Source organism: Rhopalosiphum maidis, chromosome 3 (assembly GCF_003676215.2).
Source record: "Rhopalosiphum maidis isolate BTI-1 chromosome 3, ASM367621v3, whole genome shotgun sequence".
Lineage (NCBI taxonomy): Eukaryota > Metazoa > Arthropoda > Insecta > Hemiptera > Aphididae > Rhopalosiphum > Rhopalosiphum maidis.
Genome location: NC_040879.1, coordinates 45,930,660 through 46,051,305, shown reverse-complemented (window position 1 = coordinate 46,051,305; position 120,646 = coordinate 45,930,660). Strand labels below are relative to the sequence as shown.

The window sequence follows — 120,646 nt, the reverse complement described above, 5'->3', positions numbered from 1 at the left end:
TTATTATCGATACTCATAGTTCTTTAAGTTTTTTTATACATTTCTTAACTTTTTATAGAAAAAAAATTCACAAAATGTTTATATCATCATTCTCTATAGATAATTTTCAAAATATTTTGAAATCTTTTGGCATGAGCGAATTTCAATTTTTTTTAGTTTGTTTCAATTGATATTGATAAGAAATTATTTATTACAATATATTAATGCTTTTAAATTTAAAATTTTGATGAAGTTCGCCCAAATCACAAGAAATAGCAAACTATTTTATATTTGGAAATTCACAATAACTTTTTGTTTTGTATCAATTTAAAATTTTCCTCATAAATAATTCATACTAAAACCATAAAATCTAAAAAAAAAAAACAATTATTTTTTATAGATAATTTATGATTAAACTTGGACGAAATTACTTATTTAAACGATAAAATAACGGTATTAATTATTATGTTATATTTTCAAAACATTGTTTGTGGAAAATTACAACTTTTATGATTATGAATATTAAAAATAACATATTTCTGTAAAAACTGTAAAACAACAAAAATAAATCCATAGTATCTACCTAGTTGATATTCTAGTTGATACCTAGTTGTATCTACTAAGTTGATAATATTTTAAAATAAATCAAAAATGTTATTGTTATTGTGGTTTTTACACTGAGCACATTATACGCACTAAAATTGCCTATATTGAACTCCTTAAAACGTCGGTATTGTATTAGCCATTAGGTATGTAATTTTAATTATATAATATTATTCTTAGTAATATTTTTATTTAATTTCAAATATTTTTTTAATTATTAGCTTAATGCATGTAAAATTGTTTGCAGATAATGGTTTTTAAAAATATCAAAATTAGTAAGTAGACGACATATTTTATTATTTTTTAAATCCTTAAAACTATGATAATTTCTTATTTTGTTGTCATTTAATAAATATTAATCATAGAGACACAAACAAAATACTATTTCACAAAACATCAATTTTTATACAGAATACAATTTTCAAAGTATTTAAATATTTTAAATTAATTTTTTACTATTTGTATAAATGGATTTTTGATATTTTCGGATATTTTTAATATAAATTAAGTACAATTTTAAATTCAGTTAAAAGTTTTAAAGATATAATCACCTAAGTCCTTTTTATAGATTTTTTAAAAATAATGGAATTATATTGGCACAATTTTTTTTAACAAGCAACGTTGGTAAATTACATTTTGATAAAATTCGTCAAAATCGGAAATATAACAAACATTAAAATTATTTTGTAATATTAAACCACGAAAAATGAATGTAAAATTTTTCTTACATAGACCTAGAATGTTCAATATGCTCCAATTTTTATTAATAAAGATTTTGAGTATAACTTTTGACTGATTTATTGTATTTATGGAAAATAATGGTTCTAATTTATAGTAAATGGTTGATTAGGCATTACTGCATTAGGGTTAATTATACGGAGTAGGTGCACATTCCCAAAAAAATATCAGTTTGTAAATTACAGCTTATGTATTTTTGAAACATACGTAATTTCGTCCTAGCTACCTAGTTAAACTGTTATTATACCAGTTAATAAAACGATTTATAATTTTCATATCTTTTATACAGAGTAATACCTATTTCAGCTTGAAAAATCAGAGAAACAACTACTGGCTTAAACTTTTACAGGAATTATTATATAAATATTTACCAGTTATTTAATTATTATTTTTTAATAATACATTTTTAACTATGAAATGTGATACCAATATTTTGAACCATATACTGCCTACACTAATATTAATACAATATTGCCAGTTCATATTTTTATATTATATTTTATATTACCATTGATTATAGTCTATTCATATACCTAATCAATGTTTTAATTATTACTTATTAGTTATTTCTAATGGCAATATATTAGTCTAAGCCTCTAAGGATATAATTGTTTTTAATATGCATTGATAAATAACTTGACAATGATATACTACCACTAATATACATCACAGTGACTTTGCCGATTAATTTCTATCGGTAATCATAATGTTTAGGTACAATTTATTACAAGATACATATAACTTAATTATTATTTATAACTTTCATAAATAAAATATTATTATATGAAAATGCAAAAATTCCAAAGCCCCGATTATAAATATACAACTATATTAATTATACAAGTATGATCGAGGCTTTGTATCTGTATACCTATTAATTATTTTTTATTTATAATTTATGGTTTTTTTTTTATAATTTTATAGTCGTATATCAATAATTTTTTTCTATTTGTTTTCTTATTAAACACAAAATCATACCAATTTATAATTGTTTATACAATTTAAAGGTAGGGAGTTATCAGGTAAGCTACTTTTATAAATATATAATTCTCAATATTAATTTTTATGAATGAAAACGATAGTAGTCAATTTTATCGATTTTGATTGTATGGTTTGATACGATAGCAGATTATAGGAGTAATATTGACTGTAGAAATCGATTGAGTGAAAAAAATCTTCCAGTTCCCTATTATTAAATGAAAAGATTAGATGTACTGAAAAAAATTATTTTAGCCTATGACCTATGTGGTTTTGGGGATAACAGTTTGAAGTCCTATTCCAAAATATTTATGGACTACTATCATTTTTCCTCTGTTCCCTTCAAAATTTAAATATATATCTGATATATGTAGTAAACTAACGCAAATTAAAAATAATATTACTGCAACAAAAGTATTTTTGAGTAACGCAGTGACAATTTTTTTTTTTATTTGAACCACGGTAGATTAATAATCTACCGTGATTTGAACTAACATATAAATTGTAATGAAATTATTTTTTTTAAATAATTTTCCTGAAGTAACACTTCTATTATCCACGTAGGTAATTACAATTGGGGGCTTATGAAAAAATTAAGGATATTTGTGTAAAACTTTTTTTCGAATCCGTAAAATTTTAGATAATAATCAACAATATAATTAAACATTTAGGGAATTAATGTTAACCATATTTTACAGAAATTAAAAAAAAATGTCTGATTAAATATTAAATTAAATTGTGATTATTTTAATAAAGACGACTTCACAAGTACATTTTGTATAAACTATATAGCCATATAGGTATTCGAGGAAAAAGCTCCTATAGCAACATTCATCATAAAAAAAGCCCCATCATAGGAAAAAATCCCGTACCTGTCATATCAACTAAATACATTATTCGTTATTTTATTATGATTTACATAATTAAATATAATCATTACATTTATCCATATACTCTTCTTTAACATATCTAAAATTCTAAAATTATAGCTGCAATCTGCATTTAACATTGTCATCTGTCGATAATTGTCATTTATCCTTTGTACCTACATCATTTAAAAAATGTTTAAAGGTAAAATTTTTAATTAAAAAAATATAAAAAAATTAAAATAATAATAATTGTCATTTGAATATAATTTAAAAATTTTAAATAATTTATTTGACATTTTTTTAATTATATAATACAAATGATAAATGACAATTATTTAAAATTTTAAAATTATATATACCAATGACATTTTTTATCGACAATGTTAAATGCAGATTACAACTATACTTTTAGAATGTTAGAGAAGTGTTACATAGATAAATGTAATGATTATATTTAATTATGTTAATCATAATAAAATAACGAATAATGTATTTAATTGATACGGGGCTTTATTCCCTAGATTCGTACAATTAGATAGATACAATTACTTGTAATTACTCTTATTACTATTATATTATATAGCTATTATATATTTTGTAATTTAATAATAAATTGGGTACTACCATCTCCTGTGGTTATGCTGACAGATGAATTTTACCATGTATTTAATAAATTAATTTTAATTTTTTTACACTAAAAATATTAAGTTCAATATTTATTAATTATCTACTAATTAGTGATTACGTATATGTAAACATTAACTAAATACTTGTGAAAATTAAAAATAAATTATTAAAGTGTACATAATAATTTTAGTGTGTGCTAATAATGCTTTTATTGATATTATTATCATTTTAAGTGAGCTAGGTATATAGCTATGTAAAATATTGCAACCTTAGATGTTCATAACTCACATTAAAATTATAATATAAATAAAAGCATATGCAATGTCCTAGATAATATTCTTGCCTTTAAGTTTAATAATAGGATGTGTCAATTACTCATTTGACTCCAATCTTAAAGCTAACAACATAACAATTTATTATCTTCTGCTGATCGCAAATTTGCTATGATGTACGTTAGTAAGACAGAGACAACACATGCGGGTAATGGCCAATGGGTATGACATCCTATTAGGTTTTAATGGTGAGTGATAGTGAATCTGAATAATATAAACAAATAATTGTTGAAAAATTAGTAAATTATCATGGGTCTAGTGGAGCAGCCTATAAATTTTTAATCTAAAATCAACATGGGATAAAAATAATTTTTTCGTGGAGTGCGAACCATATGTGTTAAATCTTAAACATATTTTACCGCAATACAATATTCAAAGTAAGTAGTAATGTACCTAGTTCAAATAAAAATTAAGAAACAGAACAAGTAGGTTGTAGGTATATCGACTATATCGAATCGCGGACGAAAAGTCTGGGGACAAAAAGTCCTTTTAAAAAAAGTTGGACAAAAAGTCCGGATTCAGTTTTTATAGTCGGACAAAAGGTCCGAGCACATTTTTGGGGTCAGACAAAAAGTCCAAAAATTAATATTTATTTTAAATATTTAAAAATGTTTGTACACATATTATATTATTATATTTTTGTTTAACCAACAAAAATATAACGGAAATCCACTATAGTTAGGTATCTATAGTAATGACGAATTTATATTTAAGTTTTATAATTAAAATTAAAATTGATAATAAATTATATATGAAAATAAGAAAATAGAAAAAAAAATAAAAATATAATGTCTAAAAACATTTTAAAATTTTTAAATAAATATTATATTATATAAAATATTTTGTATTTTCGGACTTTTTGTCCGACTATAAAAACTGAATCCGGACTTTTAGTCCAACTTTTCTTAAACTGACTTTTCGCCCCCGGACTTTTTGACGAATTACCGACTATATCGTATACCTATCTAAGTATCTAAGTAGAATTCATAATTGATTGCATTGTATTATTTATTTTGCTAAGTAGCAGGTACTTCATGTCTTCATAAACCTTGCAGGAAATATAATTCGTCTAAAATAATATGCTTAACATCAATATTAATGCACATTGGTATCTACTGTATAATGTATACCTATTTGTGAACACTGAACATTGATAATTCATATTTGATGTTTTGAGTGTATTATTTAATATCTACATATCTATATGACTATATTACTGGCATATATTTTCCTACTTAAATTTTATTATTTTTTTTTTGTAGTATTTTCGAAATGCCGAGTATTGTTTATAAAATTTTTAAGGACATTTTTTGTCATATTTGCATTTTTTTTTGGGTCATTTTTTAATGTTTTTAGGTACGTATACTTATACTTATACATACCTATATTGTATGTGGGCATGCCTCGCGAGTAACGATGTATATGATAATACAATAAAAATGGGTTCCTATACTAATCGTGTAATCATTCGTTGACCCACAATAATTAAATATACGTCTGCAAAGTATGTGTAATGACTCACCGCGATGAGCTACAACACAAGTTAGTGACACGCAGCCATCTCACAATACTATTATTACAGGATGTGAAAAAAATCGCCTTTTCCCCGACAAACCTGTTTGAAACGTAATATAATAAAACAATAGTTGAATAGTGTAACAACAACAATAATAATAATATACGGTCGGAGTAGTCACTCAGACAGTGTCAGTGGCGCATTCGCTCAATCGTCTGACTCAGTACTCCGGCGGTTCGGAATAGTTGTTTTTTTTCGCGCCGTCTGCTTTTCCGACCGGCGGCGTGAGACGACACAACCGCTAACGGCCACTACTGCCACCCGCGCGGATATCGCTGCAGGTAACAGCTATTGCGGGCCGCTTATTCGAGGCTGTTACAACTTCACTATACCTATTATTACGGTCGACGTGCAACGACGACGATGACGACGGCGATGACGTAACGACCTGATAACAGAACAACAATGCGGTGGCGTGCGCGTGCGCGTGTACTCTTTTAGTTGGCACCGCACAACGATATTTCATATTTCGGTCGTCCGTCGCCGGGGCGGGGTGGTGGGAGGCAAAAAACCTGCCGACGAGATCGTTTGCTACCGTCCACGACACTGCGAGAGACATATCGCGTTCCGCAAAGCGTTTACAACGATCGTCCCGCGTTATCGGTTCGCGTCGGTCACCGTGGTATAATAATAATACATCCGTATAATATTCGCCGTAGGATCCATTTCATCCTTTCCCCCCGTCCCGCCACACCGTCGGGTATAGAGCCGCCGACGCCGGGTGATTAATCGCTGCTATTCGCTATCGTCCGGACCGACCGACGACGTCCGCAGCTCTCGCTATCAGTTGCGAGTGATAGAGGACGGTTTTTTTTTTATTTTTTACATGTAACACTACACACCACTCTACCGAGTGCTACGTTAATTTTATAATTGTTACAGTACATATTATTATTATTATTATTATTATTAATATCACGCACACGTTTATCGCGGTTGTACGTGTACGGTCGTAGCATTATCATCTATAACATTATTATTATTATTATTATTATTATTATTATTATAACATTTTATTCGTGCCCGCGTCGATCGTTTCCGCCGGAGAGGTGATAACCGATAATTGATCAACAAACTCGGGACGGTAGCATAGTAACCGTGTGAAATTAGGTTATTTCGCGTAGTTGTTTTGCGTCCGCCTCTGTAACTCGTACGACAACGCTCGCGGTTCCAGTCACCGTTTTTTTTATCATCGGCAGGTGTCCTGCGTTATTTTTAACTACCGTATCCACACGTTGCTCCATTCGAACCGCGATCGCCATGGCCATGGAAGGAGAGGAACTCATCTCGGATCAAGAAAAGGTAACATTTTGCTAGCCTCTACACTTGGGCGTGTGATAATCTCGCATTCGGGACTCCGTCGATGTCGACGAGACCGTACAATTTATTGTAAATTCTTAGCAGCACGGTTTGGCGTGGTGTAATAACTACCGTCGAGCAACTCAAATGTTGTTGTGACTCACTTCATCGTGATTCAACATGCTCATAGGTAGTACCTGTTGTTTGTGGACGACAAAATGAAACCGATTGTGTATATAGGTACTTGATTGATTTACGGTTGTTGTTATTGTTTGCATTGTGCCACCTGTGTGAACGGTTCACTCGATCCATTAGATTATATGACTGGGTATTGGTAGCTATAATAAGTATGTAGCTGTCGAAAATTCCTATACTATATTGTTGGTTTGAGAACTTGGAATAAAATGCAAACATAATAATTGAAGACTGTTTGCCGTATTTTGAATTGGGCAAATTTCCATGTATATATTTCTTTGTAAACTATTTAAGTAACACACCAAATTACTAATGATATTATACATAATATTATTCAACATAACTGTGTCAACTTGCCAACCAAGAAAATGGTGAACCAAGATTCATTTGATGACACGAGTTCCTCATCTAATATAGTATAGACATTTATGGTACATGTATGTTTGTATTATATAAAAATGTACTAATTATCAGGAAACAAACTAAATGTACTTACATTTAGTTACTTACTAACATAGTAGAAGTAATGCAAACGAAAACTCTCATAATGGTGTTGTACGTAAATGTTTGACATCATTTCACATTTTTCTGACACATAAAAAATGTGTACAAAAGTTACTTATATTAAATACCAGTTAATAGTAATTATCAGGCATTAATCATTTGTGTATTTTGGTTATTTAAATTTTTAAATGAAAAGTTATAGTTATGTTTTTAATTGTTGTAATAGCTATATTGTTTACTCATTAATTAAAAATAATAATAATTAGCTGAAAATAAATACTTACTTTTTTTTAAATTTATTTTCACTATTTTTTATTGCTTTATACTAAAAAATCGAAAAAAATAGATGTTCAACTAAAATAAAAAAAAAAGTTAAATTTTAATATAAAATAAAACAGATTTTTTTAAATTTAAAACTAACAACATGTTATTATGTTTTAAACTGACAAAATAAAAATAATAGTTAATAATATTATATAGGTACATATTTGAACTATTAATGAGTTAGTTTTATGGTTTTTAAATATGTTTTTAAGTTACAATAAGAATAAGAACATTATCTTAGGTTTATTGATGTTTTAAGATCTGTTCTTCACACAACTCAGAAGTTAGGTACCTATAGATTTTTTCCCCCAAATTAACTTATAAGTATTACCTGCTAGCTACTATAATCATGCACTGGTCATAATATAAGTGAGGGAGGTATATAAGAGCCTGAAAGGATTTGTGTCTTTTAATCTTCCAAAACACTTAACATTCAATATTAATACAAAGTCAAAATAATTGATCAAAATACTATAGGTATAATTCCTTAAAACATACTATCATATACTTGAGCAAATACTTTCAAAATATAATATTAATTATAGTTTAATATTTTTTTCATCAATTTGTTTTTAAGAAGACCTTATACATGCATGTGTTGTCTCTGTCATACTAACGTTCATCATACAAAGTTAGTAGAACACATTTTGTGTTGTTAAATTTAATATTAGTTTAAATTTACTAATCATTAAATTTAAAGATAAGAATATGTCTAGAAAACTTCATATGCTTTTATTGGTATTATCATTTTAAAGTGAGTTATAGCCATGTAAAATATTACAACTTTAAAATATTCATAACTCAATTTAAAATGATAACATCAAGAAAAAGCATATGTAATTTTCTAGATAATGTTCTTACCTTTAAATTTTATTAATAAGTACATTAACTCTAATACTAAAGCTAACATCATAAAATTAATTCAATTTTGAGATTTTCAATATTGTACACATATATGTAAGACAAAGACTACACATGTGGGTATAATGTCCGCTTAATATATATATATTCATTACAAATATTTGTTAAATAAACAACTACCTAAATAATATAAAAATAAGGTTATTCTAGTCAGTTGTACTCTTAGTAATTACAAGTAGTCAAAATACAACTTGGGATGTGTAGAAACAAAAAAAATATATACAAACTGATTACAATTCCAATGGTATTTCAATGTTGTGTAAACTATAGAACATTTTTGACGGATACACTAATAGTATAAGGAGTTACTATAAAGATTTTAAAAATAGTTGCTTAAAAATTAACAGTGTTCATTGAATTGATGAATTGTTAGTTCTTTAAAGTTAATTTATTAAAGAAAATATTATTGAATTATATATAAATTTTAACTAATCAATTGACAACTTTGCAAATTTGCATTCAGGTGTTCAAATTGTATGTTAGCTTAAACTTTTAGGTACATTACTTATGTTTTTTTTTTATATATAGTTTTTTATAATATTTTAATTTTTAAGTGAGTTGAAAGTATATAAAATATTAATATTTGAAAATGTTTTTAACTCATTTAAAAATTTAAATATTTTAAAATATTGTAATAAACTAATAATAAAACACAGTTAATATGCTTATCTTAAAGTTTGATAACCTGTCAAGGACTACCTAGGTGAATTTACTATAAATTTAATCTAACATTACACAATTGGAATGGTTGAACATAATTTTGGAAACAACACTTAATCATCCTTTTAATACTATTAAAATATAATAAAGTATAGACTGTTTATCATAAAAGCTGTCATAGTTTTAAAAAAATATTTTATTTAATATAAAAAATTAAATACAGTAAAAATATAGGATTGCAGCAAATCTTAACTGTCTTTTTTGTGTGCAAGCTTATGCTATCTATTCATTAAGATTTTCAGTTAGAAAATAAATGATATTGATATTATGTGATATACGTTTGCTTATAAATAAAATAAAATCATCATTATTCCTTATGTTGTTCAGTAAATAAGACAGGTCATCTAGTTTTATATACAATGAAGCATCAGATATTAATTATCAAAGAGCACTGCTTTTATTAAGAGGATACAACACCCGTATGTATTGTTTCCGTCTTACAAATGCGTAACATAACAAATTTACGCTTAACAAATCACGTTTAGCTCCTTTAGTTTAAAAATTAGAGTGAATTGACCTATTATAAAACTTGATGGTAAGAGCATTATCTATGTTTGTTTGTTGGTGTTATATGATAGTTTAATTTTTTAACAAGTTATGTGTATGTAATATAGCATAAATTAAAAATGCTCATAACTCATTTAAAAACTGAATAATTATAAAAAAACCAACATTAAAACATTGATAATGCTTTTACCATCAAGTTTTATAATCGGTCAATTCACTCTAATTTTTAAACTTATGAAGCTAAACATGATTTTCTGAGCGTAAATTTGCTATGTTATACACTTGTAAGACGGAAACAACACATGCGGATGTTGTGTCCTCTTAAACAAAATATCATCATGGATTATTTTATTATCCGCTATTATGTATATTTTTTAATAACATGATATAGTTTAAATGTTTTATTACCTATATACTACATATTACATATCTTTATATTGTTGATTATTAAGAGGACGCCATACTCGCATGTATTGTCTCTGTCTTACTAACGTACATCATAATAAATTTTCGTTCAGCAGAATACATTCTGTGACGTTAGCTTTAATATTAGAGTAAATTTACCTATTATCAAATTTAAAGGTAAGAATATTAACTAGACAATGACATATGCTTTTAATGATATTATTATTTTAAAGTGAGTTACAGCTATGTAAAATATAACAACTTTAAAATGTTCATATCTATAAAATCATATCTCATTGTCTAGATAATATTCTTACCTTTAAATTTGATAATAGGTAAATTTACTCTAATATTAAAACTAATATCACAAAATGTATTCTACTAAATGAAAATTTGTTATGATGTACGTTCGTAAGATAGAGACAACACATGCGGGTATGGCATCCTTTTAAGATGAATATTTTATATAATATCATGTAGGTAGTAAACTAATAAGTAATGATTAATGATATAAATTACAGGCCAAAAGCACAAAAAATAATTGTCATGTCACAAAGAATAAAAGATGTATATACAATTTATTTGTCAGCACATTGCAAACTATTCTAGATTATTAGTTTCCTATCGGGTGCATCGAGGAAAAATCTTATTTTTTAAATTGTTTAAAGGGTTAGATTTCTAATCTAATTGACCTTAATATTTAAATTTTTATTTATTTAATATAAATATGTGTCCATATGTTAGTAGAAAATAGAATTATGAATTATTTGTTTAATATTATCATAGTAGGTATCATTTTACCTAACATAATAATAATGTTAATTTTTGCTTGAGTTAGTTATTTATTGTCTTGGTATTTTGTATTTTCAATAAATGTTGTTTGGAATTGCAGTATTAATATACTTTGAAAAATACTAATTATCTATATGTTATTGATGGTTTATGTGTTAATATCAAAACAATTTAGTTAACCATAATCGCATAATATAAATATGGATAAATACAGCTAATATAATTTTAACAACCTTTTAAAAGAAACCTGTTCATATTAAGTAACTAATATATTGTTATTTGTAGGTCAGAATTGTTTCCGATTTCATTCTACATTCACCTCCAGGCGAATTTAATGAAGTATTCAATGGTAAAATATTATTGCTTAAATTAAAATTAACATTATCTTTTTGTAGTTTACTTATTTTTTGTTTGCATATTTTTTTAATTTAAGATGTTCGAGGCTTAGTTAACAATGATGCTCTTCTTAAAGAAGGAACATGTTGGTAAGTATTGATTTTTTTTCAAAATTGTAATAAAATGATGATTGATCTTATGAATTATATTATATAAATTATATAATTTGATTTTAGGGCATTTGCTTTGTACAATAAAGAACAAACATTACCTGTTAAGATAGAAAACAGTGAATATCCGGTGCTTATTACTCAATTTAACGATCTAGGATCTAGTAGATTTTATGACCCTAGATCTAAACAATCATTTAAGTTTGATCATTTAAGAAAAGAACCATCAAACTTTGAGGTAAGTGTGTTGAACTGTATTTTTTATATTCACAACTTGTACTCACTACCTTTTCAAATTAAGTAAAAAAAGTATCAAATTGTTATTTTACAAAGTGTACTATAATTAAATTTGTTTATTATCCTTCTCTATAGAAATAAGTAATTATTATTTACTTATTAAATGAATCATTTTTATAAATGAATTGTAATTTATAACGTAAGAATAAGAGTGATATTTTTTCCTAATTCAATATTTAAAAAAAATAAAAAAAAAAATAGGGTCCTATCTAAAATAAACATCAATAAATGCAGTATAGTTAAACATAATTTTTATGTTGATAAGTCAGTGCTTTGGTATTATTATAAAAAATAAAATATAATTTAACATTCATTTTTCTAATTAATGTTGATATTTAATACAGTTTTAGACAATTTTTAAGAAAATATATTTAAAACAATTAAATTACAGAATTGGGAGCCAGATTCAGAGACAGAAACTTGGCGTTCAGTATTTGAAACAGAATTTACTGCTTATACATCATTACATTATAAACATGGTACATGTAGTGTATTTGCTAAACAAGAAGGTTCTTCTACTGTTATAACAGCTTGCATCGAGGATCATGAATTCCAAGCAAAAAATTTTTGGTTTGTAAATTTAATTTGAATTATTATCAATTAATGAAATAATATTAAATAATATTTATATCTAATTTTTTTTTCTGTTTGAAAGGAATGGTCGTTGGCGGTCTCAGTGGACTCTTACTATTGGACCAACGAATATAGATATTTTTGGATTCCTGCGAATTCATGTTCATTATTATGAAAATGGTAATGTTCAACTGGTAGCATCTAAAGAAATTAAGGAATCAATTGCGTTAACAGTAAGATTTAATTATTTATACTCGTTATATTAAATATATGATTTTAATATTATATTGTATAATTAAGACTGAAGAGTTAGCTGTAAAAGAAGTTTTGAAAATAGCAGAAGATGCTGAGAATGAGTATCAGATAGCAATAACAGAAAATTATCAAACTATGTCAGAAACAACATTTAAGGCACTCCGTCGTCAGTTGCCAGTCACCAGAACTAAAATTGATTGGAATAAAATTGTTTCTTACAGTATTGCTAAAGAGTTTAAAACTCAATGACCAATCAAACAATTAATAGTCATTGTTTTATTTTCATGATGCAAAAGACTTAATTGGTAAGTCCTTACGCTTGCTGAAATATTTAAATATTATGAGAAAAGAAATCATAATTTGTTTTATTAATTATATCTTTCCACCAAGAAGTTAGAAAAAAATTGAATCTTTTAACCGCGGTGTTAGGACAAAATTGTACAAAACAAAATGTGAAATTGCTCGCTTAGCATTCAATATAGTTTTCCTTTTATTTGTAAATTTATTGAGGTTCAATTTTTATTTTTGTATTTTTAATTTGTATTTATTAATTTTGTTGAAAGTAAACAAAACTTTATTATGAAATTAAGGTTTAGGTTGAAAAGTAAACAAATTTGTTCATTTTTAGATTAATACATTTTATGTTAAAGTTAAAAGTTCCAAGTGTATTTTATTACTTTTTTGGATTTTGGAATATAAAATAAAGTATATACCTTCAGTTTTTAAATTTAAATAATAAAAATTCATATTTTATAACATTTCAAATGTCTAAAGAATATAAAATTAGGTCAATTTCATTAACTTTATGTTTTATAACTATTTGTTATGTAATTTAATTTATCAATTTTAATCAAAATGTATTTTTATTTTTTTTTTATTTACAATTTATATTTTATTCAGTAAGAAATAATAACCGAGAAAACCAATAATGTATTTAATATGTTTGAAGCACAAATTAGAGTGTAAAAACTTAAGACTAGAATATAGTCAATAGATTTTTTGAGTTATGAAAATTTTAATTATGATCTATATTTTTTCTTGATACCTATACACATATTTTGAGTTAAATATTTTAAGTATTGATTCTAAAACTAACTTTTTAAATTCTTAAAGTTATTTTAGTATAAGTTTAAAATGTAATTACTTACATACATTTAAAATTTTTTTTCAAAAGTTATATACCTATTCAAATCCTTAAAGTTCTTATTCCTGAATCATCTTTAATTACTGTTCTGCTTATAAAGAAATATATATAAATATATATTGATGCATTTGTTAATGTTACCTTATAAGTATTAAAAGTTTCTTTCATACATTTAGCATGTTATTAACTATTATTTTTTGAAAAAAAAAACCAAAATTAAACTTGTTAACATTATTATGATATTGTAAATTTATTATCAACAATTTATGTTTTTACATAAATTTCAAATGTTGTTGACTGTTTTCTAGTAAAACAATATTGATGTTATGGATATTAATGAGATAAAAACTAGATAATTCTTACCACTATTTTACTTTTTTTGTATGTACAGATATGTATTTGTATAGTCAAATATTTTAAGTACACAAAAGCAATTTTTGTTAACTAATTACATAATACTATATATATTAACATTTAGATATATGCGTATGATATGCTTATCTAAACATAAATAAAACTGTACAATACTGCTGTATTATTAGGAAAAACAATTTTGGTGAAGGTTATGTGATTTAAATGTTGTATAATTGTAATGAATGCCGTTAACAAAACTTTGTTTTTGATTCATGGTAGATTTTTTTCTAATAAATTTGTTTTTGTAATTAATAAAAATGCATTAAAACGTGCAATATTTAGCTAAAAATATTTAATAATATTATGTACATTATGTATTTCATAAAAAAAATTATCTAATCGCGGTTTGTATTGAAATTTAGTGAATTATCATAGGTTATTATAAATTGTATACCAATATATTTACATTTATTTTGGTTTTATATATTTCGTGCTCACAAAAACAAATTTTTCGTCATTATCCGTTATGTCAATTATTAATTATTATTAAATGATTATATTATTATTACTTTTATCATTAATATTTTATTATTTATTATATTATTATTATTTTTATTATTATTATTTTAATTTAATTTAATTACTAAACAGGATGTTCTTATAAAATAACTTTCTTGTTTAATTTTTAAAATAATGTTATTTAAAGAGGAAAATTATATATTATATTCAAAGCTACAACAATTTATGTTTTGCTAAATTTTTCTTTCCTGATGTTCGATGCTTCAGCTTTTAGCTTCTAGTGTTTAAAAATTGTATAAACCACTTGGAATTTATAATTGGTTAAATATTTAAATTCAATATTATTATATTGAATAATATTTTTTACAACATATTACTCCTTTGTATTTATTTTGACTTATCAATTATTAAAAATATGGGTGATTTGAGGTGGCTTATTATAATACAATGGTCTTAAAAACAAAAATGTATCATAATTAATGATAACTTAATTTAAGCCCATGAACCAATATAATTATATAAAAAAATTTCTTTGATAAAATAATTTATTGACAAGCAATTTTTTGAACAAAAATAATTGATTATTGCTGTATAAACTGAATACCAAAATTGACCATCTTCTATTATATTTTATTCAAAACTATTATAATTTTGACTATTATTGATATTTCTAAAAAAAAAAAGTAACATAGCTCATTAATTGAATATTATGAAATTATTTTTTCCTTTATAAACGCACCAATTATTAAAATATCTATTATAAATAATAATAATAATTAACCTATAAATATTTTGCATATTATGCAAAATAATATTACGTATTCATTGAAAAATCTGGACAAGTGACCGACCAAGTACCACTACTTACCATACCATGGGATATTTCAGCAACAAGGTATAGAAGTATGACGTATTGTATAAATAATACTATGTAACGATAACGCATTGATTTCAATAAACCATTATGAGCCGAGTTTGTATTGTATAATACTATAATAAGTAGTAAAAAAATTATAGCAAGGACAAAATAAGGTGAACATTTTAAGTTTTGTCCAGCTATCTGTTCCATACGTATATCAATGCTTAAGCTGGGCCTGCTAATATCAATTTATCTTTATATCATTGTATATTATAAATTATAATTATATTATGTTAACATATACCTACTATTTTATAATATAAATATTAAATTTATATTTTACATTATAGTATTCACATACTGTTTAAATTATTACACTTACACAGAGTTTAATGTTAAAAATTGGATTAATTGCTTAATTAAGTATGAAATTTATTATCATTAAATAATTATTTCATTTGTGTGTACACAATTTAATCAATAAGTGTTACAATATACTTTCACTACATTATTTTACATACGTTTTTCATTAAATTAGTAGGTAGTTTCTTAATAAGAACAATGTATGTATAATTATTAATTATTATTATATTATTCTAGTAACATTAGTTTAGTATAATATAAGAGTAAAGATGAGTTAGAATTGTAATTGTTAATTGTATTAACCATAGTGTTTTGTGAGCACACATTTACCATAGATACATATTACACATTTTAAAGTACAAAAAAAAGTTTTAAAAAAAGAAACCGTTTATTACGACATTGAGGTTAGCACGACAAAAATGTATGATTAGCAGAAATCCATTTTTAAAATTATTTATTAACAATAAACATAGGTTTACTATACATGATTAGTAATAGAGGTGTAAGAATTCCATATATTTTTTAAATACTCTCAATCTATAACGGACAAAGTTAAAAATCCATTCAATATAATAACAAGTTTAAAAACGAAAATTTTAAATGCATATTTTGTCAGTTTTAGATAAACAGTGCATATTTTTTAGTTTTTATATTTTCAAAAAAAAATAACGTTTTTCTTTTACTACTTATGTGTTTATTTCCTACTCAATTATTTCAAGGTTTGTGTAAAATAACAATAATAAATTTTTTTCCCCTAAACCAAAACTTTTTGATAATACCTTGTTTAATTTTTTATGACCTGACAATGTATTATTATTATCTTTATCTAGATAGTTTTTCACCACATTTCTTTCATATAATATAAGTAATAGTAGTTTTTTTATAAAAATAATAATAATGTAGATACTAACTAATAAGTAATATGTTTTAATTTTAATTTGCATATCCAAGATATTCGTTATCATATTTGTTGATTCTACCTTGTATGACTTCCAAACTCAGCCTATTATTAGTTATTTATAATACGATTGTTAGTAAAATTAGATAAAATATAATTTTTTTTGTCAGGATTTTTAATGTCGTTATAAACGGTCATAATAACAGTTGTTAGTGTATACATAGGTAGGTATGTAGTACTTACTGCACATCGATTTGTACATCAATATTAATGCAAAATAATATAAAGTATTTAACTTAAAAACACACGCTTAAGTACCTATATGGCTATAACTATACCTAAAAATCAATCACACACATACATAATTCATTAAACAAACGCATATAGATTGGTAAATGATAATTAATATTAATCAGTTACACAAAATATTATTACAGTGACTTAATACAATATGATATGTTTTACTAAAATAAAATAAAAATTCATTAGTAGAGCATAGTAGGTAGATAGGTAAAAGGTACATCATAGGGTACATCTATATGGCTACCTAGGAGATTCGTACGAGAAGTAACAATAATAGTAAAATTTACATATTTTTCATCGTCGTAGCGTATGTGACGACGACATTGAAGTGATATGCAGACGTCGTATAATGCGAATGTACGTCGTGTGTTATACATATAACACATGCAAGGCCAAAAGCCGTTAGTCTTGTCATTTATGTAAGCATAGGTTTATATTCGCTTACAAAAATGATGTCCAATAGGCGACGTTGAGGATGAAAAACGAAAACGGGAAAAAGAACCGTGAGAACTTGTCGATGTACAGTGCGATTGCGCGGCCGTTACAGAAAGTCGGGTACTGCGGTGCTGCGGCTACGGTGGCTACACTTCTAATCGGACTTCGGCTTTTCGGGTCCAGTTCCTAAGATCAAAATTGAATTACTATTATTATTATGCGCAGTGGCGTAATTGTGGGGGAGGCAAGGGGGCACTTTCCCCCTGACAATTATTTGAGGAGTAAAGGTATATATTTTAACCGAGAAGAAGGGGTGTCAGGGTTTTGATAATAATAAATATATTATATTGCCCCCTTGATTTTTTCCCAGTTACGTCACTGATACAGTATACCTTAAAGTCGTCGCCTCCTCGGATATCTTCTTCTGAGTATCCTTTCATCACTTTGGTGGCCACCGGCCCCATGTAGTTATTGACGACGGCAAACTCCATTAAAGACAGAAAAACGAAAATCGAACACGAAGACATCCATATGTCGATGGCTTTTACATAGGATACAGGTGGAAGGGACTGTTGTGACTGAGTGTTTTGTGTGGCTGCGTGAAAATAATTGTTTTTAATATGATAAATGATTATGTATATTATGATATTGATTTATTTAATCGGTTTATCTGTGTTACCGAGTGTCAATAGCGAAGTTACGCCCTAAAGTTACTCTAGCTGGTATAGCCTCGGGTTTTATCCAAAATGAAATCCACGACATGACAACAATGAGTGCTGATGGGATGTATGTGTGGAATAAATGGTAACCTAAGCGTCTTCGTAAATTGAACATCACGGCCAAACATGTGAAATTCCCTATAAATTAAACTCTATATAGGTAATCGACTCAATACAAGTTATTTTTCATATTCATATTTAATTTTAATAGGTTTATAGACGATAGTAGTCTCTCATCTATACCGGAATTGATGAGAAAAAATACTTCATGTAATCCGTTATTATTTTATTTTTATTGTATTAATTTTTAACAGAAAATCCTGTATTTCGTATTTTGAGAGTATTTACTTATGTAGTTCATATAAAGAATAAAGAGTATAATAATTTTTACAATAAATAGGTAATAATATGTTGTGATATTACTTATTAGTAATTGTATTAGTTATTGTTGTATATACATAAGTATTATAATTTAGAACGACTGTAGAGATTTTTTTGGGAGTTATTCGGTTTATTGGGGCTTTATAGTCTTTATAGCATACCTACACGCGTGTTTAACGTGTATTATTCAAATATTAATTAATAGTAATATATTATTCACACCTGTTGAGTATTCTATTGTGCAATCGGTAGTTATGTTGTTTGATATATCAAGTTGAGGTAATTCGATATCTGGGTTTACCACTAATGGATCCGTCATATTCCATATAAAAACCAAATCGTGAGTTGTGTGAGACACTGAAAAGTTAAATAATAACGCATTATAATAATATTTGCCTTTATTTTAATAAATAGTTGGTAAATACTATAGATAATCAGATATTCAGATTGATTAAATAAGTATAGTATAATATATTTTTTAATACCTATACTGGCTATTAAAATAACATAAGAATATTGGGCTATAGGAACAACATATTTTCTTAAAATTGTAGGCTACAATTTGTAGCTATAAGTTAATCGATGTCATAATATTTAATTAATCAATCATATTTTATTAAAATGTTTATCAATAAATTCTTTGGACTCAATGGATTATACCTATATAGGTTGTAGCTTGATTTGTTATGGAGTAATTCATGCATTAATTTAGTTTTAGTTCACGAAAATTGAATATTTTTTGTTTTTTTAAATGATTACCATTAGTTACAGATTATATATTTCTATAATAATAATAGGTAATTATATAATATTTTTTACAAATTATCAAAAATTTGGTTAATTGACAACTCAAGCAAAATGGAAAATATCTAGTATCGCTAACAATTAATAAATATCTTGACGGCGCCTATATCTATGTATTATATTGGTATATATATTTTTATTTATACTATACATATTTTGTTACACTCACGGCTTTCGATCATCATTGAACATATTTGTGTGTCATGCGGATACGATTCAAATTTCATTGCACACGATAATACCAGCGTCAATCTAGTGGAGAAAAAAATTCGCGTTTAGATTATAGTATAGTAACATACGAGTAAATCTACATGGGTCACAGACAAATGTGTAGGCGTTTGACAAAGTTAGAGCAATCGTGACGATTATCGACTAAAATTATTGTTAAATTAACAACTGAGTGTATAGCACAATGCGTTCGAGGTATGTTAGTAAGTTAAGTGCGAGAAAAAAACAAAGCAATATGTATATGTATATAATTATATATTACGTATAGTTTATGTACGTAATATATAATGAAAAATATTTCGAGGAGTAACGTTACGCGTTTTACTCTTCATTCATCCCCGTTTGTCTCAATTTCACGATTCATCGTACTTTGACATATACAGCAGCGTTTTGTCGTGGTACAGCCACAAATAATGGTTGGGTATGCTCATCTCGTGAAACGTGACTTTTTTCGCGTTTTTGAAGAAACAATCGGGTCGCCATATATCGTGCAACCATTCGACGTCCAGTATACGGTAGTCTTCGCTCATGTTTTCTGGAAGCCGAAGTCTTTGGTCCCGCCAGCTTTGCGCCAAAAATATGTCCGCAACGTACGTCTGGAACCAAGAAACGCGTTACCACCCTGTAGTTGTTCCGTCTGTTATAGGCAGAGCCGTATCAATGTTAATTTGCGCTTCTGACCATTTAACATATTTCCGCCCTCGTAAAAGTTGTTCCCCCCCGCCTACGTACTTACACATACAAAGACATTCATTTTATAGATTCGTTATTTTATTTTATTTTTATTATCTATTATAATAATTATTATATTTAATAAGAAAAAAAAAACACTGCCAAACTTATTATAATCTTATATAATAATTTAAAAAATAATTATGCTTTTATACATTTAAAAATTTCACTTTTCGTGCTTTTTTAGTACCAAATTTATCTATAACATTTACAAAATTAATTGTTAAAGCTAATTCACGTTTAATCGATATAATACCCATATTTATCAATTTTTCCTGTGACATTGTAGACCTTAGATAGTTCTTAATAATTTTCAGTTTACTAAAACTTCTTTTACGAGTGTTTTCTTTCATGGGCTGATACAAAAAGACTAAATACTAAAATAGGAGTAGTTATCTACCACCCATAAATATGAATAAATTGTTGAAGGTCTTTAAAATATAAAAATAAAACATTTAGAATCCTAATTTTAAATTAAACATGTAACTATGAGTTAATAATATTAATCGATTTTGAAAATCATTATGTTTATTGTAAACGTAAATTGTAATATTTTTGTACACAATACGCCGTAATAAAGTACTATAGCGTAGCTATTCTAATATAATTATTTTGCCCATATTCTAAATAAAATGTATGTTATTAATAATTGGTATAATATAAGGTATATTTTATTCTGGATTTTGCGCCTTTTTTTTCGTTGCGCTCCTGGCCTGGGCCAGTTTCGCCAAGCCCTAGCTACGACTCTGGTTATAGGTAAACATAATCGTCATCAATTAATCCCTTCAAATCTATTTACAGTCGTGGAAATAGAAGTATTTAGGCCTTTTAGGCCTTTCAAGCATTCCTTTCTCATCTCTATTTTGTCAATACTAATAATAGTAAAAAATTGTGATAACGTCTTTATATAGTAATTATTAGAAGTGATATCATACTCAAAGAAATAACTAATTGGTCAGTTGGAGTTGTATTTCGATCAAGAAGGCTTGTTGTCCACTGGTGTAATTGTAGGGTGCTTGAGTCATACAGTCATACAGTCATACAGGGGTCTAATGCCTACAGGATATATTATATTATACTATTTAAGGGCTCTAGTTGGTTCAAAATTGTACATGGGTTTTGGGTATTTAATTGTCTTATATTTATTAAGTTAGTCTGTAATATGTCACTCGGATAATCTTTAAAGAAATTAAGATCGATTAAAATTATTAATGACAAGCTTTTTTAAGAAACATTTTAAAGCCTCCCGGTATTCTACATAAGTATATACATTAGCCTGCAAGATGAAAACAAATAACTTAAATATTTTTGTGAAATGGATATTACCGATAGTACTTAATAATGTTTATCACGCATAATAGTGCCAATGCATTATAACAAAACTTATGTATTATTTTAATTTTGGCAAGTGTATTGACAAAGTGAGTAGAAAAAACTAATTTTACGATTACCATACAATTTTAATACCTACTGCATTTATATTATTATTAATAATACATTTTGATCATTTTATATATTATAATACAATTATTATAAATTTATATTAAAAGGACCCTTATTGCTAGTTGATTGTCTGCAATTGTTATTATGATGTGACTATATAATCCTTGGCTGAGAACAGTGGAGCGTCGTACATATATAATGGTATAAATAAACGATATGATATATAATTCACATTAAATATAACATTGATTTGTAGGTTTACCATGGATTCTTCGTTGATGGAATCCAAAGACAGCACGGTGACGTGAAAGTAAACAATAGTCGGTTGCCCTTGTACTTTTGGCGCGCGGTTTTTGTCGTAGTTCTTTGGATTGATCGGTAGTATATCGGTGAGTGACAAGCTGGTTTCGAAGACGACATTGTCGCTCTCAGCGATGTCGCTCTGATCACTGAAACATTGTAATGGTACATGGTGGCTATAGAAAAACGGCAATAAAATTGAAGGGGATTTGGAAGGGTAATACAATTTTTTTTCGATTTTTCAAAATTGTACAAAATAACTACAAAATATATAGTACCATTATGGTCTAATTTTGATACAAAATGTCCTTAATGTGGGTGCTATAGGGTGATAATTTACTTTAAAAAAATTTGTAAGTTCAACCAGAAACTAAAATTAAAATTAGGTGAAGCATCTAATAAATGTACAGCTTCGCCACTTTGCGCTATTACTTTTTTGGCAGATTTCATATTTCATGGATGTATAAATATGTATATGTAGTATGTGTAGATGTATAGAAAGACGAGTTTATTATAGATACTATTACGATCTGACTGTGGCCTATCTTTATAAATACTGTACATAGACACGACTAAATCAAGATATCGGTGCCCATAGGAATGCTAGAATTTAAGTTAGCTTACAAATATAATAACAATTCATATTTTAAATATAATCTCAACACACACATCAAAAATTAACAATGATTTTAGAATTTGCTTATATTTTAAAATATTTTATTGTGCATCAAAGATGTCATTGCAAAAATTAATTTCCCCTCGGCATCTTGCTATTCTCGCTAAACTTATATGTGATTTATTTTATTATTTTTAAATATAAACATTGACTAAGACATAGTACCATAGGCGCAACTAGGGGGGGATTGCTGATATCAATTTAGCCTACCCAGAAATAGAGCTCTAGTTGCTCCTATGCATAGTACAATAAACTATAATATAATACTATAAATTATATTATTATATTATAGGTATATGATGCATGAATATGCGTTAATATTTATATTGTAAGTATAAGAATTTGTGAATTATTATACGTATTAAGTATAATAATATATTTTAAGTATTAAAAATATATTTGATAATGAAATTAAAAATTAAAAAAAAAATTAGTTATTGTAAAGTTTTTTACTCAAAAATAATAACAGTAAATTTAAAATGATTAAATTGTTGAATCTATTAAGTTACATTTAAATAACAAAAATTCAATAAAATATATTAAGTACACATAAATAGGTTTATCAGGTAATTAAATCCATATTACTCGTGTAATATGAAATTTAATTAGGCATGTCACTGTTGCCAGTAGTCCATGTAAATGTGCATATTTGTATGCATTTCGAGCCTTCTGGAGATACCAGAATAATAATAAATATCAATGTAACTGAAATAACGTGACTGATGGCAGAATAATATTTAAACACAAATATATTTAAAAAAATCGAAAACTTTATTTAAGATTGGGAGTTACTAAAGTCATGTTAGCACTCTATTGTCTATGTATTTAACAATAATTAAGCCTCTATAGTATTTTATGTTTTTCCTTAGTAAGTTTTAACTCGTAAGTATCAGTAGTACTGGTCCAGTACGTTCCTTTAGTTCCTTCATAATGTTGTTTATTATTACAATATTGAATATTCAGATTTACGAGTAAATTACGTTTAGGCGGTTATCGATTGACATAAATCCCGATTTCCTATGGCTACATACCTCTATAATCTATATATTAAAACTTTTAATTAAGTGTATTTGGATACCGACGTTCGTCCTACGTATAGATTATAAGTGAATGGAAGTAAAGGTACGTAATTTTTCAAGACGTCAATTATATCACCAGTATCTATCTATTTAAACGAAAATAGTATAAGTTCACTGTTTAGCAAAATGCAACAGTTCGCGACGATCGAACTTTTGATCATCTAATTACTTTAATATTAAAACGAACAAATCAAAATTGGTTCTGCTGAATGGTAATTTGTCATATTGAGCGTGGTCCAGAGAGTGAAAACAAGTGCGCTGATATAATCTTAATAATTCTTATAAGTTGATAAATAGTTAATAGATAATAACTAGTTATGGTTGCAGTTGATTAGGTTTTTGCGAAGTAGAAAAAAAATCTAATCAAAAATGCATATTATAAATTTATTGCGCATTAAATGTTATAAAAATCTTGGGAGGGCAATTAAATTTCCTCTAGCTTTCCCCTCTCCAAATTTGCGCTCGTGATAAGCATCGTACACTGATACCTAAAATATATAAGTACTCATGTTATGAACAGTTATAATGCCTATAATATAATATAGCCTAGGTTATTATATTACTATAGAGACATTATATCATGACATAATTCACGGTATATTAGCTGGTATAAATATATAATATCTTGTATTTACTGTTTATTATTACGAAATATTAATATAATATGATACACAGTTGGCTAGTGGCTTCTTTAAACTGTACTTATACTTTACAACAATACATTGTTATTATTATTGTGTACCAAATACCAATTGTACCATAGAATGATCAGTTCATTAAATTGAAAAGTCCTGATATTTATACTAAACATAATAGGTATTCTATAAATTATGTAGCAAAAATAAACTTGACAATATTATACATATAATCGAAAAATTTTAAATTTAACAAAATATTTATGTAGTAAAACAATTGAACGAAATTTGATGTATGTTTCAATTATATTTTTATTGGTTTAAGTTACATCATCTTGGGTTATTAGCCTATAATGGATTATTTATAGTGTTCAATCTTTATAGTTATATCTTATAGGTATGAAGCATTCTAAAAACGTACAATAGACATTATGTCATTTGCATAGGTACGTTGATTTTATTACATAATACATTTCAATTACAAAATTTTAATAATTTCGTATACTGGATTAAAGGTTTTTACATTTTTAAATGTGGATTTTTTTAGAAATTTTATGAACTATGAATACAAATATAACGAGAATTATATATATATAGTACCTATCATGTGTTTTGAAGTATCATGCAAAATTGACGACCCGTTGTAATCAGGTCTATGTGTTCACTTAAACGTTGTTATAGTTAAAATGTCCAAAGATTTTCGTTTATTTCTTTTAAGGACGGTGGTTAATTTAATAATTACATATTTTATGACACTTAAGGGGTGATGGTTACTGGTTGTCTGGTTAGTAAAAGAATAATTTATGTTATATTTATTAATTATATATAATATTATATATTGTGCCCGCGAGTATAAGGTTATTAATTATTTTATGTTAACTCCTGATTTTAAATTTGGGAGCCTGTGCTATAGTAAAAAGGGAGGACTATTTTTTACGGGCTTAGTAACAATCAAGGTCTTTGGGTCGACTGTTGGTCATACATGGTTAAGCCAAGTCTCCGCGTTAGTCCAAAGTTGCACCAACGATGTGTGTGTGTGTGTGTGTGTGTGTGTGTGTGTGTGTGTGAGAGTGTATCAGTGTATCAGTGGCGCAGCGTGGGTTTCGAGAAAATATAAGCAGAAAAACAGGTTTTTATTTACATTTCGTTTCAAAATCTGAAAGTTTTAAAGTAGATCCGCCTTTACTAACAATATTTTTGTTTTTCAGCTAAAGTTTTCAACCTGACTCGAAAGAATTGACATATAATGATATTCAATAATACGAGTATTTAAAATACTTAGGTATGAATATAAATAATATTCATACCATCACAAGAACTCGATGTCAGATCCATCGGGAAATTAATAAAATAAATTAATACAATAACATTATTATAAACCATAATTAAATAACTCGTAATAGAATCCAAACATTTTTTCAAAAATTTGTAGTAATCGAAAATCAAGGAAAACAAATTAAAAAACATATAAAAGCCGTGTAGTGTACAATGTAACTAAATGTCTTTAATTAGGTATAATACCAAAAGCGCTTACAAACAGTGTACTCTGTATTAATGAGCTCAGCTACGACGTCGAACGTTGAACCTATACATATCGTAGTCGTGGTGGTCTGGCGTAAGCAGTTTCGAAACATATGTTACACGTAATGTATAAAATATTATTATATTAATACAATGAAAATGATTAAATTATTCGTTCCTCCCCCCCCCTCCTCAGTTCGAATGTAGGACGGTGACTTCGACCGTTGAATCGATCAATAATTCATTTCAAATATTATTATCAAAACAGTATATACCTATAAACTTCTTATGTTTCGCTTTTTTTAAATGTTGGCAGTCGACTGCGGTGCTTATTACATATGCACGCCACGTCCCCGGCGTGTGTGTGTGCGTGCGTGTGTGTGTGTGTGTGTGTGTGTGTGTGTGTGTGTGTGTGGGTGGACAAGCGGGTTTTTGGGTTGCGGGGGTGGCGGTTGTGGCCGAAGCGGCGCGTATACCTCAAGGGGGACCGCAGTGAGTCCTGGTCGAGTTTGTAGTAGAAATTTTGACGCCTGTCTCGGACGCACAGCCGCCACGTCAGGTATTCGATTTGCTTCTCGGTGTCGCCGGTGAAGTTGCGGGGCAGGGGCGGTACAGCGGGCACCGGAATCCAGTCCGGATCGTACATGGCGACACCGCCGCCGTCGCCGAATTCCCGTGGCCGCTCCAGCTGCTCGATAACGGGCACCAGGTTGGTGAGCAGCGTGCACCGGTCGCCGATGTTCCGGCAGTGTTTGGTCATCGTTTTGCTGTAATACTTCTTGTCCGCGTACACGGACACGTTACCCAGCCTGTCGACCAGCACGTCCAGCAGCCGGACGTTGAGCCTCCAGCCCGTGCCCACTTGGACCAGCACGAAGTCGCCCGGCACGGGTTCACGCCGGAGCATCGAGCCGAGTTCGTGCAGGTCGCGCGCTTGTTCCGTGACCGAACACTCGCCAATGAACTCGTGGTACACCTGTCCGGTGACCAGTAACAGGTGTTTGTGCAGCCTGCCACGGCCCGGCGTCCAGCCGTCGGTGGACGACGTTGGTGGTGATGACGGTGGTGGTGACGATTGCGGCGGGCGGCGGCGGTGGTGGTGACTGAGTCGGTGGCGACGGTGCCGGTAACCGCCACCGCACCGGTGGCTGTTCGGTCGACGGACGTTGCGTTTCTTCGCAGCCGTCGTCTTTGGAGGCGGCCACGGTGGACGACGGCGACGCGCACGCCGACACGTGCGGCCGGTACCTGAACGTCGGGCTGGCGGATCGTTTCTGATGCCGCGCGTAACAGTGCCGACATTTCCTGTAAACGCGCAAACCTGCAGTAGGCAAATACGATATACATATAAGCGGCGGTAAACGCGGGCTGGAAAATCGAAATCATTCGCGAGTGTTGCGAACACGCGGGGCCGAAGTGAAACTTCTTTCTCTCCGTGAGGTCAGACCAAAACGTCGAGGGCGTTGGTCCAGTCACTATACGCGATGAGCGAGTGCGCAAAGAACGTGAGGGCGTAAGTCAAAACTGATTTTTTTTTTTTTGTTAAGTGTCGTAACTCCCAATCAATGACGTGTGACGATAATCCATTTTTTTAGCCTCCGTTAAGAAGTTTCACTTCAGAACTGTATGACGGCTTATTATTGGCGCGGCGGAGGGCGGAAACCATTGCTAAGACATCATAAGCAGTTTCTTTATTATATATTGGTGTTCTTTCGGGAAGATTAATTCTCTGTGTCTATTATAGTTAATAATTACTCGTTACCTATTTAAAAAGTATATTAAAGTTTTCGAAATAGCTATAGTCATTTAATTATAAATTAAAATATAATTTTATTAAATCATAATGTAGTCTTGTACTATAAATACTAAAATTAGTCATTTTATTTGTATTATATGTGTATGTATCTGTGTCGTTTTGACATAAATTATTTGATTTGTATGTGTTACTCTTAATGTATTAATAAGATGAGGTTAATTTAAAAAAATGACGATAATATGTATAATATATTTCAATTTGAAGTACTTATAGTAATAAATTATTAAACAAATTAATATTTTTTTACATTGTATCGCAAAGATTTTTAATTTTAATTTATTTTAATTACCTATCTATTCTCGAGCAATTCACGATGGGTTAAAAATTTGAAATAATTTTAACACTTCGTGTACTTATTTTGGCTATCTGTAGGTTCAATATGAAAAATATTTAAACAGTCCTAATTGTTGATTATTTAAGTAGTTTCGTATTCATACATCCGGCCAATTCAAAGTTGCATTATATTATATGTACTTTCACATAGCTACATATTATGGCAGTCGCTGTTTTTGTGTGGGCACCGGGTATAGTGGTTTTGGGTCCACTAATAGGATTGTGTGCGTGTTTCGCGATGATCAGAGATTAAGAATGTGTATTGGACACTTAAAATATTTCTGGAAATCGTAAACTGGCGGCATTTATGCGTGAAGTGCCTGCGATCCAAAATAAAGTACTAAGTTTTCATCAGGCGATTTTTGGCCGGCCATAAATATTTTATCGCTGTCTGGGATGATTCGTTTTATATTTTATTGTTATGTCGATTGGTATACCGTATACATTTATTATTTATTTATTTTTGTGTGTATACTATATAATATAGTGTTATATACAATTGGATTTCATATTGGTCTATTATTTTTGATATTTTTATCGGAAAAAGAGCTGATTACCTGGTACTTAAACTCAGACGTATAAGAACATTATTTATTAATTTTTTTAAATAGAAATAGAGAGATACATTTTATCGAATTAGACTCGCTATAGTTAATTGTAGAGGAACTTTAGAACTTTAATTCTTTAATGAATTGTTATGTAGTAGAACTTCTTACCTTTCATCATTAATACATTTTTAAGTTATAGCAAAACACACCAGATCCTACACACCATTCTTTACTCTAATTTGCACCAGCAAATATATATCAAATGAACCACTGAGGCGTCTTATGTTCAATGCCAATGTGAATCCCCCATTTTTTATTTTAATTAAGTATTGTAGTAGTTTTAGAGTATTTCATTGTCTGTATTATTTTATGTTGAAAACGTATAGTAACATAAATGTAAAAATGATTAATACATATGATACTACATTGATAAATATAAATACCATAATATATGAAGCACATTGTTATTATTTATAAGTAACTTGTTTGTGTATATCTACATAAAATTGATCTTATCGAAGCAAATTATGTGTTCCAATGAGTTCTAGTTTTATTATTTTTTTTAATATTTATGAGTAAGTTAAACGGTTAGACAAGGATATTGGATTGATTATATAATCATAAATTTATAACTATCATAGGTCATAACATTCATAAATTTATAATTATAATTCTGTACATGCATTTGATACCATTACATCACGTGAATTTTCATTTATGAATTTTTCTCAGAACGTGACTTATGAGCGAGTATTGAATTATATTTATGTAAGTAAACTGTCTTTAGTATTAAGTACCTATATTTTATGACAATACTAGAATCGGCGTTTCACAATTTGCTTGTACATTTTTTTTTTCATAGCTAGAACTACATGGCTGGGTCAGTGGAGTTGGATGTGCAGGCATTTATAATGGTCGGTCTAAAAACACTCCGCGGGCAATTAATAGACAGCGAGATCAGTTTGCCTACAAATAATAATAAGAATAATAATGCAGTGTAAGAGTGGTGGTTGCGGGAGTGCCAAATGAAGTGCGGCCAAATGAGGTTTGAAGTTAGTATAGGAGCTATTACAAACAGGTTAGTTGGTGATTAAATTCAGTATTCTATACGTTTCCATAAAACTGTCTTATAAAATCAAATCATTTATACTCATATATTTTTAGTTAAGCAAATCACAATTTCGTTTGGACAATTGCATTCTGTTGTTTTTTTTTACATATTATTATATACTATAGTTGTAACTTGATTATATCCTTATTAATTTGTCATTTAATAAATAATGGGTATTTTTTTTCGTTAGCCGTAGCCGTGAGAACAGATTTCGCATTATTTCGCATTAAATAATAGGTACTTATAAAATTTCGAGAATACCTATTCGCGATAATGTTGTAGGTATCTGAAATGCCTATTCATAAATCCGTTTGATCATAAATTCAGAGTTCGGGGCTTATAGCACTAAAAAAACACTAAATTATGCGCTCATATATGATCCAATAAATTTAAAAAAATATATGCACTAAAAACAAAATAATTAACAAAAAAAAAGATTCATTAGATATGGAAAACATTTTGTTATTATTATTGAATATTTTAATATTACTATTATAAATCAAATTTCATAAAAAACGGTTTTTGAATGTTTCAAAAAAAAATGTATACATAATAATATAGGTTAATATTAACTAAAAATTCGTTGTTAATAACATTTTTACCTTTGTGATCACATTGAACTATTAAATGTTTTCAAACAGGAAAGCTCTGCTATTAGGATGATCCAACTCGGATAACTACATTGTTTTTAATCGTTTCAAATTGCTTTTGTTGAGTATTTATCGATCATGTTAATGTGCAATATTTTTGTGATAAATAGCTACACAAATAGTATTTTTAACTATATTTTATATCATATTAGTTATTTATTATGTTAATATTATTAGTATTTTAGTAGTTAATAATAAGAAATTATAAGGTTAACCTAATATAATATGTATAATAATACTATTATTTTTTATTCTAAATAATAAAAACAAACAAATTTTTATAATTAATCGTTCAACATTTTAATTAATAAAATTTGAACAATTATATTATTTATACATTTTTAAAAATCATTGAATTTACAGTAAAACTCCGATTATCCGGATTAATTAATGTCAAGGGTGGTCCGGATAAGTAAATATCCGAATGATTGGTATATGACATATTAAAATGAGTTGGTTGTTATTGAATTAAAATTAACATAAATGAATAACTGTCTCTGATTAAAGATCATCATTGAAGTTTTATAGTTTAGTTTTTTCTTGAAATTTTCAAAATATATTTAAATTGTTGTAAAACTTAAATATGGATGGCATAATATCAGTGGTATATATTTTAAGAGTTTTAAACATCTACAATTGTATATAATCACATCAAGTATTTCTTGTATTCTTAAATTTTCATAAAATGTTAAAAGTTAAAAATAATATTTTTATAAAACAAACTTTTGTACATAAAAAATATGTGACTACAAAGAGTATGTTTATTCTGAAAACGAAAAGTTATCAATATTTCACTCCTAAAATAAAATTATATTTCATATTTAGCTAATATATTTACTATATTTAGCATGTATTAAGATGTATTTGTAAAAACTAATTAGAACATTGTCCAATCAAAATCTCTTTATTCGTTCATTACAGAGAAGTGGGAACCAATAATAAACGACCAACTAATACATTTTTAAACATAAATTTATTACTTTTAGATAATATTCCATATTTTTATATTTCAAACAATTTTGTAGTAATTTAATTCGTTGAATTTTGTATCTATAACTACAAATATCAATATCGATCTATCGTTGCCATAAAAACTTATCAGGGAAAAATATTACCTATATCTATATGTTTTACTTTTATGTAACTTGTTTAACTTATTAGGTTTCCATTTCTATTTTTATTCGAGAACATATTTAAAATGTTAATTGCCGTGTATATAAGTACGAGAACGTTTTCATAATTATGTTTATTTTATGATGATTTAAAAGTTAGTATCATAACATACAGTATGATGGTACTTAAACTGTAATAAGATCGACTTGGTATTATTAGTTAAACGACGTTTACAGACTATATACGACTATGTGTCCCGAGTAGTAGAACATCATATAATTGTCATTAAGTACATGCATGGTTTTTTAAATAGTTATAGACGAACAAATAATTAGCCAAACCAACTCAATATTAGTATACTATTGTACAACGCGTATTAGATTATGGAGTTGGGATACGGTTGTCCACTTGTCTGAGAGAAACGCGTGTAGTTAAATAGCTAAGTTATTTACTTACTGTGAACTCAGTGCGGTCTGACCGATAATAAGAAGAACATAAATCCCGTACAGAAAAAACAAATTTGTCATTAGACTCGCTGCAAAAAAAAAGTTAAATTTTAGTTAATATTTATTATTTGTGTAATGTACAAGATATTCTTATAATAATATAAAACCGTATCATGCACATCGAACGTTCCTAAACACACTATCAGGTAAATATGTTAGATTAAATTTACATTTTGTACAACGAGAACTTGCAGTATATCATGTGTAATATATAGAATACCTGTCCAATGCCATGGTAACAAGTACAATATTATTCGAAAACTAATTAATTAATTGTTTTTCGTTGTAAATGAGTATAGTTGGAATACACGCACGGATCGTTTATTTTAATAGTAAGTTATATAATATTATAGCTATATCATTGTTAATGGTCTTTATTTAGAAAAAAAAGATAAAGGGACGTGGTTACATACATATTCTTAAAAAAATTTTAGTTTTGAGGAAGTGCTCAAGTAATTTATTTATCAGAGTTCTAAAATTTAGTCTATTTACAATTAAAAATAGTGTCTGGTTGTCCTGACAGAAAACGCATTTATCACGCTTTGTAGGCTGCAGATACTATATTGAGTAAAAAGTAATTACACGGATCACCGCCCAAAGTAATATTAGTTAGTTTAAATTGCCCTTACTCGTATAGTCTTGCAGTATTCACATTCTGATAATGTAATAAAATCAATAGAATAAAGTATGATCTAGGAACGTTATATTTTAAAAAATAACCCAATGTTTTAAAAATTGACATTTAAACCTATACAATTGTACAGTCACAGGTTTAAGTAGAATAATTAAAAATCGTTACGACGACTGCTGATATAGAATATTATGTATAGCTATGTATAGGTAATAATAAAGTACTTACCTACGTGTATACAGAGGTGGTTAGTTGTTATAATAAAATTGTCAATAATATAAAATGAGATAAAATAGAGGAAGAACTTATTGATATTATAGATAAGACGCAAGCTTTATTTTAAAATTGTATAGAAAACTAAATTATATACGGGACAATGTCGATATTGAGTGATAAGTACTTACGCAAAAGAGTGATAATTTTTTTGCTTTTAAATGTATAGGTAATTTGAATGTTCCTCGTGTCGCTTCTCAGTAATTATTATTACCAGTTCTTAAGTATAATTTTATTATATTGTTATTTCGCGTATTCGAAATGGGGTTGTTTAGAATGTTTAGATCCAATGAATTATAGTTACCGACTTTAAAATGTCGAGATATATGCATGTACCAGATAATATAGCCTATATTGTATAGCAACAATGTATACATATTATACACACATATTATAATATATACGCGTAAAAATTAAAAGTATATTAAACGGTAGTAATACATATATGTAATATTATTATTTTCAATAATGAAAACGTGAATGAAAATCAAATGAAGTGCATATATTATACTGTGGGCATGTCACGGGTGTTTTTTATACATGATACGAAGCGCGTTTTTGATTAAAAAAATCTGTTTTACTCACCCATATCATTTTGAATGGCGGAATATGTTTTGACTCGTTCGACACCAAACAACAATCATAACACACACACACACATATATATATATATATATATATATAGCTTACATTGAGTTACATAACATACAGCAGACACTGAGGGTTAAAGTATACTGTTCTTTTTTCACTATTATTTACACGACGCTGACCCTTTGCAGGTGTAATAGAATAACACCCAAGCGTTGGTTATAATAGGATTCACTAAGCTGATACCATTGCGTACGCTCTAGTAAACCTAAATATACAATTTAGATTACTGATTACAATATAATGTTGACTTTTGTTTTTTTTTTTGCTTTGTCTATACCTGCGCGTTTAGACAAACAATCCTATACGAACGAATCTCCGTCGACAAACGTGCATTGGTCGATTGATAGAATTTAACAATACACGTAATATTAATTATAATGTAATGGTACAACTAAAACTTCCAAGTCTACATATCAATTTGTTTAAAATAATGCAATTAATACACGTCGTTTTCGATGTACCTAACCTATTTGTTTCTATCCTAGGGCAATTCATAAAAAAAAAAATCAATACGCCGTTTAATCAATCTCAGCGTATAACGTTACCTATATTTTAATTTGTTGTTAATAATACACCATCGGGTCGCAGAATAATAATATTTAAAACGTCAACTGCAGAATAAATATTGATAATATAGTATCGTAAATTAGTGCTGTGTATATTATTCATGTACAGCTACACGTTTATTTTTGTTCTTAGATGATTGATATAAATTCGTATATATGAAAAAAAAATTATGAAAAATAAAAAGTCAAATGAAATTAGTAGGCAATTTTAGCAAACATTTAAACGCCTTTTAAAGGTATTATTTGGAGTAAGATTTTATATATAATTATATTATGATATTGTAAGTGAGATTTTTAGGTATTAGTGGTAAAACAAATTTAAAAAAAAAATTATCAAGTATTTACTAATTTTTCTTTGATTATAATGATCATAAAGTGTACTATAAATGTTTTGGTATAATTATAAAGAAAAAATTAGATTTCTGTATAAATTGGACTCGTGCCTTACATTTGTATAAAAGGTATGCAGGCTTTTTGTAAAAATGCTATAACCAGGCGCTTCGTATAGGCTATTTCAGTATTTTATGCGAAAACGTAAATAACAAATTACTAAAAAGTAAAAAGTAAAAATAGATAATAGCTGGTTTGAATTTACTTAATTACAAAACATGTAATATAAAGATAATTTATATTGTACTAATAATTTAATTTAAAAGTTAAAACCAAACAAAATAATATTTGATTATTATATTAATAATACATTAATACATATAAATTCCTACAAAATAAATTTAATATCCAAATGTTAAAATATTTTTTTTTCACACAATAAATTGATTAAAAAAAATAGTAACATATCATTCAATACAGCCATTTTAGGTAAATATTTTGTTTTCAAAAGATACAAGAGCTGATTAGGATAGAATACCTATCCCATTCTACCATTTCCACCCCGTTCGTGGTTGTTTTCAAATTTAAACAAACAATGAATTTTTGATAAATAATTTATCAATTTAACCAATTATAAGTACAGTTAGGTCTAAACAAAAGTAGTCAGTTATTTCTTGATAATTTATTACCATGATTTATTTTTATTTGTTTTAAAAACAATTAGTAAATTAAAATAATGTACGTTTTTGATTTTATCTGAATTAATTCTTGTTTTAGATAAGTTTTACAAGAAATATTTTAATTGTATACAGTCCTTTGGGACAACATTTTGGTGTTTACAAAAATATAGTGCATATACACTGTTAATTCCATTAAAGTAATGGAAAGTCAGAATTATTTCCTGCATTATTTTAAAATAAAAATCAACTTTGACATTAATAAATTTGTAAATAAATTAAATCTAATAAATATTAATTATATTATTATTATTATTGTAAAACGTACTAGTTAAATATTATATTTTATGCAGATTGTATACAAATTACAAACTATTAATAAACGAGCACGTTGACGTATTGTTAATTGTTATATCTCATACGTCAATGCCATTATGTCACTCCACATATTTATCACTTCGGTATAAACTCTATATTAATAGGTAGGTACCAAACTAGTAATTAAAATTAGTGATGTTATAATATTAAATGACAAGATGAATATATTTAATGATATTTACTCGTTTATTTTGAGTTCAACAATTTAGAAATCTTAAAATCTAAATGGATACATTATTAATAATTTATTATACATTATTTCTTTTATATGAAATCTAAATTTCCATGCAATATTATTGCTTTTAACTTTTCGAGTAAAGATTTGAAATATATGTTTGCTAGTAAATAATAATCGGTCTTTGGATGCTCAATATCGTAGAATTTCAATTGTTCAAATTTACAAAGCTTCTTTGAAATGCAAAATAAGAACATTGAATAATTTTATTTTTATATAGAAAACCAATAAATATATATTTTGTTAACTAACTATATTACGAAATTAAAGTAAAATATTTCATTTAATATTCATAGCAAATTACGGATAATGATATAACTTTTATATATTTTTATATATATTTTACTATATTAGATTCTGAGCGGAGCGTCTTTTTTGATGAATGTATTGATTTTATATTGAAATGTATTTTTTTACGTCATATTTAGAAGCAATAAAAACTGCAATCTTCAATATTAAGGCGGTTTCTATAACAAAATTCAGATAATCAATGAATTAAAGCACAAGAATATAATATAATATAAGATTCCACATATTAAATTGTTCTCAAAAACAAAAAAAGTTTAACGTATAGCAATGGTAATTTTTCTTGTGATTTTTTCAAGTTCAAATTCTAATGAAATTGGATATAAATTTTTTTTATCTTTTGTAATTAAAAATATATTAATCAAAAATATTTGAAACATTTCGTAAGCATTTCGAATTATTTTAATTTTATTTCTATAAATGTTGACACTTATTTTCTTGATTAAAATAAGTTTAAAAAGGTAAAAGTTATGTGGTTCTTTATAAGCTGTTATTATAAAAATAAGATATATTGAAAATATCTATGCATTCTTTTTTTTTATAATCATCTAGACTCAAATTTTTATAAAATTTCGTCAAAATCATAGAAATTCGCAAATTATTTTGTAGGTAGGTATACTATCTTTTAAGTTAAAAGTTGTACCTAATTATAGTTAAAATTCATAATATTTAAAAAAAATTTTAACAGGGCTTCGAAATTGAATACAATGTTCCTCATATGTTATTCTTGTAGACATTCAAAAATATCAATACCTTATATATAATTACAATGATTTTTTTTATAGATTTTTGATGTTCATAATTTGCCTCTAACGATGTATACGAAGCTATATATTATATATATTATCATTCGCGCTATTCTACATTATTTCGATATCATAGTTATAATAGTTAATATTAAATATTAATAATATATTCTGATGTATATATATAATATAATAATAATTATAATATGTGATTTTTTTTTATAAGAACTAGTTTTACATGAATTTATCTGCGTGTTATTTAACACTAAGTAATATAAATAAGTACCTATATGTAATAAAATATCCTTAGAAATAGAGGCTAACACCTGACGCCGCTCAGAATCGTTTTTTATACCTATATATTATATATACCTATAGGTATATTGATTTTTCATTGAGTTTAAATTTTCAGATTATATTATTTACAGATTTACTTGACTGAGAGTTAAATTTAAAACCTATTAGGTATATTATACTGTAAAGTAATTTTTTCAGTTTTTTAATTTAAATTTTTCACATCGATAATTTGTTCTTATACCATTTGCCATTTGGGTTAGTGGTTACTCAATAAATTATGTCATATATTAATAATATCTTAAATAATAAAGTTATTATGTTATACTATTATAATAGGAAGCATTCTATTAAATCAGTGTATAGTTTATCAGATTGTAGAAATGTGGGTAATTAAAATTATTAAAAATTATTAATATAGACTATAGGAACAATTGTTAGAATTACAAATAATTGAAAAGTATTAAAGTCAATCATTGCTTATTCATTTTAGTTGTTTATAAAAGCAAATTAATTTGGGATCATATAAAATGTAACACGAGTTTATAATACAAATATTACATGTTCTAAGCTCAAAATTTAATATATTATATTTTTAATTTAAAGTTGTATCACTATTGTATCTATTATTATTTAATGGTAAATTTGATTAATTTTATTTTTATTTAATTGTATGTATGTCTGTGTAAACATAAAAATATGATAATTAATAATAGTTATAGCAGTTTCGCACTGATTTTTGATAAATAAAAAATTGAATTGAATTTTTTTTTTTTATTTCATTCATAAATAACTTGTGTTTATATAATCACTGTGTAGGAGAAGACTACTAAAGAAAATAAATACAATTTTAAAATCTGTTTTATTCAAGATTTAAATGGTTATATATATATAGTGAAAACTCTCTTAAACGAATTTGAAGGGACCAAGAGATTTCATTCGTTATAGAGAGATTTCGTAAGAGATAGCGTATAAGAATTATATAATAGGTTATATTAATCAAACCAACCATTATAATGTAATATTTACGTTGTATAGAGTTTTTCGTTGTAACGAGTTTCATTATAAAGAGTTTTTACTGTATATATATATTATATATATTATAAATAGACATTGTTTAATTTACTAAAAATAAACACTGAGAAATCTATAGAAAACCTATCAAGGTATTTAATCGTTTAATAAAAAAAAAAATAAAACATTTTTATCGTAATTGCACTGCATAATTAGTCATACCTAAGTTTAATCACTTCAATAATATATGATAATGATTAAAAACAATTGTGGAGCTGCTAAACAGGTCATAATATGAGGTGCATGAAATAGTCTTACTCTATATATTCCCAGTAACGGCAGTAACGGTGATAGATTTAATTTTCAGATCTATGGGTAGTACCTGCCGTAATTATTATCCTATAGAAGATATCTACATCATAAGTTAATAGAATAGTCAATAGATACCTAATTTATTTATTTATTTTATAATATAGGTAGGTAATATGTTTTTATTACAATTATATTTACAATTACAACATTATATTAGTTGTAAACATCCCGTCGATGAGCCCAACCTCTTCCGCGATCGAATCGTTTTGATTTGACATTTTTCCCGCTGGACAATTTACTATTATTCCGACTTACGAGCTTATTGTAGTGTAGAAGTTCACACAGCGCTGGCTGGCTGTGTGTGTATAGACGTGCGCGCCATACTACCTTGGACCGATCAATACCATTTCGTAAATAACACTATATATATTATATATAAATATATATGATTATACGCATACACAATGTATGCGTTTTATACTGGGTGACATTTTTTTTAACTACTTCGTCTATCAAATATTGTGTCTGAAAACATTTTATTTTAAAGAATACATTATTCTATTTTATTATCATTAAGATTTTACGAAAACAAAACAAAAATGTTTATATCTATATATTATTTTAATATTTTACCATACTGAATTAATAAGCATTTTTTAATTAAACATTTTTAATTTCATACTCAAAAGCAAAAAAGTTTTCTGAAAATACATAAGTACCTTTATATATTGTTAATCTCGAATATATTTAACAAATATAGTAAACCTACTACCTTACACAGTGGCGAAATTAGAAATTTTTTTTTTTTGGGGAGGTAAAGGTATATTATTACAATATATATATACATAAGATAAGTACATATAGGTTATTATACTAGACATCGGAGAAATTTTGGGAGGGGTTACATCCTTTAACCCCCCCTGGTTGCACCATTGACCCTATACAGTTTATTTGTTAGCATTAATATTGATAAATATATATCAATATATTGTAAATATGTATCTAAAATTTTAAATCCTAAAATCGCACAATTTAGCGTAATATACCTACTCTGGGCAGCCACTGTTATTTTTAATAGTAACTTAAAATATTAAATTTAAATAATTCGATGATATTTAAAAGTATACACATACGTACATTTTGAAATATTTCGTAAATGAAACCAAACACGGGAATGAATATATTAAGGGCCTCAAGGGGAAAATCAAACCTTATACAAATACGTAATAATTATGTATATAAATATATAAAATAAAAAATACTTATACGTTTTTTGGGGCAAAAAAAAAAAAAAATAAATATGTTTTTCAAAGACACGGTGAATTTAAGATAATATGTAGGGGACTGGATCCGTTGGCGACAATGCAAGCAAAAATGATACGTGTAGAATGTATAGTTAGTAGGTGTGTGTATATTATTATTTTTCGTACGAAAACCACGCTAGACGATTTTCACAATAATAAAAAAATATTATATATAGGTAGTGTAATAATATAGTCATAGCCGTCGCCCCGTCGGTGACCGCGTAAAAATAGAGATGACCTTAATTTCCGACCTGCGATACGAGTATAATAGTGGCGACGACTGCGTGTAACCGTGAAAATATTTTTTCGTAGCGCCCATTGCCAAAAAAAAAAGTTTTCCTTTCCTCGTTCCTCCTCTCCTCCTCCTCTTACGCATCGCTATGATATTATTATTATCACTGCAGCCGCCGCGCCGCCTAACCTAATGCTGCCGCTACCGTCGCCGCCACCGCCCAACGAAATAATAGCCGAAAACCTTCTCCCACGGGCCGCACTTTCGTAGTCGTGTCGACGTTTTACGGTCCTCCTCTGCAGCAGCAGCATAGGTCTCTCATTCGTTTGATATCCATCCAGTCGTGTCCACAAATACTGTGAGTATAAAAATAATAGCATGATAATGTAGAATACTATTATAATATATAATAATAATATATCGAATATGCACAGTCTATGCGGGTGTAGTTTAGTACCGATGAGTTTTCGATATATTATATTTCAACACTCTTATAAGTATGTATACTTACGTGCGTTATTTTGTAAATTTTTATCGGTATTTTATATTAATATGATAAATATACACCAAATATGCATGACGCATGTGTTCATAGCGTAATATGTAATCACGTCATAAACGGCTCGTTTTAATTTTAAAACTATAACAATAAATAATAATGGTGATTCTTCAAATACAGTAGAGTCTGACTATGTAATAAAAGATAATTTTTGTGTGTATGTATGCGATCCACAACCAAGTTTATCACATTCATGGTTCTGATATTTGGTATATGGCTAATTCTATACCCAAAAATGTGCACCTTGAAACTAAATTTTTATTTTTACATTTAAAAGAGGGGATCAAACATTTATTATTAAATTGCGAAAAACTAATATATATATTTTTTATTATTATTATTTAACGGAACTTAAGACAGGTTAAATCTGTTGTCATTTTTAATTTATCACGGGACATGCAATATCAGCAATAGTTATTAAACATAATTATTATATAAAATCAAAGGCCTAACATGGATAATTTATGCAAATCCATTGTTTTCAACCGATTTCCATAACATGTTCGTCAATAATTAGATTCAGCAAGAACCGTATAATATATATAGAATCCTTCTGTCGGCAACTTTTTAGTTTTAAACACATAAATGTTGAATATTATAAGTTAACCTGTGAAAAACTATCATATATTTTTAATTATATATTGAAGTCATTGGTTACAGAAAATGAAATAGTTATTATTATTGGATATAATTTTAAACCTGTATATCTTATATTTGATTAAAACAATCCAAATAAAACATTTTGTGTTGAAAATGTGTGTAGAGAAGGTTTAACGAGCATTTAATTTGTTACGGTTAACGTCATGCATAATCAGCTAGTATAATATATATAATACAGTCGAGTCGCAATAACTCGAACCTCGATAAATCGAAAAACTTGATAACTCGAATTTTTTTTTATTCCCCTAGAAATATATATAAATTAATAAAAATTCGAGTTAGATACTTCGAATAATGCATATTAAATCGAAACGAATTTTTATCTTCCTTCAATTTCGAGTTATCGCGACTCGACTGTACATACATATAATATATTACTAGGGTAGTAATACTAGTTATCTTCGTGCACTTCGATGTCCATTAAAATTACGCCTCTAATGTAATTCTTCAAACTTTGTCCATATCGTTATTTAATACTCGTCGTAAGTGAAATATTTTTCAAATTCGACTGGTAGTTTCAGAGATTAGCGAGTCCAAACAAAAAAATAAATTGTTCAGCTGTATTCAATTATGTATATAATATATAACATAGATATATGTACTCGTACACATAATGATATATTGATATTTACAATATTTTATTGCTGTCTGTGTCTGCAGTCTATTGATTATGCGAAATCTATATGCGTCCCATGTCGTCATACGTCTGCTATTACTATTGTATTCGGTCTGCAAATTGCAAAATAATTTACTCTAAGCGTATTATGTAAGGATTGGATTGATTATTATTGAGTCTTGCAATACGTACACAGGTACTAGCTTCTTATAAGCATATACTCGTATAGTCGTATGAGTCGTATGTACTATGTATATAAATAGGCATTTTGGAAATGTTCTCTACAGTCACTTTGTTGTACGTGATATATTTATAATCCTTAAATAATAGCAAGACATAATACGTTTGCAGATGTATCCAATATCCAATGTTGTCACTTTTTTTCTATCTTCATTCTTGTATGAAAAATGTGAATATAATATTATTTGGATATTTATTTGCGATCGTGTTAAAACCGCGGTAGAAACCAGATAATGTTGATGTGCACCATACAAATATACTTATAATAAGTAATACTTAATCGATGAAACATACACGTGCTCAATATATTATTCAATAAATAACTAAGAAAAGAAGATATTTACAAATACATTAAATATCATAGCTATAACTATAATAGGCTATAATAAGTAATAAACCGTACGTGAAGACATTAAAAAAATTTAATTTATTTGTACATCAATATATAATACATAACTTCAGTGCTAATGTACTATTAAGCTTAACAATGGTCTACATGGATGAAATTAAAATTTGATTTTAAATCGGCATGTATTTTTTTCTCATTTATTTTCAATGAAAAATATTAACATAAAAATCGATTATATAAATATTTTAACGGTGCGGGATAGCTGTAACGTTCATGTTTTATAGTAATAAAACAGTATCACTTATTATGTACAGTATATTATAGTCTGTACTCTGTAGGTTAGGTATACCGCTATTATATATTATTATATTATATATTTATATAACCGTAATATAAATAAACATTATTAATATAAATAGATTATTATTAATTGTAGCTTAAGCTTAAATGTTACTAGCTTTGGTCCTTGAAGTATAGATTCATTTGTTAAAAGGTGAATATAGTTATTTATTGTTGATTAATTTTTTTACTTAAACATCTCATTTTCATCAAAATTACCTTTTTATACACCTTTCCCAAAAATATGTATCGAATATACATTTTGGAATATAATAAATTATTTTATAAACAGCAGAGTATACAAGATCTAATTTTTACCATTCTAGCTACATGATATATTTGATATTTTTTTTAGAATTTGTTAGTTAATATCGGAAAAAACTCTAAAACTGCTAGCTTAGTATATTTATAGATACATTTTAAGATACTTTATAGATCAATTTTCAATTTTTTTTTTGTTCAGACTTTTTTGTCATAAAAGCAAGTAAAACTTTGGTATACTAATTACTAGTCCACGCCTCCACGATATTATATAATAATAATATGTTCTAAATACTACGAGTACATTATAGTGTTCTTTTAAAACTGATTAATTTCGATTCATTTACTGTGTATACCTACATCTTTAAACAATAAATAATTAATTATTTTAATGAATTTAATTTTTGCGTTTATTTTGATATAATTCTCATTCATAAAACAACGAAATTAGTCATCGGCCTAACTTGTTCACATTTATCATCTTTATTTATGTTTGGCCTAACGTTACTGGCACAACATCAATTATTATATGAGCTCTGTTTATGTTTATTGATTTAATTCACATTTGTCCTTGACGTTTTAAAACATTTGACGATGGATGCTTGCTATGTGTTATAATATGTACTCACAACCATAAATCGCAATCTGAATCATAATTTTACAAGGTTATTAATATTTTTTCGGTGAATACATAAACAATTCAAGATAAAACAGTTTATTTGTCATGATGAAGTCAGAAGTCATATTAGCATGTAAAATAATAATTTAAATTAATTACGTCTAATAGTTAGAAAGAAGACATAAAATTAATCATAATAATATAAACTCGTAGTTTCGCTTCTGCATTATATTGTTTTAATTTTTTTTTCAAAAATATTTTAAAAGTTTTATAAACGTTTAGGTAAATAATATTATTCACAGAACTATGCGGCTATTACTATTCATATTTTAGAATTGTCAAATTTTTTTTGTTAAATTTCATGTAAATTTAAACGTCTTTAATGTAGGTCGTAGGTGCATGTAAGTATTAATTAGATATATATAGTGGAAGTATTACTGAAAATATTTAGAAAAAAAAGTACCTATAGTTACTTTTTATATTCTATATAAATTATTTTAGGATTTGAATTTGTTTCATTATATACCTATTTTATTAGTTTTTCAAATATGACTATCGTGTTTTTATTAAGTAACCTCTTTTGGAACCTTGACAAACTTTAATTATTATGACCTTTTATTTTTAGATACACAAATTATGTTGAAAATACTACAACGCTATATGCTATAACATTTTTCCAAAAATCAATATAAAATATGTTTATTAGGTAACAATATAATAAATACATTTTTATCAAACAATTTGAATAATATTATTAATTTATAAAAATAACATTTATTGTTTATGTAATTTTGTTTATAGAAGTAATAATTAGTATATTTCCCTATGAAAATGTATTTAAATAAATCATATTTTGTTTTTAAACGTGGGTGTAGTATAATAATATGACCTTTTGTATTTGTATTATCTACCCGTTTTATGCTAATGACCTTTATGGGCGATGGGCTTTATCAGATAGCGTATAGTTTATAATGTTTATATATAATTAATTTTAATGTACATACCTATAATAATAATTATATTATAATTCATTAAGTTAATGTTATGTACTTGAGTGTACTGGTTGTACATAACCTCGTATAATGACTATAATTGTTTCTAAGTTTAAAATATATTTTTAACTTTATTTTTTTTCAACAGTTGTAAACAATACACACTAGCATGTCTGAAATCACACTCCCAACCGTTTGGATACTTGGTAAGACGAAAGAATTAAATAGTTGAATTATCATATCATTGTTCATTCATCGCCATTAAATAAAATAGGTGGACCTGGCAGCGGCAAGGGTACCCTTTGTGACAAGATCGTTGCAAAATACGGGTTTACTCACATTTCGACTGGTGATTTGCTAAGGGATGAAGTGAACACAGGGTCAGAACGTGGTCAAGAACTGGTGAAAATTATGAAAGAAGGAGCCTTAGTTCCGACGGTAAGCTTTCTAAACATATCATGTTTATTCAGAAATTTAATGGATTTACGGGTGTGTGTTTCAGTCTGTTGTGATGGAGCTACTCAACGAGAAGATCAAAAGCAAAGTAGCAACATCCAAAGGTTTTCTAATTGATGGTTATCCACGTGAGAAGAAACAAGGAGAGGAATTCGAAACTGCGGTAAATTTAATGATTTAATTTATAAATTATTTTTAAAGTAAAAGGGTGCCAATTTGTTTTTTAACTGCAGTTTAAATTGTTAAACAAAAATACTGGACGAAAGTTTTGGGAGAATAAAAATGGTTTTTACAAGTAAACATTTAATTTCCAAAACCTTGTATTTACACCATAAAAATACATTTTATATGATTACCCATACCAGTGACGCCAAACTAGGAATTTTTTTATGAAGCGAAATCTAAAAGTCTTGTCTGTTTGACTTCTAATTTCTATGTTTCACGATACCTGGCATCAATTATAATGTATATAACACCTTATTCAACTTTATTAACTCATTAACCCCTATACAACTCAACTATACCCACCCACCCGGCACTCATTTAACTATTTAAGAAGAGAAGCGATCGTTTCACATGAGACATGACACATGAGTTCGGCGCCACTAACCCACACATAACATAGGTTATAAGTAGGTTTATTGTTTATTGTGAATTATGATATATTCATCGTTTTACATATAGTTATAAATTCAAAATTAGTTTTATACAATATAACTAAGACTTATAAAAAAAATTATACCTAAGTATATTTTTTTAATAAGGCAATGTAAATATTATTCGTATGTTTTTGTTTGTTTAAACTTGTGGTCATTTGAATCTCATTTAAAATTTTAAAAATATAACCTATAATAATAAATATTTTTTTCGAATTTTTCATATTTTATAATAATACCTATAGCATTATATTATAATACACCATACTACTATAGTATGTAGGAGCAAAAATTAATATAAATATAATAGCTATATTATTTGAATTATAGACATTCAAACATCTTAAAAAAATAATAATAACTAAAAGTGAAAAACGTTGGTAATATTAATAAACGCTTGTACCTACTCGAATGACAACTGACTATACTATATTATTGATTAAATAATAATGATGTAATTATATTATAGTATTGATATAGTAATAATGTACTATACTACTATTATTACTATATAGTATATAAATATGACTTCAACGAGTATTTATTTTTTATTACACAACAGTAATAGGTAGTTATTTAAAAAGAATGGTACAGTGGTATAGTAAAGTGTAAAGATGTCTATTTTTATCAAACATGCAAGGCTAGAGAATATTAATTGCATTTAGAATTTTAAATTCTTAGGTAGTCATTTCATTTTAAATAAAGAAAAATTACAAATAATTATAATTTTAAATAAAAACTGTAAGTAGTATATGTACAACACATAGTAACATAAAATTATTACTTTATATTTGAAATGTAGAATATCATAAATTTTTTAGTTATTTTAAATGCCTATGAATTAAATAATATTTCACTTAAACATTTAAAAAAAATTATTTTAAAACTTTTACATTTAGGTTTTGGTGTGATTAATAACAAAAAAAATACTATTTTAAATATTTTATTTTTAATAGATAAAACCTGTAGACATGGTATTGTACTTGGAATCCAAAGACGAGACAATGGTGCAGAGATTGCTTAAACGGGCTGAGACCAGTGGTCGGTCAGACGACAATTTGGAAACAATTCAAAAGCGATTACAAACGTTCCATGATAATAACGATCCGATTATAGAAGCATACAAGTCTAAGGTAGTTATCATATCAGCTGAACAAAGTGCTGAAGAAGTTTTTGCCGAAGCAGAGAAAAAACTTGATACATTGGTTGCATAATCTTAAGAATGAAAGCCTACATCAGTTTTGATGATAATAAAAATCGAAAAAGTGTTACGATACAAGCTCAAAGTTCCATTTGAAAAAAATATGAAGTTAAGTTTTTCTCTTATGTGTATTTATTTTCACAAGCTATAAATATAGATTTAGGTTTGAATTAATAATAAAACAAGATAAAATGTCAGTTGTAACCTGGTTACTTATATAATTATTATATTAATTGTTTTGTTGCAAATTAAAATATTTAGGGTAATATAAAAGTAGGAGATATAATGTTTAGGTGATTTTGGTTTCATTGCTATATATACAAAGAATTTTTTTTTACGACACTTCGATTATTTATTTTTTTGTGTTACTATGTTTATTAAAGAACAAATTTGAATCATCTATTTACTCTTATTTATTAAGAAGGAAATACCTATGATAAAGATGATTATGTTGATAATATAATTTCAAATTCAAACATAATTATTGTTGTTAATTATAATAAAGTTGTTATTGCAGTATTAAAAATGTTATTTGCTTTTTAAGTAAAAAAATTAAATGTTTATGTTTCAATACAGTGTGTTTTTTTGTACTATTTTTTGTAAATTACCCAGTCTTGTAAAAGATACTTTTAAGAAAAAGTATTTAAGAACAAATACAAATACTTGCCATGTATTTAAATACTTTTCAAGTACTTTTTTATTTTACTTTTCTACTAGTTAGCTTTCCAAATTAATGTTGTAATAACTAATTTAAAATTGTCATGTTACATTCAACTAGGTATTATTAGAACTTTTTGTACCAATAACTTAATTGTAAATTAAAAAATGAAAATAAATAAAACTTGTTATATTATAGAAATTTTTTAATATTAATAGTAGGTTGTTAATGAAATATAAATAAGAGAATATAAAAAGCAATTTAAAAAAAATCATTCCCAAAATTTTTTTTTTGCATTTAAGAATATTTTTAGTTTATATTTTGTAATAATCACATTCACAAATGAATGAGACATCAGCAATAGGGAACAGGTATTCTCAACATTTATGAATGAAAAATATAAATAAAATAGACATCGTATAATAATTTTCAAAAAAAAAAAAATAAATAAAATATGTGATGACTGACAAATAATTTGTTTATTAAAAATAAAAGTATTTAAAATACTATATACAAATATTTATATTAAAAATTACTCTAAATACTTTAAAAGTATTTAAATACATGTACTCAAATACTTTACAAGACTGAAGTTACCTAGTTATAGTAATTTATTCATTCATTTGAATCAACAGTGTAGGTACATATTCATCTATTTAGATGAACATATAATAATTGTTTTGATAAAATATTTAAGAAAAAAAAATTATTTCATTAGGAATTTAGAACTAGATAATTGAATAACTTTTTATTATTATATATATTTTAGAAATCCTATACCAATAGTATTTGGGTGTAAGTACAATGTATACAGTAATGTGCAGAGGCGGCTTGGACATAATTACAAGAGGTGCATTGCACTCCCAAAAATATGTGGTAGGTGTATTTTTGTATATTTTTGGAAAACTGTTATCTTTAATACTACTACTACCTATGGACTATGTCACTATGATGATATTTATATTATATTATATTATGCTAATAAAGTGTTATAGTACACAGAGCCGTAGCTAGGAATTTTCTATGGGGAGGGTCCAGTTCCATAGATAGGAATTTTATAACTTACTAGGTGATTTTCCTCATCAGTCAAATTACCATTAGCATTGATAAACAAACCAACATCAATATTTTGAGGATCAATAACTTTTAAAAAAGAAGCTTAGATATTAGGCAACATGCATTGGCAAGCTAAGAAAGAACTAATAACCTATTAACTATTATTTAAAAAATAGAAATGTAATAAAAATGTTGTTTTGGGTTTTAATAGATAGTAAGTTGAATAGTCACTAGGGTAAATGAAAAAAAGTCTCCAGTTGCTGCATAAATAAAACAAAACAAAGACAAATCTGCAGATATTCCTATTTTTTTAAAATAAATAGATTAAAATATAAAAAAAAGAGATCTTTCATAACTGAATAAATTTTAAAATTACATTCTTATATTTTTTTTTAATTTTTAATATATTTATAATGAAGTTCGATTGAACATTTTATGTTAACGTTTTGATGAAGATAAATCTGCGGATATTCCTAATTTTTTAAAACAAATAGGTCAAAATATAATAATGAGATTTTTTTAACTGAATAAATACATTTTTATATTTTTAAATAATATTATTAAAAGATATATTTTTTTAAATTTTTAATAAATTTATTATAATTTTATATTTTTTATATTTTTATTATATACACAACGGGAAACTTATTTTCCGTGTGACATTTTTTTCCTAACAATTTTTTCCAGTCACAATATGCAATATGAATGCATTATGCTCAAAAACAATTCATAAATAAAATAAAGAGGTTTTTATCACTTAAATGTTGAATTTTCACTTATTAGCAAATGCATATCAACTTTTCATTTAAAAATACTGCTAAATGAATTATAACTAATAATTATATTGTGTAATAGTAACATTGCAAAACCAACAGGTGCTAATTCAGATGATCGAGAACAATTTTATTATTATTATCATTAAAAGTAGTGTCGACTCCAGAAAAATAACTAGTGATTTGTGTGTGCGCTTTTTTAAAGTATTCGAATGCATTATAACTACACATGCTTAATATTTTATAAAATTAGTTTGTGGATCTGTAAATGCATAATTGTGACTGATATCAGTGATATCACCATCAATATACCTTGAGCACTATACTATAAATGTACTATATTATATTAAGTATTTATTCAGTTAAAAAAAAATGGTTTGAAAAATTTTAAATTTTAGTACATAATAGAAGTCTTTACATTTTCTATGTGTTAAAGGGGGGGGGTTGAACCACCTAAACCCTCCTCGTAGCTACGGTTCTGATTGTACCTACATAGTTTAAAGATGATATTACCTACTATATTAGTAAAGGAATAGTTACATAAACTATTTTATTTGAAAAATAATATAGTATAGATTTATTTGGCTACAATGTTATTTTGTTTTATTTTCAATTGCCCCATACAAAGAAAAAGCAAACACACTTAATAACCTTTTAAAATACAATTAATATCTACTGATTATTTGTTTATTTTTCTCCCAAAATTTTGTACCACAGTGAATTAAACCAGAAATATCCTTTTCAAGATTTACCCCAACATTATTAACTTTATAAATTATTATGGGGCAAATGCAAATTTAAAATTGTGAACTGTGTTTAAATTAAATATGACCTAGAAATATGGTTATTTGGTTACTTTTACACATAATTAAATTGCAAAATATATGCTAGAAAAAAATTATTTAACTTCCTAACAATCTAACTAAACCTGACTGGGTATTTAATATTTATAATAAGGTTAACTTAGTCAAATCCATTTATATTTGTCATTTACCTAAGTTGATCCTTTATATAATATATATATTTAATATATTGTTTGTCATAATTATTTTGTATTTTTTCTAATAGTGGCGAAAGGTGGTAGTGTTTAAAATTTGGGTTCTGAATTAATATGTGTACTCCTAATATGTCTCAATCTGTCAATGGTAATGTGTGAAATTTGTATTAGTATTTTGTAAAACTGTTTGGCACATTTATTTAAAACATAGACATTGAATGTTACAGTAAATAGAACTATGTTTATTGAATATAATGAATTAAGATATAATTATTTTAATGAGTAAACAGTAACATTGTCTTAGTACATTGCAGATTCAAGGAAATCTTTGTAAAAGACTAAAAGTTGATATATATTTATATCCATCTCATTTTTATTGTATTATTTTCAACTAATTAATGTTTAAATAATTAAAATAATAATAATAAATAACTTTAATATCCAGAACAAAATGAAGAAGTGAAGAATACATTTGCAGTTCACAATAATAATGCCTACTTGTATTTGTATATGTATACTTTATCACAAGAGTCAAGTAATCCTATGTAGTACCTAATACCTATCTAGTCTAACTGGTACTTTTAAGAGGAAACCACACTTGTATGTATTGTTTTTGTCTTGCAAGTGTAGAAAAATGAACAATTAAAATTCACAATAATCCATTTTACACTGTGAATAATTGTTCAATTATAAATTGTAAAGCAAAGATTATTATCCAAACCATTTCAGAAAATATAATTGATATTTTTACTGTAAATTTTGAAATAAATTTCTTTAAAATTAAAATGTCAGGTATATGAGCTGTCTAGATCAATATAATCCTACTTTTAATTTTTATAATATGTTAATTCACTCATGTTTAAAATAATAATAAAAATTTAAAATAGATTATTGTGAACAAACACTTTTCTATGTTGTACATTTGTAAGACGGGGACAGAACATACGAGTGTAGCGTCCTCTAAAAGAGACTTACTTATTTGAAGACTTCCAAAAAAATATTTTTTTTTTAGAATCATTTATAAGCGCATGAACAATATTGGAGAAATTAAATTATTTCAGCGACTGTGGTTTACTTCAAAGTAGCTTTGAGTGTTCAGCATATACACATATTGAGAACAGATCAAATTCATTATTTTAATTCAAAATCAAAATTATTAAAGGTTACTACACAATATTGAAACTGCTCGACAAAAATTTTAAATTACGTAAAACGTTTATTTAGACTAGACGTGGACAACAGTACAACACTGAACACGCTTCTAGTGTATAACGTTCTCTTACATTTTTCCACTCAATTTCTCCATAATGTTTAAAATATTACATACAGATAGGGACTAGGGAGACGCCATAGACGGTTTCGGCATCGTCGGTCAACACGTCTTATCACAGCGTCGCTGTTACCGTTATCGATATATTATCACGGCTCGGGCGGTTAACCATCACGGTTTAAGATACATATCTTAAACCATGTTAACTATAATATCAACAACGATACCAGCGGATGGAGGCAACGCGAACACGCGCGAACGCCAATCACATTGGCTTGTTGTAGTGGTTTCAGGTTTGAACACTGTGCAGAGTGCCGTCGAACGGTTTATGCGCATTTTGTTCTTTTGCCGCATGCGCACAGTTAAGATGTCCATCTAAAACATGCGTCTGTTGTAGTGTTTATACTGTTTATAGCGTCCCGGCGTACTGTAGTGGTAGTGTCCATACCGCCGTTTTCCATGTAGCCTGCGTTTAGCCGCCATTTAGGCTTTGTGTCTCTGGTGCAACGGTCAAGCGTCTGTGCGTCTGTGAGCTTCATCGTTGTTCGTGCGGCCCGTCGGTTGTCGTAGCCGATAAAGGCCATAATTTCAGTACGTCCATTGACGTTTTGCTCAGCCGTTCACCGGTCTTAGTCCATCGAAGTCAACGGAGTGCGAGAAAGATCCCGGTTAGGTACTTATATAACCTTTGCGCCGACGGTGAATACGACACGGTTGCTGCTGTTCCGACGGCATAGTGAAGAAGGTCCGACAACGTAGTGTTGCAGACCGATTGTTTACTATCGTTTGATTTTCCATTGTCTGTTGTGTGTGGACGGTACTGATTTGTTTGAGCAACGAACGTGTAAGTATGCGCTACACGGGTACACCTAGAAACGTGCTTTTTTGAGGGGGCGGTGGCTGAGTGACAATTTAATTTAATTGAATTACACATGTTATTAAAAAGCAATGAAATTTAATTATGCTATTTAAAATCAAATTTTTTTCAAACTAATAATAGTTGTTATTAGGATGTCAGCATATCACATAGAATCGTAAGGACTCGCATATTATGTTGTCACCGTCTAATTCATGCATAGCATACCAATATTTAAGTTTAGCAATTCCAATTCGGTGTTATTGGCTTCCAAATATGAGTGAATGAGTCATGAATGCTTATGTAAAATACTATTATTGGTCATAAATTGTTTAAATATTATAAAAATTGTAAAGGACCATCAGAAAACATTTAAATATTTAAAGAGTTAATATTCTAACTTCATTTTTGATTTTAATAGATGATTGGTCATTTTACTTAAAAGGTCATCATACTCATGGATAATAAATATATTTATCTATTATCCGTACACCATACTTGTATATGTTATTTTTGTCTTACTGTACATTATAGCAAATTTGCGTTAATGTACTTACTTATTATCAAATTTAAAGGTAAGAACATTATCTAAAAATGATATGATTTTAAAGTGAGTTAAAGCTATATAAATATTACAACTTTATAATATTCATAATTCTCTTTAAAATGATAATATCAATAAAAGCATATGTAATTTTCTAGATAATGTTATTACTTTTAAATTTGATTATAGGACATTTACTCTAATATTAAAGCTAACATCACTAAATGTATTCTTCTGAACGAAAATTTGTTATGATGTACGTTAGTAAGACAGAGAGAATACATGTAGGTATGGTGTCCCTTAAATATTATAGATAACAATATAAAGTTGAACCTGTTGAACACAAAATTGTTTTGTTATCTGCTTGTAAGACGGAAATACACCCGTGGGGTATGAATGGTATGATGTCCCCTTAATATAAGTTAAAATAAGTTATCAGCGTTCTAGAATCTAAGTTATTGGCTAACAGGGCTAGAAGTAAGAAACTTTATTCACTTTCAGGTATTTATTTAGAAAATATGTCTCATGTTACTTATAATCTAAATTTTTCTAAATTTAAATAATTTGTTAAAATAATATATTTTTTTTTCTTATTAGGTATATGTTCATAAATAAGTTTTTTTAATTTTATATTAAGAAATAATAATTGTTCCCATAAACTTTTGTTCCATAATCTACTTGTGGAAATATTTTAACAAATATTTTGTGGAATAAATAATAATTTTTACAAATACACTTAAATCAATTAAATTATATTAATGGATTTAAAGAAAAATATTTAATAACAGTAAATTGTTAAAAAAATTTATAGGTTACTTTTTTAATTAAATTTAGTCACTTAGTCACTAATTTTAAATAGTTTTAACGACTTCTAGCCTTGGGTTATCTGCGATCACCGTGCATGACTATAATAATATTTTAAGCATTCAAAGATATTAGCACACTTTTTTATTCATTCATAATACGTTTTTAGTTTATATTTTTGAGATACTAACAATAATTTGCTACAGATGAACAATTTGATACGCTATATAATTTGTCTTTTGTATTAAAATTATTTAATATATTTTTTCCTGGTTTGGAATTGATCAATATTCAAATATTAAGTAATTTTCTTGATACTAGGTAAATAAAATCATATCTAGGAATGAAAAATTCTTTCTGGAGTATTTGGAAAATTAGTAAAATATTATTCAATAGTTTTTAACAACTATGTGTTATGGAAATAACATGAAATAAATTTTTAAAGGAAATTAAAACATATGATGCAAAATCAAACTACACTAAAAAATCATTTAGTTACAAAGATGTGGGGTATCTTGAATTTATATTTTTTAATTGATACCAATTAATATTTATAAACATTTATTCAATAATACCAGAAATTTTAAAAAGTAAAGAAGAAAAGTCTAAAAAGTTTTTATAAATAAAATGATTGCTAATTAGTTATTCATATCATTAGACTAGTTTGCTTATATATAATTTGTTTGTTTAGACACTTAATTTGATAAATTCTATTTATATAATGTATTCGTAATATTAGTAATATTATTTATTATTTTCAACTGTTATAAATTAATATGAATATAATTTAATATATTGTATCATAATTTTAACTCTCTTTGTGGTGGACAAACTTGTTTAACTTTGATAGATATTATCATGAATGATTTGTTTATATAATTTAATAATAAATTAAAAAGATATTTATATAATATCAATTATTTTAGAGTTTTGATAAATATATGACATAATAATTTAAAATAATAATATATATTATATATTGTTTTAGTTAAAATTATTGGTTTGTTTTAGTTGTAATAATGAACAATATGGAAGAGATGAACACTGATGATCAGCTTGTAACAATTCATTTTGATGATGATGCAGATGTCGAATTGAACAAATCGTATTTAATTGAACATAGTGCATATTTTCAAGCTATGTTCAGTGGATATTTTGTAGAATCTCAAACAGGACACAGAATACATATAAAGGTATATATATATAGATAGATGTATTTATAATCAAAACTTCTTTTTTCTCGTTTACTTATTATTTAGTGCTTATGAACTGATGCTAATTGTTAGTATACCTATTATTCTACAACTATCAACAGATCAACCTTATTGTTTATTTTACACATTCCTTATCTATTGATTTTATACAGATTATTTTTCTGTGGATATATTTTTTTTAGGTAGTATATTACCCATTATATCTATTGCATTTATATAACAATCCTAAGCAAAAACTGAATTTGTTAGCTATTTTTATATTTTATCATATATTTATATTGCTATAATAATAAATTATTTTATTATAAGCAATATTGTTAATTATAAATATTTAAGTAATGTTAAATTTTTATTTTTTATTTTTTATTTTTCTCAATTTATTAAAACTGAATATTCAATGCTGCTAATCCATTTAGTCTATTGTCTACTATTAAGTTTTTGAGATATGTTTTGATTCTTAAAAATGACTTCTCAGCTTGATGTCATGGTAACATTAAAAGAATAAGAATTAGTCTTTTTTTTTATAATTCTATTTTATATGAAAAAAAAAAATTTTGATAAGAGTTTATCATAACCTTTTTAAAATTTTTCATTAACATTATTTCTTACTAAATGCATTTGACATGTAACATCTTGAGAGCTTGAATGCCTTGAATGAAATTTATATTAGGGTTTTTGTAAATATATGCATAAAGAGACTATGCATATAACATATGAGCTTTAGTTGATGTTTTGTTGTCTGTCCAACTAGTTATATCTTCACATGAATATGAATATTGGAAGAAGTTGGCCAAACACTCTTACTGTCGGCCTTTTCAACCTATCTTGTCAAACACAATGTTAGTTTTTCTTTATTAGTCAGTTTTTGATTGAGTTCCTAGACTTATTTTGAAAATTCTGCTTGTATTATAGAGTTTCAACTCTATTTGAATTTTAACGGCTTTATGTAATTGTAAATTGACAAAATCTTGTTTACAGCTTTAATAGCAACAATGTTTTAATATTTTTTAACTGATTGCAGTTGATAATTATATTTTTTGTGGATATTACATTTCTATCACATTTTAAAAGGTTTAAGATAAAAAAAAAATTCCCAGTCTGAAATCTGAAAAATATTAATTTTTCTTAATTTGAAAACTTTTGACTGTGTTTGTTTTTACAATTAATTGTGTCAATTCGTGCTGTGGTACTTTTGTGATTGAAAATGCAGTTGTACTTTTATTAGCACGCTTACTTATTTTTTGATCAATGGCGACAGTAACTTTTGAAGGACTGAGCTGATATAATAAAAACATGTAGATTCAAACATTCATACAAATATTATGGTTTTATTATTACTTAAACTTTTGACAACGATAATTTGGTAAGATTAGCAATTAGATATTTGTGGTTTTCTTTATCGAATTTTCCAGTTCCCGTTTTATCGGAATGTCTAATAAATATTAATAGAATATGGATGATTAGTGTGAAGTCACGTATGTTATTAATTCTTATCAAAATTTCATTTTGGATCCAAACAAAGCAAAATACACATTTGAAATTTATATAAAATAAAATAATTTTGTAAGTTATAGTCATTTAAAATAGCTAAGTCTACTAGATCCATTCACAGAAGAAAAATGCAAAATAAAAAAAAAATACTCTAAAAGGTTTTAAATTGTTTTAACAAACAAAATTAATTTAATAATTTATTTTGTGTACATTTTAAATAAGCATCTTAGTTTGTTTGGATCCAAAACGATCTATTTTATAAAATGTATAATATTTGATAAAGCGTATGATGTAGGTACTAATCGAGCGTATAGCGTATATAGTAGTAACATAGATATGAGATTATCTTATTGAGATATCTTTATTATACTATATTATTTTTGTTACATCTGTGGGTTGTGATAATATATTTATTTTAACCATAATACATTTTTGAATTTGTCTATTTTACTGTTTCAGGATATAAGCTTTGATGGTTTTATGAAAGTCATTAACAGTTTGCAATCTAATAAAGTAGTTTTCAATGGCATAGAAGATATACTCCTTATACTGGAAGTATCACAGCTTCTTCAGTTTTCTTTCATAATTTTTGAGTCTATTAAAATTATTAAAGAAAAGTATCTATTTACAAATCATGCAATAGATATATTTCCAGAAGTTTCTAAGCTTGGATTGCAGAATTTATTAGATAAATCACGTGCTTATATTTTATATAATTTTACTACAATATTGAAAAAAAATAAATTTGGTTTCTTGAAACTAAATGAAAGAGACTTACAATCATTGTTGAATAGCAATAGTTTGAATGTGGCCAACGAAAAAGATGTATATGATTTAATTATTGATTGGTGTTCTACAAACAATGGTTACAATTTTGAGTATGAATTGGCTGTTAGTTGTGTGCATTTTAATGTCATGTCTAAAGAGGAATTAGAATGTTGTATTTCAAAAACTAAAAATTCAATATTACAAGACGTCATCAAACCATACATAGATATATCAAGAGAGAATCATGATACAGTGTCTTTAATTCGACCGATAAGATGTATTCCTTATGTTTTGTGTGCTGTTAAAAATGAAGATGATGGCCATGCTTTTATCTACCGCTGGGACTGGAGTTCTATGCAGTTTACAAAGTTTCTAAGATTGGATCCATTGCCTCTTGATACTACTGGATATCACGTGTTTATTAAAGGTAACAAAAATGATTTATACTTAATTTATAGTGTATATGGTATTTATTTTATTCAATTTTTATAGATTTAGATGTTTATGTGTTGGCTGGAGAAATTGCATTTGGAAGAGGAATGTGGAACAAGGAAGGATGGAAGTATAATTTACTGACCGAAAATTGGAAGAGATTACAAGAGTAGTTATAAGTTTTAAAGAATTCAATAGTTGATATAAATAATATTTTATTAATTTTTTTTTAGTTTTCATCCATCCAGCAGACGCCACGGAGTTGGATATTTTTGTGGTGATAATTTGTATTTAATTGGAGGTCTTACAAAACATAGATTGCCAAATCAAGTTATCGAGCACTATGGCTATGATAGCGGTAAATTATAGTTAAATGTAATAGACTGGTAAATTTAATTTTTATAATTTATTTGTTTTAGTGAACGATACACTAGTTCTAGTTAACAACACTGTATGCCCATATTTTCAACAAAGAGCAAACAGAGTATATTATACTAGTTTGGAGTACAAAGGTAACTTGGCATTGATAACTAAAGACAACGAACCAACATGGTATGACTTAAGTATAAATCCATTTAACAAAGGATCTTATAAGTGGAGAAGACGCTTAATTGATTTAAATGAAGTGGTGATTTGTGCAACCGCTTTGGATGATATTGTTTACATGCTTAGTAAGTTCTACATTCTCATAAAAAAGTAAAACACATTAATTACACATCTTTTTTTATGGTATAATTACAGCTTATGACCAAAAGCGTGTTATTAGTTTACACAGTTACTGCCCAATGTTTGAATGCTGCCAGAAGTTGAAATCTTTTACTATAAAATATGATGAAGCTACTACTATGTGTGCTTTTAATGTTGATAAAGCTATGGTGTTTAAAAACGATACTTTTGAATATTATTCTGTTGATAATGACTACTTTATAGAATACAAAATTCAATTGAATTCCTTTCATTCTGACTATTTATTCAGTGTTCCTATTTATATAAACAAAACATATTGATTTAATTCTAGTTAAGTTTTATAATTTATATTATTTTCTTTAGTATTATCTAAGTTTATGGAACTTTGTGATGATGCAGACTACTAAGTTATAATTTATATGTTGAACATGATTTATTTTCTTTATTAATTATCGTACAAATTACATTTTAATTTTAATTTTCATTAATTATATTTATATTCTTTTTAAACTTAAGTTATATTATTGCAACATTTAATTTTTTAAATTTATGTATTTAAACATATTTTTTTGAGTTTCTTAATTTTTGTGTATGAACTTTGAAGCTTTAGTTGTATTTAATATTTTTATAATATTTGTTATACAATGTATCACAGTATGTTATACTATTTGTCGTGTTAAATTTCTATGAACATTTTTAAAAATATTGAATTATTTACAAATCTATTATCTTTCAAAGTAAATAATAAAATATTTTTTTGATTAAGACTAAATTATGTACACTCGGGCATTCTATAATTTATTGATTTAAATAAATGTATAATTTTAAACGAGTTGAACTCAGCTAAATGAAATGCTCAATCATAAGTATACTACTAGGTATGAGAAGTACTTGTGATCTTGCATTTTATATCATTCCTAAAATATTTTATTTCTAAAAATTAATTTTTTTGTTCTATCACACAATTTTCTATATAATTGTACTAAAATAAGTCAATAAATATTAGAAAGCCCGAGTAAAAATAATTAAAATTGTTAGTATAAAATGTAATATAAATAGTTGATGAATACATTTTGTTTTCCATTTCAAATAGTTAAATGTTTAATTGCAAAAAACTAAAAATGTATGTTATAATTTGGATTATATTTAATGTTAATTCTTAGAGTCGAGATGCTATTAAAATGTGCTATGTTTACGTATGGTACGTGGTATGTTCTAGCTTAAATTCTTTAAGTTTGTATGTTGTTACCACATATCATAATATTTATGCAATGCAATGCAATGCAAAAAGTATATTGAATTAAATGTGTTTTATTGACTCTTGACAACAGAAGTGTTACTTATTCTATCTACTCGATTATAAAATAAGTTTCCTTCTCAATGTTATTAAAAATATTGTTAGTTATATTAAAAAAAGAAAGATTTTGTACTGTACAAATATTAACAATACATTTATCTTTTTAATTTATTATAAAAGTTAAATGTAAAATCATTTTTTTAATTTTATTATACAGTTTTTACATAATTATATATTAGAATATTAGAATACATAATGCTTGTCTGTCTTGATATTTTATGTAAACATGTATGTTTCATACAAATAAATTTATGTCAAGTAATTTTTAGTGTAACCGTTATTATGATGTTTAATTAATTAACTATACGGGTAACGGTAACCAAATATTTTTATTTTTAAAAAATCATTTGATTTGTAATTGCTTAGTTGTATTTATGACTTGATGTCATTGTCATACTTGTCTGTATCATAATTAAAAAATCATGTTCTTTGTTTTTTAAATTATCTCATTATTATTAACTTAATTCATTTAAACTATAATATGTCCTAACATTTAGTTGCTAAAGATTATTTGAAATAATTTAAAGTTATATAAAATAGTATAAGTACGAGTATATACCTCAAGTTGAACTTAATATTGTATTGGTAACTAATTATAACTTTTATTGTTTGAATTACTGGAAATCAATGTTGGACATAAGAACTATGATAAGGAATTTCTAATAGATGTTTAAAGTTAATGAATATTCATTTATTGATTTATAATTGATATATTATTATTAATATAAAAAAATTATACTTAAAGGAATTTAACTGTTTTTTCTATTTAAATATATCTAAATTATGAAGATTCTATTGACAATTGTAGTTACCAACTAAGACTTCTGGAACCATATTGCAATTTGTTGTGATATTCATGATGTTTAATTGAAAATTGCTTTTCCAATCAAGATTCTGAGTGGAGGAGCAATGAATGTATTGGTTTTACAATGTGGTGTTTTTAAATCATTTATAATTTGGAGCGTTAAAATGCATCAATATTTTATTTTGAGTGTAGTTTCTGGTATAAAATTGGATGTAGTTGGGACTTAATTAAGTGGTTGTAAGGGATATGCAGGGCTGTGCATTTGTAGAAAGTGCAATTTTTTTTGATGATTGTGAAACGTAGCTTTGTAAGTATATAATTTGAATTATGTAACAACAAATCCATTTATGAAACTTATTTTACATTTTTCGATTAACTTTTTCGGTATATTTATTTTTTTAGTCCATTTTCCAGTATTTTTAATTAAATTCTGTCAATTAACATCTTTGAAAACCTTTTAAAAAATGTTTCAGGCAAATAGCATTATTAAAAAATCAATCAACTTAAAAATTAAAATTAAATTTAAATCAACTTTTTTAAGTATATAATCTACTAATATCAATATAAGTATTAAAGTTAAATTAAAAACCATTTAATGTATTTTGTACTATAATTTTTGGCATTTTAAGTGCACATTTTATTGTATTTTTTTGATATTTTAAATGTATTTTTTAAGGTTTTTTAGTGCATTAAATTCATAGTCCTAGATATAAATTAAAAAAACAGGAATATTTATTAGGTATAAGTTGTCAATAAAATCCATTTTGTTACATTATTTGAAAAATTAATAATTTTAGTTATTATAGTTATGCTCTAAATATTCATAAAATAATGATTAAATTAACAAAAAATGACTTCATGAATTTATTTAAATATCTATTTTAAAAGTTATGCTGTTGCCAGTATGTGTGGTTAAGACTCGAGTTGGAAATTATGTTTTTTTTTTAAATGGCTAGGTATCACTCCATAGGTTCTTAATTCTCTGGTTTGATTTATCGCCAAATTAATATAATAAAAAAAGTAAGCTAGTGGGTATCGCTCTGCTGTATGTTAGAGATGGAGTAGATCACAGGTCACTTTAACGGATGTGTTAAATTTGAATGCAATGACAGGTATATGCAAAACGATTCTGAACGGAGATGATTTATCAGTCAATGATAATTAATAGGATATATTATATTATTACCTGTATTTAAATTGTAATATATCGTTATTTTATTTGATTTCAAAAAATTTTTCATTTCATACGATCATATATTTTTTTTTATATTGACGCTGGAAGTTTTTTTTACAGTTACTTGAAGGAAAACTTAAAGATAACCTCGTATTGAGTTTTTAACCTAAGGTATAAATCACAAAAATTTTATGAATTTTCAATTTCAAAATTCCTCGTAAACTTTCGCGATTTTGATATATTTCGTCAACATTTGAACTTTGAATGCTTATAAACAAAAATTGTGACTAACCATTTTTGATTTTTTTTACTACGATAAGTAAAATTTATAATAAATCTTGTATTAATTTTAAAGATTTCTTGGAAAGCCAAATTTTTTTTATTGGTATTTCAAGAAAAAAAACTAATAAATGTAACCGTTTTCGAGTTTGGCATGTTATGATTATTATATATTAAATGCTAGCATTAATTTTAATAAAAAAAAAAATCGAAAAAAATTACCGCCCCCGGGTGGGCTCGAACCACCAACCTTTCGGTTAACAGCCGAACGCGCTAGCCATTGCGCCACGGAGGCTTGTTGTATATGTTACATAATACATTATATTTAAGTAAATAAATATAAGAAATATCATAATTGCATCGTTATTAATTATTATTTAATGTAAATAATATAATGAATAATGATTTTTATATTAAATGAGTTTAGATTTTATTTCATTAAAACGGTTAAAAAGTTTAAACATATCAAATGAAAAAATACATGAATGAAAATTATAATATCGAACAATTGTATGTATTTACCTATAGATAATAATTATAGGTTTAGGTATGTGAAATAAATTGTGCAGTCATACAGATAGGTCCTAATGTCCTATTGACTGTAAGATATTACATACCCATATATTATTATATATTTATTCAAAACTGTTCTTATTTGTGTTTTACACTTTATGACAATTACATACTATATATAGTCATCCGATGTACCTACTCTGTAGTCTGTACGACTGTGTTTATAATACTTTTATACGTTGCAATCATTGCATGTTTTACGCCGTATTTAAATAGTAGATATAGGTACCTACCTAATTGTAATTACTACCTATGAATGCTCTGATACATTATGACGTATTTATTTTATCTTGTATAAATGGTGCATGGGTAAAATTGAGTAAGTGATGAGGAGCGAACACATGAACAATTTTGCGGGTGGGAGGGTTTGAAAAAATATTTTTTAAATTTATTTATTAGTAATACATCTGCAACAAGGTTTTTTTTTTAAAATTATAATAAAACCTATTATAAAATAAACGAATAAATAAATATTGTTGTAACTAGTGTGACTTGTTTTATATTACCTAATTAATAATAAATAATAAAAATGTAAATTAACACTTGAAATATTGTTTATACTACCTATATTGTTTTTTATCGTACATTTGGCCCATTTTTGGAACATGAATAATAGACACAGACAAACAGACATACAGACACGCACACATATATATTTATCCGAGCTTTATAGTTCTGGCCTTTTTTTTCTTACCTAATTAAACATAGCTATTTATTGTTATTGTCATAGGTATGCAGATTCCAAGTGTATTCAGAATATGTAGATATCGACTCCGCTGTAACTATATATAATCATATTAAATTATTAATTCAGATATGCGCATTAACTACAGCAATAATTTAATTTTTATTTACAAGCTATACCTATATATAGGTACTTATTATACCTACGACTGAGATTTTGTTTCAAATATTTCACTGTACAATATAGTATGAGGTTACTAAATCGATGTAGGCTATACACACAGGCAGTGAGGACTCAGAGACGGTGTCCTATTAATATCATGTCAACCCATGTAATGTGAATGTATAACGTTTTCAAATTTACCGTCGTCAAAATGTACGTCTATATCATGATTACATGAATTGTGGAGTACGGGAGTAAAAAATCAGAAATAGATGTGGTCAATATTTGCACGTAGGACGCGTCACATCGTTTGAATAAGGTACGATTCATGTTATAGAATATTTAAGGAAGTTCTGTTGACGTAGTTTTTAAATGATAATATATTACACTAAATACTTGGAAAACCATTAATTTGTGCTGTATATATTATTAAAATTTGTATGTAGATACATACAAATTTTATAAGTTTAAGTGTTAACACTATTATAATAACTATGAAAACGAAAACGACCATATATTATTATGACATTTAGGTAATAAAATATGTTATTTTCCGTTTAATTTCGAACTGTATTGAGTTAGAATTTGGGCATTTGGCGTTCCGTGTTTAAATATGTATGTATATATTTGTAGTACCTATTAACATTGATTATTAGTATTTATAATCAATGGTATTATTTAGCCGATATTTTAATTTTTATATTGATATTGATACCTATAATTTAACCCATAGTAAGTACTAGACAAATTTACAATCTAAATCAAATATAACTGAATAACGAGCTGATATGTACTCAAGAGTCGAGATATAGTCAAAAATATATTACTAAATACTAAGTATCTTTATACAATCACAGTATATGGTTTATTTAAGAGTCCATCATCCGTACCTATGGTATTATATTTTAACAAGTACAAATACATACTTATATTCTTTATTGAAATCTGAGAATATTAACAGTAATACACTCGTAAACTTTGGCCCCGTTGAGTAATTTGTGTTTATAAATCGTTTTGTTATTCAATGAATCGCCTGGATTTATATTTTATATAATAATTGAATTCATAAAATTTTCTTACGTTATTTTATTTTTTTTATGTTTTATAATTTACATTCATTTATTGAAAATAATAGATACCTAAACTTAGGTACAATAATAAAATATATACAAATGTAGTATAATAATAAAAACTAGCGAATAAGTGTAGTATATTCTTTGTAGTTTGTATAATATTTTTATTGTATTAATTATTAATAATGTCTACTAATAAGTAATAACTATTCATTTTATTTAATTGGGAAAATTGAACACTAATTTATATATACTCAAAATAGTAAAAAACATTTGTAAAGTATTTGAGTAAAAGTATACATTTTCTATATTTGAGTATATTACAAGCAGTGCAATTGTTATTGCTATTGTTTATAAAAATAAAAATAATTACTTACCTACGGTTACTTAATTTAATTTAAAAAAATATAATTGTTTGATATGACAAAACTTAAATTTTGTGGTTGTGATGATAATAACTATTATGGTTCTGGTCGTTCTGGATTATTCGAAAATTGTGTTGCTGTAGAATATCACAATAAAAAATGTGGATTTATTAATTATTAGTAAAATAGTAAAGATTTATTTTGGTTTTTAAACATATTTATGATAATATTATTATATCTACATGCATTGAATTTAACAAATATCTACTAACTTTGATACACTGTATCTTTAAATTTTTTTTTTTTGTAAAATATGAAAATACAGTTGAAGCACTGCGTTTATTTCCATTCACTATTTTCAATAATGACTAGGTACTTAATTTAAATATTTAATAACCAAGTTTATAACACATTATAATATAATATATAAACTTTTATTACAATAAGGGTAATGACGAATACGGAATAAAATAATAAATAAATAAAATACAATTGACGGGACGTCGCGTTATCATCGTCGTAAAGCTATGAGGTACTTGCTGTCGGGGTGTTCCCTGTTATAATGCAGCGGTGGTTATTTATATTCTATAAATAAATTTATTGAATTCATCTGCTGTCAACATTATATCTTTATCATATGTTTTCGCCATGAATAATAATCGTAATTATTTTTGCTCTGATAGGAGATAAGTGATAACAGTATATTAAAATAATAATATTAAAAAAAAAAAAAATTATTTCCATTAATTTAATACAATTTTTATTACAATGTTTAAAATGATTCCCGTCCTCAGCGTCCCATTAAAAGAAATCAGAAAGGGTACGCTAAAATATTTTTACAATAGAAGTGGGACTCCGTTCTGCCGCGCCCCCCCCCCCCAATTCAACCACTGTACCTAAGTAATTTTCAGACTTAACTATCTTTAACTATCAGACAATAGACAATATTCATGATATAATCAATGCTATAACGTACACAATCTCATCAATTAAGACTAACATTTATTTTGTTTAGATAAAATAGGTATACATATAATAGACATATTATAATATTTCTAAAATATTAAAATGTTAAGTATGCTTTTGTAAGTAGGTAAATTACGTCCGCCTGCAAAAAAGTCAGTCGTATACTACGTGAATTATTGCGGTCCGGGTATATTTTAAATGCTCATAAGCTGTGTTCCGGGATATAATAAAAACACACTAAGTGTTACATAAATTAGTTTGAGCAGTCAGAGAAAAAGGAAATTAATGGAAAATCAGAAAAATAAGATAAACAAGAAATTAAAGAATTGCAAAATAACTCGTTTAGATATTATACAAGTTTATATTTAATACAGTATTGATTTTGCAAAAGATATTCCAAGACTTAATTTTATATAAATAACGAATATTATTGTTTTTTAAGCCGCAATTTACACGTGACGTCTACAATATGTAATATATATAAATATAATATAACAATATATAGGTGACCTAAATTATAACAATCTCTTTGAATATGATATGTAAGTAAGCACTTAAAATGTATTGATCTTATTTTAAAATCCATATTACTTGAAATTATAAATAGGTATTTGGAGCAAAAATTTATTAAAACCAAAAATTGAAGATTTTGATTTTTTAATAAAACAGTCAAAGCATGGAAATAATGAAAAATATATAAGAATAAGATATTTGTAACTTAATTTGTAGTTAAAAGTTGTCAAATGTTTCCGATATAGTAAAATAATAATTATTAATTGGTTTACATTTTGCAAATTTGCATTCAAATAAATTATGTAACCTAAAATAAAATTAAAAATTTAAACTTATCTATTTACATTTTACATAATCATATTATAATATGTATTTAACTAAACAATACTAAGTTTGTTGGGCCATCCTTTATAAGGTATTATTATAGAGGTACCCACGTCCCACAATATAGATTTAATTCGACCTTTCTGTATTCTAGCTATTATAATTTAAAGTGTTAATTGCGGAAGGATATAATAATTTATAATATTATTACTTTGCCGCATACACTTTCACGGTATTCAATATTAAAATTTAATAATTTGGTTATTCACTAATCCCAGTAATCCCTCCTACAAACAAAATTCAACCCAAATTGAATGGGTTTTAATAGTTTTTTTGCAAAAATATTAATACAATACTAATATATTAACAATATTGTTTTCGCATGTTATATACAAAGTAATATATTAAATTTTTAAAATTGTGTTCTACTTTAGCAGAAAATAAAAAACTGAATGAGAATAGTTGAATATGAAATATTACATATTCCGGTTTTCACTCTTGAGTTACATTTGATTACCTAATTTCTGCATTTACAAGATGTAGTGACGGACGGCGGTTACTAACTGGTCACTCACTAAAATTTATTACACCAACCAACCAATAATCTACTATTTAGAATATTATTCTTGGAACTATTTATTTGCAGCTAGCTGGTCTTAACTTCACTGTCCAAGTTTGCATGTGTCGATTATTTACATCTCGTTCTTTAATTGGTCATCTCTGTAATTCTCCTCTATTTGATGGTATAGCTAAGATTTAGCCGTTACAAAATAAATAAATTATAAATTTCCGTAAAATCTAAGTAATAAAATAAGTCCACAAACCTTTTTTTTTCATAATAGTTTTTACATAGAACGTTAACAATAATTTACTATACTACAACACTAGACTATAACGAACACAAATATAATTATCGATAACAGTTTGTATCCTTGAATGAACATTTTTACGTAAAACTGATTATATTGTTATATTTTGTTTACTATGTAGTTATTTAACATTTTCAATTCTTTTTTTTTTGATTATATGTATAATTAATTTTTTTTTGGGAAGTAATTAAAAAATGTTTCAATATTTATAACAAGATTTTATATTATTGGCTCTGAAAAAAAATTAAAAATATCTAAATAACCTATATGCACACTTTTTATAAGTTGAAATGCTGACATAATAATATTCGTTAAAATAAAGAAAATTTTAAAACTTGGTACTTATGAAAGGTTTTTTTTGTAGACATTTTAAGTACAAATGGCAATGACAAATGACTCGATACATCGAAAAATAACGGTTTTAGTTATTTTGTTGTACTCGTAATCCCAAAAATATGATTAGGACTTGAAACTTACTGTATCTATACAATATGTTGAAGTTCAGTGCTTATATAGGTTTTTACATGATGCTGTCGGACCATTTCCCAATTTACGACGTGTGATTCCTCGCTTTATTATTATTTAGTATTTTTAGGCTTAACGAAATTCCGACTTAGCAGTGGCACAACAAGATTTTGTAGGGTATTGGTGCAAAAATGTTATGGGGGCCCCTGTACTTGTATAATATATTCATAGATAAAAGTTTTGTTTACACTATTGTAAATTGTTTCTAGATACTGCATCGCTCCTAGAAATCAGCCTTTATATAACTGAACTTGTTTTTGTTACGTTGTGATTTGAATATTATATATATTTACATTATTCAAATGGTCCTCATTTATTAGGTAGGTACACTATTACACTCAGTCAAATAATTAAAACATTAATTCAAACATTATAATATAATAATAATAGTACCTTATATTATTTTATTTTGTATTATAAAATATTAGTTATGTAGATTTTACTTAAAAATTTTTTTTGGTAATTTATCGAGTAATTTTAATAGTAAATTTACGGTAAAATTGGTAAATTGTTATTAAAATTCAATTTATAGTGTATCTATTGAATTTTTTCACAATATTATGTAAAGAAGGCAAGACAAATATAAAATAAAGCATTGGTATTTAATCCCTTTATTAAAAATAACAATTAATAATCATAGTTTTCTATTCTTTGTTTAAGTAGAAATAATTAATAAAGTATCATTACAGTACATCTATTGGTTTATTATTGTAGTGATCGGTTAAATTTTCGCGTATATTATTATGTCATCTATCGCTTATACGTAACATTACAATACTTATTATTCTTGATAGTACATTATAATAGGCCTTTAAAATATGACGGGGCTTGTTTTATTCTCATGGTCACGCGTTGTGTTAATGACTTCGACCGGTCGAAAATGCTGTTAATTCGCGAGACGTTTTTGCTAAGGGTACCTTTTTGGGTATTTTAAACCCAATATAGTGAAAAGTTGGCAATGTTTTAGCTGATCTAATATTTTCGTAATATTTGGTAGTGCGTGGAATTCATTTAATGTTATTTGGTTGAGCGCTCCAAAATCAATTACTATTCGAAATTTACCTTTACTGAATGAATCCGTTTTTTCTTTTTTAATAGTAATGGTGAATTAAAATGTGACGCTGATCATTCAGTTATATCGTTTTGCTCCATGTTAACTAATTTTTAATCTTTACGGTTTTTTTTTATAAATCGGTGTTTGATCAGTAGTTACCCTTATTATGTGCTGTTGTATTAGTAAATGTTAAATAATCATTTTCTAAATAAAAAACATAAAAAAAAATGTTCGCATATATTTAATATTGTATTTCATCATCGTTCCTCTTCATTTTTAAATGGTCACTCCATGTTAAATTTTTTTTTTATTTATTGTCATCATTAATTATTTTTATTTCGTGTTATTTATATTCTACATTATTATCGTACATAATATTTCATTTAATTGATTCAATTAATATTCATAAGTGTTTTGTGGTAATTCCGAGATAATTATTATACTTATTATCGTATTTCCATTTTTAACTGTGTTTATTATACTAGCGCAATATACATATTGTATTAACTCTCGTTTATACGTATTAAAATATTTGTGTTTTCCACACATTGATTGGTCATCGATATAGATACTTATGTTACCGTTCGTAGTTTTAATATAAAATATATTTTATTTTCGCTCACTATACTTTTTTTTTTATATTGTTATCGTATTATTCACCACGATATATTCTATTATTGCGTTATTTTGCGAGTGGTGACTTATTAGAACACCGTCTTTCGGTTTTGGTAATTCTTTATTTACTAAATGATAATAGGTTTTTAATTAATTTTTATTTAAAGTTGAAATAATTGTCATTTTGCCAATGGTAGATACTATTTTGTAATTTTTGACTTTTAAATACATTTTTTGTTTTCCGTTAACTAAAATTTATTCTGTTAATTAATTTATTTTTATTAAATTGATATCATTACCGATGTCTAAAAGAAGATCTATATTTTGTGTATTAAAACTAGGTGATTGAAATGAAACATGGTTTTGATGAATTATTGATACGATGGTGAAACATCACCTCTGTTATAGCTACTATTAGGTTGGTCGAACGGATGCCGTTTCCGTTCGACATTTGCCCGTTTACCGTAAAATTCGCCACTATATTTGGTCATATCCCTTTTGTTCAAGAAATGTGTACCGTCGTGTTCACGCGTCCTTTGATTCATGCGTACGTGCGATGTCCTATCCGATGGTCTTATGGGGTTCGAATGACGTTTCTTACATACCTAAATCCTCAGATCAATATAACGTGCATTTACGTTGATCCGAGTAAAAACTCTGCAAATAGTTTCTCATACTTAAGCGTATACGTAGAATATGTTTTATAATACAGGGAGTATAATTCCCATGTATTTAATTGGTATATTTTGATAAGTATACCAAGATATATCAAGCCTACTCACAATTACATATAATATTGTTGAACTCTATATATATTACTCTCCCTCGTTATATTATCAAATATGTGTTGTTTAAGTTTTGGTGTATTATTAATTATTATTATATTATAAAAGATATCAAAGCACGTAGGAATATTATTTAGAAGTAAAAATTTAGAATGGTTTTTGAATATGATAATTGTTTTAGCAAGGGTGATTCACCAACAGACACTAATAAGTAATAGTCGTGTTTCACACAATTATACAAAACTTTAATAGTTATTATTGCACGTAAAATATACTTTTTTGATTGTGATTAAAGTTTTTCCTGTTAATTATGATTTTTAATTTTTTAATTTGTAGTTTAAAAAAAATAAAAAATGTTTTGGGAGGTAGGTAGTAATTAGAAATACTTCACCACATAATTCAAGGCGACAACAACATTTTGAGTAACTGTGTGACAAAAATATTGTTTACTACGTGTTGAGCGCCAAAATTTAAAATTAAGGTAAACTAATAATTTACCGCGCATCGATATGCATATGCATAAACTAAGCATGAGGTATGAGTTTGTTATTTTATTAAATCATTTTCTTGTCGTTATATTAATGTTGTATACAATATGTATATTAATTGATGAATATTATGCATAATAAGACTATAAGGTATTATTACAAATTTTCCAATGAAAAAAATATAACAATCGACCTATTTTAATTACATAGTTTTCAATAAATTGTTTATTGAGTTTTAAAAAGGTATACTTACTGTTTAAGTGTTACATTGGAAATATATTGATTTATTCATATCTGTTTGTCTATATTAATCGATGTGTTAAAAGTGTGAGGGATCTAGGTAAATTGGGTCTTGGATATTTTGCGTACATTTTTAAAAGTTTTAAATTGAGTTTCGGGGGAAAATAAGATGGTAAGTAAGTGGCTTTTGGCTACCTACTCACTTTCAATCAATAGAGATCTAATAAAGATATTTAAATATATGTACCTACGTTTATTTGAACATACTGTAAATAGTGCGCAATATTAACTAAAATTCTCCTCTGATGTAGTGTTTATAGATTTTGAGATTGCTATATACACGGGTCCAAAGTTTGTTTGGCTTAAAACTAAAATAAAAGGATACCATTTCCTTTAAGCTAAACTCGGTAGAAAAAGATTCAAGCTCTTGGCTTAGTCAACTCAAACAAAAGTTTAAGTTAAGAAAAAAGTAATTTTTTAGTTTACCATTTCTAAGACCTGAAGAAGTTTACAAATGTTTTGTAGAAGATTTAATGACTATACCAACCAAATGAAAAGTTATGAGGACGTTATACTCGCATGTGTTGTCTCTGTCTTACTAACGTACATTGTCGCAAATTTGCGTTTAGCAGAACGGATTTTGTGATTTTAGCTTTAAATAGCTTTAATATTAGAGTAAATTTACCTATTATCAAATTTAAAAGTAAGAATATTATCTAGAAAATGTCATATGCTTATTGGTATTATCATTTTAAAGTGTATATATATATATATATATACCATTAAGCATGATAATTGGCAAGTTTATTCTAATATTAAAGCTAACATCACAAAATGTATTCTGCTGAACGTAAATTCGTTATGATGTACGTTAGTAAGACAGAGACAACACATGCGGGTATGGCGTCCTCTTACATAGTTATTTTCTGATTTTATACAAAACATTTATATCTCACCTAATTTAATTATATTATAATAATTGATTTTTAATTTTAATTTTGCTGGCATACGTTTTACGTTCACCCTTTTATCCAGAATTCAACCTCTCTACCACTTTTTTTTTCCAGGACTTAATTAATGGAGAAAAGGTCATTTAATACCCAATTTACCAATTCTGTATATTGTGTCAGATGAGGATGATTAATAATTATACAAATTTATTATATTGGATATAGGAAACAATAATGTGTTATTCATTTGACTAAATATATTCGGCCATATTTGTTTGTTATTATTGCCCTAGTATAAAATTACCTCATAATTATTTTTACATATTATATATTTCTTTTTGGCTATTGTGTTTTGACGATTCTTCAACCTTTCTCTCTTTTAGGTTATTTTATATTTGTTTTCTCATTTTTAATTTGGGTAATTTTTTTTATTAATTATTACTCAATTTTTACTTGGAAGTTGGAATGAATAAATCAAAAATCGTGCGTGTAAGCAGTCAATTAACAAATACACGTGTAAAAACATGTAAATTTTGCTGATATTTTGTTAGTATAGAATTTAATGTGCCATGTTTCTCTTTACCAGAAAAAATGTATTTAAGAGGTTGCCAAAAATTGATTGAAAAATTATATGAATATTTTAACACTAAATTTAGTAAATAAGTTTCATTCTGGATGGAACTGTGCACTTATATAAGTGCTTAATTTTTAAGATAATAACATTTTTTAATAAAATATGTTATTGGCCTTTTGCGAGTTTCTATAGAGTTTTCTTTATAATACAATATAGATTATAGGTATTATAATATGAGATACAATTTTATTTTTTTATTTTGTACTTCTATTATATTATACCAAATTAGTTCAATTGTTATTAGACAAATTTAGCAATATATTACTAATTATCAAATGAAATATTCAATTTTTTCTAATTGATACTACAATAATAATTATTATACGTGAAAATGTAATTGACAATTTTTTATATCACGATGTGTGTAGTGTCTTTATGGTTTTGTCTTTGTGTCTCGAATTAATTACCAACAAACCGTGCACAAGTTTATTGTTGATTATCAATGTCCATTGTTAGAGTTGTTAAGCATACAACATCAGAAATAAAAGAAAAAACACGAATTGATATTTAATAATTTATAGTTAGGCTATGTGTTGAGAACTTTCAAAATTAACATCATTTACACTCGACATACTTCCCACGTAAGACTATTATTACTATAATATTATATTCGCATTGACCTATACATTTATTTCTATCCTGGTTAATGTGCCTTCTTTTCTTATTATAAAAGCGAACACGTAAGAAATTTGCAGTGACGAAAAAAAAACTGTCTACCTTCGAAATGTTTGTAAGAGTCCACACAGCTCAGTGCACCGCGTTGACGCTTCAATGGATCGGTTTTGGCCTGTTTTATTATTATTTTTTTTTTTTTAGATTCGATTCCGAGTGAATCGACGAGGAATCTGTTGGTTTTTCAGTGATGTTTTATCTTTTTTTTCTTATTATGTAGGTATTTTTATTTTGTGGACACTTTTTCCGTGTAGCACAAAAGCTCTAAAACTTTGTATAGAACGAAAGTCTTATATTTCGACGGTACTTTGAAACTTCGAAAGTAGTGTTTTACGATTTATTCAGCGGTCTCGAGAAAAACCTATAGAACCGTGAAAAATACATAAGCAACTACGATTAGTTAAGTATTGTTAGTTGCGTTCATAATCATTTTTCAAATAAAATGATTTATCATTGCTATCAAATGTTTATATATTATGTTTAATTATAAAATGTGTAAAAATGAGCGATGTCAGACGATTTACCGACCAACGCCCGATTCCTGTATTATAGCCGTATAGTATGTTTAATTTTTTTCTCTAACACGTTATCCCGATGAATTAAAAAAAAAACTGCTAACACTTATAAATTTTATATAATATGTATATCGTAATACATACGCGTAAATCACACCTAATGAGATAGTAATTAATTAAAAATAATACATACAAAATATACGAATTATGTGTTTAAAATAAAATATTTAATTGGTGCGTGAAAATGTTTATAATATTAATGTTCGTCGATCACGTTAGCTGTGATTCGACGGCGACGTGCTGACTTTCATAGACATCACTTTGGCCGAGTAATTACCACGCACGATTTGTTTGAAGAACTCATCTTGTTCACCAGTTGTCTTGTTGGCGACGGTCCATGCTGAGTATATGAAATCGTATAATGTCTCCATCCCCAACGACGTGGCAATGTTTTGGCTCACCTTGTCGGTGAACACGCCGGCGATCACGTCGATGTCGAACCATCCGTACTCGGGAAGTTGTCTCATCACGACGTTTGTCAGCAACTCCGTACCAATTCCTATCGGTAAAATGGCAGATTAGGAGGGTTTATTTTTTCTAAACGTTTGAAAATTTTGTTTTTTTTAGATATCACTAGTCTTGTAAAGTACTATTGGGTAAAATATATTTTATTTATTTTTATTTCAAATATTCATTAGGTTCCTAATAAGTACTCAAATACGTATTTTAAATACTTTTGAAATTTTAAAAAAGGCACTCGGACAGAGTTCTAAAAATACTTTTTCTAAGTGTTTATATTAAAATTAAACATAAGTTTACCAATAGTTTTTCTTTTTAGTTCCATATATTTTATTTTTTAATTTAATTTCGTAAAAAAAAAAAAAAAAATAGTCGTAGGTAATAATACATAATATTTTTTTATATAAATTATATTCACCGAAAATTCAAATGCATATAAATAATGTGTAATTGAACCAAATTTTATGATGTAAATACACTATACAAATTATAGTTAAATATGGAAATGCTAAAGAAATTTGGGTTATTTTTTTATGTAATAATTATTATATGTATATCCGGTGATTTTTTTATAATGCATTACTCATTATTTCAAAAACAATTAAAACTTTTGAAAATATTTCTCTCAAATAATTATAAATACTTAATGAAAATACAAAAATTATATTTCTTACTATTTTTATTGTTTTATTTTTACTATTACTTTTTTATACAATAACATACATTTTTAATAATTTCATATTCTGAAGTAGAAAATTATTCATAGTCTTTTGATATGTACCTTGTACCTATAAATTAAATTATGGACAAGATAATTTATGAATAATTCATAAACTATAATTATTATAGCCGTTACAGGCATTAAAGTTTTGACGAACAGAGTGGTTTCATAGAGGTTCCCCGCCAAATATTGCTCCAATACTCCGCATAACAATTATTTGAAACATAGATGGTTTTAAATAATTGTTGTTATTTATAATATCTTGTATTGAGTTGTGCCTTGTTTTTATCTTTCCAATAATATTCTAACTTTGTTTAGTAGATATCTATTGGATGACTTTTAATTTAATTTTTATAATGTTCATTTCTACAAAATGTATTCTATTATTTTTTATAATATAATATACACAATATATACATATAGGTACTAGCTGGTTTATCCGGCTTCCTAAAGTTCTTTTTTTTTGATAATATATGAAAATAAAATATTTTTAAATTAAATATAATATAATATAATAATATATATAATTTGATATTTTAGGTGGCGTTCTATCTATCTAATCTCTTGTTTTAACGCATAAATCAATAAACCACGATTGTTATCTATGGTTTTCGTTTTCATTTTTATGAAGAAATAAGAATTATAATTATTTTTTGTTATTTAATACACAGTGAAATATATTTGTGTATTAAAATTAACTTCAGGCTCATATATAAACCATGACTATTTCCAAATTTCTCTTTTACGTGCATAAATGTCTGAATATCTATATATATCTGAATAATTCAATTAATTTGAAGTTTTTTTTTTTTATTATTGTCTTGATCTATTTGAAATATGAAATAGTAATATATGATACAAGACTGAGGGATTATAGGGTTTAGACATTTAATATTCCTACATTTCATAAATTTATGGTCAATATAAGAGTAGCAGAATTCATGTTATTCTGGTGCCATTATATTTAAATTATCTAGTTTTAAATTGTTTTAACTGTCTTTTCTGCGATATAAATATTTATTTATTTCACTTATTTTGTTATATTGGTTTGTTGTAATTCTTTTTAGTATTTAAATTTGTTGATTTTTAAATTCAATAAATCTGTTGTTAATTGTCATATCCTCTACTCTGTATATTTTAATTATTTCACGTTCATCTTTCTTACTGCTTATATTTAATTATAGACAGTTACATATTTTATAAATAATGCTTTCACTGAATTTGTTTATCTTATGCTTAATATTTATGTAAATACAAAAGTAACACTATTTTGATTAAAATTATTAACTTAAATCTTAAATTAATTAAAACTGAGGGTTTTCTTTATCGAGAAACTAATTATTATAAATTTTAATATATTTTTAATTTTTAACGAAAACTTACATTGATGGTCTTATTATACAAGTTATAGTTCCAATATATTTTGTATGTAATATCGATGTTTATTTCTTATTCAATCGTCAATTTATAATAATAAACAAAAATATTTAAAGACAATTTTTAGCTTGGATTCATTGCGAAAATCATTGTGATTTTGTAATTATTCATGTTCTATGTTTTAGGTATATTATATCATACTCATATATTGTTTTACTTATACAATTTTATTAATTTTTCATAAACTTACTTATAATTTAATTAATCTTTTCAAAGTTGTTAAGTGTACAATTTACGATTAAAATGATTGATTAAGATAATACTTTTTCATATATTTATTTAATTATTTATCGAAGTTGAAACGAGCGAAGCCCACACAACTGCATAATATGAACTGAGTCCCAATAAAACTTTTTGAAATAAACTGAGTTCATGTTTTAGTACTAACAAAATTAAGTTTGCCCTGTCGAACTTTGAATATTACCATTTCCTTTGCCATTTTTACAATTTTAGGACAAGTTAAAAAAAAAGTTAGGTTATGGTTAAAAATATTCGTTTTTTTATGTTAATTTAAAAATACTTGATAGATTTTTAATACATTTAATGTCGTATATCGGTAAAAACTTAAATGATAAACTTTTTATGTAGCTATTCAAACATTGATATAATATGTTTTGTTTGTGACAACTACATTTTTTCTCTTATTTGTTTTTCTTTAGTAGTGATATAATTTCTTATAGTTACATTTGGTTAATATAATAATTTAGAATTAGAAATATTGGTATTTTTGCTTCAACTCGAATTGATTAATTATTTTTCCCTCGTTCAAGTGTGGGACTTAATTTATCAGGTATAATAAGCATAAGTACTCTGTGAATTTACTAGCTTGTAATTTTTAATTTAATGAAAATATAATCAATTTAAAATAGAGTTATAATAGGAGATGTTTTTATCAGAATATAATATTTAACTTTTGATGTACATTAGTAAATTGCAAGTTTTCCTACCAAAGTGGGTATTAATTTTCTTGTACACCTAAGAGCATTTTGATACGAAGCATTCAATTTATTGCATGATTGTAAAATTATGTAGTGTTTGTCGTTACTCGTTTCACATTTGACAACATATTATTTTTAATGCAGGTATACTATTTACAAGGCGTATAAAAACATAAAATAAAATATATGGTAAATTAAAATAATAATTTAAAATATGTAAGATGTAACCAACATGATACCACCAGGACATAATATTATGATATTAAATAACATTTATGAATGTTGAAATGTATTAAAACATTAATTAATACCGTTTTGGAATTAAATATTAGGTTACATCAAAAATAAAGTGAAAGTTAATGAAATATTAATAAATACAACAAAATTATATAGTATAATAAGAGTTAAAGAACCGGTTTAAAAAATGTCAATTATTAAAAATTAATCAAATTATCGATATTTTTGTAAAATGTTGTATAATAGATACAAACCTTTATTTCTATACTCGGGAAGCACAAACCACGAATATACTTCTAACATTTTTTCCACATTATTATGTTTATATGGATTACCTCTTTTAGTTAAATAATGTTTAAACTTTTGCAGCTCTCTCAGTATCTCACCTTCATAAACCTATTGATTAAATTAATACAATAGTATTTTAAATATCTTACAAAACTGGTTTGGTAAAATGTCTTATTTTTTTTGAATAATTTATTTTTATAAATAATATATATTATATAATATATTAAAATAAAACGAGTGAAATTCCGATGAAAATCGTAGTATTGTTTTGATAATAATACAATTAAAATATGTGTATTGGTAGATTTTTTGAAAATTTTATAGTTTTACATTAATTATAGTTGCTGAGAAGTAATCTCATAGTACCTAGGTAGTTAAGGATATATATACTTATTAGTTATAATAATTGGTAATGTACGTTTTGAAAATCTATTTAGTCTTATAAATATAATTGTTAGACGTTTTGAAATTGCTGTATTCGTATAAACATTCCGATATTTTTATCAGATTAATGACAACTTATAATTAAATTAATTAATCTTTGCTGTATATTAACATATTATGTAGGTACCTAGTTTAAAAAGGTATTTACCCTATCTTTGCTGAATTCGGGATCTCTGTTATTTAATTCGTTGAATCTGCATATAATAAATCCAACTAAATTTCCAGTTTTCTGCTCAACAGCAACAGTTGAAAGTGTGTCTTTCATCCAAGTTCGAACCAAGTATAAGTATTCTTCAACAGATCCATTGTCGGTATGCATTTTGCTACTTTGAATTATTGGTTCATCATGGATATAATGTTCCTATTAATTTTTAGAAAATTGAAAATATCATAGTTCATAAAGTAATTTTACTGTAGATAATTATTTTCCTTATAACGTAGATGGTAGGTTATCTATGACTGGCGAAACCATTACCACCTTTCGAATACCATATAATGTAATAATATATATAGCTGATGTGTAAATACATCGCCTACTGAAAATATTTATGGTGTATAGGTTTATATTATCCATATCTTAAACGGATAATTTTTATATTATTCATCAGTGACGTGTAGTTTGAATACAAGTAAATAATAAAATTATGTTTTTATGGCTCATTTTTTTATACGTATATTTAAAACATTATTTATTAATATCGGTAAAATACTAATTAATCAGTATCAATCATGAACATGTATGGTCAGTTGTTTTGACATGATGATATCATTTCAATTTCCACACAGTATCACGACTTAACTCAATTTCTAAAGATTGATCGTATTAATATAATAAGTCAAAATATTTTTAGATGCTATCATATTCATTGCTTTAATTTCATCATACTCTATTTTTACTACTTAAAGAATTTTCCTTTTTTTTTTTTTAGTAAAATACAGTACATCAATATTGATAACTTTTGTAAAAATTTGGTGTAGTAAGTTAATACGAGTATACACTTTAAAGTGAAATACATCCTTGCTCTCAGTGTTTAAACATTTTTTCTGTTATTAAAATTATTGCTTTAACTTATTTTCATAAAAAATGTTGTACAGACAGATAATAAAATTCTTTTAAAAAATGTACATTTATTTAAATTGATTCTAAATCCAGTCTTTTATAGCTTGACCAAAATTAATTTTTTAAATAATTATTATTTACCTTATTTAAATAAAAAAAATATAATTTCATATACATAAACTCTGACATTATCAATTTTACTTAGTATTAAGACTTACCTCGATTATTTTAAGTACTTCATCATATCTATTAGATTTTAATTCTTGTATTTCAATTTCATCGTATAATGTATTCCAAACTCGAGGTGAATCAATTGCAGTTTCAATTAAATAGTCATCCTCCCAATTCTGCATTAAAATATTAGGTTCACTTTCAACCATATTGCTAAAAAAGCATTAAAACTATACTAAAAGTTAAATTTAAAACATTTACTTTACCAGAAGATAGGTTATTAAATAATTAGAACATTACATAATGAACAAAAATAGTGTGTTTTGGTATATTTTGTTGATTTTTAAAATTTATAATAAAGCCAGAGTATAAATAATATAAAAATATACTATATTTAAATAAGTAACTAATACTATTTTAGTATTGTGTTAATATGATCACTTAAATACTGGCACAACTCAAGCGTTTAAATCACCTAAATAGGAAAACAATTTAATTTATTCCACCTCCTCATATACTTACTCTGATAAATTATAAGTATGTGTATTACCTATATAATAAAAAATTGAAACATTAAAACATTTGAAACATAGTGACTTTAATTAAATAAATAAACAAAAAAAAATGTTTTAAACAAACGTTTTGGATTGCGAGTGGGGTGATTGTATGTATTACATACATATATATTTGTATTACAATAATGATGTGTATTTTTTTAGGATTTTTTTTAGCCAAAAAGTTTTTCGATTCTCAATTTTGAGGGTGGTTTATGGTAGAATATCAGATCCAAAGCAGATATTGTTCATAATAAATTTACGTTCAAGGGACTACTATAATAATCGATAGGTATAACAACCAAAATTAAAAATAGTTATTAAACAGTATCAGTATACGATACATAATTATATTTTAATCACCGCATTTTAAATTTAATAACGTATTTTATTAAGTGTACTTTTATTAATTAATTTAATTTAAATTAATAGAAAGTTGTTATATTTTCTATTTTTTCAAAATTTGTATTTTCTTAACTTTGATTAATAATAGCCATATAATTTGACGCATGTTGTTATTTTTCTTTATCTTGAAATTTATTACTATACACCTTCAGTAATATGATCTATTTATTCCACGGTCATTGCAGATAATATTTTATTTAAATTCTTTAAAAATAAACGTTATTATATCCGTTTTGATTATTATAAAAGAATGTCATAAAAATCAATACAAATCAGCATATAAAAAAAAAAATAAACGATTTTTGACAAGATCTTTAATTTTATGTCATTAAACTTGGAATATCACTAAATTTGAGTCATTATACACTAATTTTACTGTATTTAGTACTTAAGGAGAATATAAAAATTCCTCATAGTTTTCTTAAAAAATAGGAAAAATTAAAAAAAAAAGAAAAAATAGGAATATTCAATTTTGACAAAATTAATTTTCTTATTTTATTGTTATTACCAACAGATGACTAAAATATTTAGCAAGTATTAATATTAGTATTTTTTAGACACGGTATAACCAAAATATTTTGGTTCATTTAGAGAAAGTTATAAAATTGAAATTTTAGACTCTTTTAGATATTTTTTTCATATATTTTATTTTGATTGTTATGCTTTGTTAAAAAGCTTGAAAATTTAATACAAGGTTTTTGAAAAGTTGTTATTTCTGGAATTAAAAAACAAAGTTTAGTTTAAAGCCACATTAATTTCCTTTGAGCGTTTGAAGTGATGAATTATGTTGAATGAAATTATTCAAAGGGTCTTGAAACTTTTCACCATTTCATAAATTATTATTTCCATAAAATATAATGACATTTTCAAAATATTTTGATAAATTTTTAGCTATTTATGGAGTTCTACGGATTACTATACGTCGAACGTGATTATTGAATAATATAAGTTAATAACAGATAGTATTATTATATAAAATACATTTTACTTTAAATCTGTGATAATAACATCAATACAAGATTGCAACTTCTATCGACGTTGTTATGTTATGTTTATTATTATTAATAATATAATATTACGTAATATCAAACACCAGGTTAGCTTATTACTCATTACTATTTTAGCTACCACGAGCATATTCAATTTATATTTAAAATAATTATAATATTTAATGAACAATTTACTATTATTATAATTATTATTTTATATTATAATATTGTTTGGATTAGTATAAAGCTGTGTAACTTTTATAGGTTATATGAGTTAGTTAGTTAGGTAATTAAATAGCTACATTTATACTTTATGTAGTATGTAGTAAATTATTTAATTTAGTTTGACACAAATTCAGAAGAAAGGAGTATAATATATCAATTTTTTTAGTTCAATTAAATAAATATCTATGGTCTATAATCTTAATATAATGTATATGTTCACAAGAGTGCATACAGTACCTATATGTCCAAAAGTCCCATATCATCCTTAGTATTTTCATGGAAAATCAATAAATTTAAATGTGTTTTTATAGTAACAAGTATAGAAATTAAGATTGATTGGCAAAATATTCGATTTTTTTTATTCAAAATTCAAAAATAATTAAAACGTTTTTTTATGTAATCAAGTTTTTTCAATTTTCATGATATCAAAATTAAAACATTTTGTAAACTACTAGTATTATGTAATAACAATTTATAATTTGCTAAATTTTTTCAAATTTTAAAGCTATATGACTTGAAAATTTAATATGTTTACTCATAGGCAAATATAGTACATTTTTAAACCAAAAACTTTAAAAACGATTTAAGCATTAATTTTTTTATTGATATTTCAAGTGTAAATTTGGATAAAATTATATAATTAACAATGGCGTTAGTTATGTTGTAAACATTTTCATTTTAAAGACTTTCACGAATATTATAAATATGAATAAAGTCAAAGAAATTTTCAAAATATAAATAATTATTTTATATCATTAAAAAATATAAAATAGCTTATTTATACAATGAATCTCATACTGTTTTATAGTTAGGCGGTATTTGACTAAAAAGGTAATAATAATCATTTAAATTTTAATACAAATATAAGATATATATATAAATACAATTAAATATAATAATTAAACAGTAATTGTACATATGAGTATAGTCTTAGAGAAATTGTATTATATATAGTGGTAGTTGTTTTTCATGTTGTCATGATGCACATCATCGATATTTTACTATGGTGCATTGGTGCTGTGTTAAAGACATTTGTTATGTCAATTAAGTCGATCGGACACACATTTTTATGGGTAGATAGTGGAATTTTTACTGTGGAACCGCATCTAGCACTTTTGCAATCACCAATCTACATCAATGACATCTATTCTAGCATAGTTTCCGTCAGTTAACATACGATATTAACTATACTCAAATTAATTGACTAATGAGCTAAAAAATTTGATTTTTTTGATATCTTAATTTTTAAAGTAAATTTATAGTAAAATATAATATGATAAAATTTTGTTATTATACATTTTTTTTTTTTTATTTATAATATGTTTCTCATAGTAAATTGTATCAATTATTGTTATCACCATTAGATTGAAAAAAAAAATGCTAGATAAATGAAAAAAAAAAAATCAAATATGCTGCGCTTGTGTGTTTATTATTTTTTTAAGTATTAAATATTAATCCCACAATTTCAAATTCTTTAAACCAGTTTTATCTATCTATTATTTTTTTTCCATAGGCATTAAGAATGTATACATTTTTATTTTGTTTTATTTTATTAAAATAATAATACTCGTATTCTGTTCGAGATTATATGTTTGTTTTGTGATATAAATTATTTCGTCCTTTAGTTCAATGTAAATTTTTATATGATTAGACATTGTAGTTTAGAAATATTAGAGCATATGACTCACTCCAAAACATTATTGAGCATATTTTATAATTCATAGTGCAAAAGTTTGAAAATTCATAAAATTAAAAATAAATACATTCATAATGAGGTATCTTACTGGGTATCCTAGTATAATATTTTTCAAAAATTCTATTTTTTACTAAAAATTATGTTTTTCTGTTAATGATACCTATATATTTCTAGCTAAAATATCTAGCTATATCTGAAATATATATATTATATTATGTTACAATTATTTACTACCTACAGTGAGTTCCACTTAATGTGATTACATTGGTTCAGATTATATTGATCGGTTGATTCTATAAAACATTTTTTTTTTATTGATGAGTTATTTATATTTATATCGGATTTTGTCGATTGCGTCCCAGATGCAGGTAAACGATTTTTTTCCACGTTTTCCGTGTTCCGATTGCGTTCTACTGTATAGTAGGTAAGCGTTAATTTGACAGATAAAATTACATACTAAATCTAATATTTTTTTCATACATGGTGTGGAGGTATATTTAAACATAAATTAGCTTTTATTTGATGAGTTTACGAACATTTTATTACGCTTGCGAAAGCTTTCATTTAAAATTTAACTCTTTTTTCTACACATATCATCCCAATGTTCATCAATTTCTAAATATTTTAAAACAATGTCAAACAGATACATACATAAAAATAACGTCAAGTCATAATTTAATACCTGTGAAACGCAGAGCAAAGTATTTGAAATAATAGAAATTTATTGATAAAAAATAAACAATTTAAATAATAAAATTATGACCCCTTTACAATACCTTAAAACTATTTCACTTAAAAATCCTTTTTTTAAATGACATATTTGGACTTAATTTTATTGATTTTTGTATTATTATTATTTACAAAATAATTATTAATTATGACTATTCGTTTTACAAAATTTTATAATTATATATCATATAATAGGACGCAATTGGAACATAAAAAGGTAAGAAAAAATAATTTACCTATTCGACTTGTGGACGCAATCGACATACTGAAAAGCTATAAAAGGTTGAAACTGGACGCTATCGAATGATGCCCATTTATATGTATGTTTAAGATTAAAATAAAATAAAGTAAAGATACTATCTATATTTGATTGTATTTGAGAATCTAATTATTTCATTTTCATATTAGCCTGAACTTTAAATCCATATTCAGTTTATATAATATATATATAAGATTTTTAATTATTTAAAGATAAATAAATAATAATGTATCTACATATTATACCTATAACTTTTCGATATATTTTTGAATAGTTCCTTTTAACTTTTTCAAAACAATTCTTATTTTTTTTAGTGAAAATTTGAAATCCATTAAAGCGAAATGAATGTTTTTAAAAATGTTTCAACTAATCGATACTTGGCGATTCTAATAAAAGGTTAATATTGGTAACATAAGATTTGGTTTGGGATTTCAATTTTGATTTCTTTAAACGGTTGATTCTATATACAGTGATCACATTAAGCGGAACTCATTGTATTTCAAATTCAGAGTAAAATGCATGAATGTTATTCAAGCTTTAATTATTTTTCTCCCAGTAGCGTTTTCTTATTACTTGATGCCAATGTATGCTCTGGTAACATTTGCTATAATAAACAGGATTCATCAGCTTCATAAATTTGTTCGAAATTATTTTCATTTATGATTCATTGCATTTATATAAATTGTTATTATAAACCATTTATTTATAATTATTATATATTTTAACACTTTTTTTCATTGGGATTAAATGGTAACATATGTTATTTATCTAATCTATGCAGTATTATTTATTTTAATAGTAATACTACTATTTATACATTTATATCTGTTTTCTTAACCTAGTTTGGAATATTTGCTTTATTTTTTAAATAAAATATGTTGTTATGTTACACATGTGTCACAAGTACATTATATAAAGTGGTATAGATACAATATATCAGAAAACATAAAGTTATTTAAATTGTGGACTATATTATAGTGGTCATAAACTCAAATGACTAACGAGTAACGGGCCACAATGTTATGATATTATTAACTATTGAATGTTTGTACGTAAAAGATTCGAAGACGACACACCTTTTTTTTTCTTAATTCAAAATAAACAAAATAAATTTATTTTGTCTATTGGTTATAATTTATTATGATAATATAACCGTATATAATACTAGGTATTAAAAAGATGTACATATTGAGTTTTTGATTACTTGTTATTTTTATTTAAAATATGAAATTTTAAAACGTACTATTTCCAAAATGTCATTTATTTACATCGAAAAATGGACGAGGAATTGAATGACGTGATCGATTTGAAACCAAACGTACTATTTCCTATGTTAATTTGAATTTGCTATTCGGCGATTGTGGCATCATGTTCTATTTCTGTCTAACAATAGGTGAAAACGAACTATTTACAAATTGCATTAAAACGTTCTATTTCTCGTGTGGTTTTTGCTTGTAAAATATGCGTTAAAACGTATTAACTCTTAATATTTTTACAAAAAAACTATTTCCCTATCATTTCAAAACGCTCTATGTTCTATACGATAAACATAGTAAAATAAATAATAGTAGATATAAAATGTACTATTTCCTGTAGTTTTTTATATTTGGCCTTGGCGACAATAATTATTTGCGTTATCTAAATGGCATCAACGAACTAATATATTATAATGCTATAGATAGCCCGTAGCGTTCGTAAACATAAGATTCGTGATATTTTTTATGGGTTTTCATTATACAGATTCGACTCGTAACGTGTTTACACGTTTTTTCCATTTTAATTTTTTTTTTGAACGAGTGCAGTTCAACCACTACCTTTTTTCAATCCAAGTATAATTCGACCATTTCTTTGTAGGTGATTAGTGCAATTCGACTATCCCGTAGCATTTGCCTGTCACGCACCAGCGTCGACAGACGGCGATTCGGTGTCGGTGGCTACTTTACACTCACACAATCACAAAGTGATATATTTATATCAACTCCAATTGCATCGTTTGTCACATTAAGTCTAAGTAAAAATAGATACCTAATTATATGGAAATACCTTACTAATATATCTTATATATAAAAATTTGGTGGTCGATGAGTATATGATGTTCTCGATGCATTCCGAAACTACTCAATCGATTTTGGTGAAATTATGATCAATGTGTCTAATTTTATCTCCGTCATAAGATAGGATAGCTTTTCCGGGTTAATAATCTCAATATATTACATAATCAGTTGGTTAATCGATTGAAAAAATGCATTTTTGGTGGAACAATTATGTAAAATTGCTATGTCAGCACAACTATTTCTTTAAGCTAGGGAGGACTAGATTCCTAAAAATGTTTTATAGTACATTTTTTTTAATTGGATTATTATTTATTGTTTCTATTGGTGTTTACAAATGATTTGAATGATTATTTGTTTATATGAAACAATATATTTTTTTATATTGTAGACGAAAATAAAGTTAATACCTATTAATATGTTTATAAGCACATACATTTACCCAAAAATTCTGGGGGGGGGGCTGAAGCCTACACAAGTCCCCTCCCTTAGTTATGCCTATGTATGCCAAAGATATCATCTATATACCAAATCAAAAATCCTAAAATAGTGTTTATCTTTACGCTAAATGTTGGAATTGTAAGTATTATAGGCAACTAAACTTAACACGGGTACATTTTGTACGAGCAACGAAGTGCACGGGGACAGCTAGTAGTAATATTATAATATTTACCCAACTTATGCGGATATGCATCATTATTTATTTTAATAGTAATATTATTATTTATACATTTTTATCTGTTTTCTTAACCTAATTTTGAATATTGTTTTATAATAAATATAATTATGTTTAAACGTGTGTTACAAGAACATAATATGTACGATATGAATGTATCGAATTTTTTTCTGTGGCTTTTTTTCTGACTACCGTAGTACCGTACGATATATCTGTAACTGATCGACCTATGGGTTTCGCGATGAAAGTTCAAAATACACTGGAACCCGTCAACGAAATTTCTGAAATATACAAATTTCAAATAATTTTCTCCCCTCTAAACGAACAAAACTTAACTATTTGTAAATATGAGGTGATCTAAGACCGCAGGTCAGTTCACCGTAATTCAGCTTCGCCATGACATCATAGACCAGTACGTCTAAGACCTCCGCGTTAAAAATTTGAAATTTTAAAAATCGTCACTTGGATACGAGCGGGCACAGGGGGCACAGTTATAAAATTAAAAAAGTTTCTAAAAACACAAAAATTGTAACCGTTATTTAACTCAACTTGAATATCTTGTTAGCCTTGGACCAAACCTGCCAGTCCCCAACATAATCTCCTTTCTCCAGTAAAGTGGATTGATCAAATTAATTTAAGTAACATGTACATATTATGTACAAATTTATTATATAAGATAAATTGTCCTAATATATTATATGTCCCAATGACCGAGGTTTTGTATCTTTCTTAATAAAAAAAAAAAGTTTCAATTATGAATAACGACGATATTCATTATATCGTTGAAGTTCAAAATTTATTTTATTTTTCCGCGTCCCATTACAAATGGTTAAGAGTTTTTATTATTCTTAGGCTATTGTAGGCTGATTTTTTAATTTTCAAAATGTCAGATTTCCATGTTGATTTTGAGTCAAATGTAAAGTAAAAAATTGTGGTGTTATCAACATAAGGTAAACAGGTGGTATTTAGCAACAATGAATGTTTTTTGTTGTCATAGTACATTTGTTGTTACATATTATTTGATCATTGTTTATTTTTAATTATTGTAGTGTGGGTTAGGAAGGAGTCACTTACAAAAGAAGTCGAGAAGTACCTATTCTTATTATCATTTCATTATTTAATGTTCATATAATTTTTATTCTTCGTACATATCAATTAACTAAAATGAATTTTTTTATAACTATTACAATCACAATTATTTCAGTTTTGGTTATTTCAACGACTGCAACTGATTATTACATGGAATTTTTAGGTATGATCATAATTGTTGTATTTTATATATAACTTATACCATTTCGTGATTTAATTTAGGTATCCCGGGAGATTTTAATAGACAAGACGCTGGTAAAATTTATTTATATATAATAATTTTTTTTTTAAATGTTTTATTGTATTGATATTCATATACAATGGTTGGTAGATTTCGATATAAATTATTTAGAAACTATCCAATTATTGATCCCTATTTTACTATTAACTAGAAACAAACATATCTTACACCGTTTCTTATTATTAGTTTTTAAACAATTTTAATATACATAATATTCATAGGCAACAAATATCTTATGTCTGAAGGTTTCCTTAAATTTGTTATTGTTTATAATAGAAAAAATATTAAGTTTGCTCTTCATACAAATAGTATATACTCAATAAAGATAGCTGTAGTATATAAATAAGCTATTACTAATCATTTATTACATACAACATCTTTTTGACACAATGAAATTTTACTTGGTTTTATTACTTTTATTGAAGCAACTTACAATTGATGTTACTTATAAACTATAATTTTAATATTTATTTACAAATTTTAATCAAATTAATATAATTTTTTAATATTTGAAAAATGTTTACAAAAGAAGCAGAGAGATGGTTTAATCTTATGGTTATATCTTATTTAATCTAATCAATGAGACTTTAGAATTTATTAGATCTTATGTGAACATAATTATATAATAATTAAGTACTATAACTTATTTTTTTCAGCCGCTTGCAAATGTAATATTTTTAACTTATTATTAGTAAATAAATGGTTGATATATTATTGTACTGTTTATTCTTAGATGATTGTTGAGATAATTGACCATTATGCTAAATAATAAATTTACAAAATTATTAATCTTAGGTCCTTTGTCTTATTTTGAAGTAAATTTGTTGTATTCATAAATTTAAGATTGTTATAGCTATTACAAAAATATGTTGAAATGTGTGTGTAATTTAATGACCACTACTCTAATGTTACTATTTTCATAATTTGTAATTGTTTAAGTTACTTTTTTGTGTGTGTGTGTGTCTATAAACAATAAATAGTAGAAAATGTGCTCAGATCTTAGGATCTTGGAAGTGTGGATTCTCATAGCAAATTAAATCTAGTTATTACTTCAAAAACCTATATAGGTACTTAGAATGTTGAACAAAAGTTTATATTAATATTTTTTATACGTTTTTCAAAATATTTTGAATATTTTATAGATATTTTACTATTTTTATTCATTATTTAATATCAATAAAAAAATCTCCATTTAGACAAAAATCTTAAAATATGTAATATGATTCTTAATAAGCTGATTACAGCTTATTAAGAATCATAAATATCTGATAATTGTATTACAATTTGCAAAAGGTTAAATTAGTATACAATCAAACATATAGCACATTATTGATTGTATTAAATGTAAAGTTGTTAAAGTAAATATTGAAATATATTAGGTATAAAGTTTCTTTATTTTATATTTGAAACGTACTAATATAACAGTATGATTGACCAATAACAGATTGTAAATACAATTCCTAAACATTCAATGAAACAATAATAAGCTAGGCACTTCTTTATTATGGTTAAAAATAGATTAGTTTATTTTATATTCTTAAACCATTAAATTAATCAATTTTTATATTACTAAACCATAGTTTCTTATACAAATTTAATTTTAATTATTTTAAAATTTAACAGTTTTTCTAATCAATGTTGCTGGATTTAAAAGTAAGCAATTCTACTTATATCAAAATAAATCTTAACCATATAATTATTGATTCTCAACATGTTTTCCGCCCTGGCGAGCAACTACCAGCAGTATTTCTTTCACCACCTACATACTAAACAGTTTTGAGGCTAATGGTCAAGTTAGTCAATTTTATCGACTTCATAAAAGCGTAGATTCTGTAGACCACGGGCTTATCATTGTCACTCTTGAAACCCTCAGTATCGGCCATCCGCTCATCTCCTGACTCACGTCATACTTAACATCTCGTAGAAAATGTGTTACCCTAAACGGAGCCGTTTCAGAATTATCATTAGATACCACTGGTGTTCTACAGAGAGGTCACTTGAGTCCTCTGTTTTTTTATCATATTTATTATTTCACTAAATAAGTGTTTCTATTTTGTTAAGCTTCTATTATTTACTGACGAAATAAATTTTTTTTGTAAAATTGACTTTCACGTTGACTGCTTTTTATTACAAACCCAACTGGAAACCTTCTTTGAATGGACTCAACGACTTAGCTTATTCCTCAGCATAGACATATGCAGCTCCCGATGTTGAAGATTCGATTTTGTTTATTTAAAAAATATTGAGATAAAACATTATTTTATGAATACTTGCACCCAAACAACACATACGAAATTCGAAAAACTAATGGAACTAATGGAACAAGCTAAAAAACAATAAGTAATGTTTTATTGATTGCTATTATTCAAAACAGCTACAGTATTATATTTCTAGACAGTTTCTACAAGTACAATAATTATAATATAAATTATTCTCCATAGGATAGTTAAATTTTATTATATATTTTAAATATAAAAATGAATTACCCCTGTTAATAATGCATATTTACATGTACTAAATTTAAATTTTTTCGGTCTAAAATAATATTAGGAAACAATTAAGTTAAACGAGTTCAATTGATTGAGGAATTGTATTTTACTAATATAATACATTTACAGATGATGGAAATGACCCAAGCGTTAATTTTATCGGTAATTATTTGAAAATTACTATTCAAAATTATTAATATTATCTATGGTGGAAGTATATATTCATTTATTTAATGTATACCAAATTAGTTGTCATATTCCTTAAGTTTTAAACTTCTCTAAAAATAGAGCAATTGTACATTTCAGTAAACACTAAGATGTAATATTAAGAAACAATTTTTATACCAAGTAGATTTATATATTATACTAAATACATAAAGACTACACACGACAGGTATTAAAATACAATTATTTGGGCAATTAGAAACATAAACATGCTAAGGCCATTATGATGAAGCATAGGGCACATTGTGTGTACTATTATATTAAAAATATATAACTAAAATCACACGTCTCTACGGAGAAAAGTCGAAGGCGAGAATCCACCAAAAGGTAACAGGTTGACCAGAAAACCAAATGTTGTAGTGAGATAAATACGACCACACCTAGTATAGTTCCGTATTGCCATTACTTCCACTCTCAATGAGATTAAAATATTATAATATGAGGGAATCAGTCACAAAGACATTGTCAGACGGTTTGTAAATTGGGTTTGGAACGATGAGACAGTTTAGAATATTTAAAAAACTTGGAGTTGGGCAATAACACCACTCCTTACTCATACATTGAATTATATTTTGTTATTTGTAATGTTGTTTAAATAATACTAAATTGAATAAATGTATATAAATATTAATGAATAAACAATAAGTGTTGACGGAAGATACATATTTTTAGAGTTGGAACGTAACACCAATGTTATCACAGAAACATATAATAATATATTTTAATTTTTAATAATATAGATTTATTTATGTTTATATTTTCTTAAATACAAAAACAATATATATATATATGTATGTTTATTATTGTAAATAATTATTTGTTTATAATTTTTAGATAATCTAAGTACGTATTTTCTGTGTTTTAAAAAAAAAAATATCCACTAATAAATATTGATATTGTATTAATTTAGAGATAATATTTTGTTACTTGTTACCTTACCGCTAACCGCACTGAATTGCCTCATTCCCACAGGTATTAGGTTCATTGATGGTTTATTGAATATCAAAGTCAAATTGTCTGCTGTTTTTTCTTTAATTTGTTTTTAAGTACTTCAGCGATCAACGCGGTCTATTGCTACTTTTTACATCCCACATGTTTAATTACTTAGAAAACGATCCATTAAGGCGAATAAATGTCAAACTCCAATGAGAAATTTAACTTCATATTCTGTTTTTTATAAATCTACCATGTTAGATACTTGGAATTTTTTACAAGCTAACATAATATATTTTAGTATATAATAATATTGTACAACGGCGATTGTCTGAAGGAATTACTTTGAAAGCAATTCTAGGTAAGCGCTGGCTAGAGGCTTGACTCTCATTGCAAGCCGTGGCAGTTGGGTTTTAAAGTAGTAATACAGAACATTGTTATTCTCGCCAAAGCATTCTTATTGTCAAACCATTTTATAAAACATTATATTAATTATTAATTGTATTGCAAGTTTTCTTTTCAATTTGAAATATAAAAAGTAATAATTCATTCGAAATTGTTTCTTTAATTTATTTGTGCACGGACATCCGTATTCCGTAATAATATTATTATTTTTATAATCTGATAAAATTAACAAACTTGTTAAAATATTTTTGAGATATTTATAGGCATGCCAAATTTTCAATTATTTGTAGGTTCTTTTTTTTATAAAAAATTATTCAATGGATGAACATTTTTGTAAATCTATTACAAGATCCATATAAGTGATTATTATATCTGTATAAAAATATTAAAAATACTTGATTGGTGTTCAGTTCCAGATCATATTTATGGTTTCGACCCATTTTTAATAATTATACAATTTAATTACCCGTAACGTTAAATTATTTTCACTATTATTAAGAATTATTAATCGTATAATAATACAAGCCTATTTTATTTTGCAGTAACATATGGTGGTAAGCATTTGTTTTTTAAAATACCTACATATTATAATTGACATTTATAATTAGCTTATATTTATTGAATTTTAATTGTCATTCAACCATTCAATATTATAATTTTATAAAGTTTCTGTGTTTGTAAATCGTTGTTTGTAATTTTGGTGATTATGTTATATAAATATTCCATGAAAACTGTAATTCTGCGTAAATGCAATTTATGATTTCTATGTTTGAGGAGGTATAAAATGTTTAAAAAAAGAAGATAGAGATAGTTAAATAACTGACAATCATTGTAAAATTATAAGCTTGACCGCTTAACACAATGTTAGAACATCAAATTACTTTTAAAAACAAAATAAAATCACATTTAAAAAATGAAAGATTTACTAAAATTGTTGTATGAATTCAAAACTTTATATATTTGTTTTTATAGAAAATGGAGGTAAATACATATTTAAGAATTTTATATTTTGATTTATTTAAGTTGTAAGAATTTGGATTTTTTGCCGTCCAAAAACTACCCACGAACCGAGGGGAACACTTGGTGATCTATGAACCGCACCGCGTGTTGACCCCAAGGTCAAGTCAGTGGAACTTATAAGCTTTATACACGCAGTGGTCAATAGTATTTCAGTATTTAGGACCGAAGTAGGCTGTTATAGAATATTTTACACATTATATATCAAATTATAGAAACTTGTGGAATATCGAAGTAACAGTTGCTACTTCTCGTGTATAGTTTCATCACATGTAATCTTTAATAGTTACCCTATTTCCATCAGTTAACCTACGATATTAACTATACTCAAAGTAATTATGTTATATACTAGAACATTTTATTTTTTATTTTATATTTAATTCTTAAATTTTTCAGTAAATTTACAGTAAAATATAATCTAATAAATATTATTAATATTATGTTATTAAAAAAATATTATTTTAACAAATTTTTAATAGGAATACCAGCTAGTACGTAAAATTTAAATTTTATATTGTTTTATAAGATTTGTCTTAATTAATTATATTAACTATAAAAATAAATTACTCATACCTATATTGTGGTTTTTTTTTTTAATTAGTTGATGTAGTATATCGTACGTAATTGTTTGTTTTTAATTATATTACATTTAGTACAATTTGTTTTATATTTTTATGTGATAAGTTTCTCATAGTATATTTTAGAAACTGCTGATATTACCATTAGATATAAGATTACAAAATAATAATACCAGATAAATGAAAAAAAAAAAATCAAATATGCCGTGCTTGTGTTATTATTATTTTTAAAATTTTAAATATTAATCCCATTATTTCAAATTCTTTAAATCAGTTTTATTATTAACTTTTATTTTTCAGAGTCACTATGTATGTACATTTTTATTTTTTTATTTATTTTATATGTATTTTTATTTTGTTCAAGATTTTATGCATGTAAATTATTGCATCCATTAGCTCAATGTTAATATTTATATTATTAGACAATGCAATTCAGAAATATTAGAGAGCATATTACTCAAATAGTATAAATTCTTGTAATATTTAAGAAGTGTCCAAAAGAATATATACATTTGTTTATTAGAATATAAAAATAAATGTGCATAGGCAAATCTATAAAACTTAAAATAAGTGAAATTAAAAGGATATTATTTTTTAATAATACTTTTAAATGCACCAAATGAAAAAGATAGACTATATTATCATTTATGAATACACAAACATCAGAATTTATGTCTTTTTGTTGAATATTAATAATATTATTGTTAATTTAATATTTATAATCCTATATAATATTATAAATATAATATACATGTTTTTTATAGTAAAAATTGGTAAATATTTGTTATGTTTATTTATTTACCGTTTTTATATTTTTTTTTATTTCCCCTGTTCTATACCGTAGCGTTAACCTAATAATTAAGTCGATTTATAAGCAGTAAACTATTTTTGTTAGATGTATCAGATGTATCTATATTCTAGAATCTACAGTAGTTTTCACGAAAAGTGGACTTCGGCGGTTGCGCGACTGGTAATGCTATTTCTGAAATACAGTATTTATCAATATGCGCCGATACCTCTACGAAACAACAGCTGGTCGAATTTCGATAACATCATTGTTCAAACGTGTACCAACACCAACATTTTTAACCGCCCATATATTTTTTCCTTCGCAAAAAATAACAAAATAAAATACTTTTTATGCCAGGGTTACAGTCACGTCACTTGTATAACCTTTCGAGTTTTTTGTTTACTGTTTGTATTTAGTATTTGCGCACATTAAATCGTTATATTTCCGTTGGCATTATATATATATATATATATTTAATGTCTTCATAGTGATACTCACTCACCAACGAAATATAATATTTTCAATGTGTATAAATATTTCAACAAATCATTTATGCATTCATCTAATCCGGAGGCAGTCACATTTTATAAACAGACACAATTAAAAACTTCTGAAGCGTGTAGTATAAGTGAAACATCATGAAGCGTATCACCGTGGAAGGAAATAAATGATCACAAATAAATGGAGAACCTTTCACGATTATTATGATAAACTTGAGTATCCGCCAAAATCAAATGTATTAGCTGAGTATAAAAAAATAACTGAGTACAAAGGTTATGGTACTTCCATGTGACATATTTTTTAAAGTTTTACCTTCATATACAAAAAATGTAATAATGAGAGACGGTTCTTAATGGAGCGGAATGACATAGTATGCGAGTAAAATTTGCAGGTGCTATAGTTAAACATTACCAAAATAATAATACTCGGCCTGTTATTTATTTAGATTATACCAAGATATATATAATTATACATATTTTTTTTAAATTGTGATACTAAATTAGCAGAATTGTTCATAATTTATTTAAATTTCGGAATAATATTAATTCGATATACAAAAAAGAAATTAATTTAAATTTGCCGAGCTTCTTTTGACACGTGCTTTAGAGCCCTACGTTAAAACGTCCATCAGACAGTCCAAACATTTCGTGCAAACTGTTTTTTTTGTTGACTAATTTTTCACCCCTAATAACAAAAGAAGGAATCATTGACACAGTAGTTTACAGCTTTAAAAGTAGGGCTATAAATTATAGGTAGTATTATACGTAGTACCAACGTAATATGTTTATATTAAAAATTAACTAAACAATTATTGTTCACAGATCAGGAAAGTACGTATTATTTCTGTATTTAATTTGCATATGATTAAGGTATTTTGTGTAAAATAAAGCCTACAATTTTTGTGGAAAATCTTGAAGAATTCTGTGATTTTACTATTATTATTTTTTCGGAACCGTAATAGTCCTACTATCTGCATTACTGAGGTTGTTTGAAGTATTTATTTTTTTAATTTTTTTATTTTTGCAAGATATTTACAATCTATTCAGAGAACAATAAGCAAAGTAGATAAAAGTAATATATAAAAAAAAAAACATGAATAGTCTGACGGAAGAAGCCACCCAATGATGACACTATACCTATTTTGTTTAGAGTTTAGTTGGAGGATTTAATCTAGGATTCATGCATCTAGCAGGTCACGACACCAGTTACGTTTGAGACGTCTGACGGGGTTACCCGGAATCGAAGGGACTGCTAGGTTTTTTTATAAGAGGGTTAGGATGATTGGGTAACCTACTGTGGAAACGCTTACAGTAGAGTTTTGCTACATCTTTAACGGAATTCATCCTGAGATCTTGGTGTATGGAGTGGTTGGAGACATAAAGTGGAGCATTAAGTAGTTTCCTTAGCGCTATGTTTTGGAAGGTCTGTATTTTGTTGATGTTTGATTTTTTAGCATTACCCCAGAGCTGTATGCCATATGTCCAGATGGGCTTAATTAGAGATTTGTAAATTAGGAGTTTAGATTTAATGTGTGCGTATTTATTGTTATTGCAAAAAGTTTAATTCAAAAAGTTTATCATTACTTTACCACCAACGTTTATAATTTTTTTGTATTTTTATAGATCAAATAAGTATGTAATCATGATAATTTTTAAATTTATATTTAATCCAGCAATTATTTAATTGTGATATAAATAAAACGGTTTTGTTTTAAACTACATTGTAAAATTGTATATATGTTTTATCCACACGATAAAACAATTTAGATTACCAAAAACTATTAACTTATTTTCGTTATGTAAATAGTTTAATGCAAATTTAAATTTTAACCAAATGTTTTCACAGTAGAACTATAAGTTTTGAGAATTTGAAATTTATGTAATTTTCCTACGGAATTACAGAATATTTTGAAATTCTAATAATTCATAAATAAAAATATATTTCAATAGCTATTAAATATTAATTAATATTATGAATATATAATTACTAATGTTTAAAAAAAACCATTTAGATATTATACCAAGTACGTGGATATTATAAGTATCTATTTTAAATTTAAATTTTATTTGTATGAAATTTCAAATTAGCATATACCAAAAAAAAAAAAATGTGGTTGTTATAAACTAATAACTTGTTAAACTCATATCAAATTTATTAATTTGAAATTAAGTTTTTTAGTTAATTTAATTAAATTAAACTGTTTGTTAGCTTTTTAATCGTTATTGTTAACCTGCGATATTGTTTTTTGTCATGTGTTCTTCTGGCAAAGTGGTTTTACTAGCATTCGTTGTACTGTTATCAGTAATTATGAACTATCGAATTATACTTTTCTGACACTACGTTGTTGTTAATTAGCAAACTAATTGTCTGTCCACATTTCCACAATATTGAGAAATACAAAATTCTAAATCCAATAATGAGAAAATGCAAATATTGTCACTAAGCATTATAGTTTATGACCTTTATTATTTGATACTTGTACCAAACTGTTTGTATCAGCTCCGTATTTAACATTACACATGGGTAGTTACATTGTAACAATTTCTAAATGGATCTAATGACACTGCTAGTTTTATACAATATATGTAGAATTTAATGAATATTATTATTTATAATTTTTACATATTTCAAAATTAAATAAATAACTATTATTTACAGATTACATTGATAATATTCGTACAAGTAAATATTATTATTTTTTTTTTTAATTTTTTTTTTTTTTGTAACAAAATTTCATTTTAGAAAACATTTTTTTTTTTTCATAATTTATAATGAAAGAAAACAACATATTTAAAAAAAAAATTATTTTTTCATCACTTCATTGATTTTTACTTGTTCGAATGACAACACATTTTCGATTTTAAATTCTGAAATAATATATTTTTGCTGTATTTCGATATTCGATATTTAAAAATCGAAACTCGGATGAGTAGTATAAAAGTTAGGTATATCATATAATCTTATATTTTTTAAAAATAAAATAAAAATATTTTAGAATATAGGTATGCAATAAAAAAGAATACATTTTTATAATATGCATGTGGAGGATATATCCTAAAATATTTTTGTTTATTTACATCTGCACAATAAATACTCATCCGAATTTGATTTCAACGTATCGAAATAGGTACATATTTTGCATCAGAATATAAAATTAATAATGTAATAATGTAAAAACCGTCTATCAAAAAAGTAAGGTTAGGTTTTCTATCTTGAGATGTTGTTTTGATTCAATTGAAAATTATAAACTTGTAAATTGAATTATTTTACACGTTATGAAAAGTGATTTTAAACACACAAATTAATATAACAAAATAAATATAAACAGTACATATCATCAAAGTAACATATTACCAGTTTAAAGTTAAAGTAGTTCTCCTGTGGAATTACTGAATATTCTATAATTCAAATAACTCATAAATCTGCATGGTATCTATTTCCAAGTTGGATTAAATATATTAATAAAAATTCCGTATCCTTAGAATTTAAATATTAGTCGAAAGCTTGAATATTAAATACTAATAATAATAAGTTACAAAATGTTGGTAACGTGAATGTGGCAATATCGCATAAAATATTCGATGCTAAAAAGTTATATGCTCAATTGTTTTATGCTCAACTGTGCTTTATCGAATAACATATTGCTTTCACTCAGTTTAAAGTACAAGTAGCTTTCCTGTGGAATTACTAAATATTCTGTAATTTGGATAATTCATAAATCTACATAAACATCAATAAATATTATTAATAACTCTTCAGTGACAATAATAATTACTTATTTTTAGAACTCATACCTGGAAGTAAATATTATTAGTATTTTTTATTTAATTGTAATGAAGTGTTGTTTGTAAAAATATTTTTTTCTTAATCTCTAATGAAAAAAAAAAACCTTATTTAAAAAAAAATATATATATTTTTTATAATTTCATTGATTATTTATTTTTTGATTGAGTAGATTATAAGTTATATCATACAATTTGTTTTTCTTGTAAATTAAAGAATATATTCAATAAAAATGAATAAATCTTTACAGTGTACATTTGTAGAAAAAGTTTTGAAATATGTAAAACATTGCAATATAAATATTTTTTAGAATGTTAATGATTTTGAAATAATCAGTGTTATTTGATAAAAGAATCACTCGGTACAAGTAAATAATTTATCAAAATTAAAAAATGATTGTCTACAGATCCTAAAAGTATGTATTATTTTTTTATTTTGTATAGAATTATAGTATTCTGAGTGAAATATGACCAACAATTGTTGATTCTGAGAGGAGAATTTTAAAAATCAGTGTTATTTATTTCATATTTTGGAATAGTAAAAATTCTTCTATTTTAACATTCTCAAATCAAAAATACAACAGACTGAATCACTCGTTATAATGGATATTATATATCTATCATATTTAAAAATCAATTAATAAATGATTTTCCATAGGTCTAGAAGGTACGTATTATTTTTTTATTTTGTATATAATTATGGTGTTTTCAGTGACAACCTATAGAAGTAGTACAGATCATTCGTATTAAGATATTTGTAAAAAAAATGGTTGATACCTTTTTATTTTAAAAATATAGGTTATAACCTGTAGTCAACAACAATAAGTTAAAATTTTTAAAGTTAACTGTTCTTGACTATATTTATAAATCACAATAATTAATTATAGAACACTTTAATTTATTGTTAGTTGTTATATTACTTTAATATTAACAAGTAAAATCGTTTTTTTTTTTGCAGCTGTAGAAAAAGGTTAATATTATATTTTAAAAATTAATACTTAATTAGTGAATTAAATGATGCTTTGTAAATATAATTGTATTTTATTGTAATGTAAATATAACTTTTTGGTTCTAAACTATAGTGTTAAAACCAATAGGTTTTTCATATTACGTAGTTAAATACATAAGAGAATATCAAAAAAAAAAATGTCATATTCTATTAATTTGTAAAAATGTTATAAGTACTAATTTAATGGTTAAATATTATAATTTTTGTTAATCAAATGTTCATGTTGCTCTACACATTTATTTTGGACTTAAAAAATGTTTAACTTATTCAAACAATTTATCTTAAATTAAATGGTTCATTACATTATTTAATTACTTTAACACAATGTATTGTAGTTTGAAGTTAAAGTAGCACTGCTATGAAATTACAAAAAAATTGAAAACTCTGATTATTTTTTCTCTTATTATACTTTATAAACTATATTAATGATGATTGTAAACACACCATTTATTCTATAGTAGGACAAATTATGAAGATTTTATAATAACAAATATATTTTTTTATATTATTACAGAGATCGGATGTACGTAATGAATATTATTTATTAATGAAGAATTAATATTAATTGTGCAGCTTTGATTTTAATCTTATAGAAGTTGGTACATCGTATTAAAATCTCTAATACCATTTAAAACTAATAACATTTTTAAGAGGACGTTTCACCCGCATGTGTTGTCTCCGTCTTACACACGTATCACATAGTAAAGTTTATTTCACCAGTTTCAATAGTGTGTTTTTAGTTTTAATATTAGAGTGAATTGACCTATTATCAAACTTTTAGTTAAGAAAATGATCTGTGTTCTCTCGTTATTTTATACGATATTTTAATTTTTAGGTGAGTTATGAGTATGAAATTATTAAATATTTGAAAATGCTCATAATTCACTTAAAAATTAAAATATCGTAAAAAATCAACGAGAGAACACAGATAATGTTCTTACCTAAAAGTTTGATAATAGGTCAATTCACTCTAATATTAAAACTAAAATCACACTATTAAAACTGGAGAATGAAAATGTACTATGTGTCTATGTGGTACGTGTATAAGATGGGAAAACATGCGAGTGAGACGTCCTCTTAATCGCAACATCGTTACATCTTTAGAGTGAAAATTCTTCTTAAAATCTAGTTATTTTCACGCTAATAAGCTTCTGTTGGACCCAGAACCAATGTTTCCCTCCCTATTATGTTAGTCAAAAAGCTAAGTAATGTTAGGTATGCCATATGTATTTAATACAAATGGTTTGCAGTTAGAAATTATTCTCCATTTTTCAGTTTATTGGTAGGTACACGATTTTAACATTTGTAAATCGTTAATACGATTAATAAAAGTAAAAAATGTTGACACTTTGAAGGTCATAATATGTGTATTGCCAGTTTAATAAAAGTTTTCATATTCTGAAAAACTGTAGTGCATCAAATTTTTATATAATTATTCAATATACAGACATAAGTCCTATAATTATAATTTTTGTGCGCTGAAGATAACAAAACAAATATATCTTAGTGTAGATGTTTTAGTTGTATGTTTATTTATGATAAAACTATTTGACGTTCAATCATTTCTGACAACTAAAATTCTATAACAAAAATGGCTAATTGTGTACAAAACTATCTTATAATATTTTATGTGCAGTGTGTAAAACTATGTTGTTTATTTAATTTATTTATTAGTCATATAGTTATGAGTTTATGATTTTATTATCCATGGAACTCATTTTGATAACAGCCATTTTCAAAAGTATCTTGTAATTGTGTAGGTTATTGTAATCATTGACGTGTTAAACTTGAATTCAATAAAAATCATTCTAATTAAGTGTCATTCTATTATTACTAAGTATTTATGACACGTTACACAATAATAAAAACATCAATATAAGTAATATTTACATAATTATAAACTAAATAATTCTGGGATTTTGTCAGGAGGAGTAAAGATGGAAATATAATTCCTAATAGTCTGTAAAAATAAGAATTATAGTAATAAACTAATAATATGGACAATAAGATTACGATACCGATAGTTTTTCTCTAAATTAATTTTTAGACTAAAGTTAATCCTGTCTATAATAATGTTCACTTGGTTCTTGTAGATTCAGGTTAAACATTCTATTTATTGTTTTATCTTCTAAATAATTTAAAATTAGCGATTAACGATATTGAACGTGATTTGTTAAAATTATGTAATTCTAAACCAATTCGTCCTGAAGGCTTCTCTGTTTTTTTATAAGAGCATTTTTATCATTTTTGACAAACTTTATTTTTCATAAATAGCATTGTAAATGTTTTAACCACAAGATGGTTATTTTCGGCTCCGTAACGCTATTCAGCAATATAGCAGAAGTATATAATTACCATAATTTATCAATTCTAAATTGCTTCTCCAAGTAAAAAGATTGAAAAAATAGTTTTCCATGTTTGAGATAACTGCATTTCGCTTTACTCATCCATTTTTAATAACATCCTTCGTGATTTCCATTCTGGACTTTCATCGTTGACATGATGATATGTAATAATATAGTTTTCACTTTATATGTAGGTAATAAACGCGTTATAAAATTATGCCCAGGTTGAAGTAATTTATTTTTGGATTTGAGTTTGTTAATATTTAAATCGATTTAAAAATATATGATGATATTATAATTCAACCATTGGGTTACCTACCCATAGCTTAATAAATAAATTACTTTAATCAGTCTGCTTAGAATCTAAATAATAATAATTAATTTTAAAGTCTCGTAAACATTCAACTTTTATCAGTTGATATAGTGTCATAATGTATAATATTATTTATAAACTAATATATGTTTATCATTTTATTTCTAGACTATTTCAGTAAGTGCATTATATATTTATTTTTAATTTGATGTGTTGAACTTTTTAATTCAATTTATGAAATTTATGTCTCGTAAAATGTATAATAATCTCCTTTATTTTAAATCGTTATTTACTTACTGAGAACCATTAAAATTGCACTGAGGGTTTTTGGTCACTACGATAGTTTGAAAACCAATAATTATTGTATTATCATATCTTTACTTAAAATTTATTTTATATATTATATAATATATATTACAGTTATTCTCTATTTGTATTAAATCGCCATTGATATCATGGACCCTAATAAGATTTACAAAATTTGAAAAGTATAATTAATATTTTAAGCATTTAGTATTTATTTTGATTTAAAATTAGTTTATAACAAACAATATATTTTTTTATTCAAAACTTGGTTATACGGCAGGACCACATCACAATGTTATCACCTTAAAATAACAATTTATCAATTTTATTTTTTAGAATGCATAATTAAGCGTACGTATGTTTTTAATTTAACTGTAAAATATATTTATAATTACTAAGGTGCGTTTTCTACTAAATGTTTTTATTTACTTTAAATTACACTTTTTGAGGGATATTGAATTACATTTTTAATTTTTATTTTGACCTAAGAATCTATTTTTATCGACATTTATTGGAATAAATTGAATGATTCTAATGTTCTAATAACAGTTAAAATATTAAGAAAATTATAATATGTATAGGCACCGTTAATAAAAATATTAGGTTGAAATTTCAAGTACCTACGTACCAAGTATTAATTTTTAACTACATCAAAAAGAAATTTTATTTTGTCAAATATTGCATCAACATTTTTGTTTTTTCAATATGGTATGTGTTTTTTCCAGTAATTTTCCAGTATATTTTTACATATTATTTATCGGTGCAAAACAATTGTGTACTTTTTACCTGAAAAAACACAACACGATTGCGCATCTTTTACCTTTTTATTTTGAGTAAACACAAATATCTCAAATTAAAAAGGTAAAGATGCGCAATCGTGTTGTATTTTCTCAAGTATAAAAAGGTAAAAAGTGTGCAATCGTGTTACTTCCCATTTCGCGTCTAGATATTTTTTGTATGTATGTGATGTACTCCTTATGGAATATATGTATAAATAATGGGCGAAATGTGGTATAGTTAGTAGCATTTAGATTTATTTGGTAATCGGCACATTTCTAGTGAGTAGTGACTGCAATACATACAATATACATTATACACACATTGTCAAGATTTATTTAGAAGATTAGGTTTTCTTTGTATGAAATAATATAATTAATTTTTATTGAAATGTGTAAATTGTTGAGTACATGACTCCACGTATAAAATTAAATATAGGCGTTTAATAGTATAGACAAAAAACGCAATTAAATATATTATTTTGAGTGGTATTGGTATAAGTTTTAAAATGTGTTATGATATTTCAACTTTTACATATTTCATACAAAAATCAGATATTTTAAATCTGTTACTATCATTAGTATTATGCTGTCATGCCGTTATAAACATATACAATACAAATGCAATGAAGTGTAAATAAATATTAAATTGTTATTAATTTATTAACTATATTTTTTCCATATGAATAAAATTAATATAATAAGAAATTAATGATACCGATATCAGTATTTTTTTGTTATCTCGCTAATGAGATTATAGCATTAGTTTAGATTATAAAGTGGTACTCGGCGTTCATTTTTCGTGATTTTTATACCTTAAGAATATTCAATCGAGGTAAAACAATATACCTTTCGATGCATCATTTTCTTCTCTATGCAATGGCTCTATTATACGTATCATTACTTAAGCGCCAGAACAGCAAAGCTTATTTGAAAATATATGGGATGTGGCAGCCTGCGGTCACTTTTGTATAAATAGATAATATGGTAGTGTGGCAGTCGGCGATCACATTTTCAGTGCTACCACCAGCCGCCAGATAACCGGCAGTGGCCACATGGCAATCAACGTGTTTTAAATTATAAATAAGTATCACAATATATCTTGTTTTTACAGATATGGGATTTGCTTACCTATCGGAACATGAATGTATGTATTATTGTGTACCAATATTAACTATAAATACTAAAATTTTACCTATATGGTATATATTATAATCATTTGACTTTTTGTAAAATAATAACTGAGTTCTGTTATAATTTTTGTTATATTAACTAAGTAATAACTAAGTAATATATTTATATACAAATAATTTGGATCAGTGTTGGCCTCAGGATTTGTTGTAAAACCAGGGACTGGAACCGTACCGAAATAGACCGGGTTTGGACTGAAACCTTATGAACATTTTGCTACCGAAACTAATACCGAAAACTTATATTTTGATGTAGAGGGTTTTTCGGATCCAAAATATATTTTATCCATTGTAGTAATAATTAATAAGTAATAAGTTGTAAGTTAGTTATTAGTAATCACTAATAACAAATAATTATAAAATCGCAGATCTGTAAAAGTTTATGAATACTACTAAGAAAATTATTATATTAGCCATTATGTATTATGTGTATAATAAAATCGTCATAAAAACATTACAAATTACAATTTATTATAAGTTCTATTATTATTGAATCGTAATTCACAATAGCTTATTTAACTTATAAATTCGGATTCCGAGGATCCAATAATAATCGTAATTATTTCTGAAAATAATTACAATTTGTACGTGTTTATAAGTGATTCAGTCTGAGTAAGATGTCATCTAATAGTAACCTATCGTATATGTCTGTAGTGGTAATATTTTAAATAATGTGGGTATCGTTTACTCTAATCTAATCTCTGTAAGACTGTACTATTGTCTACTGAACTGTTCTCCGTTAGTGTTAATATTGTTAAAATTTATTTTCTTATAAGTAAGTTATAATATCTAACTCAAATATCCCCAAGAGTAAATTTACTAATATAATATATTTTGGATATTATATTGATATTATAATATAATAATAAATAATAACCATCTTAATATTTATTATTCTTTATAGTTTATGCATTTTGTACCTATCCCTCTCAGCGGCGCCAAACATTATGTTCATGTAGGACAATTGTTCTACACATAAAATTGTTGGTGGGTGGGTGGTGGATTCCCATCAGCACAAAGTCTCATGAAAATATTATATTATTATCTATGAGAATATTGTAGTAGAATAAAATAGTGCAAGTAAGGCAATAAATAAAAAAAAGAGAGAGAGAAGGGGCTATGATGTGGGAATATAAATGTATTGGTGAATTGGTAAAGTAATGAAATGATAACAAGTAATAGAGATTAAAGGGGAAATAAGTTTGTGTATGATTTGAAATTAAATGCAGTTGGTTGTTAAATAATTGAAATCAAATACCCTATCTACATTATTTTATTCTGCTACCATTATATTATTGGGTCGACATGAAGCTACGTATTTAATTTTATATATATATATATATTTGTTAAATTTCCACTTACCTTTTCGTCAACGGATGTGTTTAGGTGTCTCGGTGTTGTGATTCGATAAGCATTATTATATACGATCCGATTTACTTTATTAAGATAGATACTGAGTCGTTTGGGCTCGAGTATAACCTATATTGGTATATTAATGTTGCAAGATATTTAGAAAGGGTTGGATAGATATTAAAATTAGGATTTAGGATCATAGGACAATGTATTAATATGTTATTGGATGTCAGGCAGTATAAATAATTATACGAACGTTTTTAAGTTTTAAGTAATAAGGCCAATATACTAATCTAGGTTTATACTTAGAAAAAAGGGTAACCAACGCAACGTTACGAAATTAATAATAAAAAGGGTCTCAGTACGCGGAATCGAATCTTGTGCTGTTCTCGCGTGTCTTCAGTATTTCTTCGTGTTCTTTTGGCGGTGTTTCTGCTTGGAGCTTGTGTGTCGTATTGGTGAGATTTTTACACAGCACGCCTGCTGTGAGGGCGTTGTGGTTTTTATACGCGTTCTTCGATGATCTTTTGAATGTATATTTGCGGCATTTTTGATATAGATAATTTGGTCTGTCCGTAATTATGTGATTGACATTTATATTTTAAATTTAATTGTCGTAGTGTTAGTTCCAGTATCTTTGTATAATTTGATTATCGTGGTATTTATTTTAATTCTTTAATTGCGGTTTCATTGCGTTGATATGATTGAATGATAGTATATGGTACTTATATTAGTTTGGTCGATTGCTATTTTATCATCTCCGTATAGTTCGTAATTGTAACATTTATTTTAATTCGTTTATTGCGTCTGGTTCCACATTATCTAAGTAAGCCTACAATCGGAAATCTGCCTTATATATTTATTGGATTATTATAACTGTAATATTTATATATTACAATATATTATGATTTTACTGTAATATTGTATTACAGAAACATTGATCAAACTTCAAAATTCAAATTATAACTAATTGTATGGCGAGTGGGTGTTTATTTTAAATGTTTGTCCTATATATATTTTTTAACTTCGGCATCATTGATCCTTCTATTTAATTATAATATACTATAAAAAAGTAATTTTAATTTATTAAGGTTGGTTACCACTATATTATAATATATATGTTTTGTATGTTTTTTTAAATGATTAAACTTTAAATATTATTAACTGATAAAAAATTAGGTAGAAGATACCTAGTTATGTTTTTAACATATGATTATTTACATTTTGCTAGTCATAAATAAATATACATACATGAATGAGTGAATGAATGAATAATTTTTTTTAGCAATATCGATGTTTACAAAAATATAATTACATATATTGTTTTACACTGCTTCGTCCATCACTAATGATAAAATCGTTGTTTGTTAGTATTGTTTTGTGATGTGTTTTGCTTAAAATGTTTAGAATTCAATGGTTTAGTGAAACTTCTATAACTAGTCACATTAATAAAATAGTATAATATATGTTTTATTATTTTGTATAGTTTTAGTGTTAATATTATATCATATATTGATATATTATCTTTTACTTAAATATTGAAATTGGTGGTTAACTTAACTTACAAATACCTGTAATTAAATAAAGTTCTTAATTTGTCAATTTGTTTTTTGTACAATACAATTGATAAAAATAAAATAAAAAGGTTTAAACCCCGTATTAGTTGAAACCGAAATTATGGTTTTCTTAAAAACCAAAAGGAAGCCGAAACCAAAATATTAGTTTTCCTAAGAACCGAACCAAAACCGGAACCCTAAAAATCATTAAGGTTCCAGTCCTTGGGTAAAACATTGCCTACATAAAATGAATGAATTATATGATTATTTGAAAAATAAACGAGTAACTATTCTTTTGGTAAATGATCAGCCAATCTAATCCCATTTAATTTTGCAGCATATAGAATGAACCCTTCAGGACCGATGAACGCATTTTGTGCTGTTAATAATCAAAATAATAAACGTAAACTATTTTATACAAATATTTTCAATAACGCTAAGGATAACGAATAATAAGTATGACGAAGTTGTTATGGGTTATAAATTATAATAGTCAAGGCTACAGCTATTTTTTTTGTTAATTATTAATTTTAATTTATATTTTCACGGCTATATCCATATTATTCTATATAATGACTTTAAATATTATATGTTTTCATTCGAGAAAAGTTAAATTTATCAATCAAATAAATAAATAAGAACAATTTTTGTAAAAAATGTAAAGAATAATAAAATAAATGATATGTATTTTAGTTTTTTTGTTGTTATTAATAACTAAATTAATAATAAAATATATATTGTGGTAATACGAGTCTGATATGGACAATATGCACTTATTCTTTACACTAAATATACATCGACTGCATATATGTCATTTTCACCTTAATGTTTATAGGAAATTCTATAAATAATATACATTTATTTTACTGTTTACATAACAATTTCTCTCTTTGTATTCATTATTTTTTTTTCAATATATACGATATATGTACACGCGACTTGATTTGTTTATATGTTTTTTTATTTTCCCTTAAATACTCAAAAAAAATTTCCGTATTTTTAAAATGTTATTATAATTTATTTATTCTGCAATAAGTAATAAACAATAATAGGCCTTGAAACTGGTTACCAAATATACTTCTTGCGCATCATTACCTACCAGCTACCGATCAACAGATGTAATACAATGTGTAGTGTTCGATGTGAGTTATACATAATATATAGCTCAATCAATAGTGGACGGGATCTCCGAGTAAATACTGATGAGGTATGTAATGATTTTGAGTGTATTTATGTAATTGCATGTGTTTGTATCAAGTACAAAACAATAATCAGTCGTTAGACCGGTCACTAAAAGTACTTCACTCGTATCAACTATCAATACCTGCCTAGTGCCCACCGGCCGTTCCTTGTATACGTGTGAGAGAGATAGTGCAATTACAATGAATAATTTTATGATTTTGCAATATGGAAATTTGGACATATTTTCATTGAAAATTAAAAATGCAATGCATGCTTAAAAGCTAAATTAAATCTTATATCGCTGAGATTCGTAGCAGTCTTTATGATTTTGTATCGTTTTCTTGAATATTCATACATCCATTTTTATTAATGCAAAATTAATTTACTAATTGTAATCATTGTAATAACCAAAACATTTCGCACATTTTTAACTAACGCGCAGTAGAATTCCACATTCAAAAAGATCAAAGATATATATATATCTTACTTCAGAATTTCCTGTGAATTATTTTAATGACATTTCATTGAAAACAAAATTATTATATTAATTTTCAATGGCAAGTGAATAAACAATAATAAAATTATTTATCAATGCAAGATGTCCTAACATAACATACACATATTAACACAAAAACATACTTACTTCTATTTATAAGCAGTAATAATACCTAATCAGGAGATTCAACATTATAATAAACACATATAATACTCTATGACATACCTAATTTAGTGATACAAATGATACAAGTACGGCGTACTCTCGATTATCCACGAGCGGACTACCCGCGTTAAAATATAATACGCTTGTTTAATATATATTAATACTTTTTGGTAATTGTGGATACGTTTAATTCGTAATTTTAATTTTTCGGATTATCCTACGAATTTGCTTATCCTTAGATGCCCTGCCACCCTATTCCGCAGATAATCGAGAGAACACTGTATATCATTTTTACCTCACACACTTTTTGCTTAGCATAGGCCTTATGTTATAATGAAGGAAGTAAGTGTGTAATGTGAGCTGTTTATTATTCTGTTGGTCAGATTATAAATATGTCATATTATTTATATATACCTCGTAATGTATAGTGTACAAAAATATGATATATTATATTACAGATTGAGCAAAACGAAACTATAAACGAAGCAAAAATCTATTCTTTCTATGAAACCAAGCTGTGCTATTTCTATAGTGTTCAGCCGTATTATGTACCATTACTGAAAGAACAACTTTCTTCATTGTGTTTTAAACTAAGAGTTTTGAGATATTTTATAAAAATAACACGAACAAAACGTAAATATAATGTTTAATGTTGGTTTATTTTTTTTCTTCATTAATTTTTTTTCAATTACTTATCATCTCCAACCAATTTTGATAACTGTCGATTGTCATAAATGACGAACAAAATAAATCCATAGACCTTATATTATAATAAGTATAATGCAATGCAGTAATAATAGTATAATGTTAAAATAAAAAAATTATGAAGAAAAAATGAATGGATGTCCCATATCGCCTATCTTTATTCTGTAACTAAATCAATCTTTTATTTTGAGTGAGTTTATTTAAAAAATAAATTTATATATTAATAATTCAATATGGTTTAAACATATTTGTGCAAGATGAAGGAAAAATAGATACCTATTACTTGTCTAACAACATTATTATAACAATTAATGGATTTTTTTTGTTTGAATATTATTTAAAAATGTATAAGAGTAGTACTTAAAATTAAATTTCAAAATTCTATGATTTTTTTTTTACCTAGAACTTGAATATGTCCTTCCTTGAGGAATCCATGAGTGAACGAAATCAAAATTAAAATTTTTTTTTTCATTATTAAATACATCCATTGCGCTTGCGCAAAAACAGCTGTGTCCATTATAAGGATGGAAATTTAAATTTTAAATTTGTGGTCTAAGCAGCACTTTTATATTTTGTCTTCTCTAATGAAGGGTCTAAACGACAAAAAATGGATAAAGCAAAATAGCACCATTTATTATGAGGGGGGAGAAGTAAAGCTTATGTATGACGTGCTCGTACCCGAATTTTTCGTACGTCTATATAGTATTTCTAAATATATAGTGATAGGAATAATAAGATTGTAGTAAAACCGATATCGATAAGCATAAATGCTAACATTTATTGAAACAACTTGTTCAAATTGCCGTATACACGTAAATTATAATCGAAACCTAATTAAAAATGTAAATACAAATTAAGAACACCTACAAAAAAAATATATTAAAAATTCCCTATTCTTACTGTTAAACTGTAATAAAAATTGCTGTCCTGAAAACTATAAATTATGTCACTTAGACCCTTTTGCCTTGTCACCATCGAATTATTATAAAACCTAATCAAAGGATTTGACATACTATCTGGAATCTGAAGCTTATTTAACTCGACGCTTGGAGTAAGTATACAATTAGCCAAGAACGTAATAATATACAACTAGATAAATGGATACTTCTAGTTGAAAGTCTTTTGAAGAAGAATGATATATAATAATGTATTGTTTGAAGATTTAAATCGTTTAAAAGTTTTAGAAAGTATTAAAAAATAATTTGTTTAAAAAAAAATATTGTGCATATTTTCCCAAACACAGGTAATCTATATTTCTACGTATTTAATTTGCTTCAAAAATGTAGGCATTGAGTTAACTTCCTCGACTTGTATTATATAAATCTATTGGTTATCAAAATTTTTCAAAAATAAATTCAAGTATATCTGAATTTGATTATCTATAAATTGTATTTTTTCTTGAATATTTTTATGTGATCTTTCTATATTGGTGCTTCTTATAATAATTTCAGTATCCGCTTGGATACCATACAAATATAGAACACATCCATGAAATTATAAATATTTGTGTGCGTAGAATAAAATATTTAAATGTTGAGTAAAACGATCCACATGAATTATTTATACGACAGGCACTATTGCATTTTTCTGCCCAGATTAGAGGTGGAAATAAGGAATAATTTCCAACGTTATCTATTAGATAATTGAAAGCAGTTATCCGGCACTATGTCGCTAAAAATAATTAAAGTCGGACAGTTTTTCAATTTTTATATTTTAAGAACCACTTTTTGAAAATTATTTTAGGAGCCAATTCAATGTTCGATGAGGTACTTCACCTAATATCGGGAGCCAATTCAATAGTCACCATATAATTTTGATATAAACTTATAAAGACTGATACGCATCTCAATGATATAAGATTTAAATTGACTGTTAATCAATCAAAAAAAAATAAATAAGTAAATAAATAATATGACATATTTTTAACCAGACCAACAGAACGATAAACAGTTCAATATTGCATATAAAAATCTAAAAACCAATACTTATTAAAATAATGTTACAACGATTAATATTATATGAAAAATATATCAAGATTGCATTAATAAAAATGGATGTATGAATATTCAAGAAAACGATACAAAATCATAAAGACTGCTACGAATCTCAGCGATATAAGATTTAATTTAGCTTTTAAGCATGCATTGCATTTTTAATTTTCAATGAAAATATGTCCAAATTTCCATATTGCAAAATCATAAAATTATTCATTGTAATTGCACTATCTCTCTCACACGTATACAAGGAACGGCCGGTGGGCACTAGGCAGGTATTGATAGTTGATACGAGTGAAGTACTTTTAGTGACCGGTCTAACGACTGATTATTGTTTTGTACTTGATACAAACACATGCAATTACATAAATACACTCAAAATCATTACATACCTCATCAGTATTTACTCGGAGATCCCGTCCACTATTGATTGAGCTATATATTATGTATAACTCACATCGAACACTACACATTGTATTACATCTGTTGATCGGTAGCTGGTAGGTAATGATGCGCAAGAAGTATATTTGGTAACCAGTTTCAAGGCCTATTATTGTTTATTACTTATTGCAGAATAAATAAATTATAATAACATTTTAAAAATACGGAAATTTTTTTTGAGTATTTAAGGGAAAATAAAAAAACATATAAACAAATCAAGTCGCGTGTACATATATCGTATATATTGAAAAAAAAATAATGAATACAAAGAGAGAAATTGTTATGTAAACAGTAAAATAAATGTATATTATTTATAGAATTTCCTATAAACATTAAGGTGAAAATGACATATATGCAGTCGATGTATATTTAGTGTAAAGAATAAGTGCATATTGTCCATATCAGACTCGTATTACCACAATATATATTTTATTATTAATTTAGTTATTAATAACAACAAAAAAACTAAAATACATATCATTTATTTTATTATTCTTTACATTTTTTACAAAAATTGTTCTTATTTATTTATTTGATTGATAAATTTAACTTTTCTCGAATGAAAACATATAATATTTAAAGTCATTATATAGAATAATATGGATATAGCCGTGAAAATATAAATTAAAATTAATAATTAACAAAAAAAATAGCTGTAGCCTTGACTAATATAATCCATAACAATCATCGTCATACTAAAATGTTATTCTTAGCTTGATTGAAAATATATGTATACAATTTTTTACGATTATCATTCAGATTTTGATTGTATTGAATGCAGAATCCAAACAACGGACCTAAATCGTGCTTGAATGGTCCTACAAAATTGATTTATACTACAAAGATAAAATTATAATAATTATTGTTAATATTGTTACACAGTAATACATACCTTTAGGAAGAGAAAAAGATCTTACGTAATCGTATGCAATATCTGTAAAAATAAGCGGCATTGTGATATTTATCTACAATTTTATTTAATGCTATAAATATTGTATATATACGTAGTGTGAGAGTATATGACTAAAAAACTTGATAGATTAGATAATATATTTAATTAAATTTTTAGTCAATAATATTGAACACCTACTTGACTTTATACGTGGACACTACAACTTTTACATTTCAATAACAATTAAGTATATTATTTCATACAAAGTAAACCTAACCTTCTAAATAAATCTTCACTATGAATGTGAAATATATATTGTATGTATTAACAGCTACTATTCACTGGAATTATGCCGATTATCAAAAAAATCTAAATGCTACTAACTATACCATTATTCGTATCTAGCTGTTTTTGTATGTATTTAATTTTTTGATGTACTTGTTATCGAATATCCATACAAATCAGGTGGTCTCATCGAATTCAATTTTGGATTTTTTCCCTTTAAGTGAACTTCAAGTCCTTTAATTTTCAATTATGAGGGTGCCTTCTAGTAAAAAATTTGATGTAGGTAGTTTTTGGGGGGTTTGATGTAGAAAACTTACCAGAAAATTATCGAAAAATCACATACCATATTTAAAAAACAAACATTTTGGTGTAATATTTGAAAAAATAATTTTTTTTAGTTAAAAACTAATATGCGCAGGTACAAGAAATTTTAATCAAATACTTTTATTAACGATACAATATATATATACAAAATACAATGTTCTTAAATTTTTAACTGTTATTAGAACATTAAAAGCTTTCAGTTTATTCCAATAATTGCCGATAAAAATTCATTCTTATGACAAATAACTTGAAAATTTAATTAATTATCCCTTAAAAAGTGTAATTGAAAGTATAACAAAATATTTAGTGTAAAAAGCACCTCAATATTTTTAAATATACTTTACATGTAATTGAATTAAAAACATACGTACATCTAATTATGGATTCTAAAAAATAAAATTGATAAATTGTTATTTTAAGGTGATAATATTGTAATATGATCCTACCGTATAATCAAGTTTTGAATAAAAAAAAAAACTGTTTGTTATAAACCAATTTTAAATCAAAAGAAATAATGTATGCTTAAAATATTGGTTATACTTTTCAAATTGTGTAATTCTTATATGGATCCATAACACCAATAGCGATTTAATAAAAATCGATAATAAATATAATACTTATTATGTATGTAATGCAGTTCAAAGTAAGATTTGATAGTTAAATAAATATTGGTTCTCAAACTAGCGCAGTGATCATAAATCCACGGTGAAATTTTGATTTTTCATAGTTATTATGCACCGTAAAATATTCCGAGAATAATAGTTGAATATTCAACAGAATATCAGTAAATTGGTTTTTGACAATGTTAATGAACTGGTCCATACCAAGCACAAATGTCTTAGCGGTTGGTTAGAAGAACCAAATATAAACTACGTTCTCCGCCGATAATTCATACTTGTAAATAAACCGTCTATAAATCTAAATTGTCTGCTATTTGTGTGGAGTCAATGTGAATGTGTTTACCGGTTTAATGATATTAATAATGATACGCAATTTATTATTGGATGGTTTTATGTATATGGTTCTCAGTAAGTAAATAACGATTTAAAAGATTTAAGATGATTATTATACATTTTATGAGACATAAATTTCATAAATTGAGTTAAAAAGTTCAATACATATAATTAAAAATAAATATAAAATGCACTTACTGAAAAAGTCTAGAAATAAAATGATAAATATATTAGTTTAAAGGTAATATTATACGTTATGATACTTTATCAACTGATAAGAATTAAGATAATATTAGGCACATGGGTGAGGTATATAAAATAGGAAAAGATAATAAGTTGGGAAAGAGAAGTAATATTTTTTTATGTCACCAAATGGTGAATTTTTTTAAGGTAATATAAAATAAATTTCGACGGATAAACAGTAGAGTTCGCCCGTATGGCATATAATAATATAATGTAATTTTTTAATTATGTGGCTCCGCGGGGTCCAAGAACACTTTCGTGCCGTGTTCACGGGGTTACCAGTATGAACAGTATAGCACATTCGATAAATATATTTATGACTTTTTAAACGTACTTTTTAATACGGTAAATTATATTACTTTCGGAAAATGAGATTCTAAGAGAAAAAGAACGGAGTTAGGTTGAGAAAGAAAAAAGGGGACTTGTGATCATTACATTGAAAGAGACAATAGGGGAGGGGGGCAAAATGTGGTATACTTTACAAGTATACGACGACCACGACGATGTGTAGATGCTGCATTGAGGTGTTGGCTTCTTCGACCGCCACGGCCCTATACGGTTGTAATTAGCCCCTCATGATACGATGACACACGAGTGGACATTTATTATTGTAGAAATAACCAGTGTTTGGCTGAGAAAAAAAAACAGTGTGTGTTGAAATAGTCCGGCGACGTGACTCGAAAAACGTCTTTCAAAGTCAACGGTCGCGGGAAAAATTAATTCGACTGCGTCGTCTTCGCTTGGACGGTGGTGAAAATTTGATGACAGTGTTTGGAGAGGGAGTCCTTCGGTGTCGTCATATCGCGAGCTTTTTAGGTATGTTGTATATAATATAGTGGGAAACAGGTTGCGACAGCGGCACGCAACGGCGACGACGGGCAATCGGCTGCGATATCGACGCGAATGACACTGCTTGTGTGGTGGGTCGGGGGACAGATATTGCATAACAATGTTGTTTTTCATAATAATATTGAATTTGTGCGAATACGATAACAGATTATATCACGGGTTTGGCAAGTTTAATAATATAATAATGTTTTAATAAAATGGCCGAAAATTCCGTGACGTTACAACGTTTTACTTTTGTTCATTTAACGATGTTCAAACGTTAAACTCCTGTACAAATAAACTGCAGATTGTTAAATAATTTCTTAACTACAAACCATTTGTATTAAATATTTCTGGCAGACCTTTCATCATTTAGCTTTTTGACTAATATTATAGGGAAAGAAACTATGGTTCTTGTTTAGACAGAAGCTTCTGAACGTAAAAGTAACTAAATTTTAACAAGAGTTTTCATTCTAGAGATGTAACGATGTTGCGATTAAAAATAATATCAGCTATAAATGGTCTAAGAGATTTTAATACGATCTACCAACATCTATATGTTTAAAATCAAAGCTGCAGAATTAATATCAATTATTCATTAGTAAATAATGCTCATTACGTACGTCCGACATCTGTAATAATAATAAAAAAAAAATTATTGTAATTATAAAATCTTCATAATAACTGTACAATAGAAAAAATGATGTGTTTAAAAATCGAGGTTAATTTTTATTAGGTAATATAGTTTATAAAGAATTATCAGGATTTTAAAAATTTTAGTAATTCCATAGGAAAACTACTTTAACTTCAAACTATTATATCTTTTATTAGAGTAAGTTAAAATAAATTGTTTGAATAAGTTAGACATTTTTTTTGCCCAAAATAAATGTGTAGAGCAACATGAACATTTGATAAAACAAAAATTATAATATTTAACCATTAAATTAGTACTTATAACATTTTTACAAATTAATAGAATATGAAATTACTTTTTGATAATCACTAATTTATTTTACTATGTAGAAAAAACCTATTGGTTTTAACACTATAGTTTAGAACCAAAAAGTTATATTTACATTACAATAAAATACAAGTTGTATTTACAAAGCATCATTTAATTCACTAATTAAGTATTAATTTTTAAAATATAATATTTACCTTTTTCTACAGCTGCAAAAAAAAATTATTATAATTGTTAATATTAAAATAATATAACTACAAACAATAAATTAAGATGTTCTATAATTAATTATTGTGATTTATAAAAATAGTTAAGAACAGTTAACTTTAAAAATTTTAATTTATTGTTTTTGACTACAGGTTATAACTTCTAAATAATGCACATATTTTTTAAGATAAAAAGATATGAACCATATTTTTTACACATATATTAATACGAATGACCTGTGCTACTTCTATTGGTTGTCACTAAAAACACCATAATTATATAAAAATAAAAAAAATAATACGTACTTTTCAGGCCTGTGGAAAATCATTTTTTTAATGAACTTTTAAAAATAATAAAATATTTACTTGTACCGAGTGATTATTTTATCAAACAACACTAATTATTTCAAAACCATTAACATTCTTAAAAATATTTGAGCGACAAAATTCACCACACATTATAAGATTCTCTAGCCGCCGCGGCATCGCGATGATATTATTTCTTGTATATTAATTTTATTATATGTTGTAAAGTTTTGCTTATTTTAAGACTTTTTCTCAGTCAGTTCAAATTTTGTACTTATATGTCCGCCGGTGCCCATAGTTGACCACCCCTCATAATCGCCGGCGACCATAAATTAATTTGGTTTTATATTATTAACTTTTCAATAATGCTACAATACGCGCTTTTATAAGGATCTTTTATAAAAAAACCGCGGCGTAGCGGGAATCATTACAATTTTTTTGAATATAATACATTTATTTTTTATTTTTAAAATTGTTTTCAAATATATATAGTATACACAAATTTGATAGACATTGTAAAATTTGCTTGACGCATAACTAAAACTAATTGTATGATCGCCGGCGGTTTAATAATAATTTAAAATATATTTAATTGTTAATTTGTTAATGTATAATAATATAATATTAAATATACTATAATATACTAAAATATGTACTTATTTATTTTGTAAATATATTTGTACTATAAATTGTTCATTTATGTAGGGAGTGTGACGCATTATCGCACATATTATGTACGAGCCACCACTGCCTTTTCTACATAATATGTATTATGCATATTGTAAAGATTTATTAGTTTCTATTGAATATATTTAATAATTTATAGGTAAAATGAAATTATATGATATAACTTATAATATATTTATTCAATAAATAAATAATCAATGAAATAATAAAGATAATAATTTTTTTATTATATATGCTTTTTTTTCACTAGAAATTAGGAAAACAAATGTTTTGAAAATCGAAATTTCATAACAATTAAATTAAAAAATACTAATAATGTTTACTTTCAGATTTGCGTACTAAAAAAATATAATCATAATTATTATTACTAATGTGTTATTAATAATAATTTTGAGGCTTATAAAGATTTATGAATTATCTGATAGCTATTTTAACTTTAAACTAAGTGAAAGTAACGTGCTATTTTAGTGATGTTTAAATTCAAATAGGATCGATGAATGCATTGATATTATAGCTATGAATGCTACTTATATTTATTCAGTTATATTACTTTGTGTGTTGAAAATCACTTTTAATAACGTGTAAATTACTTCAATATACAAGTTTATAATTTCCAGTTGATTCAAAACAACATCTCTAGATTAAATCTTTAAATTTTATATTTTTGAATTACCTCTTCTAAGTTATCACATTATTAGTTTTATATTCTGATTGAAAATATATTTTGTAGTATCTATTTCGATACATAAAATCAAAATTCGGATGAGTATTTATTGCGCAGATGTAAACATTAATTTTTTAAGATATTTTCTTTACATGCATATCTTAAAGATTTAATCTTTTTTATTGCATATATTCTATTATATTTTTAAGAAATATGAAATTATATGATATACTTAACTTATAAACTACCTACTCATCCGAGTTTCAATTTTTTTGTATCAAATATGGAAATATAGCGAAAAATATTTTATTTCAGAATGTAAAATAAAAAAATATGTTGTCATTCAAACAATGAATTGATGAAAAATGTATTTTTTTTTTTTTAATACGTTGTTTTTTTTCACTATAAATATTAAAAAAAAATGCTTTTTAAAATGAAATTTCATAACAAAAAAATAACTTATAATATTTACATTGA

General features: G+C 25.9%; 5 protein-coding genes and 1 non-coding gene across 7 annotated transcripts; 3 read left to right on the top strand and 3 right to left on the bottom strand.

Annotated features, from left to right (window-relative positions):
- Positions 1-6,253: 6,253 nt before the first annotated feature.
- LOC113556654 (F-actin-capping protein subunit alpha) lies at positions 6,254-13,684 on the top strand. The gene is made up of 7 exons (XM_026961740.2): positions 6,254-7,004; positions 11,655-11,718; positions 11,803-11,854; positions 11,942-12,113; positions 12,564-12,742; positions 12,828-12,978; positions 13,046-13,684. The coding sequence occupies exons 1-7, from the start codon at positions 6,963-6,965 to the stop codon at positions 13,247-13,249; spliced, it is 864 nt and encodes a 287-aa protein (XP_026817541.1). The 5' UTR covers positions 6,254-6,962; the 3' UTR covers positions 13,250-13,684.
- Positions 13,685-17,503: 3,819 nt separating this feature from the next.
- Positions 17,504-34,088, bottom strand: LOC113555899 (glycine receptor subunit alpha-4-like). The gene is given in 12 exon segments (XM_026960511.1): positions 17,504-18,061; positions 18,268-18,470; positions 18,555-18,579; positions 18,581-18,732; positions 19,198-19,332; positions 19,949-20,031; positions 20,377-20,603; positions 22,445-22,631; positions 26,870-27,478; positions 27,480-27,698; positions 32,421-32,499; positions 33,960-34,088. Coding segments are annotated over 12 exon segments (2,103 nt in total). The 5' UTR covers positions 33,964-34,088; the 3' UTR covers positions 17,504-17,881.
- A 6,541-nt stretch (positions 34,089-40,629) lies between these two features.
- On the top strand, positions 40,630-47,932 carry LOC113556812 (adenylate kinase isoenzyme 1). 2 transcript variants are annotated; one of them, XM_026961972.2, is made up of 5 exons: positions 40,630-40,777; positions 45,203-45,260; positions 45,329-45,492; positions 45,557-45,673; positions 47,123-47,932. In XM_026961972.2, exons 2-5 carry the CDS (start codon positions 45,224-45,226, stop codon positions 47,378-47,380), a joined length of 576 nt encoding a protein of 191 aa, XP_026817773.1. In that variant the 5' UTR covers positions 40,630-40,777; positions 45,203-45,223; the 3' UTR covers positions 47,381-47,932. The 2 variants fall into 2 exon arrangements, with proteins under 2 accessions (XP_026817773.1, XP_026817774.1); XM_026961973.2 differs by lacking the exon at positions 40,630-40,777 and adding an exon at positions 44,333-44,463.
- Positions 47,933-52,423: 4,491 nt separating this feature from the next.
- LOC113556504 lies at positions 52,424-59,437 on the top strand. The gene is made up of 7 exons (XM_026961477.2): positions 52,424-52,965; positions 55,337-55,518; positions 57,490-58,225; positions 58,291-58,399; positions 58,464-58,588; positions 58,650-58,901; positions 58,972-59,437. The coding sequence occupies exons 2-7, from the start codon at positions 55,345-55,347 to the stop codon at positions 59,235-59,237; spliced, it is 1,662 nt and encodes a 553-aa protein (XP_026817278.1). The 5' UTR covers positions 52,424-52,965; positions 55,337-55,344; the 3' UTR covers positions 59,238-59,437.
- A 3,317-nt stretch (positions 59,438-62,754) lies between these two features.
- Trnan-guu lies at positions 62,755-62,827 on the bottom strand. Its single transcript has one exon. It is a non-coding gene; the product is annotated as a tRNA-Asn (tRNA).
- An 11,988-nt stretch (positions 62,828-74,815) lies between these two features.
- Positions 74,816-107,738, bottom strand: LOC113555682. Its single transcript, XM_026960182.1, has 5 exons — positions 107,291-107,738; positions 80,403-80,568; positions 79,273-79,485; positions 78,647-78,788; positions 74,816-75,099 (listed from the first exon to the last, which is right to left on the bottom strand). Exons 2-5 carry the CDS (start codon positions 80,562-80,564, stop codon positions 74,816-74,818), a joined length of 801 nt encoding a protein of 266 aa, XP_026815983.1. The 5' UTR covers positions 80,565-80,568; positions 107,291-107,738.
- Positions 107,739-120,646: the final 12,908 nt, after the last annotated feature.

Excerpts from the sequence above, each read along its gene's own strand:
- LOC113556504 (XM_026961477.2), top strand. The coding sequence starts at position 55,345 with ATGAACAATATGGAAGAGATGAACACTGATGATCAGCTTGTAACAATT. Across the intron at positions 58,400-58,463 it reads AATTGGAAGAGATTACAAGA|TTTTCATCCATCCAGCAGAC; the intron begins GTAGTTATAAGT and ends ATTTTTTTTTAG. Across the intron at positions 58,589-58,649 it reads GCACTATGGCTATGATAGCG|TGAACGATACACTAGTTCTA; the intron begins GTAAATTATAGT and ends TATTTGTTTTAG.
- LOC113556812 (XM_026961972.2), top strand. The coding sequence starts at position 45,224 with ATGTCTGAAATCACACTCCCAACCGTTTGGATACTTG. Across the intron at positions 45,261-45,328 it reads CCCAACCGTTTGGATACTTG|GTGGACCTGGCAGCGGCAAG; the intron begins GTAAGACGAAAG and ends TAAATAAAATAG. Across the intron at positions 45,493-45,556 it reads AAGGAGCCTTAGTTCCGACG|TCTGTTGTGATGGAGCTACT; the intron begins GTAAGCTTTCTA and ends TGTGTGTTTCAG.
- LOC113555682 (XM_026960182.1), bottom strand. The coding sequence starts at position 80,564 with ATGGTTGAAAGTGAACCTAATATTTTAATGCAGAATTGGGAGGATGAC. Across the intron at positions 79,486-80,402 it reads AAGTACTTAAAATAATCGAG|GAACATTATATCCATGATGA; the intron begins GTAAGTCTTAAT and ends AAAAATTAATAG. Across the intron at positions 75,100-78,646 it reads TCCCGAGTATAGAAATAAAG|GAATTGGTACGGAGTTGCTG; the intron begins GTTTGTATCTAT and ends TTTTACCGATAG.
- LOC113556654 (XM_026961740.2), top strand. The coding sequence starts at position 6,963 with ATGGCCATGGAAGGAGAGGAACTCATCTCGGATCAAGAAAAG. Across the intron at positions 7,005-11,654 it reads TCATCTCGGATCAAGAAAAG|GTCAGAATTGTTTCCGATTT; the intron begins GTAACATTTTGC and ends TGTTATTTGTAG. Across the intron at positions 11,855-11,941 it reads CTTAAAGAAGGAACATGTTG|GGCATTTGCTTTGTACAATA; the intron begins GTAAGTATTGAT and ends ATTTGATTTTAG.